The 112184-nt window shown below is 32.8% G+C and overlaps 2 protein-coding genes across 2 annotated transcripts; one reads left to right on the top strand and one right to left on the bottom strand.

Annotated features, from left to right (window-relative positions):
* The first annotated feature begins 9662 nt into the window (after positions 1-9662).
* On the top strand, positions 9663-63894 carry LOC140057884 (uncharacterized). The gene is made up of 43 exons (XM_072103625.1): positions 9663-9803; positions 10556-10732; positions 11063-11104; positions 11765-11926; positions 12254-12322; positions 12913-13068; positions 13386-17498; positions 22983-23255; positions 23634-23856; positions 32871-32950; positions 33684-33882; positions 34121-34959; positions 35329-37033; positions 37207-37331; positions 38076-38215; positions 38808-39028; positions 39556-39735; positions 40310-40540; positions 40878-41060; positions 42191-42423; positions 42855-42974; positions 43079-43510; positions 43909-44028; positions 46482-46838; positions 48112-48273; positions 50165-50335; positions 50707-50994; positions 51404-51695; positions 51997-52367; positions 52496-53085; positions 53734-53754; positions 54213-54363; positions 54856-55077; positions 55656-55940; positions 56559-56768; positions 57810-57998; positions 59152-59409; positions 59972-60145; positions 60359-60520; positions 61029-61267; positions 61794-62048; positions 62595-62719; positions 62910-63894. Exons 1-43 carry the CDS (start codon positions 9756-9758, stop codon positions 62954-62956), a joined length of 14640 nt encoding a protein of 4879 aa, XP_071959726.1. The 5' UTR covers positions 9663-9755; the 3' UTR covers positions 62957-63894.
* A 2649-nt stretch (positions 63895-66543) lies between these two features.
* On the bottom strand, positions 66544-98583 carry LOC140042026 (hemocytin-like; the record flags this gene model as incomplete). Its single annotated transcript, XM_072087671.1, has 19 exons — positions 66544-67476; positions 67925-67967; positions 69317-69445; positions 70101-70184; positions 72686-72802; positions 73392-73435; positions 75055-75156; positions 75923-76048; positions 81756-81932; positions 82257-82607; positions 85689-85890; positions 86264-86490; positions 86854-87036; positions 87298-87530; positions 87986-88254; positions 90017-90204; positions 90339-91601; positions 91859-92347; positions 98541-98583. Coding segments are annotated over 19 exons (4566 nt in total), but the record flags the coding sequence as incomplete, so codon positions are not given.
* Positions 98584-112184: the final 13601 nt, after the last annotated feature.

Here is a 112184-nt window from a genome sequence, read left to right as displayed (position 1 = left end):
ATTAATGTATTACTTGCATTTATAAAGCTATGCTAGTATAATCTTATGATGTAGTACATCTTCATTTTCCCGAGGTGTCTTGAACGCGTTTTTTCTTATTTATGATTCGTCTTTTTTTTCTTCTGTTTTTTGTAATTTTGTTGTGCCTTATGTTTGTTTTATGTGTTTATTTAAGTGCTACGATTTCCACCCTTTATAAACGAAGTTAATAACAATAATAAATAAAATATAAAAAATCATAATTTGAAAAAAAAAAAACTAATGTAGGCCTATTTTATTTTAGAGTAACAATAAACATTATCAACGATGGATATAAATAATTTTATATAATAATATAATATAAACACTTTGAGAGGAATGTTATATATTATATTTTATATATATTTTATATTTTAGATTAGATGAACCTAATCAACTTTTGGCGGAACTTCTCGAGTACAATGCAGTGCATTTTTAAAGAAAATTTTAAAATATCGCCCTCTATTATAGTTGGGAGCCATTTTTTTGTTTTGAGGGAAAAAAGTCGAGCGAGCGGAGCTATATTGTGTAGTCGTTTATTGATAACTGAGAGCTATCAGTGTGTATAATCCTCGTACATAATTGTTTCTTAGTTGTAATAAAGAACACATTATTATAATATCAAGCATGTTATTATGATATACAAATTTATAGGTATCAATACTGATATTTTTACTTTAAAAAATTTTAATAAGTTTTTTAATAACACAGAAACAACATTCTTAATTTAACAAATGATATGTAGTACTACTAAATCAATGTCTAATTGCATAAGGACTATGTGTACAGTATTATGATCAGTGTAGTTAAAATTTGATAACTGAGCACGCATCTCACATCTACCTCATCAATAATTATTATTAATAATCTATATCACGTTGTTGAATATGATGAGTGTAGTCATAATTTGATAACTGAGCACGCATCTTTTAGAATCTACGTCATCAATTTTAATATTAATATTATATATCACATTGTTGGATATGATCAGTGTAGTCATAATTTGATAACTGAGCACGTATCTTTTAATATCTACATCATCAATAATTATTATTAATAATCTATATCACATTGTTGGATATGATCAGTGTAGTCGTCATTTGATAACTGAGCACGCATCTTTAAATATCTACCGCATCAAAATTAATATAAATAATCTATATCACATTGTTGGATATGATCAGTGTAGTCGTAATTTGATAACTGAGCACGCATCTTTAAATATCTACCTCATTAATAATTTATATTAATATCATATATCACATTGTTGGATATGATCAGTGTAGTCAGAATTTGATAACTGAGCACGTATCTTTTAATTTCTACCTTAACAATAATTTATATTAATATCATATATCACATTGTTGGATATGATCAGTGTAGTCGTAATTTGATAACTGAGCACGCATCTTTAAATATCTACCTCATTAATAATTTATATTAATATCATATATCACATTGTTGGATATGATCAGTGTAGTCAGAATTTGATAACGGAGCACGCATCTTTCAATATCTACCGCATCAATTAATAATCTACATACACATTGTTGGATATGATCAGTGTAGTCAGAATTTGATAACTGAGCACGCATCTTTCAATATCTACCTCATTAATAATTTATATTAATATCATATATCACATTGTTGGATATGATCAGTGTAGTCAGAATTTGATAACTGAGCACGCATCTTTTAATATCTACCTCATTAATAATTTATATTAATATCATATATCACATTGTTGGATATGATCAGTGTAGTCAGAATTTGATAACTGAGCACGCATCTTTCAATATCTACCTCATTAATAATTTATATTAATATCATATATCACATTGTTGGATATGATCAGTGTAGTCAGAATTTGATAACTGAGCACGCATCTTTTAATATCTACCTCATTAATAATTTATATTAATATCATATATCACATTGTTGGATATGATCAGTGTAGTCAGAATTTGATAACTGAGCACGCATCTTTTAATATCTACGTCATCAATAATTTATATTAATATCATATATCACATTGTTGGATATGATCAGTGTAGTCGTCATTTGATAACTGATCACGTATCTTTCAATATCTACCACATCATTAATTAATATTAATATTATATATCACATTGTTGGATATGATCAGTGTAGTCATAATTTGATAACTGATCACGTATTTTTTAATATCTACCTCAATAATAATTTATATTAATATCATATATCACATTGTTGGATATGATCAGTGTAGTCAGAATTTGATAACTGAGCACGCATCTTTCAATATCTACCGCATCAATAATTCATATTAATATCATATATCACATTGTTGGATATGATCAGTGTAGTCGTCATTTGATAACTGATCACGTATCTGTCAATATCTACCTCATTAATAATTTATATTAATATCATATATCACATTGTTGGATATGATCAGTGTAGTCAGAATTTGATAACTGAGCACGCATCTTTCAATATCTACCTCAATAATAATTTATATTAATATCATATATCACATTGTTGGATATGATCAGTGTAGTCATAATTTGATAACTGAGCACGCATCTTTAAATATCTACCGCATCAATTAATAATCTACATACATATTGTTGGATATGATCAGTGTAGTCGTAATTTGATAACTGAGCACGCATCTTTAAATATCTACCTCATTAATAATTTATATTAATATCATATATCACATTGTTGAATATGATCAGTGTAGTCATAATTTGATAACTGAGGACGTATCTTTCAATATCTACCTCATTACGAATTATTATTAATATCCTATATCACATTGTTGAATATGATGAGTGCAGTCATAATTTGATAACTGAGCACGCATCTTTCAATATCTACCTCAATAATAATTTATATTAATATCATATATCACATTGTTGGATATGATCAGTGTAGTCATAATTTGATAACTGAGCACGCATCTTTAAATATCTACCGCATCAATTAATAATCTACATACACATTGTTGGATATGATCAGTGTAGTCGTAATTTGATAACTGAGCACGCATCTTTAAATATCTACCTCATTAATAATTTACATTAATATCATATATCACATTGTTGGATATGATCAGTGTAGTCAGAATTTGATAACTGAGCACATATCTTTTAATATCTACCTCAATAATAATTTATATTAATATCATATATCACATTGTTGGATATGATCAGTGTAGTCAGAATTTGATAACTGAGCACGCATCTTTCAATATCTACCTCATTAATAATTTATATTAATATCATATATCACATTGTTGGATATGATCAGTGTAGTCAGAATTTGATAACTGAGCACGCATCTTTTAATATCTACCTCATTAATAATTTATATTAATATCATATATCACATTGTTGGATATGATCAGTGTAGTCAGAATTTGATAACTGAGCACGCATCTTTTAATATCTACGTCATCAATAATTTATATTAATATCATATATCACATTGTTGGATATGATCAGTGTAGTCGTCATTTGATAACTGATCACGTATCTTTCAATATCTACCTCATCATTAATTAATATTAATATCATATATCACATTGTTGGATATGATCAGTGTAGTCATAATTTGATAACTGAGCACGTATTTTTTAATATCTACCTCAATAATAATTTATATTAATATCATATATCACATTGTTGGATATGATCTGTGTAGTCAGAATTTGATAACTGAGCACGCATCTTTTAATATCTACCACATCATTAATTAATATTAATAATCTATATCACAGTGTTGGATATGATCAGTGTAGTCAGAATTTGATAACTGATCACGTATCTTTCAATATCTACCTCATTAATAATTTATATTAATATCATATATCACATTGTTGGATATGATCAGTGTAGTCAGAATTTGATAACTGAGCACGCATCTTTCAATATCTACCGCATCAATAATTCATATTAATATCATATATCACATTGTTGGATATGATCAGTGTAGTCGTCATTTGATAACTGAGCACGCATCTTTAAATATCTATTTCATCAATAATTATTATTAATGTCTTATATCACATTGTTGGATATGATCAGTGTAGTCATAATTTGATAACTGAGCACGCATCTTTAAATATCTACCTCATCAAAAATTATTATTAATAATCTATATCACATTGTTGGATATGATCTGTGTATTCATAAATTGATATAACGCATCTTTTATTATCTACCTAATCAATAATAATTATTAATACTTAATGTTGGATAGTATGATCAGTGTGATTTTGTTAGATTTACTGTATACAAGAGATCGAGTCGATGGGTTTTGAAAATATGTTATTCTTTTGTTCCTAATCACCCTATTGATTTGTATCCGTTTGCTGTTTAAATTTATACTTTTAAGAACGCATCGTTTATGATGAACGTGTGCCGTTGTAAAAATAAAAATATTCCATATCTTTTTATGTTTGATATGTATTGTAGAGGCCATCATGAGACATGCTTTGGCTTCTATTGAGGGTCCCAGTTCTTCTTAACAGAATAAATGTGCAGTGAATGAATTATTTGATAAATGAGGACGTGTGTTTTAACATCGATCTATACAGACCGTAATACTCTTCCAGAAATGATATGTTGCTATAATAGGCCTATGACCAATTTCCATTACATTAATAATTCAATTAAGATTGGAAATGTGTCAGAAATACTAAAGAAATCCAGTAATCTTATTGATTAATAATTATTTATACCATTTCTGATGAACGAACAGAAAACTAAACTTGCAGCCAATCAAAAAGCTGCTGTACTGTATAAGTAGGGAATTTTAAGTAGGAGTTGTTTTAAATGTCATTGGTCTCGGCTAATCAGTTATTGCCATTTGACTATGATAGGCATCCTTTATTACCTATAACCAGGGAAGAGTTAAATTTAACTCTTCCCTGCTATAACTATGGGTAGACCAAACAATAATAAAATATAATGACTTCCTTCACTTTTTACAACCTAGTTCGTGTTTTAAAATGTCAAATTTGGATAAATTTACAGATTTTACCATTTAAACTGCGTAAACGTAATGCAAACTTTAAAAAAACACCCACAAACATCATCCAAACAACTTAATATTGATTATACCACTACAAGAACTATAAAAGAGGACAATTTATGAAATCATTTCATTGAAATAGCTCTAGGTTTGATTTTTTAGGGTGAAAAATATCAATTTTTGGATAAATTGACAGATTTTACCATTTAAACTGCGTAAACTTAATGCAAACTTTAAAAAATACCCTACAAACATCATTCAAACAATTGAATACTGATTATAGCACTACTAGAACTATAAAAGAAGACAATTTATGAAATAATGTTATTGAAATAGCTCTAGGTTTGACTTTTTTGGAGTGAAAACGTCAATTTTGGATAAATTGACAGATTTTACCATGTGAACTGTGCAAACTTTAAAAAAAACACCCACAAACATCATCTAAACCACTTAATATTGATTATACCACTACAAAAACTATAAAAGAGGACAATTTATGAAATAATTTTATTGAAATAGCTCTAGGTTTGAATTTTTTGGGTAAAAAATGTCAATTTTGGATAAATTTACAGATTTTACCACGTAAACTTAATGCAAACTTAAAAAAAACACCCCACAAACATTATTCAAACCACTTAATACTGATTATAGCACTACAAGAACTATAAAAGAGGACAATTTATGAAATAATTTAATAGAAATAGCTCTAAGTTTGATTTTTTAGGGTGAAAAATGTCAATTTTGGATAAATTTACAGATTTCACCATTTCAACTGCGTAAACTTAATGCAAACTTTAAAAAAAACACCCACAAACATCATTCAAACCACTTAATATTGATTATATCATTATTAGAACTATAAAAGAGGACAATTTATGAAATCATTTTATTGAAATAGCTCTAGGTTTGATTTTTTAGGGTGAAAAATGTCAATTTTGGATAATTGATAGATTTTACCATGTAAACTGCGTAAACTTAATGCAAACTTTAAAAAATACCCCACAAACATCATTCAAACAATTGAATACTGATTATACCACTACTAGAACTATAAAAGAAGACAATTTATGAAATCATTTTATTAAAATAGTTCTAGGTTTGACATTTTTGGGGTGATTATGAAATAATTTTATTGAAATAGCTCTAGGAATAAATTGACACATTTTACCATGTAAACTGTGCAAACTTTAAAAAAACACCCCACAAACATCATCCAAACCACTTAATATTGATTATATCACTACTAGAACTATAAAAGAAGACAATTTATGAAATCATTTTATTAAAATAGCTCTAGGTTTGACTTTTTTGGGGTAAAAAACCACTTAATATTGATTAAAAGAAGACAACTTATGAAATGATTTTATTGAAATAGGTCAAAGTTTGACCTTTTTGGATAAATTGACAGATTTTAAAGTGTAAACTTTACAATGCAAAAAAGGCCATCTGCAAAAATCCTTCAAACCACTTATTATATTAGGACAATATTAATATTTGAAGCAGATATAAAATGATGCATGCTCAGTTATCAAATGACTAGGCCTACACTGATATTTGATATTGGTATATAGACAATTAATATTAATTATTGTTGAGGTAGTTCAAACTATGATTACACTGATCATATCCAACATTGTGATATAGAATATTATTTTGGAAAAGGTAGATATTAAAAACCTAAACAGATCATATCCAACAGTTTGATATAGATTATTAATATTAATTGATGATGCAGATATTAAAAGATTTTTGCTCAGTTATCAATTTATGACTACACTGATCATATCCAACAATGCGATATAGATTATTAATATTAATTGATGATGCAGATATTAAAAGATTTTTGCTCAGTTATCAATTTATGACTACACTGATCATATTGAACAATGCGATATAGATTATTAATATTAATTATTGATGAGGTAGATATTAAAAGATGCGTGCTCAGTTATCAAATTATGACTACACTGATCATATCGAACAATGTGATATAGATTATTAATATTAATTATTGATGAGGTAGATATTAAAAGATTTTTGCTCAGTTATCAAATTATGACTACACTGATCATATCCAACAATGTGATATAAATTATTGATAATAATTATTGATGAAATAGATATTGAAAGATGCATGCTCAGTTATCAAATTATGACTACACTAATCATATCCAACATTGTGATATAGATTATTAATAATAATTATTGATGAGGTAGATATTAAAATATGTATGCTCACAGTTATCAAACTATTGTATGACTACACTGATCATATCCAACATTGTGATATAGGATATTATTAATTGTTATTGATAAGGTAGATATTAAAAAACTAAACAGATCATATCCAACAGTGTGATATAGATTATTAATATTAATTATTAATGAGGTAGATTTTTAAAGATGTATGCTCAGTTATCAAATTATGACTACACTGATCATATCCAGCAATGTGATATAAATTATTAATAATAATTATTGATGAAATAGATATTGAAAGATGCGTGCTCAGTTATCAAATTATGACTACACTAATCATATCCAACATTGTGATATAGGATATTATTAATAGTCATTGATAAGGTAGATATTAAAAGATGCATGCTCAGTTATCATATTATGACTACACTGATCATATTGAACAATGCGATATAGATTATTAATATTAATAAAGATGCATGCTCAGTTATCAAATTATGACTACACTGATCATATCGAACAATGTGATATAGAATATTAATAATAATTATTGATGAGGTAGATATTAAAAGATGCGTGCTCAGTTATCAAATTATGACTACACTGATCATATCGAACAATGTGATATAAATTATTAATATTAATTATTGATGAGGTAGATATTAAAAGATGCGTGCTCAGTTATCAAATTATGACTAACACTGATCATATCCTACATTGTGATATAGGACATTATTAATAGTTATTGATAAGGTAGTTATTAAAAGATGCGTGCTCAGTTATCAAATTTTGACTACAAAGATCATATCCAACATTGTGATGTAGATTTATATTAATATTAATTATTGACGATGTAGATATTAAAAGATTCATGCTAAGTTATCAAATTTTGACTACACTGATCATATTTGATATTGTGATTGATGAAATATTCATAAAGAGTGTACAATACTCACAGTATTTTTTAATCCATCCACATGAAGAAGAGACACAAGAACAAGAGTTGTTTGAAATTGTGAAGCCTCACAACCTTACTAATTGTGATGAAATTTAATATAATATTACAGCCATACACAAACAGTAAGGTAGTTAGGGTCACTACAATCTATTAAAATAATTAACATTAATTAACTGGAAACATTGTCAATTATCAGTTTGAGTTTGACTTTTGTCTCTTTTGTTGTAGAATTGAATCTCTCTTTATCCATTGCTTTCAACCTGAAAATAAACAGGCCTAAATAATACCTTGGCATTAGCAATGAAATCAACTTACACACTGATGAATCTTAATACTCCTACCTATCTAATATTTTATATAGATAGGCTGTCTATGACCCCCCAGCCTATCCCTAGCTAGGCCTATGCCTCTCTAGACCATTCTGCTGGCTAGCTAGCAAGGCCCTAGGTCTAGTCCTATAATTAATAGCACAGGTCTCATATAGATAGGCCTAGAGTGTTTAGACTGAGCCTGGTTATATGCCTATTTATTTAACTAGGACTAGGCAGGCCTAATCAGCCTAAACTAAGGCCTAATAAACTAGTCTAGGCCCTAACTAAAATACATACATAGAGCTAGCTAGTTAGGCAGCCTAGGCCTAGACTTATTTATTAGCTAGTAAGTAGGCCTAGCTAGCTAGCCTACTAGTTCCCTAGTAGGGCCTAACCAGGTGGGCCTAGTAGCCTAGCCTAGCTAGTAGTAGTAGCCTACTACTTCTTTCTAGGCCTTAGGCTAGGCCTAGCAAGACTAGGCTAGCCCTAGTAGGCCTAGCTAGGCTATAGGCCTAGTAGTACTAGGCCTACCTCTAGGCCTAAACTACTAGCTAGAGTAGCGAGATGCTAGCCTAACTAGGCCTAGGCCCTAGCTAGCTAGCTAGCCTAGGCCTAGCCTCTTTCTAGCTAGGCCTATAGGCTATAATAGGCTAGGCCTAATCTGCCCTTTTTGGAGGCTAAAATATTGTCTGAAATAAGCTATGACCTACAAATATAGCTTAAGTATCTGTTAAGGGTGACACTGATGATGGGTAATCAATAAAATATGCTTCTAAATCTACCTTTTTGGCTTGCAATCATAATATCCAGTCTAGCCTAGGCCTAGGCCTGCACGGATCAGGTAGCAAAACGAACGAAGTGAGAGCACAGAGGAGGAGGAGGCCTAGGGCCTAGGTTTCAGGCAGAAAAGAACATCTTGAGTTTGTGTAATTATATATCTATTTATAGTTATTTTAAAATATATCCCTAACATTTAAAAAGTTATATATATTACTGATAATTAATTGTAAGAAGGATACTCTACCTAATGATATTATCAATTAAATGTATTTTCCGTACGAAATTAATTATATACGAGGATGGCATAAGTGATAGCTCTCTGTTATCAAAAAACAACTACATACTATACCTGGCGAGCGTCACCAACCCCAACATACAACGAATTTGTTCAGAGGAAGTTCCACGTCGTCGATTTTCATTCAAGAACGAAAGTTTAATCAATGGAATAATTGTACAAATACTTAACTAAAATGGACGAGGAAGAGAGGAAAAAGAAGTTACAGGCTGGTCGCGCGAAGGTTATAAATTAATAAGAAATTACTCTAGGCTAGGCGTGGCGTAGAGGTAGTAAAGTGGATCGTTCAGTTTCAGTTCAGTCAGGCGGTTTCTTCCGCTGATGCGATGTTTCCGGATGCACAAACAATTAACCAACCGGGGCTTAAATAGTCTACTGTACATATAGGCATATGCTGCTGTATTACACAGGGTGCACAGTATGCTATGTTTCATGCCACGCCCCCATAATAAATCATAATATTCTATATTATTAATTTCCCTAAAAAAATAGGAGCTACTACTATTCTAGGCCTAGCTTGGCCTATATATAATAATAATATTGCTTAGGGCCTAGCTAGGCCTAGACCTAGGCCTAGGCCTAATTATTAAATAATATTGAATAATAAATCAGCCTGGCTTGATAGAGCACATTATACTAATACTAACAGCCCCAATTTACATATAATACTATGCCTAGACTAGCCTAAAGTCTAGGACCAGGTCTAATTGAGTATTTTGGTTCAAATTTTTTTAGGAAATCCTTGCACAAATCTTCTAAGAGAAGAGAGTTTTAACTCTCTGCCTCTTTTTTTAAGCAACATACTGATGATCTCGATTGATCGTCATGTAAGCACAGTCTGCGAATAATGTTTACGACTCGTAAGCAGCTCCATTGCCCTAAATTTATGTAGACCTAGTGAAAATTCTAGAGTAAGAAAAACAGTTTCAGATTATTCAAAAACTTGAAAATTCATTTTAAGATGTTGTTTTTCAGTTGATGAAATTTCAAAAGAAAAAAAGTCCAGGAAAGAAAAATAAGAAATCTACTAAAAACAATGACGGTGAAGCTGCAACTACAGATAGTATCACATCTAATGGTGACACATTTTGTGATGCTGATTCCATCGCAAGCACTGACCTATCTGGAGTGTCTGATATCATGAGCATAGAGGTAAAGAGGAGTCCTTTCTCCTGCCTTGTCACTAATGGAAATGTGTAGCTCAACTGGCTACAGTAGCGTGGGGCATAAAATTCAGGCATACTCTAACTTATTGTACAAACTACACAAATAGTCCTGTAGTAGGCTATGTATTGAGAGTGTTCATTTCAAGTGCTAAGCTAGAAAATCAAAATTCACCCCACCCTCCCAATTTGGTGATATTTCTAGAAAGAAATTAATTTACATGTTTTTTAGTAACTCTATAATTAAATTATCCTTGATTGGATGATGTGGTTTCACCCCCATGTGGAATGTAAAAGTGTAATTAATCTTTTTTTCCAGAGTGATCAACGATCAATAAGTACAGATGATCTGTCTCTTGATGTAAGTTATATTACTGTAGCTTTGTATTTGAGTGTTTTAAACTTATCTAATATGCTCTTCTCTTTGTTAAATTACCTCTTACAACAAACCAATCCATTGTCAGTGTGTACCATTCCAATTATAATAATAATTTCCATTTTTATTGTACCATTCCAACGATCAGTGTTCATGGCGCGGCCGTAGACTTAGATGTCACACCTTTAACTACATGCTTCTTCCCTAAGGGTCACATCATGTCAGTCGGTGCTGACCATTCTAGCACTCTCTCGTCTGTCAATTTAATTCCCCTTTTCAGGGATTTTATTTCAGACATACATAGGCATCTGGACCTTATATTTTACAAAAGTCCATCAATTAATTAACTACTACGTTACGTAATAACTTTTTCTCTTTTCTTTTTCCTTCTTTTCATGAGCCAAAAAAATGAAATTGCAACTTAAATTGAATTATATTCTTTTTAGTCATTAATAGTGTGAACTTGACATAAGAAATGTACAATCAAACCTAGGGAGTACTATAATGACGACATTGGCTATGTGAACTACTACCCTGCGTTAACCACCTACTCGTTCTTGTACTAGGTTCTTTTATATAGCATTTTTGTGTACTCTGGACAATGAACCTACAATTTTCGTATATTCATAAAATATTTTTATACAGGAAGCTGACCAATTACAAGTAGAATATGAGGTGGCTAAGGCAGAGTTGTTGGAAGCTAAGGGACGTATTATGCAGCTAGAAGAGACACTCATAGGCAAGGAAGCATTGGTTCAACAACTGCAGTTAGAAGTCAATGAAGTGAAGAAAAACTCACAAGGAACGGTAAGAGAAAGACTCGCCTTGTTTCATATTAGAGAGAGGCGAGATCAGAGTCTCGCCATCATGTTTGGAGTGGGAACCCCTACGAGATTATGATACTGATGTTAATGTTAGTTATTAGATGACTTTGTGTTACAACTTTCCCAATTCTGGACACCCTTAAGCTGGTCTATAGTAATATGTCTGGTATTTAGGTTGTACTTTTAATGATAAATGTGAATTTGGGACCTTTTGGACCTCATGAAAATTCTGGTTTTGGGAGAGTTTTCAGAGAGTGTGGTATTGTGAGATTCGACTGTTTTTGATATATAAAATGTTATTTCCTACTAGGATGAAACTGAGTTTACTAGTCAGAAGGAACTGGAATATAAATCAATCATTGAACAGTATAATTCAAAGGTAGAGTAATCATTAACTTATTAACTTGTAGTTTTACAATTAGCTGTGGGGCTGGATATGCCTACCAGCACAACCTCATCCACTTTGTTGTGCAAGATGTTCATTTATTTATTGACACAAATTGTAACTGACTGAAAACTCGCATGAAACATTTACATGAATGGCTACCCATTCATTCAATTTTAATCTTCTTTTTATTAGGTGAAAAAGTTGTTTCTAGCTCAATATCATGAATGTAATTTTGCTGGGAGGACTGTGGGCGGAAACCTACCTACCTACAAATCTTTCACCCACCCTAAAGTTTAGTAAGCCGCATTGCAATCGAATTGTAAAATTATAATCGACAGTTTAAATAATCCTAGTGTGAAGCACGCTTTAACCTTATTTTAAGGACTTCCACCTAGCCTAATTTTATTATAGCATCCACCTAGAAATCTCTGGATACCTGTGACTGGTAGTACTGTTTTATTTGTATCCCACCCACCTATAACTTGTTGACATCCTGCACTACATCCCTGACTATGTGCTGTAAATATTATATAATCATTATGTCCTGGATTGTTGAATTCATTTTTATTTGATGTATCTAGATTTTTGAATTTCAACAAGCTATAGCCCAACGAGATGAAATCATCCAACAGCTGTCAACCAACTTGCAGTCCAGTATTCAGAGCCGAGACAATCTACAAGCGGAAGCTGGTCAGCTCTCTAACCATATACATGCTCTTCAACAGCAACTTCAAAATGTAATCTTCATTTTATTATCACTCCTGGCCCTCTATCCAAACACTTACATTAGACTCTCTACAACAGATTGTTACACCTGGCCCTCTATCCAGAGCAGTAGACTCGCAACACCAGAGATTGAATCATTTAAGAGAGCTATTAACTTCTTTAAAATATTTCATTTTATAAAAATGATGTGGACCTCAAAACTGTAGAGGCTGATTCAGTCACTAGAGGGTCCCTACAACTATACCATCTAGGTTGTCATTGGTCCACAGATGTGGGGACAATGAATTTGAAATTTAATAGATCATTATTTTCTTCAACTTTATTCTAGGCTGGGGAAACAATTAAAGTTCAGAATGGGGAACAGAGTCATTCAGCTCACGAGATGACTGAAGCACAAATGCAGGTTATCAAGTTACAAGAGACTGTCACTGAGAAAGAGACACTATTGCAGGATTTAGCCACAAAGTATGCTAAGAAAAATGATGAGTTGGCAGAAATTAAAGAAGAAAGAGATTTGGTTAAACGGAAATCAGATGACGAACTTGCTGATATGAACAAACGGCTTCAACAGGCTGTAGCGTCTAATCCATCTGACATTAGTGAACAATTGGCTTTACTACATGCAGAACTTGATGAGACTTATGGACAACAAATTGTTATGATTAAGTCACAGCTGCAGGAAAGACACCAGAATGAAATGCAAGAATTGCAAAAGAAATGTGAAGACTTCAAATCAATGTTAGAAGGTGCTGAAACTAATAACAAAATAAGAGATGAATTAGAACAGAATTTAAAAGAACTCCAAGACCAATTAGATGAGAAAGAGATGGACTTAGAGGCTCTTCAGAATATCCAAAAAGACTTCGAAGATCAAGTTGCACGTCTCAATAATCACAACAAAGAACTCGTAGAGAAAATGGAGAAAGAAGAAGATGTAACTTTGCAACTTCGTAGAGAGCTTGATGAAGCTAACAAAGCAATACAACAGAAAACTGCAGAGTTAGATGAAAGAGTTACTCAGTTTAATGATGAAAAAGAAAGATTAGAAAATGAATATCGAGAAAGGTTTGAAGATGAAAGTGCCCATCAAGAAGATATCCATCGCATTGCATTAAAACAACAGCGTTCTGAAGTTGCTGCTGAATTTGATCGCAAAATGAAAACCAAAGTAGAAGAAGTTGAAGACCATTTCAAGATTCAATTCCGTACTGCAAAATCGGACAAAGAGAAAGAATTTGTTCAAGAACTCCAGAACATTCGACAGCAGTTAGCAGAATCTCATGCAGAAGAGATTGAAGCTGTTACAAAAAAAATCACAGACGAATTAACTGAAAAGCATGAGATTATGCTGGAGGAGGAAAGGAAAAAGCACCTCAAAAGAATAAATGATATCTCTGAAGAGAAGGCATCGACGGAGCAGAATCAGAATAAAGATTGGATTGAAAATCAAGGAAAAGAATGGAACAAACCAGATAATTCACCAGATTGGGAGGCAAAGCAGCAGCGAGAAATGGAGGATTTGATGGAAGCAAGAGATGCATTGATGCTACAACTCGAAGATGCTCATCGACAGATAGAAAACTTGCAATCTGAGCTGGTGTCAGTAATGGATGATAAAGATATCAAAGGACAAAGTGATGAAGAAGTTTTAATGCCAGAAATCGATGCTTACAATCAAGACAGTATTATATCTCTTGGAGGCTTGTTTAAAAGTGCTCAAAACTCTGTAAACAACGAAGAAGATAGGTCTGATCAAGATGATATGAATACTAATTTTGCACAATTAAATGATGAATTGAAAATGTTGAAAGAAGAAAAGGAACTGTTTAATGAGTCCAGAAAAGAATTAGAAGAACAAATTGAAAATATAAAAGTCGAGCTTCAACAAGTAAATGAAAAGAATTCCAATATAATCGCACAGAATGAGAAATTAGAAGAAGAAAACAGTTCTTTAAATAATGAAATACAATTATTGAATAATAATATTGAGACTCTTACAAAAACAAATAATGATCTAGAAACCCAGTTTGAGACATTAAATGAAGAATTGCAATCCGCTAATGCTGAATGCGAAAACCTGAAAGAAACAGTCGATGGAAATAATAAAGAGAGTAGTAATCATAGAGGTGATGAAGTAACCCCTATAAGCGAGGAACTCATGGAAAGTGCAATTGCTACCAATCTAGAACATGGTGCAGAGATATTTGCCATGTCTGGTGACAGTGCTAATGGTGATCGAGAACAGTTATTAAAAGAGAAGGAATTGTTGGAACATGAGCTGGAAATGAAGAGAGAAGAATATGAAACAAAAATTTCATCTTTAGAAAAATCATCAAAATCTCTTGAAGAAATTATATCTAATCTTCAAAAAGAACACACTGAATTATTGCAACAGATAAATGAGAAAAATGAGACAATTGAACAATTAACAGAGGTTAGAGAAACTCAAGCCTTGAATCTTTCCAAAATCAATGATAAATTAGATGACCATAAAGATAAAATTGAACAACTTGAAAAGCGAAGCAATGAACAATTAGAAGAATATTCCACAGAAAAGAAAGATTATGAAAAGGATATTTTAAATCTTAAAGAGCAACTCTCTAATGCAGAATCTAAAAACGAACAGAAGGTTTCTGAAATACAAGCAAGACTAACAGACCTTTTTGAAGAAAAGAGGAAAGAATGTGATAGTTTGCAGCAAAGCTTTCAACAAATGAGAAATGAACGAAACCATGTAGAATCAGAATTAGAAGAAAAATTGCACATGACTGAAATACAAAATGAAGAAATGAATAAGAGCATGAATGAGAAAATTGATAAACTAAATTCGACATGCAAAGAATTAGAGGACAAACTTGAATACGAGAAAAAACAATATGAATCTAGATTAGAGATGTATCAATCTTCAAGTCTTGATGATAATGGTAGAAAGTCGCCAGAAGTATCTGCTGCTGAAAAACAGAATGCTATCTTACGAAATACACTTCAACAACAAGGTGATGAGCAAGTGTCTGTTGCATCTGAACTTGTACAACTTAAACAGGATTACCAAATGCTAAAGACAAATTATGGAATTAAAGAAGCTGAATCTGATGCCATAAGAGAACAATTAGACATTGTTGATAAAGAAAAGAAACATGCAGTTAAGGAATGGGAAATTGCTGAAATCGAAACAGGTTCTATGAAAAAACAACTTGATGAAAAATCAAGAAGTTTGAACATTCTTGAGGAAGAAAATTTAACATTGAATGAGGAAGTAAATAATCAAAATATTGCACAAAAGGAATTGGAAACCGAAAGAGACAAACTTCTGGAATTACTGGAGGATAGAGATTCTAAACAGAATACAGATGGCGATCGCTTACTTCTTTTAAAAAACAACAATGATAGTCTTATAGAGCAAGTTGAAAATCTGAAAAAAGATTTGAAAGAAACAGAGGACATATATAAGAAAGAGAATACATTATTGAAGGAAGCACTAGAAAGGGAAAAAGAAGTAAATGAAAAACTTGAACCAGAAAGCAATACTTTGCGCCAAGAGGTTCTTGATCTTAAAGATAAATTAGCAAAGAAAGAGCAGAATGAGTATGAAATACTCACCGAAAAGAATAAACAGATAAGTATTCTTCAAGAAAGCAGGGGACAATTAGAAGAAGCAAATGAGCAGCTTACAAAGGAACTTCAGAATTTGAATCAGAATAAGAACATTTCTGATGTCGTCTCAACTGATGTCCAAGAGGTTTTTGGTAAGCAGATTTTAGATCTTCAACAACAGCAGGCCTCATTGATTGAGCAGCTCGAGGACCAAAAACGGCAACGTGGAAATGTTTCTCAGGTTTTAGATGATCACCTTGTACAAGAAGAAGCGCTAAAAAGAGAGAAGGATATGCTTTTAGAAAAGCTTGAGGAGAAAGAGTCTGTTGAGGATCAGTTGCTTAGAGAACGATTAGAACTTCAAAGACAGATTCATGAACAACAAAAATTAGAAGATCTATTAAGTGAGAAAGATTTATTAGAACAAGAACTTTCAAAACAAAAACGTTCATTGGAATGTGAACTGCGAGATATCGAAGGGAAATTACATGAAAGAGAGGAGGACTTGCTTTCAGAGAAATTACAGTTAGAGAAAGAACTAAAAAACAAAGATCTTCAGTTGCGGCGTTGGGAAGTGGATTTGAAGGAGAGACAACTTGAGTTTAGAAACAAACAGAATAAGATGCAGGAACAACATCAGAGTGAATTCACTTCTCTGAGGACCGACCTCCACCAGCAGAATCTGCAGAGGTTAGAAAAGATGCGTTCAGATGTGGAGAGACATCATGCCGAAGCTATTACCAGACTTAAAATGGATATGGATGAAGAGTATAATTCTAGAGAAAGGAAGAATTCCAACCAGCATTTGGCAGATATCTCTTTATTGAAGATCAAACATCAATCTCAGGTTCATTGGTATTCTTTCTAATTAATACACTAGTTAAGTCAACTCTTTAAAGTAGGTTTTAAAAACAAATCTCAGGTTGATATTGTGAATTTAATTTTCAATCCAAACACATTTAGAGTTAGACTCCCTCCATTTCGAAAAAATACTATGGTGCTATTTTATTTCCTTTATTGTTATTTTTTTTTTAACTAACATTAAAGATTAATATATTAAAAATATTAATATACCAAAAATATTAATTGACCTAGCCTACCTATATAACTCATTACATTTTTCAAAATGTATTCCCGATATTGTGGCGTTCCATCATAAAACACATGTTTTTGAAATTGTGTAATTCATTAGGTATCCATTCATGTATAGATAATTTAAAATATTGACCTTAGAGCTGAAATTTAATTCATCTATAAAATACAAGTATAGATTTATGAAATATAGTTTGCTTAACTTGTTTGAAATTTGTTATTCTAAATTATATGTTAGTGATAATATGTATTAGACCAATTTGTTGATTAGTCATGATACAGTGTGAGAGAAGGATACATACACTGTAGATACTGGTTATTTTTGGCAGAAAATGATTTCTTTGTTGTGTTATTTCTCTTTTGGAAATTTGATTATTTATGTAAAAGAAAATATTGAAATTTAAACCAAAAATGTGGAAAGGAAATTTGTTATGTATAAAAATATTTAAAAAGAAATTTCTTATTTTTAGGAAAAGAAATTTCCCTTTTTGTTTAAAAAAAAGTACTGTTGATACTTACAATTCGTTTAGGAAGGAAAACATTTTTTATTCCTGAGAAAGTGTGTCAATATTAACTCAATATACATACAGTAATTAAAATTTTTAATAAATAATAAAATTATAAATTAAATATAATAATTTCTTGCATAGCTAGCAAGTCAAAATGTTAATTATTTTAAAATTGCCAACCAATAGAGTACAACTTTAGTGAACTGTGCTTTAGAAAGGAATATGTTTCCTTACTGTATAATGCTTCTTCTCTCGATGCTCAACACAGTTGTTGCTTGTCAGCATATTTGTCTATTCTATATTTTGTAGCAAAGAGATATTTTATTAATATTTTAGGGCAATTTTTTAATTAATTTTTTTCAATCCAAACACCACAAAAATGCAACTCATTATAGTATTTGATTATTCAGTGTTTTACTACCACAATCTGTAAATTGATCTTGAATCTGTCTTTATCAAATGATGATGTCATTATCTCTATAGCACAACATCAATCATTATCATCATCAACCCTGTTTAATATCAACTGTTCACAAATTATTATTAAATATTAAAGGCACATAACATTATCTTATTCCTGGTCACATTAACCAAATTCCTTCAGTTACAATCATACATAGTTGATGTAAAATGACATTTGAAACTCTAGGCAAGCATAACAGAAATATCTCAAGTGTGACTATTAAAGAGAATCTTGAGAACAGTATAATCCCACATAAATCTAAGATTACAATCTTTTAGTACGGCTTAGAAATGATGTGTTGCTTAACTGTCAGATTGTACGACACATCAATTTAGTGGCTGGAAGCAGTAGAGCTACAATAACCTGTGGTACTAAGTTAACATGGATATTGATATTCATCATAATTTTTCCAGTTTATTCTAGTAATAATATGATATGTCTGGTTATAGCTTCTGTATTTATTTAGTACACCTGAAATAAGTCGGTCATTGAACTTTTACCTTAAATTTAGATATATTTTACCATGTCTTTCTTTACAACATTGACCAATGTACCAATTGTCTGGGTCAAGGTGCCGATGCAAGATATGCTCTACCCCAATTATTGTCTTGTCTTATTTAAAGTGTATTTTAATTTGTGTTTTATGTGATACAATTTTACTAATCATTCTTCTCAAATTAAAAAAAATTAGATCTCAATTATAAAATTTATCTGCACTAATACTGTATGTGATGTGCCCGTATATGGACATGATGATGTCATATTACCACCATATTTGGGCACATCACACATTTTATGTAAAGGAGGAACTGTAGATGACCAAGTATAATCCCATGCTCAAATATAATCCCACTCCTTACTGTGGGCTAAAGTCTGATAGAAAATGTATTGTTAACGCAATTTAAGTATAATCTTATTTTTTTTGGCCAAATTTCACATTCAGGGACTACACTTGGTCTTATACTGTAATGTTTTATGGCTTTACTAACACAGTTTGTTACAAGGTCTCAATTATTAAGTTGAAACGGAAATTAAATTAATCATTTATTTCAAACAATTTGATCCAGACATTATTCAACTTTGCTGAGCTGATAATTGTCAGATCTAGCTCCTCAAACTCTGTGTTGTTTACATGTGAGCAGTGAAAGTGGGTCACTAGTTGAATACGCTTATACAGTAACTTTTTATTATTATTTAATCTAAATTAATATAAATTTATTTCCAAATCCATTTGCATAGCATTAATTTATTGTGATCTTGTTTTTATAATTTATTATTATTTATCTGTTACTAACAATTAGTTTAGAGGGCAAAATTGCATATTTTCTTTACAGGGTTAAACAAAATGTAAATGTGTAATTTTGTCCAGTGAACTTTTTTTCATGTTTAAAATGCTATTACTAAAAGACTAACATTTGTTTTTACATTCAAGTTTTCTGTGCACTAATATTATTATTTAATGATTTTTTATGTTTTTTGCATTTCTAACAATAAGCCATTATACATGCCTTTTTAAAAATTGTTTCGGAATCTTAAAACACTTTTGTAAACAGATACAGTACTTGCTTTGGCTGACTTTATTTACCTTTGTAAAATAGCTGTTTGAACTCTGTTGCAGAATAATTCAAAATTGTTGTTGTTGAATGTTTACGAAAGTGTGGTACTAATTCATCATTTACTAACCCATTCATTACTTTCATTCTATACAATGAGAAAGTACACAGTCGCCATAAAGCTAAGAAAATAGTTCAATTATGTTCATCTTTATAAAGCTCATGTACACTACACATATGCTGAACATAATCTAAAATGACAATTTAATTTGCATGTTAACAAGGTATATAAGTTAACCAGGTTCCTAGTGGTGGACGCTTAACTACAAACGTTCAGTATTTCTATGAAGTTAAAAGTTGTATAAATGTTTATATTTCAAGACTGATGTATATATTATACTAAAGTACACTCTCCTATTATTATCTTCCATCTTTAAAATTAACAGCTTAAGAAGTATAGTTGTAAATATTAATATACGGTGCTTACAAATATTTAAAAATATAGTTTTTAAAGGAAACATTTCCTACAATTTATTATGCATCCTCTTTCATAAAAATCATTAAAAATGATTAATAATGTAATTATCAATATAATAACATAGCAGAGATAGTATAATAATAGGCATTGAGGAATTATTAGGAAATTAAAAATTTAACTTACATTTGCTTATGTTAATTCTTGAAACAAACTATTGCATGATTTCATTCATTACAGTACTGTGTGAAAAACAAATGTATAATTTAACTAATGCATTGAAAAAAAACGTGTGCATATGATGATTATGTTTAAAAAAATACACAATATTAATAAAAGAGTTGGAAATTATTGGTTAATAAAAAAATTAAATTATTTGTTTGAAATAAATTTAAATAATTTTGTTTTGATTTTTGGAAATTTATATAATTATTTATTTTAGAAATTAATAGTAATTGAAATAAAATGAAACAAATTTTAATAAAAATTAATTATATTTCATTTGTAAAGAAATTGTTGAGAAAACTAAATTATTTTTAATTATTTATTTAAATGTTCATTTTGTATCCAATAATTTCCGATACATATAAAATATTTGGTTCTAATTCTCAAATGTAGTTTAATTTAGAATAAGCATTTGGCAAAGACCAATACTTGAGAAATAATACAACATAACATCATATACTAAACCACCGTATTGTTTATAATGCCAGATATGCATGAAAGAAGGAAGAATATTATTAAATGATAATTCTGTGAAATGAATCGTCTACGTGCCTTTCTTTTTGCAGTATTTGTATTTGACCCTTGACCCAGACATTGTTTTTTTTTAAAAGATTTCTTACAGGGTGTATATTTTCAACAGATTCCTATATTGTAATATAATTTATTTAAAATGTGTTTTTTAGTGGATAAGAATTATTGCATTTTATTGAATTAGTTGGTTAGTGGTGATGGTTTGTCTTAATATGGATTATTGTTTTATTTTTATTCTTAGAAATTCTTATTGGTTCAGTTTTAAATGTTTTAGTTGTGCGTTGTTGATTTAGATATGGTCAAATCATCAATGATATCAATTATATACTTATCAACATTATATTCCCATTATCATGACAATCTTTTCATCTTATTTATAAATACATCTTATCATTTACATCATCATCAATAACACAATCATCATCACCAGTGCCTTATGATCATCAATGTTGCCATCATAATATCATGTTATCACTATTATCTTTTCATCAACATCTTCCCACCATTTATACCATCATCACTTTGATATGGATGTCACCCACATACTTCTTAATTGGTTGCACTATGGCAATGATTGATAAGTTTAGTGTTCAATTCTTTAGATTATTCTAAAATTATTTCTACATCAACACTTTTTTTCCATTTGGTGTGCGATTCATCTAATTGGTATTTTATTTTTAATGTGTCTGCATCCCCTGTAGAGTCTGAAACCCCTTTATAGTCCGAAAACCCCTGTAATTTTCAAAAACCCTCAAAATGCGTTGGTAGTTATTGATAGCACTTGATTATAGAATACAACAAGCACAGGAGCTGCATTGCACATATGGCAAATAACATAAAATATGTGCTATTTTTTACATCAGTTAGGCTAGAACGCAAGAAAACAATGATGTATTTGAAACCATTTAAATGGTTCCGAGTACAGTTTAACTATACCAAATGGCAATCTGACGTTATTTGATAACATTTTTTTTTTTAAAGCAAATAGGTATAGCACCCTCTTGTGGTAGATGTAACATTCGTTCACGTTAATTAGATGTGTTGTTTGTGTGAATAATATAGTAGTAGTTATTGGGTCTATGTTTTGTGTTTCCACCTTTGGTAGACTTTTTTGGTGTTCATGTTGGTTCATATTTCATTTTACTTTGTATATTTTCGTTAGAGTAGTCACATGAACCAATCACAATACATACAAAATTACTCGTTATACAAAACAACCCTATTCATAGAACCAGTTATTTCTTGTGTGTGCCACCATAAGAACCAACAATTTAAACTCAACTGGTCAGTATATTGGGATCCTCAACAGATTGCTGATCCTTGATATGCACATTAAAATTAATACATTCATAATTAGAATAATAATAAATAACAACAAATAATAATAATAGAAATTCACCATACATAACAAAACTCATAACAAAATTATTAAAAAGTGCAAAAGCATATACAATTTATATGTTCATTCTTTCTCAATATATAGATCGATGAATTAAAATCCTCTTATGAAAGTGAGGTTGCTACCTTGAAGGAGAAGCTAGAGAACGAAAGAAAGGTGCAGGTAGCCACTGTGAAAGAAGTCCATGAGCGGGAACGTGATCGAGAGCGAGATGAGTGGGAGCAACAACATGAAGAGGATATGCTTAACTTAAGGGGTCAACTAGACTCCTACCATCAAGTTCTCTTTGATGAGGTCAAACAGAAAATGGAAGGTGCCTTTGAGATAGAGAAGGAAGAGATTCATCAAGCTCATAAGGTAAGGAATTGGTAAATAGATACTACTCGGCCACTATAAGGCATCACTTTGTGCACAAAAGGCTTTGAACCACGGGATTACTCGTTGCAAACTCTAGCACAGTAATTCCATATAATCGCATATTGTTGCAATCGGGGACACTCTCGATACATCACAAACAAATCAGTTTGGATATGGTCTGCAACAAATTGTTTTTCTAGCTTGAAAAGTGTCAATGATATTTGTTTTGTATTTCTATTTTCTTGTCACATTTTTTTGTCACATAAACTTTGCTATTGTAGACAGAGCTTAAGATTTAAGATGCTATTTAGATTTAAGATATGGTAGCTGTCATGCTTGGAAAAATGTTATATTTTTACCTCTTTTCTTTAAATTCAGAATGCTCTTAAACTTGAGTTGGAAAAGATAGAAGAACAGCACCAGACAAAGATTAAAATGATGCGAGCTGAGTTCCAAAATGAGAAAGAAATCGCGATTGACGATGTGAGAAATCAACTTATGGACGTACATCGAACAGTTCTATCAGAGCTTGACAGAGAATGGAATGAGAAATTTGATAAGATTAAAATGGAGCATGAAACAGAGTTACTGGAAAGTAATTGTAAGTTGAAACTATTTTTTACACGAAATTGAAATTAAAAAATTTATTTACATAGACAAGATTTTGAGAAGGGATTTGTTTTATATAAGAGAGGGAACCCACTCACTGGCTAATGGAGACTGTTCGAAAGGGTGAGGTGAACTTTTGAACATTTTGAACATCAAAATATGATCATTTTAAGTTAATTTATATTAATATATCAGACTAGAGATACATTAATGCATGCTTTTACAATATTCTTCCACTATCAAGCTGGCTCAGGAATAAGCCCGCCTTAGATAATAAGGATATTAATGTGTGATGGGATATGGTCTTGTTATAAGCATTAATAATACAGTGAAACTAATTTGTATAGATGTGTACACTATAGAGAGAGGTCACTGAAGGTCACTATTTTATTTTCAAATGTTTATTTTATAACTGTATAATTACTTATTGACTTTATACTAAATTATGAAGCTATTGATATACTGTGCTTGTGAAATTTCATGACAAATTCTGCTTCACAATTAGAAAATGATCGACCTTACAGATATTGGCAGCACTTCTATAGTAGCTATTGTGTATTGATTAGACACTTTCCAATATGTTAATGTTGATTAGTGAGCCTAATTGAGTTTAGGATTTTAGACATCACTACAATAATGTGCATCTTTCTTCAATATTCAATTCCGGTTCTATAGATGGAGCAGTTCAACAACAAAAGCAACTTAATTATTAGGTCTTCACGCCCTCAAATTTTTTGACTATCAACTATTTTGATTTTGACAAAAAAATGTAATTCCATCATGTGTGTAAACTATAATATTCTCATGTTTGATAAATCAGTTAGCTAATAGTAAGCACTGTTTAAACAACATTTCAATTCTGGATATGAAAGTAACATCCTTGAAGTATTTTATTATATTTATATAAATCCAAATTACTGCAAAAAATGATAATGCTGTGGGAATCAGTGACTTGATCTCAATGGAGATACAAAATGAAATAAACAAAAAGCTAAATCAAAACGATAAAGTAAAACAGCCAGAAAAATTAACAACACAAGCTCTTCATCAGTGCAAATTATTATATTTATATGTTTAATACAGTATATTTTTAATATAACATTCCTTTTGGTTAATATATATTTTGTTGCATAGTAGATACCTTTTTTATGAGTTATATACATTTACCAATATTATTTGAACCATGTTTGATTGAAAAAGCAATAAAAAGGGATATAAAAAAATTATTACATAAATATTTACCTTGGAAAAAATATATATAGAATATTCCTCTTTAATTCAACAATTTAACAATTAATATGCAGAAAAATGTAGAAAGGTGAAGGTCAAACATATGTCTATATTTAGCTGCAAATCCTATAATCTGTGACAGTTTCAACTTTTATAGTCATATGGTGTATCTTTATGCCCTCTATCTCCTGAACTTAATCTCAAAATATCCGCCCTAAAGGTCACTTTATGGGATTTCCGTTGGTCAATATCAATTTATCATCACAAATAAACATTTTCAAAATTGCTAGATTTATCTTATAGCTACTACAAATAAAACAATGTTTTTTTTTATATTTGTTTCTTATTTTATTTTTATTAAATGAAATTACTGAAAATAAACTTAATAATTACAGTGTCAGATTTAGTAGTGTGCACAATCTGGACATTTGTTTTATCGGTTATAAACTAAACACATTTTGATCGACCATCTGAATGTTATTTATGTATTTATTTAGTTGTTAATAGTTATTTACCTCCGCCATGGAGGCATATGTAATCAGTAGAGTGTGTTTGTTTGTTTGTTTGTTAGCAGGATTACTCAAAAAGTAATTACAAGATCTTACCAAAATGAATATACAGATAGATATGTGGTCAAGGCCCATTCCATTAAGGCACAATTCTTGACCACTTTTGAGTATACTTTTAGACCTGCTAGTGTTAAAAGATAGGACAGAATTTTTCAAAAGCCGGCGAGCAGTTTTAGGGTAACAAGTAAACTGAAATTGCATTTTCTCAAGAACTACTTGTCCAAAAAACTTAAATTTTGTACAAGAGGCAAGAGTTATAATTTGTGATTTGTAATTTTAAAACATAATTTGATTTAATGTGCATGTTTTTTGATGCGAGTAGTTTAAAAAACCTATTTTCAAATTCACTCGTTTGATTTTCGCGTTGCTATTCTATTGTTAGTCAACTGAAGCTCATTGTTACTTACTTGTTACATAATCATTACGCCAAACTCGCATGCACATGCTTGTAGTGAAATTAGCCTCAATCACAAACAGCATTAAGACACACACAAATATATATATATATATATTTTTTACCGGAGAAATCTTATGTAGGAGAATTTTACAGTAGGCGGAGGTATGCTTTCTAGTTAATCAGTGTTTAACGGTTTGTTCGCTATGTTACACTATTAATTGTTTTTTTAGCTACTGGGTTCTCCTGTCCCCAACATTTCTGGATAAATTGTCTGAAAAATATTCTTGTAGAACATATAGTTTCCAAATATTTCTCCTTGTAAATGCTTTGCATAATTTAATAGATTTTTAGAACTTTCAAGTAAATAGACCCAAATAGCTTGACATATACTGCAGGTAATATTTGCATATTCATGTTATCACCATTTCTGATCAGTATGGTACTGTAAATCATTTACTAAACAGTAATATCAAATTTATACAAATGCCAACAGATTCCACAGATAACATTTGTAAATAGATTGTATGTGTACGTGAAGATAATTCTTTTATTTATATATTATTTTACATGAACTGTTTCGAGATTTGTTATAGATTAACTGCCAATCATAAAATAAATACACTAGTTTACCACATTAAAAGGAAGTGCCCATCAGTTATTATAGGTGTTCATGTTTAAATCATAGCCAATAAACATTATCTGTTTTTAAAGTTATTCTCCAAATTTGATATTCATCCACAAATGTCTATTACCACATGTCATATTACGAACTTGTAACCCAAGATTCTTTCAACTCTTTCTTTCTCCCTGAGCCTCAACTCAGTTTATATTAGCATGATAACTTCTAAAATAGTATATCCATCCTGTGTAATTAGCGAGTTGCTCACTGTAAAATGCATAGGTTTATGGAATAAAAAAACGTTTGTGCAGTGCTTTTATAGATTCATTGCAAAGATTTCTGCTAAAAAGTAGCGATGCACCTCCCTTTCCTTAGAGGACACGTCTTTGGAGGGACATAAATGTACAGTTATTATGCCATCAATTCATTGGACACTTGTTGTGCTATATTTGAATTGTTGTAACGTAGGTCAAAACCAATTAAGTTGTAACTGAAATGAAATGTTATAAATATTATGTGTACATGGCCACTGTTCTTATCAGTTAATCAGTAGAAAGCCGGTTTTAAAATCAGTACCCAGGCCTACACTGATTATGATGTCATACTAGAGAATATTGGAGGGTTGTGTTCCATTTATAAGAAAGGGTATTGATGATAAATAACCAACACTAGAAAATGTTTCTTTAGTAGGGCTTTCTTTTATAAAACAGTATTACTTACAGATACCATACATAACTTTATTGTCTTTAGATTAACCTTCCATTATTCAACAATGAAAATAGTTTAAAATCAAAATAATATTAATTTCACCCACTAGAATAATGGTTCCTTCCATTTAGCTAACATGAGATTTTGTATGCTGGTGGTTTGTGAGCCAGCCTGTGTCAGTTTGAATTAGCATAACAACAGGCTATTTTGCCACACATCATCAGCCTAACAGGCATTCATAAACAGTTATATATGGCCTTGGTGTTGGTAGTACTGTAGATATTAACACATGAGACAACCTAGGCCTAGAAAGGAATACACATTAACATATACTTTTACAGGCGTTGGAGTTTATAAGGAACCAAAACCTTGTTTCTACTTACTTGTGTCACACTGTAGTAGGGTCTGATGATACTGCTTCTGCTGCTAGCTAGGCTGCAGTCATCCATCATGTAAGTTGATTAGGCCTACAAATACACAATATCATTGATTATATCCATTAACCCTTTTTTAGCATTAAACTTTATGTATTGCAGTTGTTACAGTACAGGTTGTTTTGATTGAAAACAGAATTTAAGGTCATTCATTCATATGAAAATATCAAAAATGACATCTGTTTAGTGTTAGAATATTATTCAATATTATTAATTATGCTTTTCAAAACTATAATAATTAATCTAAAAACCTGGCCTAGTGCATAATATACTAGATACCTACCTGTATATTTTGCTCCATTGAGCAACTAATTAATAACATGCATTTTTATTTTAATTGAATGATATACAGCAGGCTACAGTTTATTTTAGATAAATTAGTTGTATTATACTTTATAGTAAAGTTCTAAACTTAGGGTTGACAAACCTTACCCACTATCTCAGGGGTGAGGTACTACCAGATCCTATGACATTCTATGTAATGGTTTATATTGTATTGATTGATTGTAGTGTATATTTTTTATACCGATGAAATTATATCAACATATTTGTCAATACAGGTAGGCCTAAATGCCAGTTTTCAGTTGTACTTTAGTAATGTTAAAGCCCCATTCCCTACGTTTTTTAGATCTAATTTAAGATCACAAACTATATTTAATGTAAAAATAATACTATATGGTCCTTTTTTCGTCTTTAAACGGTTAAAAATGTGAAAAATAAGTCGATTCTAATAATTATAGCGGCCCGCTATAAATCCCAAAATGCATTGCGCGCGGATTGATATTTTTGTTTTTCACCTGTAATTCGCCCACTTTTCGATCGATCGTGAGGCCAAAACAAATGGAAGACTCCTAACTTTTCAGCGAAAATATCGGGTTTTCCCCAATTTGTATCAACGGAGTCTGGCAAAAATAGAAAGACAATTAATGAAGCAACTATACAACGTCAGGCTAGGTATATAGCTAGCGTACGATGTTCGTACGTTACCGATGTTTACCAGCTAGGCCTACAAAACTAAGCCTAGCTAGGCTAGGCCTAAGACCGTCTACGAGAGGTCGATCGCCGCGAGCTACTTAGAAGGTAGTGCATTGTTTCTCACTTTTTATCATAATTTACCATAAACGTGCATTTAATAAGACAAGGAATGACATGGTTTAATGTTTTTAAAGTGATATATATGTATTATTTTCCAAAAAACGTCCAAAATTGCAGGGAAGGGGTCTTTAAAGATACATGAAGAATAAAGTCTGCAGGCCTATGTGGTTAGGTGGAATAACTGTCCTTTAAAATTGATAAAAATATAGGCCTACAGTAATATTAATATCCCCTCTGAAAAAGCCTTCAACTACAGACTTTAGTACTATACCAATAATAGGTTCTGCCCACTCAATGAGTCATACTCGTTTGCATTGGTATCTGATGTGCTGTTCAAATTAATTGGGCCTACATACATTATGCATTGGATAAAAAACAAATTAATTAGGAACCATCATCTTGGAGAACTCATCAAGGGAAATACAATTTTGTTAAATGTTACTTACACAGTTTGGTAATCAGTGATAATTGGATACAATACACTGTTGTAGTACTGAAGAAATCTTAAGTGCCCGGCCAGGCATTTATTATTGATTTAACAAATGAAGCTAGATATTAGTTGTATTGTTGTCTTAAATACCGAACTACTGTACTAGATTTTCATGAATGATTTCATTTGATTACTAGTAAAAAGGTTTTCTTTAGTAAATCACTTTGTTTATTAAATTTATTTCTATTTTGTGGATCCAAATTTAATAGTATAATTCAAGTGCAGTATTCCATCTGTTCATTTCTGTTGAGAAAATGTGAATCATCGTACTCCACCTATGCAATAGTCTTGATATGACATGTGTCACTGATTGATAATATTATAAATAAAAATTGCAATTGAAAACGTCCCTCCGCCACCAGAGGGAAAAACATGAAAACGCATCCAAAACCATGATCTGCAATGTAATAATAATTACACACAATGTACAATGTGCGCACTAAAATGTGCATTATCGGAATTAAGTGTAAACATAGCCTTCTCTTCCATTACTACAGTATATAGAATCGACTTACCAAATACGGTCAACATTATCTCAACAAGTGTGATAATTCTTTTTGTATTAAACTATAACTATAAATGTAATGCAGGAAAGGTACAGTATACTGTACTGTAGAATTTATGATACCTTGAGAATTTCTCATGGAAACGCCCTAGGGTATTGCTAAACACCGCAAACCCCCGCAAACCTCCAAAAAAACATAGCAAACCCCATCGAACCAACATAAAAGTGATTGAATCATGTAGTGTACAACCCACTGGGTATATCAATGTAAAAACAAATTAAATTTCTACTGTTAACAACTTATTTTTGGGGTAAAACATCATTTTTTTGTCAAAAATGATTGCTAAACCCCGCAAACCTCCAAAAAACCATAGCAAACCCCACCGAACCAACATAAAAGTGATTGAATATTGTAGTGTACGACCCACTGGGTATATAGATTATTAAATTTCTACTGTTAACTACTTATTTTTGGGGATAAAACATAATTTTTTGGTTAAAAATTAGCAATCATTTTTGACCAAAAAATGATGTTTTACCCCAAAAATAATTTGTTAACAGTAAAAATGTATTATTTTTTTTACATGGATATACCCAGTGGGTTGTACACTACATGATTCAATCACTTTTATGTTGATTCGATGGGGTTTGCTATGTTTTTTTTTAGGTTTGCAGGGGTTTGCGGGGCGCCCTATAGAATCGAAAGTATGGTTACCATTTTCTCAACTAGTGTACAGTACAGGGAAGACAAACATAGCAAACCCCGTTGAAACTACTGTAAATAGAAATGATTGAATTATTTATGGTCTAACTGTACATCTGTCAAAAGTGAGTTGTACTGTACAATATGTACAATACATGATTTTAATCATTTTTATTTGGTCCTAAATGGTTTTTTTTTACAGCAATACGGGCTGTACCTCACAGTATAGCACCTTTCTAATAAATTATTTTCACAATTTTTTTTTTTTTGGTAAACAGTATAATAACCTAAATATTGTAACTGTTGTTAATGACATTGATGATAAAGACCCTTTTAAATGAAACGGTTTCACAGCTATTGTTATTACTGCTATTGTAACTTCTATACAGTACACTGATTTGTAATCAATACAAATCAATATTGAATCAGTCAACCATTCACAAAATTATTTTGATTGTGTATTGTTATTTGATACTATGCCTTTTTGAACGTAATATTAGTCTGTATTTCTTTTAATATTATAACTGTATTATTAACTGAATATTTTCAATGTCAAAACTCAAACAGTTTGTGTTGTACTGTACTGAAGTGTTACACTACAGTAGAATTCATCCTATAGGATACACTAATAAGTGGATACTTTGTTGGTGTCCAGTTAATAATTAATAATAATACTTATATTCTGGCAATTTCCCATCCTTTATTTCTTGCCCAATTATATAGTCAAGGTCTAATACGTTCTGTACTGTAGTTAAGCATACTGATTACTGTAGTTATTTTATACAAATCTTTAGTTAGGTCGAATCTTGAATTCTGCAGTGTTATTTTTAACTCTATTTCTCTTGCCCAGTCTTCTAGATTACAAAGTGTACAGAACAAGTTTTGTCGATTTTATGTGCGTAAATTTGGTTCTATTAGCAAAGACGTTCTTATTAATTTAGCGGGTAGGCGTAAGTTATTTGATTTAATTTTTCTTTTTAAGGCTGTGAACTCAATTTTCCATGGTAATTTTGAAGCGTACTTTCCTATTTCTGTTCCACAATATCAATTGCGTAATCCTGCTTTATTTTCTATATCAAGAGGGAGGGTAAATATTACTCAAAATGGTTTTGTTAATCGTTTGCCTAAGTTATACCACTCACTTTGTAAAATTGATGGATCTGTTGATATCTTTTTTGATTCCCTTGCTTGTTTCCGTCACAAGGTTTTGTCTAATGTCAGTAATATTTAAATGTTGTCTTGTTATCTAATGATTTTTGCTTGTATATAATATGTTATATTTTACGACTTTCAACCCTGTTAATGGTGACGTTTGGTCACTGTAGGGTGCTGATGAAATAAAATAAAAAATAAAAATAAAGTACAGTACACAGGCCTACAGTACAGATTCATAATGAAAATTCAACATGAATATTCCATTGTATACAATGTATCGGTTGGCCTTGAATAAGATTTTAATAAACACATTAATGTTTTTTTATTCTTTCAAATTTCATGTTACTATATTATTATACTGTAAACATTGAATTCTGAAGATTCTTTCAATTTATGTTGCCTATTGTTACCATAGTGATGGATATTATTGTTACCATAGCAATATGATTACTAGATTTTTACAGTACAAATTGTCAATTCATTAGATAAATGTTAACAAGCAATAATATCCCTTTTAGCATACTGTCTCTTATTAAAGGTTATGTATGGGTTAGCAGTGAAATTTCATATTTTCAGGAAATGTTTGTCTGAAGGATTTCTTTATCATTTTTTGACAGACATTATTTTTGTATATTTGTACGTTGATATGTTCACTTGGGTAATGCTTTACATAGTCTGTGTACCTGCACATCTGAGGAGTAAATTGAACAATAAATTTCAATATGTCCATGTCTGATAAATCTTTAAGAATACTGTGTGACTTCAAAGAAGAAAAAAAAGTAAAAACTTATTTAATTTAAAACACACTGTATTTTGTAGGTAAATAGCATTTAGGATAGAGTACTTAGGTGTTCAAGTTGTTTGATGTGGTTTAAAATAGTAATTTAAATTGCTTTATGAAATTATACTGTACACAAACTAAAACTCCTGTAAATACAGTACTGTAGTAACTGTTAAAATACAACACTCACTCAGTTCAGTAGCCCTACAGTACACAGCAACTGCACAGTACAGTATAAACTTGACATTTTTTTTTTGTCCATTGGATTATTCTACTGTACTTCAGAATCATATTTTTGTTTGTGTTTTATCATTTTACAGATAAAGCAGAAGCCAGTTCAGGACAACTTGTTGATCTTCTCCAACAACGGCTCAGTCATGAGCACAACAAAACTATTGAGGTATATAGTATATATTGTTAATCCATCAGATATTATCTATTGAACTGATATGGTCTTGTTTATTACAGTACAGTACATACAGCACTTTATGTTATGTTATGTTATTTATTTATTATTCAAAATTTTTTGTTTTGATTTTGACGTTATCAAATTTTTATTTTCTTTTAAGTTCTGTTATTTATTTGTTAATTTCGTAGCTTAAGTTAGTTAAGATAAAAGGTACCAAGCTTGATTAGCTTCGGCTATTTCTTGGCTACCTTTTGTATTGATATTTGATTTTTAAATTATGCTTTTTACTATATTAATTAAAATTAGGTTTGATTTTCAACACAGAGGGATATGAAGGTTTTTTTTTAATTTAAATTTGAAAAATTTGACCTGAGCAAGAATAAGGAATCAGGAGTGTAGCACATAAAAACAAAGCTTTAATATTACAATATTTGATTACATTTACAGTAATTATAAAACTAATAATATAAAATTACTATTACAACCTCAAATGATATAAAGTGATTTATATACAGTATATATTATTCCCCCTTTAACCTTTGCTTGTTTGGTCATTATTTAAAACTTGTTATTTTTATCTGTTTCTATCACTCATAAGCCAGAATTGGCTGATCTTGTAAACAAAAGTGTGATTAAATAAATAAAATGTTAACCAACTGTTAACTACTGTACTATAATAACTGTTATGTAATAATAATAATGTGATGATGTTTATTATTATTAGACTTTAGCACAGGAGTGGGATGAGAAATATATCAACCAACTAGAGAAATTGCGCCGTGAAACGGAAGAACAATTTCAGAAGACACTACAAGAAACAGAATCAGAGTACACCGAGAAACTTCAAGCCAAGGAAGAAGAGTATGACGTTGACATAAAATTGCTGCTTAAGGAACGAGAGCTTCTTGTGGAACAAGCAGAAGGTATAATTATAAATACAATTACAAAAACATTCTTTACTGCAGATACTGCAGTACATTTTCAAGTGATACATTGTAATAAAATTATTACTACAGAGGCAGTAAACAATTTTGACTGAATGATTAGAAATAAGTAGCTGTTACATTTTTTAACATGTTTTATACTGCTCAATATATGCTTTTTTATAATCTGCGTGTGAAAAAAAAAATATAACTTTAGTAATTTTGTTCAATTGTTTAGAGGGAAGGAGAAATATTCAAGAAATTCACCGAGAACAGATGGAAGATTTGAGACACATGTTGCAGACAGAGTTTGAAAAATCTGAATCAAAAGCAAAGATGGAGGAAAAGGCTAACCTTGAAGATTATAACCAAATAAAAGAAGCTCATGATCTAGCTATTCAAGAAAATGTTCTGAAGAAAGTACAAGCCCTGGAAGAGGAGCTACAAAAACAAAGAGATGTCGCTAAAGATGAACTCAATATTCTTCAAGATCAACATCAGATGGAGTTAGTAGAGCTGAAGGCAAGTTATCAGAAAAAGTTTGAAGAAAATAAAGCTATTTGGATGAAAGAAAATGAACAAAGAAAATCTGTTTATAATGAACCGGAAGAGAATTACCGAATTCCTGCACAGAAACGGAACTACACATCCATGATGACGTTGGTTCATCTCTCAGACAGTGAAGAGGATGAACCAGAACCTCCTGCTCCACGTGTCTCACCTCCAAAGTTCACGCAGATTGAAGCAGAGATGAAGGAACAGGTGATGGAGAAGTTAAATGAAGAGTTTAAGGAAAATATGGATGCCATGAAAGCTGCTCTTGAGAAAGAACACCAGAACAGTCTGCTTCAACAACAGATCCAGATGGATATGAAATACGAAATGGATTTGAATAGTACAAAGGATATGTTCAAATCTAAGATTCAAAAGCTGGAACATGATCTTGCACAAGAGCGTGAAGAAGCGTTGCAAGAATTGCGTAAAAGTCTCCTGGATGAACACCAAAAACAACTGGTTAAATTACGTCTGGAGTCAGCAGCAGAGGCCGCAAGACAACTGGAAGAAGTAACTGAACAGGTAAAATTATTTAATTTAAACCAAAACTCGGATTAAATCAATGTTGTTTTTTTATTCTATAATCCTTAAAGTTAAATATTGACATCATTTAAACAAATTCTGAGCCCAACTTTTCTTTTTCCAATAACACTAAACAGTAATAATATAAATTTTTAAAACAAGGTCTATAAAAACACAAGAAGTATACAAGGCATGTTTGAGTAGCAAACACCTATATTCAACTACTGTATGTCATAGTGAATTCATACAGGAACTATTCATAATGCACGCTAAGCCAAATTATAAAGAATAGAACTCATTAAAGGGATTAGAGTAAGCTTAGTCATAATTCCTTTATCCATTGATGTTTAATCTTTAATACTTTTTCAGATTCAACAAGACATGAAAGAAGAGTATTATTTAAAAGATTCCCAGGCCGACAAACAACACAAACAAGAGTTAGAACAACTCAAAGAAGACTTACAACATCAACACAAAGAGGAATTAGACCAATTACGAGAAGATTTGCAACATGAATTCCAATCTGAACTTGAAGCCGTTCAAACAGAGTTTGAACTTCAGACAAAAGTTGAGGTTAGAAAAACAGTTGCAGATTGCGAATCTAAACATTTTGAAGAAGTCAAAGACATTCAGGGAAGATATGAAGAAAATTTAAATAAAGTTAAGAATGAGGCTAAGGAAAGTGTTATTGAAAACACAGCAGCTCTTGTGACAGAATTAACTATTGAGAATGCTCAACGGGTAGAGGAAATTGAACAACTGGCAAGAAGTAAAGAACAAGAGGAAGATGGAGATTGGCAAAAAATTATCAAAGGTATGGAAGAGAGGCATCAAGGAGAGATTACTGAACTAAAGCAACAGATGAAAGACAAAGTTGAAAGAGTTGAGAAAGATTTGCTAGACAAATCAGCAGAACTTGATGAATTTAAAGAGAGTGTGAAAGAAGGAACAGCTCCTGAGATACTGGATATGAAAGAAGCTCTAATTGAACAATATGATAATAGGTTGGATATATTAAAGCAAACTATGGATGAGGAAATAATAGAGTTGACAAGAACAATGCAAGAACGACAAATGTCAGAAGTAGAAGACTTAGCTCTTAATCACCAGCGAATGATTGATAACTTTGTTGATGAACAAAATAAAGCAATTGAAGAGAAAAGGAATGAACATGAGACAGAAATTGAAGATCTCAAAGAACAAAATGAACTTGAAACAAAGATAAAAATGGATACCTTAGAAAAAGAAACAGAAAATAAGTTTGTGAAAGAACGAGAGGATTTACAGAAAGAATATGAAGAAAAAATAGAAAAAATAAAAGATGAACATATCAAAGAGTTAGATGCTGTTGAGCAAGATTTCCAAGATAAATTAAAAGAGGAGAAAGAAAAACTTGATCAAAAAATGGAACAAGAATTAGCAAATGTTAAGGATATTGATGATGCCTTAGAACTGCTAAAAACAAAGCATGCTGAAGAACTTATTGAAAATGAAAATAGAGTAAAGGATGAATTAATATTGTTACACATGGAAAAGTTCCGTGCTGTAACAGATCAATTAGAAGAAGAACATAAAAATGAATTGGAGCGTGTTCAAAAAGATGTTAAAGAACAAACGGAACAGGAATGTCAAAAAGAAATTGATGAACTTATGACCAAATTTGAAGAAGCTGTAGCTTCACACCAAGAAGATTTAACTACACAAGAGAACAGATTTCAGATGGAAAAGGAAGCTTTGAAGAAAGAGTATGAAGATAAACTTTTAGCAATGTCAATGGGATCAGATGAAGATCTTGATCGCTTCAAACTTGATTTGGAAGAAGCTCATGAACGTGAACTTGCAGAACTCGCTGAAAAGCTTGCAAAAGAAAAAATTGCTGATATTGAGCGGCTTGAGGAACAACAGGAACAAGAGATCGTGAAATTAAAAGCAAGCAATGATTTAGAGATTGAGAACCTGAAGAAGGATTATGATCAACGAATGTTGGAGCTTGCTGAAGAGCTAAGAAATAGGCATGAAGAAGAGAAGGAAGATGCAATGGCACGGTTAGAAGAAGATCACCAGAGAGAAAAAGGTAATTGTTATAGAATTTATTTCAGGATTAACACATTGGAAAGTAATGCTTGGTAAAATCCTTTTTGAACAACATGGCTTTCTTGTACTGTAAGCTACACTACCAAACTTTAAATAGATGAATTATAACAGTTTTACATTATCAATATTATTATTATTCATAATACTTCATAGGAGAGTTGGATGCTCAAGTTAAAGAAACGGAAGCCAAATGGCGGCAAGAACTCCAACAAAAAGTCAAAGAGCTCAATGAAAGTCATGCACAGGACATTCTGGTTATTGGTGAAGAAATTGACAAAGTAAGACTTCTGTACATGTATCTTTAGGTTTTTGTGCAACAGAAAAAGATAATTTTAAATGAATGAAGTAAATTGATGGTGTAATTTCAATAAACACTACAACAAATCCTCAAACTTTAGGTTTATGTAGTTTGTAAGGGACCGTGCCAAAATTATTCAACTGCAGTAATTATATTTAGTTGGTTATACGCTGTTATTAGCTAATTATACGCACGGTTTATTGCAGCTGTAGTTACTGACATGATCCCTAATTGGGGTATTAGAAAAGCACTACACAGAAAGTAAACTGTTTAGTAAAGTTAATTAGTAAATTAAAAGCTAATTTGACTAATTAAAACAAATTTTATTAAAATGATCTAGCCTTAAATGAGAGGTGTCATGTCTGTTATGTTTACAAAAACTTTACAAAATACCAGAATATTTTTATGAGATGGCCATACACCTCGCAAGTTTCCTCCTTACACAGATCATTACTGTCCTAATACAAAGTATAATCACCAATTTCCTCAATATTGGATTGTACCATTTTGTAAACAGGGATCAATTTTACAAGCAATTTAATATTTTGTCATTACTTAAATTAAATAATGTTTTTCATTTAGTTTGTGAAGCATAATATAAATCGTGTTTATTTATATGTATGAAGCTATGTCCAGTTTTGACTTGAAATAAAACTAGACCCAAAAATGGAATATTCCAAATGGATAGTTATTGAAACAATTTATTTATTTTTTGCTACCCCAGCTTACTGAGGAAAATAACACACTGTTAAAGAAAGCAAAACAGTATGACACACTAATTAACAGACGGGAACGTGAGAACGAAGAAAGCGGCAATTTATTGGCCATGCTACGTGCCGACCTCAGCAGGTTAAATGGCGAGAGGTAGGAAAGACCATTGTTTTCAAATGTTGTGTGTGATTTCCACGTACACAATTTTCATACAGTATGCAGTGGATATGTTCATTAAGTCATACATTAAGGACAGGATGTGAACCGAAGACCATAACCTTTAGTAGGCATACTATTTTACACCAAGCTAAAGCGCCACTACCAACTTACATACTTTACAGTCAGTTAATACTACTACTTGGTAAATTTTTTTTACCAATTACCATATTTACATCATAATTTTTATCTTCAAGTTTGTCTGTTGGTTGAATTTCCCATTTGGTGTCAAGATAGTTTTATATATTTCATTGACACAGAACATATCGCATGTAATAGGTGTATAAAAGAATATTTTCTAAAATGTTATCTTTACGTAGTACAGTAGATAAAATGTAACTCTGCTTTAAGCCCCTTTTCCTACATCAATATCCCATCAAGGTTAAACAACGACCTTAAATAAATTAGTGATCATAACTTATTATTAAGCTAACTTTATTATTATTTAATTTAATTTAGTTAATTTTTTACAAATAACTTAAAATTAGAAAAGTAATTTTATAAACAGTATTCATATCGTATTCAATAGGGACTCAATACAGCAAGCAAATGATCATCTTTTGCAAGTGCTCAGCCAGTCAATTCAGGTCACTATGGCAACAGAAGACACAATTAATCGTCAACTTGCTAAACTCTTGGCATCAGCTGAGGAGAAGACATCTGAGAGTCTGAAGCAAGGAGAAGAGGGGAGAGGTGCGGAAGGTAGATCACCAGCAGAGGGGGAAGATTCAAGACTCGGAGCTTTTGGAGGTAGGAGTTTGTGTGATGATTTTGTGTTTTGATTTTGCATTTAATTGCATAATTAGACTTTTTTTGTCATTTCATACTTCATAGAAGATAAGAAGATAATTACTGAATTATGTGAAATGTGTTAATCCTAGCAGTTCTTTATCTTCAATTAAATTACCAAACCAAATCACTGCCCTACAGCTTGCACCAAAAACCTGCTCTTTTCAACATTTTGTAACTATTTCTCTTCTCAAGTAACTACTAGTTTAGAATATGACGAATCTGCAAGATATTATATTTTTATATACAATAGTTCCTCGCGTATAATCGAACCCTGACTCTACTATCAACCTCGCATACAAGCATTTCCCCGGGCAAAGTCCCAGTGTATAATTCAACATTTGAACAAAAATGGGCATAGCATAGAGGTCTAGGGTTGTCAATTTTTTAAATTATTAATACTCATTCTCACCAAAAATAAAGTAATTTCTCTGAATTTGACTGCCTTGAAAATCAATTTAAAGCACTATATTTTTACTATCTTTTAGGTGTGCCATTGTCCCCTACTGGAGGCCATCACCATAGAGAATCTCCCTCTCCAGATGGTATGCAGGACACCAGTGTAGCGTCAATCTACAGTGATGAGGGCCTAGAGTTATCTCAACAACTTGCAGAGAGCATCTTTGCTGGGCCAGACCTTGATGCTGAGGGGGAAGAACTTGTTTTGGGTAAGCTAAACTGTTCCTTTAAATGTGGAAGCTTTTTGGGTCATTTTTGTTGTTCTTTTATTTGGTACTACACAATACAATTACAGAAATTTATGGAAAAGTTTAGATAGTGAGTGAGTGGCCGAGCGGTTAAGACAGTGGAACCGTAATTACGTAGCCATATGTAACATCGGCAGGGGTTCGAGGCTCACTCACTCCATGGTTCTGGTGGTAGAACGAGTCTTCTTGGATAAGGACTATAAAACGTAGGTCCAGTGTACACATCTAGCTCGTGTGCACTTTAAAGAACCTAGTACATCTTTCGAGACTGGGCCCTCTGGGAGACCAGTCTTTGACTGAAGAGGTTACCCAGTATAAATATAAATTTCAATCAATTCAATCAATAGTCTTATTATAGGCTTATGTTATTAATTTCAACCTTGAAAAATTGATTGTGTTTAGGTGTTTGTAGAAATTAAATAAATAAACAAGAAGGAAAACAGATTTAATCAGAATGAAGATGTAATCTGTATATATGAACGCAAGCATAGATATCGACTATTACAGACAACCTGATTACATATTTTTATTGCAGGCGCTAATGGTCGGCTGCAGTCAGCTGTTGAGAAACTGCTAGAGATGATGGCAGCAACCACACAGCAGCTCCATCAGGCTCGTGGCATGCAGACCGAGCTACTGAACGCAACTATGAGCAGTCAAGATGAACTGAACCAGATGAGAGATCGCCAGCAGCAGTTAATGCAGCAAGTTAAAGAGGAAGTTGAAGAGAAAGAGAGAGTCAGCAGAGAGCTGGATAGCACTCAAGGTGAGACAACAGTAGCTGCAGTGAAGAATGCTAAATAAATGGAAATATCTACCTAACAATATGTTTTCTAACCACTGTTAAATAGACTTTCTTCATCTGTACCTATATGAACTGGTTGAGTTAACCAAACCCAGTACTAATTTTGTACACATAAAAGAATACTTTTTATTATTTTTCAAAAAACGAATAAGTTAGAAATGTTGAGGGTATTCTCTAACCAGAGATTTTCAGTATGAATAAGTGACTAGATAAGGGGAGTTAACCAGCTTAGTAATTATTTCTGTGCATGTCTTTTTTTTTATAAAATAAAATGTTTAATTAAACTTTATTTTGATAGGCTTATTACATGGATACACCGATGAACTAAGTAAAGCCCAAGGCAATCAACATCCACAACTGGAGACATTACTGTTTAAGGTTACTGAACTTGAGAAAGAGAGGGATCAACTTATTGAGGATAAACGTGTACTAGAAGAGCAACAGTTAGCATTGGCTGAAAAAATAGGTGAAGATGGTTTTGGTAAGAACATTTAAAAATAACTAATTTTTAAAACGGGAAACTGTAATACTAATAATAATAAAATAAGTACAAAATACAATATTTTGACTCATAATTATCTGATACATTTAAATGTATTAAATACTAGATTTGAAATAAAACCCCATAACATAGAAAAATATCAGATTGTATCCGGGGTAGTTTTGGTACAAGCAACATTATGAGTACCGTACTGACGCGGGTATAAGCCCACCCCCCTTGAACATGAAATCACGTCAAGTTTGGGGGGTGGGCTTATACCCGAGGATCCAAAAATGCAGATCGTCAAAAACAGCCCATGTACACTGTGTATTCCACCATGCGAGCGAGCGCCCTCACGTGTACAACGTTGCCTCTAAAAATACACGAGGTGTAGAGTGTTGGAAAATTAAGCTTATAGTTTGTGTAATTTATCGTAGAATATCTTATTTTAAACAAGAATTTATCAAGCAGAAAAGCAAGTATACAATGTTCGTTAAATAGAAATGTACCAAAGAAATTTAATAAGCTTGTTTATAGCAGCCGATACCAAATAGTGGTTTTCCGTTTTGGCGACTTGTAGCGTCGTCGTGTGTGAAGCGATCTTTCGACCGCGATTGAGTGTAAACAAAACAGGACCGCTAGGCCTCATATGGCCTAGCGTATATTAGCCTAGCTTGGTTATGATCAAAGGTAGGTGTATTTGGGGTATGGACGTCGGCAAATACAAAATAATGTATTACGACGCACACTGTAGATCTTCGAATTAATGGGTGTGGGCTTATACCCGAGTGCCTCATTTTTCATGAAAATTAGTCAAAAGTCGGGGGTGGGCTTATACCCAAGTATGGGCTTATACCCGCGTCAGTACGGTAAATTGAAAATAAATATATATATAATAAATCCAGTATACTACTATCCCTATACCGAACTCTCTGACAACCGGTAATTCAAAAGGTCCCAAATTCATTTTTATCAATAAAAACAAATTTCCAGAATTTATTGAAAACCAGACATATTTACCAATCCAGTCCAAGGGTTGACTGTTTAAATAGATGTATATTTTTTGATAGAGGAAAATATATCTATTACATATGTATGCGATAAATTAAAATAAATGCATTGCATACTAGGTTTGATAGAGGAAAACAGCAGACTGCGTCAAGAGAAGCTATGGCAGGAGCAGCAATCTCAAAAGGACCGTACTTCAAAGGAGGAACAGCTTCACCTACTGGAGTCGCAGCTTGAAGAACAGATAACAAAGACTGAAAAGTTGCTTGTGGAGAGGAAGACGGAGAAGGAAGAGTTTGATAAACAAGTGGCGTCTCTTCAGAAACAACAGCGGTCTAACAAGCAATTCCTTGGGGTAAGATTTTTATTAGTTCTATTATTGTTCAACCGTAGAAGAATCATTTTTAAGATCAAGTAAATAAAAAAATTTAAAGCAAAGTGCTTATATTTGGTGACAGGAAAAACTCATACTGAATTTAAAAAATCATTATTTTGCTTTAATGAACACAACAAAGGTAGATATGTGATCATCTGACATGGTGTAACCAATGATACTAGATAATCTTACCTAAAATGTGTAAATACATTTTTTTAAACCATATCATAAAAAAAAATATAAACTAATATGTTATCCACCAAATCTAGGACATAACAAATGTTTTACAAAGATATTAATGCTGTTGATTTTTATACATGCATGTAGTGTTTAAAAATTCAAGTTTAAAGCAAAACTAACTTTTTAATAAAATGTATCTAAACATTACTTGGTGATTTCTTTTTATAAAGGAACAAGCAACTGAACGAGAATTAGAACGTGAAGATTTTCAGAAGGAGATTCGTCATTTAGAGAATGAGTTGAAGAACCGAGGTGAAAAAGCACCTAGTAACGAACATCTCGTCAAAGAGGTATGTTTTAGAATATATTGCTTTCTTTGGCATAACTTTTTATATCTATTTTTTATTTTTTGTTTGTATTCCTGAATCTAAATGACTTTCTTTGAAATGTATAGTTGCAAGATCTTCGGGATGAACTTAGCGAGAAAGTTGACCTGCAACATATAATGGACGAGAAGATTCAGCAGTTGGAGACGGATCTTTGCTGGAAGCAAGAAACCTCGCAGGAACTTGCGAGCCAGCTGCGGGAACTTGAACAGAAACTTGACCAACAGAAACGAGTTGAGCATCAGAATCAAGAACACGAAGAAGAATTAGAAAAAGAAATAGAAAAACTACGACAAGTAGAAGACGAACTGACGCACGATAAAGAGGTTCTTCAGCAACAACTACAAGAGAGCCTGATAAAGTTGTCAGGATTGCAGTCACAACTGGAGGTCATCAAGCATGTGAATCTTGCACCAGCTCAGGATGATAGTCCTCCAATGGCATCGTTAGCAGAGCAGTTGTCTACAGAGAAAGAGGCTGGTGAAAGAAAACAAAAAGAGGTAAGCTTTGGTTATGGACAATATACAAATTATTTTGCCACATGATTTACTGTAAAATTTATTTACCATAAATTATACTTTTCAGTACCAAAGTTTTACTCATAGATAAATTAGAATGATAATAAATTGCATCTGTATTTGTAATTAAATTTGATTGTAACCCATTAATCATTAATGTATAACATATTTTAGATTTTATTATGATTGTTGTGCTTGCCTTTTTGTGTACTTTTTTAACCTTTTATGAATCTTTGTATCCACAACCAAATGAATTTCCCTGGACTTGGGATAATAAAGTTTTTTTTTATTGAAATGAATATATATCGGCTACTTCTCCAAAATCATTAACCGATATTGAGTAGGCCAGGTATATAAAGATATTTTTTTCTTTCTTTCAGATAAATGAATTAGTAGAACAGTTAGATCAACTACGTGATGATGTTTTAAATAGGAATGAACAGATTGAACAATTATCAATGGAGCTAAATGTATTGAAAAATGAACACTCTGCTAAACTGGTAAGTGGTGTTTTACTACTAATATTTTATATTTATTTATATTTTATATTATTCTTTTTAGTCTGGTATCATAGGAATATTCCATTACAGCATCTCATGTGTAATCACATGTGGAGCCTGTATCATGATTGTAAGGTTAGGTTATGAATTAGGTTATGGCCTGTGATACTAGGAGAAACATGTGAACACATAATCCAAATGTGGTACAGAGAATCGTGTGTGAATGTGTAGAAAAAGATTTCAACCCAATACTTTAGATACGGCCATACTGTGTTAGATACGGCCATACTGTGTTAGATACGGCCATACGTTGAAACACTGGTTCTCGTCAGATCACCGAAGTTAAGCAACGTTGGGCCCGGTTGCGTTCTGGATGGGAGACCGTCTAGAAATCGCGGCGGGTGCTGTATATACTGGAGAGTGATGGTGTAATGGTAATATGACTAGCATGTGATTGGCATGGGTTTTTGAGGTTATCTGTACCATACTAATTGCATCCTTAGGCAAGATGCTTTACTCTCATTGCCTCGTCCTTTGGATGGGATGTAAAGCCGTTGGTCCCGTGTACTTAACAGTGCATGTTAAAGAACTTGGTACACTATTCGAAAAGAGTAGGGGATCGTCTGCCGGTGTACTGATCTGGTAGGCGCTGCGCTGCTGGCTGCCGTGGGTCCGTGGAGGGCCTAATCCGAATTTCCTCAGTTTCCAGTTAAGCTTGAGGACAAATATGAATACCTTTACCTTTACTATTGAGGTTTAAAGATGAGCATCATATCACCACTTTATGACATCATTATGTTAATTACATACTGTACAGCAATGACATGGTTATGCTTATATAAATATTAATAAACAGTGACTAGACAAAGGACCATTATTCTTAGAATCACAATGTTCTTTTTTCTTAATTACTTTCAGTTTTATTCTATACTAATTTAGCTGTGTATTGTGTTAATTTCAAATAATTTTGATTCAACAGTATAATAGAGTATGAATAAAACACTAAAAAACACAAAACTATAAAATCATTTAGTTGAATTATTCAATTACAATCTTATATCACATAATGGTATTTGTGACCTAGTTAATTTCGACCCACACATTCTGGCAAAGAATTTTTCTTTAACCTAATGTGAAAATGTTACTATTATCTGTTTTTCAAGTTGTCCTTGTCTTTGGAATTACTTTTTTTTATTTATATAACCAGTATTAAAATTAGCTATATTTTTAAAAGAATTCAAAATATAGTAACTAATGAATTGAATGTTCTGTTTTATGTAATTTTAAAAACAAACATAGGCCTAGTAACAAAATAATAGCAAAAGGCAAAGATCAGTTTAAAATTATTTTACTGCTGTTTTAATGCAGTAAAGTACATTTATTGGACTGAAATAATGTATGATTTTATTTTGTTCAATGTAGAAGTCACTGCAATGAACAGTGTGTATGACAAAAAATAAATAGCATCAGGTTATAGAGATACAAAATATAGTTACTGCAGTAAGTGCAGTAGAATAATTTTGACATCGTGCCTTAGTGTATATGTAATATATTTTAATGCCAAATCCCTTATTAGTGTATGTTATGTTTTAATGCCATATCCCTTAATAGTGTATGTTATATATTTTAATCCCATGATGAAATTATGTTGATTACCGGATACAGTGTAAAATACTCCTAGTATTCCACATGGAACAAAAGAAGTCAATAACCATGTTTGGATTTTTTAGACAATATACATAATTTTGAATTATTAATAAGTGTATTTTCAGTGTATTAGTACAAGTGTCTTTATTTCAATGTCATTGTTTTTAAAATACCAATCAATGATACTCATTTTAAAAATACCAATTCCACATGGCATGATAACAACAAAGGAAATCAATTCAGTTGGTACCACGTTGTGCTTTTTTTACACCAGTATTGTAGTTAATTTGTATTCAAATCAATATTTAAAGAACACAATATGCTTACGTTGCCAATAACGCCAGTGTATGGTATTGCTCTGTGTGTAATGTTGTAGAGCAGGTGCAATTAATATAGTTAGTTGATAGATTAACACAAAGCATCTATTTCATGTTGTATGAAGGATAGATATACTTCTGTTGTTTGTATTTTGTAGCATTCTAGTTGTTTTTAAAAGGTTAGTATTTTAAAAAGTAGATCTGTTTATGTTTTTCCTTTTGCGTGATGTTCAAGTGAAAATTATTTTTAGCAAAATATTATTTTTGCACGCAACAGACAGGATAAACATAATTACTATTTTCCACTTTGTTCTCACTATCCAGTGTTTTTTCACTATATACCGTATTCAAATTAACAAGCACAAAATGTACATTGTTTGTTATTAGACATATTTTTTTAAATAATATTTTAGAAATATTTTCCTTATTAATATATTATTATACATATTAGAAATATTCATATTGTAATTGTTTTTATTATTTTTATAGAATGAATTAAGACATGCCGAAGAAGATAGAAAGAATTATGAAAGCAAAGAATCAATGCCAGAATTTGCACAGAAACTTATTGATGAGAAAAACTTAGAAATCGATCATCTGACCGAACAATTCACACAGTCTCAGGAGCATATTGAATTTCTGAAACAGAAGATTGATCAACAAGAATTGGAACTTGCTAGTCAGAGCAGATTTGTTAAGTCCGACACAGAGGAGGAGCGTGAGACATCACCAGTTTGTGTGGAAGAGGTACTGGTGACCAGTAGTCGAGACACAGCTCTTGGACATCCACCAGTTGGTGCAGAGGCTCCAGCTCCGCCACCGTCAAGTCAGCATGCAGAGGAGCTGGTGAGTTTGTCTTTTTGTTCAAATTTTTATTTTTTATTAATTTCTAATTAATTATTGCTTAATTAACTAACGACTCAAATGGAAATTAACTTTTTATGCTGTCCTACAAATCTTTGTTTAATGTTCTTTTCTATATTTTCATATCTGTACTGTTATTTTAGTTTTTAAGTTATTTCACACATGAACTTAAATCAACTTATAAATGAAAAAAAAATAACAAGTTTGTAATTTCAGAAATACTAGGCAATATGTTTGTACTAGAAATTGTCATGCTGAGTACTGTTTTATGGATTATGTTTTCTAATGAACTTGAAAGAGTACAGAATGAGGGCGAAGGATATAATGATTATCAAATTAGCTATGAGTAACTAACAGCCTGCTATCTGACTTCCTTTATATGTCAAAATAATAGTAATTCACTCATGCAAGTAACAATACAAGCTATCCTTTCAAATAAATCCATTGCCATGGACACATATCTTTGTTTTTGTTCATAAAAGCTTCCAATATCGTGATCTATAGATAGCAATTCAAAAGAGAAATATTTTACTACGATGTAGCTATAGGGGTTGAAATTAAAACCGTGTTGATTGAGTAGAAAAGTACTGGTCTACAGTAAGAATTTAAGTATATTGTTTATATCAAGTGTTTATTATGTTTGTTTTTATTGTATTAAGTTATCTTTCATTATGATGGAAATTGTATAGCTTTAGTTGGTTACCTTAAAGGTGTGTTTACACCATAAAGTACACTCTGTGTAAGTACACTGTAGCACTAGGACTTAGGTGCCTAGACATCACCTCAGTATTCATTTGTAGGTATGATTATAAGCTGTATAAACCTATTTTAATTTATTATTTTGTTAGTGAATTATTCTTATTATTTATAGAAGTACTGTATGTAGTTGTAGCTCTATCAAATATTAGTAATAAATTAAACTAGGCTAAGTATTGAGTCTGCCTTGGTTTAAATGTCCCACTATACCCTCGGGTGAGCTTACTCCTGAATTTATCAATATAGCGTATTTATATTTTTTTGTTTTGCTTTTGAACATTGAAGTGTTCTTTGATGTCCATTTAGTTATCCGTACCTTGGTGAATAACTCCTTGTTTTTAAGTAGTCTTTTTTTTAATCCTTATAGATGTAAATATCTTGATGATGAATGGATAAACTTCAATTGAATATAGTACAGATTGTTTAAGTAGCTTGTTTTAATTTTAATATTTTAAAAACTCATGATTTAATTTTTGCTTCTCTTTTAATTTTTCTTCAGGAGAAATTGAAGGAAGAATATGAAGACATGTTGCAAAGACGTGACAAAGAAATAAGCAAACTTCATGAGGCACTATGCAATGAAAAAAATCGAGATGTTCTCGTTGACCCTAAAGTTCTAAAGGTCTTGGAAGAGACGGAGTTGGAGAATGATCAAACAAAGGTAAGCATGTTATGACCTGGAAACAGGAATTGTGGAATTGATAACATTAGTGTCGGCTTCATTGAGAAATGAATTTGAATAGTTACAGTGGTGGATTATTATAAAACTGAGAAAGAGTAATTTTTTTTAAAGTGTTGGACAATTCGGGCAAAGTTACATTTTTTAAATGTATGAATACATCTCTTGGTAGGATTTGAACCTCTATCCTCTAGGTGACGGGACGAGCAGCATAGCGCTAGACCACATAGCTGTATATGGTATTTCAGATCAACTATAGGTTTGTCTGTATGGCACAACTTTGACACATTAAAGACACCTGGAATATTATCTCTTAACTCTATTTTCAAATAGTTACTGGTACTTGGCTTCTTACTGGTACTTGATCATTTCATGACAACTACAATACTATCTATTGTGCTTAAAAGGAAATGTCAGGTAGCAGTTAGGAAGTATTTGAAACTACAGATAGTTCAAAGGTCGTTCACCATTGATCATTGCTACAGTCTATATGATACAAGAAGCAGTTGTTTTTGTCTGGGTTTGATTGGTTAAATTTGTTTGAAACATTTATTTATTTTGTTATGAATGTGGATTTTACACAAATGTGATGGGGAGGCTGTGGGTAAGGAAGGCTTTAATGGTGTAGGGTGTTTTGTATTGTTTTACTGTTGTTATACTAGGTGTATTCGACCAGGGAGGTATATATTTTATACCTCCCTGATTTGGCTGAGCTGTTATGAGCAGATAAACTGCAATTCTGAAACCTCTTTCTTTGAGATGTTTGCCTATTGTTTGTCATGAGAAGTTACGGTTAATGGAAAGATAATAGGGATCTTTTGATTTGCGAGAACATCTTCTTGTTAATTCTTTGACAAATGACACATTTTTATATTTAATCAAAACTTTAGAAATTTCTTACAAACCATTGATTTCTAACTTCTTTTTCTAGTATTGTTATAAGCTTTATGCTAGTCTTTGTTGTTTTTGCCAGTTTTAAAATTAAAATGTATTCTTTTGGTATTTGTTGCCTTTTTAATTGTTTTTAAAAGTTTATAAAAATAACAATTTCCTGTATATAATAATTATTCTTTTACAGTGCTCCTTTGTCATGCTCTCATTCCCAAAATAGAATGTATTTTATCAAACTACAGTACTTTGTTTTCAAATTTCAATAAATGATTTAAAAAATTTTAAATTCCCACTTACCACCCACTCCACAGGAAGTAAGCAATTCAAGTAGGATGTCACAACTTATGGATTGTCAATAGCCACTATTTGGCCATATGGATACAAAGTTTAGTTACTTGTATTTACACATTTTCTTTCTAAGAATAATTGTGTATAGAAAAATAGATTTGTTACAATTTCAATGTTTAATATCTTTCTTGTTTTTTGTCGTTTTTTTTGCTGATGAAGTATTATTATTATTAGTAAAGGGTTTACATTTTTTATTTTTAGGTTTTATGTACTGTACAGTAAACCGGTCCTTGTAAACTTCATAATGCAGGATCATTGCCATAAATTATATACTTTAATTGTAAAGTTATAAATGATGACTACATAAATGTGAAAAATGAATGATATAAATATTATTCTATTTATTTCATATCTTAGTCAAACTTAATGTTAATAATTTTATATCATTATATATTACCTTAAATATTGCTTAATTAAAATAAATTATTGGAAGGAGCTAAACTCAAACTGTTGGTTCAGTACCCACTGTTTCCTTGGGCTCAAATATAAGCCCAGCCATCAGCACAAGCTCAGTAGTCTAGAGATCGAGTCCCATTCTCATGCATTTAGTATAAAGTACAATTACGTCGCATCATAGAAGCTTTGAAGTTCTGAACTATTTTATATACGTTTTTTTTATATTCCATGTTCTCAGAAACAGCTTGAAAATGAACTGGAGTCATTGCACGATCTTTTGGGAGTTCGTGAACATGAAGTTAGTGAGTTGGAAATGCGGTTATCACGACTGCAAGGAATGTCAATGGGTACGGATGGAGATGTAGAAAACCTCAAAGACCAGATTGATGGGCTACATCAAGACATTAAGGTGAGATACTAAAACCTCTTTGTCATAAAATAAATACTTTAAAAAATGTAAGTTATTTTAAAATACTGTATTGAGAAGTTCTCTTGAATTTATAAAATGTAATTTTGAAAAAATTTATAATCCAAAACATGAATAATTACTTGATCTTGGTATTCTAACTCTCTCCCTGGTCTTTTAATGATAAATCAACTGTGTAATGGGTGAGAACAGTTTTTCCTAATTTAATAACTAAATGTCACTGGAACCCTTCAAAATTAAAATTACTGTCAATGTCATAGAGCAGTATCTTCTTTGATAGCTGTAGCTTAAGTCATTTTTTTTCTCAACTATGTTGGAACATTAATAATATTTATATTAATTAATTTCCTTAGAGCAAAGATATAAAGATTCTACAACTAAATATCCAAGTAGATGAGCTAGAAGAAGCCATTGTACAACGGCAGCAAGAGCTAAGCCATGCTGCCGTAGACCAACTACAAGATCTTCAGAACCAGCATTGCCAAGAGTTAGCGGTGATGGATGAGAAGCATAAGATGGAGTTGGCAGCGTTAAGAGATGCTTGTGATGCTCAAGGGGAACGTGTAAGGCAGCTGGAATCTGACTATGATAGGAGATTAACCAGTTTACAAGGACTATCGCCAGGAAAAACATTGCAACAGGTATACATTATAATTCCAAAGCAAATTACTGAAAAAATGACACTGACTGTGTGTATTTTAATGGAGACAAATAAAATAAGAAGAAAGCTAAATCCAAACGTTAAAGTAAAACAGCCAAAAAGAAATCGCCAAGCTTCCGGAAAAGACTATCCCTTCATGGCTAAATAATAATTAAATAATAATACAATTAATAACAATTCTATTGGTTGTAACAGGTTTCTGGATAATTTGAAACACTGCTGTAAGAAAATATTTTATCAATACAGATAATTTTTTTATTTGTTTTTTTAAAACAATTTACAGTTTGTAATTTCCTGGTACTTTTGCAACAAGGTTGTACATTGGATTATTTTAACAAGGTGAATCAGAAAATTGCATATAATATATGCGTGTGTTTTTCTTTAAATAGAAATTGGATGAAATAAGAAGAGAATTGACCATGCAGCACCAAGATCACATACACGACATCCAGACAAACATGGAACGAGATGCAACAATCCGCATCAAACAATTGAAAGAGGAACACAATCAAGAGGTTGATGATCTTAAAACCAAACATAAGAGAGAGCTAGAACAAGCAATCTTGCAAGTGAACCGTGATCTTATGTCAGCACATTCGGAGGAGATTGAACGATTACGGAGGAATTTCCAGGACCAAAGGCAGATCACAGCATCGCCAATCAGTCCCCAAACTAGTACAGGTAAGTGTAGTGTTTACGTTGCAATGTGCATATAGAGCTATGAGCTTAGCTATTAGAGTGCATTTAGAATGTACAATTATAACAAACTGTACAGTATAGTCAAATCACCAGAACGGTTGTGCTTAAATATATGATAAAAGAGTTAACTTGTTATCTAATGTGAAAAGTAGTCTAACTAATGTGTTTTTTATATCAATTTATCAATATTTTGTACACAAAAGTGACTGCTTATTTACCAGTTATGTTGAAATCCTATATGTACCATTTCAATAAAAAAAAAAACATGAATTTTCATTATTAGAACTTGGTCAGAAACTTAAGTCTGAGGTGGATACAATGGAAAGGCTTGATAGGGACTTGTTGGGACACTTAAGATTTCGGCAAGATGGCATTGGTAAGGACAGTGAATCCACAGAATCAGGGATCGTTGACAGCACGTCAGACATTCCACTGAGGTTGCAAACACTTCTTAATCGTGTTCATAGCGAAGGTTTACAGGTTCTTTCTATGTCTGATCTTCGGTATTTACGTCAGCATACGTCTCCGCGGAAGAATGTACAGAATGGTGCGGATATTGCATCTTTGCAGGAGTCGTGGGAAAATGAGAAGCAAGCCTTATTGGATGCTATTCAAGCCCTGAAAGACCTCATCTCACAAACAACAGGCCAGTGGGTAAGTTGACAGAAATGAGTACAAGTTTTAACTATTGTTTTTAAATTATATTGTAATCTGTTATACTTATGCAGTCCTATACACACACTTCTCAAAGTTTCTTAATATTTGTTTTTCTTTTCTTTTAGTCTGTGAGATCATCTGAGACAGACTGGCGTGGACAACTTCTGAAGGCAATCCTGTATGTTTTTGACAAAGAGCGTGAGATGTTATTGGCCGAGCTCAGAACGCATGTTGTCGCCAGTGGAGATAAAGATCTGTCTGACGTACAGATGTTAGAGAGAAGAATACGAGAACAAGAGTCTCACCATCGGTCTGCCTTGGATCAAATATACAGTGCTGACCGGACGTCCATTCTAGCAGAAATACAAGACCTGCATTCTCAAAACACCACCTTGACTTTAGAATTGCAAGAACAAAGACAAAAACTTATATCACAGTTAAGTAACATGGAGGAACAGACGACAAACCGCGAACGTCACTTAAAACGCCAAACCGAAACCATGGAATATAAAGTAAAACAAGAACAAGCTTTGAATGCTGACCTGAAAAAGAAGTTATCGGAGGAACAGAATAAATTAAGTCAATTGTCTCTGTCATCTAGTCAAAATCAAAGTGATAATCTGATGTTGAAGAACGAAGTTGCAGACGAGAAGATGAAAGTAGATCAGTTGAACGATAACTGCCAAAGATTAGAAGAAAAAATTGTTGAGATATCGTGAGTATTTGATGACCTTTACAATAATTTTGTTATTTTAAATTCATGTTTGCTGTGTATGCTAATTTAATCATTTATGTTTTAATCATTGTTTGATTTACCATATAGTACTAATATTGTAATATTAATACTGTGTTTACATATACTATATTTATTTAGTATACACTTTAAATATTTTAGCATTCTATTACGTTTGTATACCTCAATTATTTTGATATAAAATTAATCAATTGAACAAATCAAGTTAGTATGGCTCGTAATTCAATCAAATCTATTGTATTGAATCAAAATAAATACAACATATAATTATGTAATCCCAAAACCAATTTATATAAAGTACAGCAAAAAAGCACTTTAGATTTTAAAAATAACAACCACAATTGGTTCTATAAACATTGTCAAGAATAAATTCATAATGTATGTTTCTGTGATGTGTCACTGCCTATTTTCAATTATTTGTGTTAAATTAATTATACTTTCAGTTCAGTTATTAACAACATGCATAATTCATTATATTCGGCTCCAGTTACTGCTCACATTATGTTATTATAGTATAGTATATATATATATATATTTCATGCTAACCTTGTTTACATGCTTCTAACTTTTGCTAACTTTTTTTATTTAATTTTTGGATAAATGTTACAGAAATGTTGCTGAATCTGCCTTGTAAGTATTTGTTTTGAGAATGTTTTACTAATTAATATATTATTATTATTATTTATTATTCTTCATAGTTATTATCACCATTTCTTATTAATGGATGTGTCTTGCTTTGTTATTCCAATACGCTCTCGATATTTTTTCCCCCATAGAAAATTATTTATTGGTTTTAGTTTACATAATTTAACTTTTTCCATTTGATTCAAATTAAATGTATTGTCATAATGTGTATGTAAACATGAATGAAATACTGTAATATTGGCTTGGAGAATTCTAACTTTTCTTGGTGGTTCATTATACCACTACCATTTCATGCAGTAATGAATATTCATGAACAATTATAGATACACTAATTGCAGTAACAATAATAAAATCTTTAATTAAGCCTTGTTCACAACAAAATGTGTTCATCCAGTAAAGACTATTCAACATTTTTAAAACTCAATATACTCTTTCATTGTCAGATGTGCTTTGGAAAATGAAAAATCACAAAATATTTGGCTACAAGAATCACTTCAAAGGGAACAAGAAACTAGAAAGAGACTGCAGCATGCTCTTGATGAAGAACATGACATGAGCAGTGATGCTATCCAACGTGAGCAAGGCCTCATTAAGGTTGGTTGGTTTTAAAGCCAGTCATGCATGTCTATGATGCGAATATTATGTTGTTGTATGATAGTGTTAACATGTTGAAATTTATGTTCACTTTGTTTCATTGTGAGTGAGCTGTGTCGTTTTTTTATGTTGTATTGTAGTTGATCAGACCAACATTTTTATTGTCATGGACATTTTGCTTTGCTTCTTTTTTTGTGTCAGTTTCTGGATTTGGGGAGTTAATAAATAATTATAGTCAATAATTGTTATAACCTAAAATTAGAAAGGGATAAATAAGATTTCCCCTTTGTAAACTAAAGTGTCTGGGGTGTGAGAAACAGCAGCTGTTACAGGTGTGTGTATACTTGAGGACAGTAGTTGAGGTGGGCTTATCATTGAGGTGACTTTGTATGTTATTTTCTGTGTGCTATATTGTAAAGGTGTAGTCTAGTTGGGTAGTTTCATTGTTAGTATGCAGCTTTAGAATGAATTATGCTTTTAAAATAATAACAGAACTTGCGAAAAGAACTTGAACGAGAACGAAGCAATGTCGTCAACAACAACAGTTTGCTGGAACAAGAAAAAGTGAAGAATCAAGGACTACGTCAAGAGTTGGAACTAGAGAAGAAGAAAACATCAACAAAACTAGGCTCCGAGAAAGGCAAAGTGTCAGATTTGCAAGGGCTATTGGAGGTGGAAAAGGCACGCTCGCATGATCTGGGCTTAGCCGTACAGGTATAATTTTAGTGTGGCTATTTTGTTATGCATGTTTTGTATTGTATGAAGGTATGCATGGCGGAATTAATTTGGTATAAATAATTGTCCACCTTAACCCCTTGTTTGCAACAGAAGACAACGTAAGGGCACACTTTGCTATGAAATGAACCAACACATATTTGAGGAACAATTTTGGTTCCAAAAATGTGTCCTTATAATATGGGTTCTACTATAAATTACATGTATATTTCAGATTTGCTCATTTAATTCTTGATTGATTATTGATAATGAAATAAAATTCAATCAAATATATTATACTATAATTTACCTCTAATTATCATGACCAACAATCTATACTCTAAAATCATAATCATTTTTCTAGTGCTGTCAACACTATCAAAAAAGTTTAATAAAATGTGATGTGCCAAAATATGGTAGTGTTATGCCCAAATATGGTAGTGATATGACATCATTTCCATATATGGGCACATCACATTTTTTTTTGTCACATAAAGTTTGATAGTGTAGACAGATCTTTAGGTTGTCAGATCTATTTTATCATTTTACTAAACAGAATATTTTGTTTTTTTCTGAAGCGTTTACAAACTCTTAACAGTAAACTACAAGATTCTGTAGAAGAGGAACGTAGTGTCTTCACGGACACATCAATTGAAGATAAGAAAGCTATCAACGATTTACAAATGCAACTAAGCTCTGAGAAAGCCAGATCACTGGACCTAAAGGCAGCCATTCAAAGACTACAGAACACACTTACCTCCCTGGAAGAAGAGTTGGAATCGGAGAGAAGGAAAGGCTTGGAAAATGTGAACAGAGAGAAACTAGTGATCAAGCAATTCAAACAAAATTTGGATACTATCACTGTACGTTAACTACATTTAGGCTTCATGTCAAAACTACTGTTTGTTTGTTTATGCAATTATTTTCAAGCTATTTTCTTTTTCTTGTACATAGTTTTTTTTAAATTGACTGACCCATAAACTTCTACATTGAAACAAATTAAAATCATACGTTGTTTCAGTAGAAAAGGCAGTTACTGCAATAGTATAGTAATAGTTTTGATATGATAGGCACATGTGACCAAGAATTACCAATAGTGAATTAATCAGATAGGTGGCAGTCCCCCTGAAATAAATGAAGAAATAAGTAAAAGTCTTTCATGAAAGAGTTTTCTTTATATTTATCTAGCATTGAATCAACATGCATAAAATCAATAGACCTATTTTGTTTTTATTTCTTTTTAAATAGTAGTGGGGCTGTAGCTTGGTGGTTAACATTCTTGCCTTCCATTCCCAAGGTCCAGGGTTCAATCCTAACCTAGTGCAGGGTTGTAACTCAACTACATTCTCTAAGCTTATAAGAATAATTAATTATAAAATAGTTTTATCCATCCTGTAATTGGTGATTTACTCGTTGTTGGATTGGATGTGTATGAAACAAAAAAAAAACATTAATTTTGTAATGTTATTAATTTTAAACAGGCTCAAAATGTTAGTTTAACAAACCAAATAGAGAAAGAGCGTAAATGTACATTACACATGCAGCATGAGCGGGACCAGTTGCAGGCAAGTCTTCTTAAGCAACAAGAACGAGAACAAGAGAAGGATTTCCAAAGGGAAAAGGAAAGAGAAGCAGAAAGGTTACGAGAAGTTGAACGAAGACGAGAAAAGGAAATTGAACTGAGAAAACAGGTACAGTACAATTATATTGAGCTCTATAATATCAGACAAAAAAGTGTGCCCAAATATGGTAGTGATATGACTTCATCATGTCCACATATTGGCACATCACATTTTTTTAGATTTGTTTTGTTAGTGTCCATGTTTTAGATGTTTTTGTCAATTGTTTTCTTTCCCATATTTCAAAAAGTAAGCACAGTATTGTCTCTTGAAATGTAACCAAAACATTCTATTCTGTAAATTGTTTCTGAATTTAAAATTATCCTATAGAAAATCCACTTTTTCATTTGTTACCTAAAATGAAATAAAATTTGTTTGGGGAGGTTTTTTTTTTCATTATACAGTAAACCCCTAATAGGGACACACCTTTGGGAATCAACAGAATATGAGTTGCCCAAATGCCCCTGAATAAGGATGTCACAAAGGAGGAGTTCTATTGTATTTTGAAAAGATAATAAAACAAATTTATTATTCGTAAAAATTAATTCAATGTTGATTGAATGTGAGAAAATTGAAGCCAAGCCAAATTTTATTTTGTGACTCTTTTTCTGAGACAACGCTTTGCTGTATTTACACCTTATAAGTCTATGTCTTAGTCATATCACTATTAAATATTCAACTTGTCTTTTTGCACTTAATTTTGTAAATTCTGTTCACGTTTTATCTAAATATGACAATTTCTATGTAAATGTCTCACAAAACCATTTCACTGATTTAACTTGTTGTATGCATTGTATCATATTAGAACTTATGTCAAAAACAATATTATAGTTGCTCAAATTTATTGAACCATTTGCTCTGTGAAAGTAAGATTTCCATGAAAATTTAGAGTAACTGCTGTATACTTTGACATACTTTTTATCCATTAAGTCATTACATTTTTTGGTTAAAAATGCCATTTTAATTTCACATAATCGTTCACTTTGACCTCAAATTGTATGCAAAATCTGTATAGCAACTACAGTATTGTCATTTCATGTGGAAGTAATTCAAAATCGTGCAGGGCCTCTGGACACATTACATATTATCCCAATTTCGCCATTCTTCCTATAGCGAGATTGCGAAATGGAGAAGGAATTAAACTCGCAAGCATTGCATACCTTAGAACAGGAGAACGAAGATCTCCACGAGGAGTTAAAACGGCACGAAGCGCAGAAGAAATCCATCGAAGAAGACACTAAAAGATTAAAACAATCTATACCACAAAATGTGACTGATTGGGATATGCAAGAAGATGAAATGGTATGGTGATGCGGCTAAACTAACAACACACTATTCACACTTTCTTATGCTTTTTAAAGCTCTGTCTACACTATCAAACTTTGTGTGACATGTGATGTGCCCATATATGGACATAATGATGTCATATCACTACCGTATTTGATAGTGTAAATAGAGTATTTTAAATTCTTATTTTTTAGTTTATGGTTTTTTTTTTTTTACTAATATTTTTTTGCACTAAATTTGTGTTTTATTTTGCTGTGTACATTGCATGCCAGATTTCATTTTGCTATTACACATAACACCTAGTATTCTATATGCCAATATTTTCCAGTATCGTTGTCAAGTTCTGTGATACAGGATCACATGTGTGTCATATGTGCAAATTATTAATAATTTGAAGTGTTATTGCAATGGACATTAAAACATGTGATAATGTATCATGGTGCTTGCCTATGACTAACAAACTAATATTTTGCTTCTTGAAATTTCATTTCACAGAATAGTTTCTAATCTTGTTTTAATAATTAATCTGTTTAATTACAATATATAATGTTATTATATGATTTATGGTGTATTTTTGGCAATCCCAACCTCTACCTTTAATAATAATTAGATGACTTTGTAACTATTCACCAAGTTTCCTAAAATTCTTTCGTTGGTATTATTGACATTGGGTAATTTAACAGATAAATGGGTAATTAGTGCTTTAATATTCAAAATAGGGTTACTAAATAATTACTTGGCTTACTATTTGCAGCTTTACTAGAATGTTTTCAATTAGTGGTGCATGGGTGTAAACATAAACAGTAATAATAAAAATATTCAAAAATATTGCTGTTGCTGCATTGTGAATACTGCATTTATGTCTTGGAAAGACATGTGTCCCAGGGTGCAATTCTGCTCATTTTACCCCATGTGTAGGCATGCAATAAATGTGTATAGCAGACAATTATACAAACACTCTACCTTATATAGAACTATAGGATAACCATGCTGCGTTTGATGACAAAAAGTGTAATCAGATCACGTCATGATTACATCAATACTATTGTTGAGCATGACGTCCAAAATATATTTATTTTTTCAAAGACAGCATATATTTTTATTCTAAAATTTAAATTGAAAACTTTTCTTTTGTTTTAATAATATTTAAAAAATTATTAATTAATAGGATATGAACAAAAGTTTGAGTGGACGTCAGTCTGATAGTCTGCAAGCCCGTCTAGAACTTCACAAGGCACAGCTTGAGACCATCCGCCAGAAGCTGCAACTGATAGCTGTCAAGCAGACAGAGACTTTACAAGATGTACAGACCTCTGCACAGTGGTCACCAGATCTTCAGGAGGATTTGCAAAGTTTAAAGAGGTCGTTGACCCAATCCCAAGCTGAACTACAACAAGTTCATGCTGCGTTGACCATACAGTCTGAGGTAAGATATATTCAAATGAATGACAAGATTTGTTTTTTTACATACTGGAAATAAGATTTCCCTTTAAAATATAATGTGTGTGGAAAGTTTCATCTAAAAAATGTTTTCTTCCATCTTGACACATTTGAATATTTGCGATAAAGTGAGCAAGTTGGAACTCAAGAGCTGACAACCTTTCAGTCTCTAGTGTAATCCAATAAGGTACTGCAACAATCATCCTAACAAGTTCAACTTTATGTTTGAGGAGCGAAAACAAACACTAAATTTATTCTGCCATAAGAGTGCGTATGCATAGAATAACTAAAAATTCTAATACATTTGCACTGATAAAGTGTTAGTTTTGCCTGAAAGCTCTGCACATTTTTCTGGCTCTTTATCGTTTTAATCTAGGTTTTTGCTTATTTTATTTCCATTGAGATCCAGCCACTGATACAGCATTGTCTTTTTTCAGTAATTTACCTTTGTATTTATAAATTCTAATACAGGTAGCTTTTAAGAAACACACACAACAAGTTTTGTTTTTGCTAAAGGTGTCTATAAATAACAATGTATATTATTTTAGGGTGAGCCTCTGTTGAGTTCTCCAACATCGTTCCGCCTCAATGAACGCATCCTTCATCAAAATGCCAATCTTAGTAATTTTGTAGCCAGGTTAAGTGGAGAAAAGACTGAGCTACGAGCTTCTTTAAATAAATTGGAGCAAGAGCTCTGGAAAACAAAAGATAGGGAGGATTTGGTGAGTCTATTTGACAACATTTAACTTCTTAATCGATAATTTATTGTCTGATGGTTTGACAGTTTTACTCATTATGATTGTTGTGTTTGAAGAAGTAAACCAGCGCCTTATTTGGGCATTATAATTATAATATATGTATAGTATTATATTTTTAAACTAGTTATGATTTGGAGCAGTTACGTTATCTTAATATCTTTCCATTTTTATGTTAAGATTGATCAGCAAAATCGTCGAGAAGTAGAGGAACAATTTGCAAATGAAAGAGCATCAATTGCAGATGAATGGTACTCAATACGGGAAGCTAAATTAGACCTGGCAAGAATGAAAGCTGAATCGCAAACAAGCGTCAGATCCAGTGAACATCAACAAGCCAAGGTACAATAGTGCAATACAATATTTGATTTTTGCTTGCCAAAAGAAAATTTGGCACGATAGCATCCACAATTTTTAAGTTATCGTCTTAAATGTTTGGATGTAAAAAGTTATATACTTATAGAACATGCTTATTGATTTTCAAGAAAATTGTTATTAGTGACGTCACAAAAGCTCATTATAATAAAATCTGAGTTACCTGTATCTTTACTCAGCTTCTGAGTACTGTCATATTTTTATTTATTCATATTTTTGACGGTGTGATTTTAGCGTATAGATATTGATTGTGTACTTCCAACATTTTATGGAGTCTTTCATTTACTATTAGGTCTGTCTGTGGTGAATATTTGGTCAAAATGTGTAGTTTTGATGTAGTCTTGCTAAAAGATAATATCTTGTGCTATTAACATTAGCATGCATTAAATGTGTTTTAAGAATTTTAAAAGTAAAAAGTTGGTTTTGTTTGTAACTTCATCTTTACTGTTAATTTCATAAACTTTAATCTTAACAGATGCAACGACTCTATGGAAAATATTTGCGAGCAGAAAGTTTCCGCAAAGCCTTGACATATCAAAAGAAATACTTGTTACTCCTTCTCGGAGGATTTCAAGACTGTGAACAGGCAACGTTAGCGTTGATAGCCAAGATGGGTGCTTTCCCATCACCAGACGATGTACAGAGACGTTCACGTCACAGCCGTGGATTCATGCGGTTTAGGAGTGCAGTTAGAGTTGTAATAGCTGTTCAAAGGTAAGAATATAAAGCTCTGTCTACACTATCAAACTTTATGTGTATATCGAAAAATGTGATGTGCCCATATATCAGTACCATATTTGGGAATATCACTACCATATTTGAGCACATCACACTTTTTTTGTCAAACTTGGAGCTTTTGATAGCTTCATAGAATTACAATTCCTGCATGCTGAAGATTTTCCTTAATAATTTTTTTAACATAACTGTAATTAAAAAAATCTATTATCCACTAAGAATATAACATATTTATTGCCTTAGTTGTGTAATTTTCTAGTAATTATTAATCTTTTACCCCATACCCATGGTTGCTTACCTACATATGATGATGATATTATGATATGATATTACCAAAAATGGGATGTGCCCATATATAGACAGGATGATATCATATCACTACCATATTTGGGTACATCACACTTTTAGGTCAAATAGTTTGATAGTGTAGACATAGCTTAAGATGGTCAAGCAGCTAGTCCTCTTGCACTTTATATCATACAACAACATTTATTTTAATCTGTAGACTAAAATTCTTGGTTAAGAAATGGAAGCGTGCAACCAAAATTGGTTCTCCAGTAATGACAGGTGCAACATCCTCAAGTAGCTCACATAGTTCTGGTGCTAGATCCAACATCAGACCATACGGTGATGCCTCCTCAGCAGCTTACAGAACTAGCACGTACACTTCACCAGTACGGAGATCACTTGACAGAGATTTTACAGAAGCATCGCCACCAGTGAGGGAATGGAGTGACAGGAGTTCTTATTCTCTTCCAGGGTTAGTATGCTTTATTATATTTCTTCAACAGGATTGGATTGACTGTTGTATTGTTACTCTTATTATGGTTTGGCTCTATGAATGAAGATCACAGCTTTCTACTGCCACAAATCACCAAAGTGGAGTGGCTAAAGCTCGTCTTCATTATCAAACTTTATGTGACCAAAAAAAATGTGATGTGCCCATGGACATGATGATGTCATACCACTATCATATCTGTGCATATCACTACCATATTTGGGGATATCACACTTTTTTGTTAAACTAGATAGACAGTGCTTAACATGGATCAATGTGGCAGAAAATTCTCAAATGCTAAACGTGCATTAGAACTATTAATTATCACCATTAAATATCACTTTTCCGCTAAATAGAACTAAATGGTAAGGATACAAGATGTGTTATAGAATAGGACTTTAATTTCATGTAATGTGTAGTGCCAAGCAACCATTTCGCAAATAATATTCATACTCACTGCATCACTTGATACATTTTTAAAATTCTTAATTGTATGTAAATATGTAAATAAATAATTACCATTTGTAGAAGTTCAAGAAATCCTGCCAATTTGTTATATGCTGGTTCCGGAGACCCAGAATCTTCACTCTCAGATTATATTCGTCGACTGGAGACACTACAAGACAGGTTACAAGTTGGGCAAGACCAACCAGGTATGTTAATGTTATTCCTTCTTAGGAGATTTAATAGTCATGAACCTCATCAGTTTGAGGCTACACTACAATAAATAATTACTCCAAAGCTACCTAAATAATTAAATAGAAAGGTTAAAGAAACATTTAGTTACTGTAGTAGAATAATTTTTACATGGTTCCTTAATAAAAAATGATTTTTTTTTTATAGGTGATTTACCCAGGTCATCTCTATACACATATTCCAGTAGTAGGTAACAAAGGGTTTGACGCTGCATTATGTACAATGATTTGTAAATTTATATTAACTGTATAAAAAATCAAGTTTGATGAATTGTTGAGGTATTTAAAACATTGGGCTTTTCAAAATAAATTGTACATTTCTGTTTCATTGGATAGTTTGTGGGTACTTAATCAATTGCAATATTTAATTTTAATTCAATGGAAAATTGATATGTAAATATGTTTACAAAAAGATGTTTTTACAGTCAAAATACACCTTGTACAGCATGTATTTTAACATTAATAATTGCATTTTCTTATATCTAATTGATCAATCAATCAATCGTTTGATTTATATAGCGCCATTCCAACATTCATTGCTCATGGCACTGTAGAAAAAATCAGAAAAGGTGAGTTTTGAGTAGTGACTTAAAGTGACTCAATAATGATGTTCAAGGGTAGGTGGTTCCAGAGCCTAGGTCCAGCAACACTGAAAGTCCGATCTCCCCAACTATGTTTGCTCCTTGGAATGTCCAGTAGCACCTGATGATGGTTTTCATAGTACTTTACTTTAATGAAGTTTTCATTCAATTAATTGTTCATGATAACATAATTTTGTGCTGGCTGCGGTATTAACTACGCGGAGTAATTCTCATGCTATTGGTGTTGGCATACACAACTCTCGGTACTGTATCGCATGTTGGTATTAGCAGATTTAATTGCCTTTATACATTGTTTTTGCAAACAAAATAAAACCAAATAATACAGTTAGTAACGAATGGTTTTATACATACATTACAGAAACGTGGTAAAAGTCTCTTTCTTACGTAGTCTGTTTTCTAATGGACCAACATTCTTGAAAGTGCATAAGTAAAATGAAACAGTAATTATGAATTTATTAAAGTATTTTTAAATTGTTAATTTGAGTAGCTGAAATAGGAAAATGGAAATTATGGTGTTTAAATAAAATGGTGCGTGGTTTTTAACAAAATGTTTATATTGTAACATATTTATTTTATAGTTTAAAAAGTCAGTACCGTTGTTACTTTATTACTCATGATAAATTTTTTCACTGTTTATATTGTCTAAATTATTTTACTAAAAACGACCAAAATATCGACTTAATGTCAATTTTTTTTAAATGGATGTGCGCAGAAAGAAATAATCCGTTCTGAGCATGTTACCTCTATACACAATAAGTCGATATTTTTGTCATTTTTCGTTAAAAAACTCTGTACTAGGACAGGGAAATTTTCGAAAAATTGATGTGCGCAGAATGACATAATCTGTTCTGAGCATGTTAACTCTATACATCCCTGTACTGAACTACAGTATAGTACAGGGACATTTTCGAAAAATAGATGTGCGCAGAATGACAATCTGTAGACATGTTATCTCTATACACAATAAGTCGATATTTTGATCATTTTTTGTAAAAAATCCCTGTACTATAGAACAGGGAAATTTTCGAAAATCGATGTGCGCAGAATGACATAATATGTTCTGAGCATGGATCTGGATGAATACTGATGAAGGACCACATGGGTATATGCGCCAGGGGGTGCGTCTCTCGGTGTGGAAACATCATACTTAACTGAATTTGTTTTATAATTTTTTATTTTTTTTATTTATAAATTTCACAACTTCACAAGACTGACCAAACAATGCATGCTACCTCTATACATAATACATCGATATTTTGATCATTTTTCGTAAAACATCCCTGTACTATAGCACAGGGAAATTTTCGAAAAATTAATGTGCGCAGAATGACATAATCTGTTCTGAGCATGTTACCTCTATACATAAGTCGATATTTGTTTCATTTTTCGTAAAACATCCCTGTACTGAACTACAGTGTAGCACAGGGAAATTTTCGAAAAATCGATGGGCGCAGAATGACAATATCTGTTCTGAGCATGCTACCTCTATACATAATAAATCGATATTTTGGTCATCCCTGTACTATAGCACGTGCACAGGAAAATTTTCAAAAAATGAATGTGCGCAGAATTACATAATATGTTCTGAGCATGTTATCTGTATACATAATAAGTCGATATTTTGGTCATTTTCGGAAAAAATCCCTGCACAGAGGACATTTTCGCAAAATTAATGTGCGCAGAATGACATAAACTGATATGAGCATTTTATCTCGATACACAATAAGTCGATATTTTGGTAATTTTTCGTAAAAAATCCCTGTACTATAAAACAGAGGAAATTTTCCCAAAATTGATGTGCACAGAATGACATAAACTGATCTGAGAATTTTATCTAGAGATACATAATAAGTCGATATGTTGGTCATTTTTCGTAAAACATCCCTGTACTCTATTAGCATAGGGACATTTTCGAAAAAATGGATGTGCGCAAAATGACATAATCTGTTCTGAGCATGTTACCTCTATACATAAGTCGATATTTTGGTCATTTTTCGTAAAAAAATCCCTGTACTATACACGTGCACAGGGACATTTTCGAAAAATCGATGTGCGCAGAATGACATAATATGTTCTGAGCATGTTACCTCTATACATAATAAGTCGTTATTTTCGTAAAATCCCTGTACTATAGCACGTGCACAGGGAAATTTTCCCAAAATCGATGTGCGCAGAATGACATAATCTGTTCTGAGCATGTTATCTCTATACATAATAAGTTGTTATTTTGGTCATTTTTCGGAAAAAAATCCCTGTACTATAGCACGTGCACAGGGACATTTTCGAAAAAAATCGATGTGCGCAGAATGACATAATATGTTCTGAGCATGTTACCTCTATACATAATAAGTCGTTATTTTCGTAAAATCCCTGTACTATAGCAAAGAGGAAATTTTCCCAAAATTGATGTGCGCAGAATGACATAAACTGATCTGAGCATTTTATCTCGATACATAATAAGTCGATATTTTGGTAATTTTTCGTAAAAAATCCTTGTACTAGTACAGGAAAATTTTCGAAAAATTGGTATGCGCAGAATCACACATAATCTGTTCTGAGCATGTTAACTCTATACACAATAAGTCGATATTTTGATCATATTTCGTAAAAAATCCCTGTACTACAGAACAGGGACAGAATGACAATCTGTTCTGAGCATGTTATCTCTATACACAATAAGTCGATATTTTGGTCATTTTTCGGAAAAAATCCCTGTACTATAGCACAGAGGAAATTTTCCCAAAATTGATGTGCGCAGAATGACATAAACTGATCTGAGCATTTTATCTCGATACATAATAAGTCGATATTTTGGTAATTTTTCGTAAAAAATCCTTGTACTAGTACAGGGAAATTTTCGAAAAATTGGTATGCGCAGAATCACATAATCTGTTCTGAGCATGTTAACTCTATACACAATAAGTCGATATTTTGGTCATATTTCGTAAAAAATCCCTGTACTATAGAACAGGGACGTTTTTGAAAAAGCGATGTGCCCAGAATGACATAATATGTTCTGAGCATGTTAACTCTATGCATAATAAGTCGAATATTTTGGTCATTTTTCGAAAAAAAAATAAAATAAATTTCCTTGTACTATTATAGTAAAGTACAGGAATGCTTTACGAAAAATGACCAAAATATCGAATTATTGAATTATGTATTGAAGTTACATGCTCAGAACAGATTACGCGACTGTCAATTTTACGAATCAATAAGAACAAATAAAATGTACCCATTAATAGAAATGCAAAGTTTATTAAAGTTAAATTAAAAAACTGCAGAAATGGGAAAATGTTGTCTTCCAAATAACCATTTTGACCGGAACTAAAAAAACTCAGGTTTAATAAGGTCTTAAAGTTAATTGGAATATGTTACAAATTTATATGAGAAAAGGTAAAAATTAGAAAGCTGTTAATCGTTAATGTTATATTTGGTGGTAAAAACCGTACAGCCAATGAAATAAATTAATGTTTTTTAATCTTTTTTTTTACTGCATGTTTTTTTTAGAATAAAATGAAAAGGTAGATTAAGCGAAAATGTTTAATTTGTTTTTAATGTAACGCGTACAATGCTATATAGTGATAATATAAATATAAAAATATGTGCGTGTGTATTATGAGAGATGCGAGAAAAATAACTAAAACAAAAATAAGGAGAGAAAACCAAATAAAAAGGGTTATAAATAAATAAATATATATAAAGTATATACATTTTATAGTTTACATTATAAATGAAAAAAAAAAGTATTACGTTTAATACAATTTATATTTAATGTAAACTGTTAATTAAATGGAGAGAGATAGAAAAAAAAGAATTAGTTGTTTTCGACGCAATCATCACAGCCACAACTCCGAGCATAGACATGTTTCTCTTCTCGTTCAGTTCCATCGTCACAAATCATCTTGACCTGAATCTCTGCTTCCTCTTTAAATTGACAACATTTGCAGTCATTCACAACCTTCTTCAGGTCATTACTATACTTGGCTGATGAATCGCATTGCCCTTGGCAATAGCTTTGGTCGATGGTAGAAGATTCACTTTTACAGTTTCCGATTCGCAGGAAATCAGTATTTGTGATGTGTTTACAATTTCCTTGTGTTTCATTACGCACTGTAATATTGATCAAAATGATAACAATTACGCACATTTATTATGCGCCACAATTAAATGTTTGTAGCGCAACATTTGGCTTAACCTTTACAGAGAGGGAACCATGCAACGATCACCCTGTCTCTCAAGGCGTTTCAAGTTCGTTTTGCTCATATAGGCATATATCCCATCCTAAAAACGAGGCAATAAGACTAAAGAATCTCGCCAAAGGACACATACATTTCACTAACTTGTATTAATGATCTCGGTGCTGAACCTAAATTTATGTTTGTGTCTTGTCGACCGACTTTGCAATTTTTATTTGAGAAAATACAAAATCATTTGTAGCAGCTCCTTTCCCCTTTTTGGTGTGTATGATATATGCTCAATCATCTGTTTTATTATAAAAATGCGTAATTTTAGAATTCTTTCACATTTGTTAGACAAAATATAAATTTGAAGAACTTACCACAAGTTTTACAACAACCAGAATCGTCATATTTAATGACAAACTATACAATAATTAAACAAAACAGTTAATAGAAAACATAAATAATATGAGAAGAAAGTAACAATATAAAATAACAATCAAAAATTGTACCAATTATAAGTATCATTGTGCTACTGCACAATTTATTTTCATTTATGACCATAATAAGAAAATAAATAATCCTATTATTTATATTATACATAATTGCTCTGCTAACTTTTCTGGCTGTTCATATCACCTGTAAATGCTAATTCTACAAGTAAATGTGCTTGTAAGCAACGTTGTAATTGATTGTTCTCATTATAGTCTCCTGATGAGTGAGTTGCACGACTCACGAAACAAGCCTGTAGAGACCAAACTGTAGTTTTTACTTCTTTTCCAGACTTAACGTATATTTTACCTCTACTTTACCGTATTGAGGACTTTTTAGACGGTTACATTGAACCGAACATTTATTTAAATATATATATATAAACAAATCAGGCAAAGAACATTAATTCCAAACCGCCCGGTGATATACTGAAATTTAATTAATTAATTTGAAACGATAAAGATGAGGAAATCTGTGAGAATGAGAAAAAGTCGACCCAACCGAGACTCGAACTCGGACCGTCTGCGTGATATGCAGTTGCCCTAACCATTAGACCACTGGGCCTGTCATGGTATTGTTCAAACTCGATATATATGCATCTGCACCCCTATACCAAGAAGCCCTCAAAGAAAGCGGATACAATCATCAACTTGAGTTCAATGCTGAACAGCAGAAGCCCAAAAAATCGCGTACCAGAAACATAATTTGGTTTAACCCACCATTCAGCAAAAACGTAGCAACCAACATCGGCCACAAGTGTTTAGCTATAGTAGAAGATTGTTTTCCTGCCGGCAACAAGCTCAGAAAAATATTTAACAGAAATACCTTGAAACTAAGCTACAGTTGCATGCCCAGCGTAGACAAAGTAATTAACGCACACAACAAATATGTGATAGCCAAGGAAAAGTCTACTGAAACCAACGCGAAAACAAGCTAACCAGATAACTGCCTAACAAAAGGTGTAGTTTACCAAGCTACAGTAAAGAGAGAAGGTTCATCAAAAGAAGAAACGTATGTCGGACTAACTGAAAACCAGTTTAAAACCAGATACAGAAACCATACGTCTTCATTCCGGAACGAAAAACTAAGAAACGCAACGGAACTCAGTAAATATATATGGATACTTAAAGACTCTAAAACAAATTACTCAATTAAATGGAAAATTATAAAGAAATGCAAACCTTACTCAAATATTAACAAAAGATGTAATCACTGCTTACTAGAGTCAGTGATCGATCCCAATTATAGACTTGTACAATAAAATTCATTATTTTACTTACGTTTTCAGCAAGGCAAGCCGTTTCATTAAACGGTGGGCAGATTTTAATTGTACATCTTTCTATCACCTCATCACCATTTGGAGTACATTTACATGTTTCACAATTCGTTGGATACCACTCACTACCATTCTATAGATAAATATATATATATACTGGAAGTCATTGGGTGTTCGCAAAATCATCGATTTCCTTATTCAAGATACATTTGAAACTATCCACTGCCTACAGTATAAATTTCCTACATAAATATCTCCGCACTTATTGTCGTGTCCTAATTGCACTACAAGCAATAGTCAATGGGAGTTTGTGGAATGTATTTAGCTTTCCAGATTCTTATCAAGAGTTTATAATTAAATATTATTACAATTTTCTTTAAAATAAATATTAATATAATTTTATATATTTTATTTTAATTAGTTTTGTTTTTTGACGTGATATTTTACTGTGACCTAAGTTCGACAAGTTTCTGAGGAAAACTGTGACATGTAGACAATGAAATATCATAAAATTAATGTTTTTGGTAAATTGTGACCATGGCCTGTGTACTTTCAAACCAACCCTAGGTGATGGTTCAGTGATCATTGTGGCGGTAAACATTAAAAAATAATATTTTATCAAAGCGACCTTGATATTTGACGTCCTTCTCTTCAATGTCGAACTGCAGTGAGATTTTTTCAGAAACAAACAAAAACAGACAAATAAAAATATGACAGGGCGAAAAATAGTTTCCTAGACGGAGGTAATACTAAATAGAGGGTTTGGCAGTAAATATAATGGTACCCACCTCTTTTAATTCACCGTTATAATCGATACACTGTTGTTTCTTGCATTTACCACAACAACTGCTGTCATCAGTTCTCACATATCCCTAAATTAAGATCAAGACCATGAGAAAAATGTTTTACGTGGCTTGGTGTTGTGTAAAGGTCTTTGTTTCGTTATCACGACGCTCCATACGCGGCTATATGCACCAATCGAAAAAAAAAAAATCAATAACGTTCGATTTGATTTGCCAGCGCCGTACCGGAACTGTGCCATGACAGGTGTGAAAGACTCTTAAGTCAAGGAAAATATTTTCTTTCGCACTCCCTTTTTATTTCACTAAATTAAAAACACACACAATATTATTATCTATTTATGTGGAACAATAAAAATTAATCAATGAAAGGATTATTCCTGCCTTCGTCATGAAAAGCTGGGTCTGCCCCTGCTACTACATGTTTGGTTGATCTTTAAAATAAATTTAGTAATAACTAGAGGGTGAGCTCGCTTCGCTCGCTCCTCCTCTAGGAAGTGTAGACGATGGTTCTCGGAATGATAAAAATGTTCTCCTTGTACGTTTTCTGTCGGTTACCATTATTGAAAATGCTTGACATTCGTAAAACTAAACTCTCTATTTCACAGTGTTTTAGATGATTAATAACATTTTAAAGTATAGTGTTTATTGTTTGGTAGGGCCCTTCGGGGAGGCAGAGTTCATTTGAGGGAGGTGCTTATTCAAGGGATATATGCTAATCTTTTTAGTTTTAATAATATGGTAACATTTATAATCAAATGAAATCCTCTAATAGATATGAAAAGTGGTAAAAAAGAATAACAAATGCTTGGTAAATTGTAGATAACAGTGCGATGAATTCTACTACAAATAGTATAATGATTATTATTCAAAGTGATGTTTTATTGGAGAGGCGTTTATTCAAATAAATACCATCCTAATAATTATTAATACATTATTTAATTTAAACATCTTTTGAAACTAACTGCCGTGACAGAGTGGGCCCTAGAAAGAAGATATTACGGCTTGCAACATGGGCAGACATCTCGGTCCTAACGGGACACAGATAGTCTACAGTTATTCCTGCCAGCTTACTCAATCAACTATCGGGATTTCACTCGATTTTAAACAAAATGTCTTATCTTCAAATCTCCCTATGTCATTTTATAATACTATTTCCCACAATATATTCCGATTCTTTATGGCGTATATTTAATTTGATCTTTAATAATTTGCAGTATAATTTTTATTTTTTAACTACTGTACCTTTACACACGCGCGGTCCGTTCCTAAAATAAACAACAAACTTAAATTGCTATGCAACTCCAGTCCTACTATCGGTTTTTTTCTTCCTTCTTCCAAAGGGACACTATTGATTGATGGAAAGTGCCTGTTTCCAGTCACCTTTAGGGTCAAATCTATTATTTTAACTGCTCCCTTGTGTATAAAAGAGAGACAATAGTTGAAACCAGGTTGTTGCAAGGTGAACCCGGAAATTACTTTGACCCGCGAAGAATTGAAATTGAGTTGAAAATCTACTGTTGAAATCATAAATTGTGTTAAAAAACTCTTTATAATATCTTCCTAAGATAGAAATATGGAACAATAGCGTCGATGTGAAAACTAATGTTATCAAATCTACGTTTCGCGGTACATCTGAGATAGATAAGGTAGGTATCCAAGGCGGAGATTTGTACCGAAGTTTTTGCATTGTGCTCGCCTATGTCAGAATTAGCCATAATTTATATATAGATGGTATTATTATCTTTATGATGCATTGCTATATGCTGTGTAGGCCTACTTTCTAAATTCTGTATTCAACACCGAGTACTTAAAGACAGAGTGATGATGAACAGTTTATGCATTGAGAGCTGTATGAGAAAACAGACGTATGGAATGTGTGAGGGCATAATTATGTTTGATGATAGCACGTCTCTTGACTATACTACAACATACTAAAGAGTTGTTTACAATGCGATGATGGTTTTAATTTTATTAAAAACACAACTAGCGACACTATGTTCAATAGAACTTAAACCCAGTCATATTATTTAATTTTTTTAAATTTTATCTTTACCTTTGACATCGAATGACCTTGTATGGCGCCCTCCTTAATATTGGATTCATACTCACCCTATCCTTAAGACTATTATTTTATTTTTTTGTTTCAGCTCGATCGGAGTAATTTGAAAATGTTCGACCTTGACCTATGACCTTGACGATTTAATCTTATACTAAGCTGCGCCCACACACCCACCAAGTTTGAAGACTTTATCCAAGTTCCAGCTCAATCGGAGCAATTTTAAAATTGATAGTGTCTGACAACACAATCCTGTTTGTCGCCTCTGGAGCTACAAAAACATTAATTTAGCCCCCTTCCCGACCTTCGATCATAAATTCACGAACAAGATACGGATGGGAAAGTCAGACCAGGTGGCGAGTTTATCAAATGTAGCGTTCGGAACTAGTAGCTGGTATTTTCCCGATTGTCCGAAAGAAAGATAGCATGAAACAAAGATAGAATATGAAAGAAAGATTCGTTTGAAAAAAAAACAGGACCCAGTCAGCAGATACTGACTGGGTAAAAAAATTACCTTTCCACACTTAGAACACTCTAATGTATGATTCTGAATCTTGTGAAATTCACCATTAGGGGGTTCATCAGTCAAACATGTATAGACATTACATCCAATTGTTTTAGTTTCTCCAGGCTGTAAATAATTGATTGATTACTCTATTCGATATTTAAAATAAATTATATATGGCAATGAAGGCCTATAACTTTATGTTATAGTGAAATAACCAATTAAACTCTATATACTTCTTTTACATCAATGAGTCATTGTTCACGCTTAATATTGATTCCCTGTTTCATTTGATTTTTGGAATTAACTACAAGAAAATGGGGTATTCATTGAAAAATCATAGTAATCTGAACGCATGAAGAGCGGCACGTGACCAAGTTGGAAATTGGTAGTAGCAGTCATTATACTGTGCACTTAAATTTGGAAGTGATTGCTTTGGTTTCAGTTTAATTTCCATCGCTGTTCTCCATTATGTTTTGGTTGTTGAGAATTATGTAGAAACATAGCTCGTGTTGTTCACACGTGAACAGTACACTCACAGTGTGTAATACAGATTCAATTCTATCAAAACCTTCAACGTAACGTAAGGTGCCTCTTGGGCATTTGTAAAATCTTAGCATAAAACATATAATTATAATATCAGGGAGTTGCCACTCAACTCCCTGATAATATAATTATAATTATCTAAATAACTAAAAAATTACCGTATACTTACTTGTAGGATTATATCATTGGAGAGCTTACACACCTCTTTAGGAACTGTTAAAAACATAGAATTTAAACAAAATAAGCATAAGAGTTGTACCAACAATAATTTTATATACCATTTATTAAGGTAGCTTTTTATATCTCTTTCCTTCTCTCTCTCGGGGTCATGGTGAGACAACTTTTTTACTTCTAATCTTGACCCCAATGATAGCATTCCTTTCTCTTATTTACCTTTTCTTCTTTTTGTATTGCATTACTGTTTCTTATTGTCTATTATATAACAACCTAAATAAATTCCTGTCATTTGATTGGACGATTGTGGGTCACATGGCGTGCAATAGTACGCACTATTAAACGATCGTTTAATAGTACTTTTTGAAACATTTTTGTGTACGAAAAAAAAAACGTCTCGCGGATGAAAAAAAATCTAGTACAGTACACAAATTATCCTATGATATGGCTCTGTACTGTGAAATACAACAGCGCCACCTGTCGTCTGGTCTCAGTTTCATTTGTAAACACCACCAAGAGATATGCAACAGCAGCAGATATTTGTGTATGATTTGGACATTATGTACTAATTTCATTCAAAAAGGCATTTAAATTAGCTTTAGATCGTTTTTAGGATTTTGATTAATTAATGGGTACTTCCCTACAAGACGTGGAATTGTTGGAAAAACCATAATTAGCTTAGATAAGTTCCAATTGTCTGTCGAAGTTTTGCCTTTCAGCCAAGCTAGTACTAGGCTACTAGGTCTAGCCTAGGCCATGCTAGTATTAGGCTAGGCCTAGCCAAGGCGTTTTAGCCTTGCTAGGCCTAGGATTGTTTGGTCATTTGTTGACATAATTAACACAAAAGTAGGTGTGTTTACGAAATCCATATAAATATAACATTTAATATAAAATTATTAAAAACCAAATGTTACTGTTTTTAATCAATGTGAATGAAATGTAGTAGGCTTTGGCTAGGGCTACCTTTTATTGATTGAAATAACTAGAATTTATTTAGATGTTATATAAAACAAATAATGAATGTTTTGTATTCGTGTAATGGTACAAATAATGGCACTTGGTGAATGATGAAAGGTTATATTTCAACTCGGCTCATCGCCTCGTTGAAATATAACCTTTCATCATTCACCTCGTGCCATTATTTTTACCATTACACTGTACTCATAAACATTCATTATTTGTATATTATTCTTGTATTATTTGTCTTACCATTATTGAATAAATGTTATATTGAATTGAAGCCTAATTGTAATAATATGATGTATATAATTGTAATGATGATTTTTGATTAGTTTTCATGTCAGATCAACTTATCTAATGTCCTTTTCACATTATCGAAAATATTATATTGATATAGACGTACTATAATGGGCAAGAATGATTCGGTTTAGTAGGAATATATGTATAAATTTTGGATATCTCAGGGTGTTTATTTCTGATCTCACGATGACGGAGAAGAAAATTCAAGAACCCTAGTGAGTTTAATGACGTAAATTTATGAACACTAACATTCTAAACTGGCATCTATTACGATAAAAATGTCTGCAAAATGTTAACGAAAAGTTTATAAAACCAGTAACAAATTGGCCTACTATTTTGATAAAATATTTCTTCATTGTACACGAAAAGTAAAGAAAACTAATAATAATTGCACTTACCACATGTTACGTTATCGCAATCACACATCTCACCTACTATTGTAGTTATCATCTTATAACCAACATTACATGGTAGAAAATCAGAATTGTCACATTTGCAGCCTTCGAAAGATGAGAAACAATTAAACAGGTCTGTATAATTATATTAAAAATGAGCATAGCGGCGCAGTAGACAACTGAATAATAACACTGAACCTAACCTTCTATTATTCTCTCCCAACTATCAACTGAACCTAACCCTGTAATTGAATAATCTCAACACAATGTAATTTAGATATAGTACATGATTACTCTTAATCTACAAAACCAATTACTAATCCCTACAACATGAAGGAAATATAAAAAACTAAACCTAATTTTACTATTACAAGATTACACTGCAATACAGAACCAGACGCCTCTTAATTTATCTATTTTTTTTATTCATTAATTGAGAGCGCTTTTTCCATAATCTTTTAACATATGCTTTACTAAACCTATCAAGAATATTCATAACTTCCTTGCTGAAGAGATAATTATCACTTCCCATAGTAAGATGTAATTTAACGTCAGTGTTCCCATTAATGAATAACTCCCAAATGTCATTATATATAGATATATAATCCTGTAAATAATCTCTCTCCTAACCATGTAAATAAAGAAGATTAAAACAGTACATACTACTTTGAGTAATAAAGATAATATAGGATATTGTGTAAAGTAATCAATTTAAGGTTTTCAGATTGCTGGATAGCACATGAAGCATATAAAGCAGTTCAAGGAATACAGACTTTACAGACATACATACAGGCTTTTTAACTTTCATTGATGAATCATGGAAAGACGTTATAATCTTAAAAGAAGGAAAATTTAAAAAAACAAAACTCACCTTGCCCACATTTAATTGTATCGGAACTGACACTGATAATATTGTTATTACATGTTAGTATAGTACATTTTTCCACCCTCCTCGATTCACCATTGTTAAGGATGCCGTCGTCTACCTCACAAGATACTGTATAAAACATTTTGTATTCAATAATAAGTCATTTTATTCTGTATAGGAGTACATTTTTTAGGGTTTGGTTTTTTACATGACATGATTATTGATTTGATTAACTATATAATTATTTGATTTTATTATTTAAAAATTCTAAGAAAATGTATATAATTATCTGTTTTTTTAAACAATTTAATTATCTATTACCATATCCGGACAACTACCACTCGGACATCAACTATCACTCGGACAACAACTACCACTCGGACAACAACTACCACTCGGACAACAACTATCACTCGGACAATTACAGCCAAGACAACTATCACCCGGACAACTACTCCCTGGGACAACTATCCTTCAAAAGAATTACCCTCTAGGGCAACTGCCCCTCTGGGACAACTACCCGTCTACGACCTCTAACCCCAAAATCAACTACCCTTCGGAAAATCACACCTCTAGAAAAAAAGTTTTTGGACTCAAATTAATTTATATTCTTATATTTTTATTATGATGTGTATGTTTTTTTATATGTGTAATTTGATAGTGTACAGAAAACAAATTTCTGATATGTTACATTGGACAAGTAAATGCTGTCGATAGCAGTACATTTATTTTCCCCACTACAGTACTTGGAAACAACTGTAGCCATCTCTCACTTGTTCAAACACATCGAATTACTCTATTTTTACTTCAAGTTTCGTTTTCACACGGCTACGCGCATATCGATTGGCGCATAGTGAAAACGAAACAATTGGCGTTCGAGTTGATTTTCCGGCGCCGAACCGGAACCGGACGCGATTTTTTTTTTCATACATAAGTTGGGGACCCCTCATGAAACGTCACAAAATAAACATGAATAATTCATCAGTTAAATGTTTTGTTCCTTGTGTACCCAAGCGTATAGCAACAGGTGATTACAACTGCGATACGATTCTTTCTAGGCCTAGGATTCTAGGTCAATTCATGTGATTGCCTTCGCGCACTCTTCTTCACACACACACACCAACCTATGCAAAATGTGTCGAGGCTAATCGACAGCTAGGCAAGACATTCAACCATGGATTAAAGAATAGAAGGATATGCATCGACGGTGACATCAAACGATTTTACAACGCGCTTGCCTATACTAAAGCACTGCTGCCAATCAAACAAACCGCGGCCCTATGTAAAACTCTGCGAATCAACCCTTACATATTTTGAGACCAAAACGTAACTATGTAGATCGTATGCGCAGTCTGAATGTTCTATTGACATGTCTGCGTCGATGATTAATTGACAACAAAAATATATTGCTGAATAATTCTGTTTTAGTTTCATAACAATCGGACTACGAAAAGTTCACTTTCTTACGACTGGTAATTTTAAGTAGTTGGTAATATTAATGAAATATGCAATTTTTATATTTGAATTATCATTATTTGCCTGCCATCTTCTGTCATTAAAAATTGCGTTAATCTATAGAATATTAAATTATGCATTTGACCATGTATGTTGTTAGCGTGGCCGGTGTTCACCCATACAACAATCGTGTTTTTAATAAATGGCTAAGCAGTGGTTTCTTCATAAATCTCCTTAATTATCGATGTGATTATATTAAAATTTTAGTGCCTGGTGATTGGCTAGTGGTTATGTCATCATCATCACATCCAATCACCGGGACTAATTGAATGAAAACAGCGATCCCTGATCCGGGATTGGCTGGCTATGTATAGTTGCATATGTTACCTAGCGGTCGTTTTGAAAAGTACACGCAGGGAAAATAAAACTTAATCACGAACAAACGAAGTACCTATTATTATTCACACGTACACAACAGGGGTGGCGCCAGGATCTTCCCGACGCGGGGGCTACATTCCCCGACGAGGGGGCTATGCGAGCAAAGCGAGCATCACAAGGCTGGGGGCCAGGGGGCCGCCAAGGGCCCCCGGTGGGGGTCCAGGGGGCGAAGCCCCCGGAAGCAACGCGTTCTAGCGTCATTTGAGGTCATTTTAATCAGATTTAGGGTAGCCATTTTTTCCATTTTTTATAATGCATAAATAAAATACTGCGTGCAAAAAAACGATGCGCGATGACTGTTTCAATCCATATTTTTCAATTTAAAAAATAAAAGTTCAAAGAAAATTTAGAAAAATAGAGTTGGAGGTCCTGGAAATTGGACTTATTATACTTCAAAACATGAAACAAAATATATAAGTCCCTATCATGGTTGTGACTGAGCTAAGAAGTGTTTGAAAAATAGAGATGTTAGGTCCCGGAAAATGCACTTCTTGTACTTCGAAATATGACCAGCTTTATTGTTGGGGCTGAGCTAAGAAAATGTTTAAAACTAGAGCTGCAGGTCTTCAAAAAATTGCATTTTATACTTTGGAAACATCAGGCCCAGAGGCTTAAAAATGCAAGCGTAGACCTTTTTCAGTCGGGGAAATAAGTTTATTCCTCCCAAGTGTATGCCTGCGTACCATCTGGACTTCCGAGTGGTGAGAAATTCATGACATCAGGACATTGGAAATTTAATAACTTAGCTATAATAAGATGTTGGCTAAGCGAAAATGGCATGTTTTTTTGTTTAGTAATGGATGAAATATTTATTTTAGGTGCCCCACGGTACAGAAGGTTACTTGTAAATTAAAAAATTGGTGAACATACGAACAATTAACATAATTCGTTTTTGCTGTAGTGTGTAGCGCACGTCGACACAGTACACGACGTAACCGTCGGTAAACTTCGCCTGGAAAATAACTACAGTACACATTTTGGTCCCTGGATGGAACATGATATCACGACCCAACGTTGAACGATTCGTACAACGGGATACCGCCAGAAAAGTGCGTACCTATAGCTATTGTTTAGTAGTAAGTTAGATCGCTGGCAATAATGAATGCATATAAAGTGCATAATATCACTCTGACGTACTCTCACGGTCAATGAAACGTCGAGGTTTTCTAGGCGCTGAAGCTACGAAGTGAACGCGAACGAATTATATTCCCCGACAAAAAGTACCCGAACCGTCGGTAAACTTCGCCTGGAAAATAACTACATTACACATTTTGGTCCCTGGATGGAACTTGATATCACGCGTCTCGACCCAACGTTGAACGATTCGTACAAAGGGATACCGCCAGACAAGTGCGTACCTAGCTAATGTTTAGTAGTAAGATCGCTGGCAATAATGAATGCATATAAATTGCATAATAGCACTCGGACGTACTCTCACGGTCAATGAGACGTCGCGGTTTTCTAGACGCTGAAGCTACCAAGTGAACGCGAACGTTTTTTACTGTATATTATATTCCCCGACAAAAAGTACCCGTGTTCCCTTCGGTAACCGTCGGTAAACTTCGCCTGGAAAATAACTACATTACACATTTTGGTCCCTGGATGGAACATGATACCACGCGTCTCGACCCAACGGTGTCTGGCAATAACGAATGCATAAAAGTGCATAATAGCCCTCTGACGTACTCTCACGGTCAATGGAACGTCGTGGTTTTCTAGGCGCTGAAGCTATATGAAGTGAACGTGAATTTTTTTTACTGTATGTTATATTCCCCGACAAAAAGTACCCGTGTTCCCCGACGGGGGGGCTAGGCTCCCCGACGAGGGGGCTAGAGCCCCCCGTAGCTGGCGCCACCACTGGTACACAAGAAGTAAGACAACGGTGAGGAGATCATGATTACACGTTGTATCTACTACACTTAAGATTAGCCTAGGCCTATACCTAGGCAGTATCAATGTCGGCAAATCATATGGTTTACTAGTAAGCCTAAGGCCTAGGCCTAGTATCCTTGCTGATTTTGTAATTTTACATGTAGGCTGAGACAACAAATAAATAGTTATTGTCTCAGATGTAGGGCTACTACAGGTCATAAAAATGCTACTTTAATGTCATTAAAAACATTAGCGTAGATCAATCGCGGCAGAAACCTATACTAATTACAATTATAGCATCTACAATTCTAAGCCAATAACAATATAGTATTGTTTTTATCTGGTATATTGATGAAGTAGGCCTACACAGGGTCTTCACAATAACATACAATGTAATTTAATATGTTTTCAATAAACATTATACTCAGTGGCGTGAGGCAGAGGCCTGGAGCCACGTTTAGGAAACCTAAGTGGCCCTCCGAGTTTCAAAGATCGAGGCCTCGGACGTACGTTTTTAGCATGTTCGACATATTTTATGCCTGTTCCTCAAGCTTCGGTTTAGCCAGTGAGCGCACATAGCCGTTACGCCACTGATTATACTGTTCAAATATGAATGAATACATACAGTGCAACAAAGAACGCGCGAAAGAAGCGTAGCCAACAAGGTTAAATGTCGTTGCACATGTGCAGTAAACAATATATTAGGCACGCGACCGTTTCGTTGTTACCATGCGGTTAATTAAACTGTAACATTGTGGGCGGTCCGCGGTCTGTCGGCGAGAGTCAAGGAACCCTTGATCTCACGTCGATGCATATCCTTCTATTCTTTAATCCATGATTCAACTAAGTACGGTAGTAATTAGACATAGCCCATAGAAAGCTTAGACCCACAAGAAGATGTATAATTTGTGTACTGTAATTTTTTAATTCTGCTATTTTATTATACTCAAATGAACTTTAAAAATGCGCGTTAAATTATGAACACATGAGATGGAAAGATTAGAACCACGAGAATAAAAAATGTATTTTTGTGTAATGTAATTGTTTAATTTTGCTGATTTATTACTCGGACTGTGTCATACCTAACAGTAACACACACGTCACACCCACACAGACTACTAGAATAGACATGGGCTTTAGAGACTAATAATTAGGCCTAATAGTATTAATAGAAACTATAATTTTAACACGTAATTCTTTAGTAATACATTATATTAAAAACACTATCATAAACTAAAGGCTGATTATTTCGACAATCAACACAAAACGCCGCTATTCTTTTATGAAATCGCACGCCACAACCACAGCGGAGATAGGCCTTGAATCGTATCGCAGTGTCACTTCTTGTTGCTATACGCTTGGGTGCACACGGAACAAGAAAATTTAACTGATGAATTATTCATGTTTATTTTGTGACGTTTCATTAAGGGGTCCCCAACTTATGTACGAAAAAAAAAATCGCGAACCGGACATGCCGGAACAGGTGTGAAAGACTTTAGAAAGCGTGGGTAATCGGTGAGTCATTTACGAAGCTTTCGCAGGAGCGCGTTAACTTTAACGCTATTTTCCAACAGATAACGCGCAAGCTCCGCCCATGTTGTAAACAAATCAATCTGCGTGTGCGCAGGAATTACGAAAACTTTAGTTACGTGCGTCGAGAACCTTATTTCTGAAAAATAGCGACAATGAATTGATTTATATTTTTTTAATAGGGAGTAGTTGTCCTAAGGGGGTAGTTGTCCTATAGGGGATAATTGTCCGGGGTAGTTTTCGGAGGGTAGCTGTCCACGTGGTAGTTGTTCTAGACCCATCTATTATTGTAGCTGTTTAATGTTGACACACATACATTGGTGTGAAAACCAAGAAGTGCTTGAACATATCTGGTGGTGAAATACTCGCAAATATGAGTGACTTAACAAGAGTGACTAAAGCTCTGTCTACACAATCAAACTTTATGTGACAAAACAAATATGGTGTGCCCCTATATGGACATGATGATGTCATATCACTACAATATTTGGGCATATCACACTGTTTTTGTGGAGGTAGATCGGTTTAAAAAAAAACTTACAACAATCGACACACTGCCCGGTACTGTTCATAATGAATCCATCAGGACAGTAACATCCTTCAAGTTCTGTCTGTTGGCAAACTTCTTGCTTACGTTGCTGCCATTCATCACAGCTTTGTATTGGACAACCATCATGACATGCCTTGTACTCCATTGGCGCTTCACATTTAGGATAGGCTACAGTATCATGAAAATATCTTAATCGTAAATTACTATATATAGGTCATAGTGTTTTATCATCTTGATATTTCAATTGATGTTTATTGAATGTCGAGGCAATTTCTCTAAATGTGGCCAGCTTGACACTAACCAGGTTTAAGTTTAAACCAAACGATAACGTTGTCAATTTAAAATAACATAATTATTATTTGTTTATTACTGCTTTCTACAATAAATACATTCTCTTCTCTGATATAACATTATGAATTATAAATTATTATCATTGTCATTATTGTATCATCATTATTACTATTGTTGTTAATTTTAATTAAAACAACTTACTGCAAATACCGACTGCTTTTCTCCATTCAATACACATTCCTCCATATTCCTGACACCTTCCAGCATACGCAGCTATTGAATCACATGGACCATGCCCACATGAGGTATCATAGAGACATGAATTGTAATATTCCACAGGATTTACCAGGATTCCGCAGTCTGACAATGGCGGTTGATAAAATGCTGCGCAAACTTTTTCAGCGTCTGTGGTATCATCGCTGCAAGTAGGTTTGGGAGGCTTGGTGCAATTTGAGCCCTCCACAAGCCAACTAAATCCAAATTCGGCTGTGTTTTCCGTGATCGTGCCATTCGGCATTGTCAAGTCATCAGAAGGGTCAGAGTTACAGATTCCTGAAAACAGTATGTTATAATGGTTTTAAGAAAACGATTCAAGCGACTTTTATTTTGATACTAAAAACTTTTCAGTTTATCGTAGAAACAGGCCTAACATTAAGGACGGCGGAGTAGCCATTTTGATTAAAAATGATATTATTTCAGAAATTATCCAAGAACCTGTTTGGACTGACAGTGAAATTTGCGTTTGTTCACTTAGATTTGGCGACAAGAAACTAGCTGTTGCATGTATTTAGACCCCCGAACTCTACCCGCAATTATAACACATCAATAAATCTGTCTATAAATCAGATGTGTAATATTGAACATGACCAACTTATTATAGCCGGAGACTTTAACTACAAAGAGATTAACTGGACAGATCACATTGTGCATGGCTTACCAGAGAGTGACCAACAGCTGTTCTATGAAACATGCTGTGACAACCTTTTTGTTCAACATGTACATGACATAACAAGGGTTAGGGGCAATGATCGACCATCTACACTTGACTTAATCTTCACTGAAAATGAACTCGAAATAGATCAAATCAATTATTTACCACCTATCGGCAAGAGTGATCATGCAACATTGGCCTTTGATTTCCTACTCGAAAAGGGATCAGTGCTTTCAAAGGAAGACACCACCACTACCAAACTTAATTACCACAAGGGCGACTACTCTGCAATGAACTTTCACTTCAGTTCCTACAACTGGAACAAACTGCTAAATGACAAATCATCTATTGAAGCATGGGAGTTCTTTCATGACAAGTATCAGCAAGTAACATCAAACTTTGTACCACTTACTAAAACTACACACTCTTGCACTCCTAGCAAACAGAAATGGATGACTGCCAAGACCCTTTCCAAGATAGCAGCAAAGGAAAAAGCCAGGAAACACTACCACAAAAGACAAACAAAAGCAAGGTACAAGAAATACTGTCAAGCACGCAACTATCATGTTGGCTACCAGTGACTAGTGGAGTCATCCAAGGCTCAGTACTAGGTCCAGTACTCTCCCTGATCTTTATAAATGACATTCTTGACTCAATCAACTCCAACGGCAAGTTATTTGCGGATGATGCAAAAGTATATCGCCGCATACGCTCTGAAAATGATGTCCAAATGCTTCAAAAAGACCTTGACAAACTCAACACATGTAGTAAACGCTGGCTTCTCCAGTTCAATGAGACAAAGTGTAATGTTGTACATATGAGGTCGCAAAATCCTAATCATACATATCGTCTTGGTGACACTTATCTTGCATCTGTGACTGAGCAAAGTGATCTGGGAATAACTGTTACTACAGATTTCAAATTCAAAACCCACGTAAACAAGATTGTCGCAAAAGCTAATGGCAGAATTGCAATGATTAGGCGCACCTTCATTTACTTAGATAAAGAGATGTTCATCCCATTGTATAAAACGCTAATTCGTCCACTCTTAGAGTACTGTGTACAAGTGTGGTTACCTAACCAAGTTGGACTCAAGAAGATTTTAGAAAGAGCACAAAACCGAGCAACCAAATTTGTACCTGAACTTAGGAATCTTCCCGCCGATGAGCGTCTTGCCATGCTTCAGCTACCAACACTCGAAAAAAGACGAGATAGAGGTGATCTCATTGAAATGTTCAAAATTATCCATGGTATAGTAAACATTGAGGCAAATTCATTTTTAACTCTAAGGCAGAACCCCGGAGGTTATATAACCAGAGGACACTCACTTACACTATCTAAACCTAGATACAAAACCATCAGGAGAGATACCTATTTTGACGTCAGAGCAATCAACAAATGGAACTCACTACCAGAACATGTCATTAACAGCACAAACACAAATTCATTCAAAAACAACCTCGACATTCACATAAACAAAAGGATAGGAGGCAACTATTACGAGCATTAAGCTCACAGCCTCTTTTAATCACTAAAGGTAAGAATCACTAAAGGTAAGAAAAAAAACATACAATAGGCAGAAATGTCAACATTATTTGATTAAGAGGCGGCAAAACCAGAAAGCGATCAAGGACAGGTTCCAACTGGTGATGATGACAGCTCACTTCCATATTATAGAGTCTGCACAAACTGAAGTTCATAACTGTAGATATCCCGATAAAGTTATTTTTAACACAGTATGCAAGAACCAATTAAAGTCTTAAATATTTTTTATTTAATCATCTGTTTCCTCGTAATTGGCAAGATATTCCTGATTCCAGTCCATATATTTTAAACTTTTTAAAATTGATATTCTATTTATAATTTAAGAAATAATGATTTATTTTCAATTATTTTTGTCAATCAGTAGGCCTAGTAAACATTAAAAAATATTTAGTATAAAATGCTCTATTCACTTATAAACAGGGCCTATCAGGTATTAAATATATAATTGTTTTGAGGATGATGGGGATTATGATTGGATGCTGTTTTCCTTCTGTAGTTGATTTAGCTTCTATATATATATTTACGTAAGGGCAACGTTCGGTAAATCGCGAGTAACTCAGTGGTATATGGTTGATACATACTTTCAGTACTGAACACCTAATGCAACCCTGTTCACTAATGAAGTTTAGTTATATAATAATTTATTGACAATTAAAACGAATTTAGGTTAAACGATTTGCCCCGACAAAGGATGTTTTCCGAACGTGGTATACACTGTCTAATGGTTGACAATGCTGAAACATCCCGCACACAATCATACAATGATGCTTTGCATTTGCATCTCCTACACACTTTGTTTTTAATTGCAGAAAACAGCTCGAGTTAAAACATCATAATGTTGAAGACAAACCAACTTTATTAAAAAAGCACTATTTTAATAGATTTAATACACGTTTAAAAATTAGTCTTGATTGGCGATGAATGTGACATTCCAATCTCTCTTCCAAGTGTCAATTCCTTCAGGCGTAATAAACTAGTGCCCGACCAAAACCAGTAAACTCATGAGCATTAGGCCTACCAGTCCAAGTTTACACATTCTCATTCCTGTCAAGCCGTAGTAGGCCTACTATTATTATAGCTTTCGCGTGATACAGTAACCTAATTATTCTTGAATATAAAGGCGCGGCGCGAAAAAAACAAGAATAATACATATTTACCACAAAGACCTTCTGTTTGATTGAAGTATCGGCTTGAAGGTATCATTACATTGAATCCATTACTAACATAATCATACGTTAGCTCCAAGTGAATGGCCTCGATGGTTAAGTGAACTTGAATGAAACCTTTTGTTTGGATTGTGAATCCATGACCTTGGTACTTTGGAGGTACTGTCACCCAAGCGCCACCATCTATTGAGATCTGATTTTTTTTTAAATCCAAGAAAATCTTAATTGTAACTGCAAAAATTATAGAAATATTTGCACAGGTAATTACAATAATTTCATACAAAAACACATAAGAACAAAAATGACTTAGTAGTTACATCAACGCATGATCGGCAGCCGGTACCTTCAAACGGTATTTCCTGTAAATAATTCTGTCATGGTTTATTAAGAAATTAGAAATTATAAAGTATATTTGAAGGTGTTCCATTGTTAAAATAGTATGTTCATAACTTTCAAGGTTTGTGTATACCGATGCCGTATATCAGGTGTGGTGGGGTTAGACTGTACGTATAGACTGAACTCACAGGGATATTAAAATTTAACACACATAATAATTCCAGTCTTACTTGTCTTTGACTGGCAATTGTGACATTGTGATTGTTATAAACCGCAACAACATCGTACACGCAAGAAGTTGTTGGTGCATTTACACATTTCACATTTGTTGCATAGATTTCAAAGTCATAGTTTGGTGAAGAGTGACGTGACAATACGTATGTACATTCTCCTTGGAAAGCAAAGTATTTCTCATCGTATGTAAAATAATGTGGATCACCATATCCGGTACAAACACCTTGAAAAAAAAAATGGCATTTTAAAAATAAAAAAGGAATATAATATATGACTAAATATGTTATGTTTTAAAAGAAATATAGCATTTTATAAACACCATGTTTTTTTTAAAACTTGTATTTAATATTTCTGTGAATTTACTGAATGTGCATGAAGAATGAATGACACGAATGAGAGACAGAAAAAATATGATTCTTCACACTCTTGGACCCTCTTTAAAAAATTGTTATAGTTTCTGAAATGAAAAGACGAGGCCTTTCGGGGTGGCGGGAGATAGTTATGGTACTATTCGGTTTTCGTTTCAGAGGTGTCCATTACGAGATAATGTTTTGCGGCAATTCCGGAAAAAGAAAATGGAACTTACAATCTTTGCATTGATCCCTATCAACACATTGTTCTCCGTCCCTGACCTTGTTGGATGGACAGTAGCAACCTGGTGAAATTCCAGTTTTACAATCCTCCACCAGTTTCCCTTTCAGATCGCCGCAAGTCCTCTCACATGTACCACACTCTCTCCATATTTGATCTCCACTGCATTTTCTGCTAGCTTTTTAGAAAACAAAATTATCTTGTATAAAAATACATTTTCTTAAACTGAAAATCATATGTCCATGTTTTAGAGAAAGGTAGGTGCTTAGGTGTAGGTTCTAACTGATGATGACAAATACTCCCTCTATTTTGTTGTTGTTGCTTTGTTGTACATGGGATGGAAATGGCTTTATTAATAGACGATTTTAATTTAATAACGACAGGTAGGTTATTTTATGACAAGAAGCTTATCAATACAAACATTCAGTAATCTACTTACGACATAGTTCTGACGTCCGCCAATCATAGCATCTGTTATTGTTTGTGACATTGTTGTGACATTCATACATAAACTCTTGAAATTGTTCACATGCACAGGTATCTGCGACGTCATTAAATTTAGGATCTGTTTGCGTAACTTTTGACTTTTCAACACAATCGCAAATATATTGTTTACACTTTTCTACATACTTTCTGATATCAGCATATGGTCCACAACCAAATCTAGAACCCCTAAAAGTACAAAATCAATGGTAAATATGTAAGCAAATTACATATACCATCTAGGTCTAACACTACCCACACTCGCAGTCAGAAATTTTCTCCTCAAACGACAACCAAAAATCGTTGAACCTAAATTCGTTTTAATTGTCAATATCTAATTATCTAACTCAACTTAATTAGTAAATAGGGTTACATCAGGTACCGAAAGTATGAATCAACAAAAAAAAAAACAAGAGTAATATTATTTAGAGATACTTTGTTTGAAATGTATTATTACGGTACTGTATCGTACTTTTTTGCATATTGTTTACTTTAAAAACAAATAGTAAAGTTATGTTTGCGGTACACCATTATGATTCTAAAAAAGGAACTTAAGTAAAGGTGAGACATTTTCAAGCCAACAGATTCTAATAAACAATTCCAGATTAATAAGATCATAAAATTACGATACAATTTGAAATTACCATTGGCGTAAGCGGTCACAAGTAGTTTCAATGTCTGGATATTTAGTATCACAGGGTTTACAATCAAAGTCATCGCAAACACACGTAGACCTATCGTCTTCTGGAGTTGTAGTGACATAAGTATTTGAACCTTCTTTTATAAGTGTTCCACATTGACCTTCTAGTTTGCCTTCAAATGCATGCAACACTTTAATACTTATGTGTGTGCTGTCTTTTTTCAATTTTAATTCTACACCAATGCCTGAATCAATGTCAACTAAATCTCCATTCTGCAAAGAAACATAATCTAATACATATATCATGCATTTTTTTTTAACTAGATGGCACGCTCGCTTCGCTCGCGTACCATCTAGGTCGTGCCCACAGATGGTTCTCGAATACACAGTATTTTCCAGCGAGAAAAAAATGGAGATTTCAAATGTACGTACTGCAGGACTATAATACATTGTCGTTTACAGAAACGAATAAATATACACGATGATTTATGTAGTCAGCTAAACTTAGCACCCTGGAAATTACTTCCGAGAGAGAAACAAAATGAGTCAAATTTTTTTATTTGGACTCATTTAAACAAACCCAATTTGTGTTTTGTATGTAACATTAAGGGTTGAGGGATGGGGGAAGAAGATAGGTACAAAGAGGAAACATTTTAAAATATATTCCTATCCACTCAGTAATGAAATATTGTTTTTAATGTTTTATAGGCCTATAAATAATATACCACTAAATACAGTAAAACATTTACGATTTAATACTTTGTTAAAACTCTCACTGTCATAGTTCGATTGAAATAGTAAAGTACATGTAACGATACACCACTACGTACGTTTATATATTTTTAAATTATTAATTAATACAAACGTTGAGAAGCAACTGTCAGTAATAACGTTTATTTATTTGTATATTATATGTTTATAATCTAACAGTAGGGCCTACCCACACTCATAGTAATAAAGTTTATTTGTATATTTGTTTATATTATATCTAACAGTACCAACAGTAAGAAATTTGCGATTCAAATTGCGATCAAAAGTGGTTAATACCTTAACAGTATTGTACAGCATTGCAATACTATTTATGTTTATTCTCCAAGGGGGCCCATAAATCTAAATCTATACCTCTATGGTTAAACCAAATAATTTGGAATGTTCCATTCATCACAAATCAATACATTTGTAAAAACATATACTACATGTATCAAAATAGCATTTTTTAAAGAAAATCGGCCTGTCTTCAACATTATGATGCTTTACTCGAACTGTTCAACCGGTTTTCAGCTATTAAAAACAATTATCGTAGGAGGAGATAGGAAAATGCGAAGTGTCCTCGTATTATTGTGTGCGGGTATTTTTCAAGACGGACATCGATTAGACAGTGTATACCACCATCGAAAAACACCCCTATTTGGGGCAAATCGTTGAACCTAAATTCGTTTTAATCGTCAATAACTAATTATCGAATTCAATTTAATTAGTAAACAGGGTTACATCAGGTGGTTAAAATCAGTACCGAAAGTACGAACCAACTTTATATACCATCGAGTAAACATTCTAGAAATAACGCGTGATTTACCGAATTTTGCCCTTACGTAAATTTATATATAGATAGATGGAGTCATGGGTTTTTATTTTATGATCAGTTAAATAATTTCATAAAACCAGGCGCAAGTCAGGCTGCGAAAACTCTGCCGTCCTAACTGCACAATACGTTATGTACATGTCTATATGCTGACTAAGTTACCAAATGTTATATGTTTACAAGTTTTAGAGAAAAGTCACGACCAAAATATTGCAGGAAAAAAATGAACTTTGGTAATGATGGTTAAATAAAAAATATCCTGAAAATTAAATTGCTAGCTTTAGTCATGTATATTACATTTCAGTTCTAAGTACATTGAATTTAATCTACAGCATGACAATCTACTTTTCATAAATTATTGATTCAGAGTAGGTAACATTATAAACATTTAGCAAGATATTTCTACGGATTAATGAATTGTAGCTAACTATAAAAAATTTAAAAAAAACCTACCACTTTGATAGTTGCACCAATCTCTTTCTTCAATATCTGACTGAATGCTGAAAGCGAGGTTCTACTGTAGGGTACAGAGTTTATTCTGAACTTGTCATCCAGTATAACAATAGAATAAGTGCCAATATTCACCTCAACTTCAAATTTACAATGGCAGCATGAATCATTATTTGTGGTTGGTCTGCGTACTAGAAAGAAAACAGTTTTTTCTCTATCCATTTTTTCGATGACAGATTTTGTATTAACCTAGTAGTACTAGTACTTACCTAATAGTAATTTTCAAATATAACAAATGTTTGTAATCTTAAAAGAAACACACTACCTTTAACTTCAAATGACGCGTCTTCACCAACTTGTTTTGTAATGATGCTATCACAGACTTTGTTGACATATGTGGTTTTATCAAATAGATCAAAAGTATCACAATAAAAGTTACAAACAAAATGTTGTGCAATTGGTGCTGTTGGCATTGTATTTGTACTTATGGTTGTTGGTACTTCAGTTGTACTTGTTGGAGTAGTTGTTGGTACTTCAGTTGTACTTGTTGGAGTAGTTGTTGGTACTTCAGTTGTACTTGTTGGAGTAGTTGTTGGTAATTCAGTTGTACTTGTTGGAGTAGTTGTTGGTAATTCAGTTGTACTTATTGGAGTAGTTGTTGGTACTTCAGTTGTACTTGTTGGTGTAGTTGTTGGTAATTCAGTTGTACTTATTGGAGTAGTTGTTGGTAATTCAGTTGTACTTGTTGGTGTAGTTGTTGGTACTTCAGTTGTACTTATTGGAGTAGTTGTTGGTAATTCAGTTGTACTTATTGGAGTAGTTGTTGGTAATTTAGTTGTACTTATTGGAGTAGTTGTTGGTAATTCAGTTGTACTTATTGGAGTAGTTGTTGGTAATTCAGTTGTACTTATTGGAGTAGTTGTTGGTAATTCAGTTGTACTTATTGGAGTAGTTGTTGGTAATTCAGTTGTACTTATTGGAGTAGTTGTTGGTAATTCAGTTGTACTTGTTGGTGTAGTTGATGGTACTTCAGTTGTACTTGTTGGTGTAGTTGTTGGTACTTCAGTTGTACTTGTTGGTGTAGTTGTTGGTACTTTAGTTGTAATTATTGGTGTAGTTGTTGGTACTTTAGTTGTACTTATTGGTGTAGTTGTTGGTACTTCGGTTATACTTAATGGTGTAGTTGTTGGTACTTTAGTTGTACCTATTGATGTAGTTGTTGGTACTTCAGTTGTAACTATTGGTGTAGTTGTTGGTACTTCAGTTGTACTTGTTGGTGTAGTTGTTAGTACATTCATTGTAGCTGTTGTAATACATCTACAACACACTCTCACCTCATAATTATAACATTTTGGTGCTGGTCGAGGTGGGCTTATACATACCAATCCGTAATTAGTATCACAAGTTACTTGTTGGCCAGTTAGACTATACGGGATATTACTGCCTTTTGTTCTACATTCAATTTTCGAAGGATCGACACATACACCATACATTTTACTTAGTTGTTCCAATCTCTCCAAGTCATTCCACTTGCCTGGCCCAGGTTTCATACTGTCCATCCAATCGCTCCAGCAACAATGTCTGGATTCTGCAAAAAGAAAAAGATTTAGGTAGATTCTTGAAAATGATGTGTAAACACACCTGAGACATCAGAAATTAAGAAAAAAGTGGTTTCCAATCTCTCTAAGTCATTCCAATTGGGCCTAGGTTTTGTTTTGTCCATCCAATCACTCATTTAAGAAACACGCTACTGAACAGTAGAACCATAGTAAACTTTATGTACTATTGTCTAAATTCATTAATTTAAGATGTTGATATAACGATTAATACAATTAGTTTATTTACCTGTTGGTGTAGTTGTTTTTACTTCAGTTGTACTTGTTATAGCTGTTGGTACTTCAGTTGTACTTGTTGTAGTTGTTGGTAATTCAGCTGTACTTGTTGGAGTAGTTGTTGGTAATTCAGCTGTACTTGTTGGTGTAGCTGTTGGTACTTCAGTTGTACTTGTTGGTGTAGTTGTTTTTACTTCAGTTGTACTTGTTGGTGTAGTTGTTAGTACTTCAGTTGTACTTGTTGGTGTAGTTGTTTTTACTTCAGTTGTACTTGTTGGTGTAGTTGTTAGTACTTCAGTTGTACTTGTTGGTGTAGTTGTTGGTACTTCAGTTGTACTTGTTGGTGTAGTTGTTGGTACTTCAGTTGTACCTATTGGTGTAGTTGTTGGTACTTCAGTTGTACCTATTGGTGTAGTTGTTGGTACTTCAGTTGTACTTATTAGTGTAGTTATTGGTACTTCGGTTGTAGTTGTTACTGTTGTAGTAAATGAAGTTGGTGGTACTGTAAAGAAAAATCGACATTGATATTCTGGCTTCGATTCAGTAATACATTTTGTCATACCCATAAAAGTGCTACTATCTATGCAAACTAACTGACAAGGCATAGGTTGCAAAGCATGGATTATTTGATTCATTTTGAATTCAAATGGAACATTAAAACATATTGATACAAGCTTATAAAGTTAAGAAACATTACTTGGATGATTAGAAAACCATATTTCCAATGGGATCCAGAAGGCAGAGACATTTTTGAACTAGTGTGAACATATAGTATGATCAATTATTAATTAATTATAATTAAGTATATAATGAATGAATGAATGTGCTGCTTGCACAGCATTTATTGTCAAATATATAAAATATATATATATATAATATAAAATAGCCTACAATACAAGACTGTAAAATACAATAAAGTACAATAAAGGTGTTGAAATAATGTTAAAAATCAAGAAAAATATAATTATTATACTTTATCTTCTTTATTTCATTTCATCACATACATAATACAAAATTAATATATAAAGGCAACGTAACAATTAAAACGATATAATACTCTCTCAAAAATAAGAGAGTAATGAAATTAAAGAAAAAAAAAATAATGTATCGCAAAAATACACTTAATAATAATCATTTTGCTAATAATATGGTTGCCTTGTATTTTTGGTAAATGTGAAATAAATGATTATAATTAAGTAATTGTTTTTTGATTTTGCAACTAAATATGTACCACTTTGTAATTAAAATTAAAATGTTTGCATCACTGTGTGTTTTTCCAAAACCAAAACATATACTTTCTTTGGTGATAATTAAGTTATTGTTGATATTTCGATACATATATTGTTTTACATTTTCCCAAATGTTCTTTACCAGATCACATTCAAAGAACATATGTAGCAGTGTTTCCTGCTTTTCCTTACAAAAACTACACATTGGTGAATCGACCTTTGACATCTTAAAGAGCATTGTATTTGTATAAATTATACGATGAATAAATTTAAATTGAAAATTTTTTAGCTTAGTGTCATTTGTACAGGCGTGTAAATTTGAGAAAAGGTTTTTCCAATTAAGTTTGTTGTCAAACTCCTTTTCCCATTTGGATTCAATTCCAATTGGCTCTTCAACATTTTTTAATATAATGTGTTTATAGATATAATGACAATTTCTCGTTTTCACAGAAATGAATGTCTGTAATTTGGATTCAACTTCATTAGTTGTGTTTATACCTTGTTCAATTAATTTCTGTTTCCAGAGCTTTGGAATTGAATTTACAATCTGGTGATATAATAAGAAGTCTGGTTTAAAATTATATTTTTGGTTAAATTCGTCTAGTTCTAATATTTTCCCTTCTTTGTTCACGATATCTTTTACATAGTTTACATTTTTAACCAACCAATTTTTTTCAACTTTAAATTCTCTTTTATCATCAAAACATGAGTTGTTCCATAAAGATTGATTTAAGATGTCCTCTATCGTATACGGTTCTACAAAATTGTATTCACTCCACGCAGAGAGTATATCTTTATGGAACCTTTCAAATTGTTTTAATATTTTTGAAGATTTAGAAAAGTTGGTTTCGAAAACAATATTTCCTCCAACCTCTTTAATCTTACTTTTTAAAAACACTTTCCACTTGGATTGATTTCCATCAAGATATCTTTTCACCCAACATGATTTGAGAGATGTACAGTAACTCTTAATATGGGGAATTTTTAACCCTCCTTCGTCAAAATTGTTAAGCATGACTTTTCTTTTGACTTTATCGGGTTTTCCGTTCCATATAAATTTAAAAATTTTACTTTGAATATCTTGAAGGAAACAATCGGGTGGGTCTGGTAAATTTGAGAAAACATACGTGAATATCGGGAGAAACAGTGACTTAATAATAGTTGCTTTTCCAAACAGAGTAAGTGAGCGTTGTTTCCACATATTTAATACTTGTTCAGCATTTTTAGCCTTATCTGGAAAATTGAGTCTGAAAATATCATTAAAATTACAAGAAATATTGACACCCAAGTATTTTACTGGGCCTTTGGTCCATGAAATACTTTTCTCAGATGGCGTTTTATAGTCGCAGTTTCTTAACGATCCTATTCTCATAATGTTACTTTTTTCATAATTAATTCTGAGTCCAGAATATATAGAAAATTCATCCAGTATATCTATAATCGGTTTAATTGAGTTTTGGTCTTTGAGAAAAAACACAGTGTCATCTGCAAATTGGCTAATTCTTATGTCTACATTATTGTACTCTATACCTTTAAATGTGTCTGATTGACGTACCATGTTACCTAGTGTTTCTGCACAAATTATAAAAAGATATGGGGATAAGGGACATCCTTGACGCAGGCCTCGTTTTAAATTGAAGAATTTTGATGTTACCCCGTTATTTATAACGCAACTAACAATGTCTTTATATAATATTTTTATCCAATTTATCATATTTTTACCAAAGCCAAATCTCTTAAGAGACATATCAAGGAAGTCCCATTTCACCTTATCGAAAGCCTTTTCAAAATCTACAAAAAATAGTAAGTTTGGCTTGTTGTGCATTTCTGCATATTTTATTACATCATAGACTAATCTTATGTTTTCTCCAATATATCTGCCTTTAAGAAAGCCCGTTTGATCAGGATTAATTACTGATGGCAGCACACATTTTAAACGAGTCGCAATGGCTTTTGCTAAAATTTTATAATCCACATTTAAAAGCGAGATGGGACGCCAGTTTTTCAATAATAGCGGAGATTTATCTTTTTTCGGTATAAGTGATATCACCCCTCGTTTCTGGGAGATACTTAAAAACCCGGATTGGAAAGAATAATGGTAAGCGTTAATTAGCGTATCTTTTATATCATTCCAAAATAGTTTATAAAACTCGGCAGGAAAACCATCTGTCCCAGGGGTTTTATTGTTATCCATCGCCTTTAATGCTTCTAAACATTCTGTATCTCTAAGGGGCTGGTCACATATAGATTCATCATCTTTATTGATTTTATCTATGTGTATCTTGTCAAAAATATCAGCAGGGTTGACATTGTTATTTTCGCCTTCAAAACTATATAATGATTCATAGAATCGTTTTTCTTCATTTATTATATCGTCGGGGTTAGTTATGTCTCCATTATCTGTTGTAATTTTAGTTATATGCTTTTTATTATAATTCCTCCTCTCTAAATTAAGAAAATATTTCGTGCTTTTTTCTCCTTCTTCTATCCAACGGGCTTTGGATCGAATCAGTGAGCCACGTGTTCTAATTTCATAGATTGATTCTAGTTCGTTTCTTTTAATTTGGATCATTTCGGTTATTTTTTCATTACTGTTTACGCAATATTGCTCTTCTAAGGTTTTGATTTCATTGTTTAATCGATCCGCGTCTTTTTTAATTGTTTTATTTAGTCTACCAGAATACGACATTGATGTTCTCCTTGTATTACATTTTATCATTTCCCATACAGTATGTGGGTTATTTTCTAAACATTCTTCTTTTGTGTTTTTTATGGTTTCTTTAATTTCTTTAACGTATTGTGGGTCACTTAAAAGGCTTGTATTCAGTTTCCAGAAACCTGACCCTCGTTTGCTTGTTATTCCATGTATTGATAACGTAATCAATGAATGGTCACTTTTAAAACCCGGTGATATTAAAGTTTTTTCAACTTGAGACCAAAGTTCATAGGATATAAGAAAATAATCTAACCTACAGAACACTTTTGGAGATTGATTGGAGTGCCATGTAAATTGGGTTTTAGTTGGATTTTCCTGTCTCCAGATGTCAATTAAATTATAATTGTCTTTTATACTATTTATTTGTTCTACAGATCTCGGGTGAATTTGACCTCTTCCATTTTTCTTATCCAGATCAGGTTCAAGTATTGTATTAAAATCTCCGCCTATTATTAGAGAGTACTGTGCGAACTCCTCAATTTTATTATTAAATTGTTCAAAAAAGAAACTGTTGTCATCATTTGGTCCATATAAATTTGCAATTGTAATATGTTTATCCTCTATTTGTATATTCATAATAATAAATTTCCCATTTTGATCATTGTATATGTTTCCTATTTTGTAGCTGACATTTAATTTTAAAAGAATACAGACTCCAGCCGAATTATTCTTTCCATTGCTAAATTTAATCTCAGAACCCCAGTCATTACGCCACGCAGTTTCCAGCTCATGTGTGCAGTGGGTTTCTTGTAGGAGATATATGGAGAAGGGTTGATCCCTTAGCCAATTAAATACGGTGCTGCGTTTAAAAGGGTTTCTAAGCCCCCGTACATTTAAACTACATATATCTATGCTACCCATATTTATTTTTTTGTGGTTTTATTACTGTCTGCGTTATTATTATACATTTAGTTATATCAGAGAGATAATAACAATTGAGATCATAAACGTCGTTATAGATACTGTACATCGTTATCTGATGGAAATAAATAGTATATGTTAAGAATGCAAATAATTAGCGGAGTCCGGTTTTGTATAGCCGTTTCCATTACCGTGGGTATAAAAACATACACATTTAATAGTCTATAAAATGCGATACTCAAAATAAAAAAAATAAAATTAAAGATAACATTAACATTAATTACACTTGAGAACATCAAATACAAAAATGCGTAGCATTGGATAACCATCGCCATCTGCGAGTAGCTATCATGTACATGTAAATTGATATAAAACATATCTATATTTGCAATGCCGTAGTAATAGATAAAAAAGAAAATTATAAAAAGTGTTCACAGTCTAGGGATCAAAATACCTTTTGTTTACACCCTGGTAGTTCATTTGCTGTTTTGTCCAGGTACGAATGATTCAAAGCGGCCATCTTGCTTCTGGTATCTAATAACTGGAGGCACACAGAACGGGATAAACGCGAACTTAACGTCCGATCGCCGTCTTATTCTTTCGATGTGATTTTGCCTCAGTATTTTCCGCTGCTCTCTCACCTTCTTTGAAACATCGTCGCTAATATATATAAGATTGGTGTGCAGTGGATAGTTCTTCAGCGTTTTTGCAGCATTCCTCAGTACAAATTGACGATCAGTGAAGCGGAGTAACTTAACATGAATCAGCCTAGGCGTTTGTTTGCGTTTTGTTGATCCTTTATTATGCAAATAGCCAGGTGTTCTATGGGCGCGTTCGATCTCGATGTGTTCGCCATCTTCCAATTTCATATGGGAGGTTAATATATATTTCACTAATTCTTCACATGTTTTATTTTCCTTCTTTTCATAGCCTTCCGGTACGTTGTGAATTACAAGGTTATTTCTTCTGGACCTGTTTTCCAGGTCTTCAACTTTGTTTTGTAAATATTCAAAATTACCTGTAATTTCACTTGTCGACTTGCATTTTGTTGTGTTTTCTTCTACACTTTTACCAATGAATTCTAATGACCGATGAATTTCTGCGATGTCCTGATTTTGTGTTTTGGATTTTCCCTCTGCTTTACTCATCCGGGATCCTAGGTTTTTTACACGCTTATCCATCGATTCTAGTTTTTGAATGATCATGTCCAGTTTCTGGTCTAGTACGGAATTCGACGGTTGGGCTGCGCTTCCCGCGCTGACCGGTTCTATTGTTTCCTCGGCGTCCGCCCTTACAGATCTCAGGTGGTAGGTGATTTTTTCTTTGTCTTGTTTTCCACTTTCCATAATGAAATTTCCGATTTAACGTCCAACATCCAATGGAAACATTAATAAAGACAAGTTTGGTTTACAGTATTGTGTGTATTTAGTAATATTTACCACCATTATACTTTATCTACTATATAAGTCACAGCTAATTGAATTATCAATGTTTATACCAAGATATTTTACATAGTTAATAAATTAAAAATAAGACCGTGTATTTCTATTTGAAGTATTTTTCAAGCCAGAGAGATGTGTAAATAAAAGTACAAATGAATTTAGCTAATTATCGTTGTGTTGTACTTGGCGACATAAGAGTATTATAATGTAGTAATAAAACAAACAAATATTTCCACATCTATATGCAGCTGATGCTACATCATGTAACCGATAATTTGTATCTAATTTTAACAATTTTTAGCCTCTTAACTTTTTGTGTGTTTTTTTGTAAATTGTATTTTATATTTTTGTATTTTGCCAGTTTTCAAATCACATTTCTGTTTTTTTAAATGGACAATAAAGTATATATGACTATGACTATATGACTATGACTACACTATTACTTACTTGTTGTTGGTGGACAAACCGTTGAGCATTTATCTATAGGTACACACTTATTAATTTTAGAATCTAAAACCAGATTTTCTTCACATTCACAGCCTTCAACACAACCTTCAATTTCACATTTTTGTTCGTTGCAGTAGTTGTCACATGTCCGTGGGCATGGTGAGGTACATGGTTGCCACTGACTAAAGCCGTGACATTGCATAGCTAAGTTTGGAATAGAATAGTACCATAGATATTAGATGAGTTACATTCAAAATAACTAAAGGTTGCTTTTGTTTCATCGTTTTCGTAGTTTTAGTTATTATAAGTAAACTAACAGAACAACTAATATTAATAATTTGATAAATGTCCCCTTGAAAATGAAATTTATAAATATAGTTAAGAGTAAATGTGTGATCCAGATATTTTATTGTTTTAGTGTATTTTAATTTGTTTCATATAATATTGTTCTCCGAGCCGTTACTACAGTATTTCATTTATGTTCATCCGATTATCGGTACTCTCCAATTGATAAATTCAGATTAAATTTATTGTCATATGTACTGTACATGTAAACATTACCCGTGCTGTATCCCAGTAGCATAGGAATATTTTGTAATACAACATCACATTTGTTTCACATGAATATTCTAGTATCATATACCACAACCTAACTTTATGGTACACACACCACATGTGGCACAAATGATGAGAAGCTTTTACCAAATGTTCCTATGATACTACTTTTATACAAATAAAATAAGCAAAAAGCTAAATCAAAACGATAAAGTAAAACATCCAGAAATAAATTGAAATAATAATAAATAAAAATAACGTAATGATACTGCTTTATATTTCTATTAAGTATTTTCATAATTTCGTATACGCTTATTATCCAGAATAAAATAACGTATAACAACTTACGGCAATGTTTGTTGGACCTCCATTTTACTTCAATACCATGATGAGCACATGCATGCGCATATGCCTTAACTGCTGTACAAAAGCACTCACAATCACCACCGAAGTCACATTCACATGTATCTTTAACACATCTTTCGTAATAGGTTTTAAGTCCTACTACAGAATGACAAGGTTCGAATAAGTCTAATCGCATAATTGCACATTTCATTTCAGCCCAGATTTCTCTTTGTGGTATTTCCGAACATTTAGTGCGTTTTGCTTTGGTAGCTGGACAAGTGGATCGTGCTTTCCAACTATCAGCAAATTCGATGGCAGTAGCAACTGGCGGTCCACCAGAAGACGGTACAAAGTCGTTTACTAGAGCATTATCAAAGTTGCCACACAGACCGCTTACCTATGAATGAATTGTATACTATATATTTTATTTTTATTCACACTTTTGTTGATAGCTGTACTCCGTACATGTAATTACTAAATGTTATAGCATGATTATTCGTTGGTCTGGCATAAGCATGCTGCTTTTGCTTATATAGAATTAGACAATAAATAAAATGAAACTTTACCTTTTTACTATGCATTGGATGAAGTGTTATATATATCAATGTACCTTTATCCCATTGCAAAGTAACTCCTTCTGGTATCGTAATATAGATATAGTTACCAACATCATGCATATGAAAATGAGAATCTTGAGACAACTCAACATTCTTTCCACGAATTAATGTTACCACCTCTTTATCAGTTTTAGAACCAATGGTAAACACAATCGATTTTGTACATGTTACCCCAGAAGATCCACACATGATGCCTTTAGTTTTGACAGAGAACTCAATTGGCGAGTCTTGAGTACTTTGTACCAAAGTATATGTACAGTCTCCTTGAAATGCAAAATCTTTGCCATCAAATGAAGTATAATGTGTTTGCCCATATGTAGTACAAATACCTGTAATACAAAAGTGATACTTACACATTAGTTAGGATGCCATCAGTCTTTGACTAAAATGCATATTTGAGCACATTTAGTTCATGTGGCCTATATTTACAGTATTTAAACAATAATAAAATATCGAACGACTTTTGAATATTGTATTTGAGAATACACGGCGATACGTACCATGTACTACACCTAAATTAACTCGGTGGCTATTTCAACTGCAGAAATAATGTTGGTATACTTTTTACAGAGTTTAGAAACCAATATTGTTATTAATGATTAGTTAAAAACCTTAACTTACCCGGACATGTGTTTTTTTCACACTTCCAGTGGCGCTGTTTGCAGGTGCTGTAAGTAAATATTAATGAGTAATAAATAAATAAAGCAATATGAAATATACCTTTTCTAAATTATATACGAACACATCTGATTTTTTAAATATATTTGATCGAAGCAGAGACATCACATTTCAGATTTAACAATCATTTTAAGTTTTTCATTTTTGTGTGAATTGAAAGTGTACTTTAACATCATTTTGACAATGCAGTCAAAATGCGTACGCGACCAGATGATGTGCGCATTGTATTTTTTATTTATTTTTTGTTTCTCCAAAAAGTGCCTCTCATATATAGGACATTCTCCACAATTCTTGCATTGATTAATATATTAAAAGGGGAAGATTTTTTAATTAAATCAATAAGTATACGAAAATCGAAAATTAGTCAAGCCTTTAGAGGACGGGTGCTGATCGTGTCACAACCACAGAAAGCTTACAGTAGTACAGTATCCTGTTGTTTGATAACCTTGGTACAATTTGACAGATGAATATTAATTTCATCCATAAAAAAATTTACCATTTATTACAGCCCCCCATAAAAGACTCTGAGCTACGGTATTTTTTACCACCATGGGAACATGAACAATCTTCTCTTCTTACACATTCAGAACCTGAAAAAAACAACACAAGTCACTTGACATATTATGAAAACTTGTTGTATGTGTTGTTTGATTGTTAACGCAATTTATACTGTATCATTAAATTTGAAGAAAAAAAATCGTCTTGTTTCCATGTAGTACTTTGTAGTAGTAGTCTTTGACGCGTATGTTTTCCACTGGTTTATAATTTATGAAGGTTATGCTATCACTAAACGATTGACTCGCACATTTCAGTATCATGGAAGTACCTTTAACCAATATTCTATTCTCTAGCTATTTTGCCATAATGTAAACATTGTATTTATATTTTTATGTGAATTTTTAACTTTGAACAAACAAAAACAATTTCAAACCATGTACACATTTTACTGTGTTTGACCTTGAATAAATAAATGAAATGAAATATTAAAAAAAATGTCATACCATCTAATATATATCCATCAACACACTGACATCCTGGTTCACAAATCTTGTTACTACAAGTGCTTTCCACTACATCTACATTGTCACATGTCAAAGGGCACGGGTTACCACACGCTACGTATTCCATGTTTTCTTTACACACTACATCGTCAGAGCATGGCTCTTTATTACAATGCCAAACACCATTAGAACATTGACGACTAAAGTAGAAATGGTGAAATGTTATTAATACGATTTTAAATCTGACTGATGTCAGATAATAATTTAATAAGCAGAAGACAAGAAAACATTTTAAATTCCCATTTTAAAGGAAATTCACGATGCTTATTCTGCTTTAAAGCTGACAAAAAAAATAAGTGAGGTTATGATCAATGTTTGCCAAGGTTGACAGTTTATAGAAATGTTATGAAGAAAGTAATAAATGGCATACCAATTCTGACATCCTGGTCTAATACTTTCTCCTGGATTATAATACCGACCGTGATATGCACAAGAACAATCGCTGATTGGCACACAACGATCATCTTGGTTAATAACTTGACCACTTGGACAGCTACACCCTGGAACACATTCTTCCTCACAATGATATTTCGGACTGAGTGCAGCACAACTGGTTTTACATGCTGAACCACATTCCTTGTATTCTTTATCTCCTTCACATTCAATTTCTGTGTATTCAAGCATTTGTCAAGGTCTGATTAAGATGGATTTACTTTGTCACTTTGTTCAACTCGCTTGGGTTGGGTCTAGATCCTTGTGTTGCGTCTCTAGGGAGCAGCTAAGCTTAAGGGGTTTCTTGAATACTATGGTGTTGGTGGAGGTTTTTACCTTCCACATCTACTTCCAGGCCTACAATCTCGACTCTACTGTATTAACATCACTTTAATTCATTACACATATTAGGATCTTACCACATTCAGTTATATTCGATCTCCAATTAATGGGTTTCCCCATCTTAGCGCAGACATCCGCGTACACTGCTAGACTGGCACAATAAATGTCGTTGTTCTCGATTGTTTCCTCGTTGGCGCATACTTCATATTTACAATCTTCAAAGTACTGGTCAACTTCAACAACATTGTGGCAAGCTGAAAGAAAGCACCATTCTCAAATGATATCTAAACAGGTCTGATATGAAGCAAAGTAGGCCTACAAATTATATTACTTAGCAAAGTTATCTATTTTAGAGATTTGTAATTTGTGAAACCTTTTAATTGTTTCTATCGGCATTTGCTTGAGTGTAATCCTGTGTGGACATGCTATGGTCTATCCAAATTATCGTTTGCGTAACTTCAAAAAGACGCTTAAAAGTGTGGTTCATTGGAAACTGTGTGAGTGGTTGCTTCAGACTAGGCTCTACGATATATTTCTGAGCTCAAGTTGAGCGCAGAAACATGTTCCCGGTCACTACGCTCAACATAACAACAAATACTACTTTGCTGTCAATCGCGACTCAAGACATTATGGTGATAGAGCTTTCTGTATTGCGGCCCCAAGTTATTGGATTTAGTACCATCTAGCATTCGAGACAGAATCTCCATTTCATTATTGTTCATATACCTTTTTTAATTCTTTTATTGTTTGTTAGGCAGGATAGGTAGACGCTAACCTCATTATGATACTTGATATTAAATATCTGGCTTGTCTCGGTGATGCGATATTCCGTTTTGGACTTTTTTTTTGTTCTGTTGTCAATTTGGTTATTTAGGCTATTCCTGGTTTTCTTTATTTTACCCCACTTCACTAAGCACATTGAGACGACGACATTGCTTGTGGAACGCACTATAGGCCTATAATATATTAACTTTAACCTTAGTTAAATCCGAGTTTAGAATGTTGTTCCTTTTAGTTAAAAAAGAATATCATTTTGGCATATTTGGATTAGTTAACTGTACATAAATGAAGTTTAAATAAACAAACTTCTTACCATCAAAAGGAGCCGATTTCAGAACTGAGCAACGCATTCGTGACAGCAGCTTTCTGTCAGAGAAGATATCACACGGATTTTCCATAGTCGGATTGCCAGGAGAGTCTGGACAAGAGCCTTCTATCTTCCACTTAGCAGCAAAGCTAGACGCTAGGATTTCAGTATCACCAGCTTTTGTTCTGAAGTCATTCTGCGTGTTCAACAATATAATTATATCATAACCAGTAGTTTATACATTCGTTGCATTTTATTAGAAACTATTTTATTAGAAACTACTTTGATGTACAAACTTTTAAACTGCATTTCTTTAAAGTAGTAAATAGAAATAAATAATAAAAATGCAAAATGTGATTAAATGTATAAAATAATGATAAACGTATGGATAAAATATTACTGATTGTATGTGATCAAATGTTCCACATAGACCACACGTTTTCAGTTCGCCAAAGAACGATGGTGGAGCTGTAACATACACTCGAACAAATCCATCCCACCAAACGATCATACCATTTTCCAACGTGACCTATGAAAAAATGAAGTAGAATTATATTTTTTTTTCTTGTTTATTATTCACATTTTTACATGATCTCCGCCAAGTTCACACGTCTTGAATGATGTGGAACCAGAACAGTGTTTTATTTAAGGTCGGGAACATCATGAAGAGATAAAACAATAAAAAGAAAGAGGAGGATACAGTTTTGCACTGCAAACGATGCGAGGGAAGAGCTGTCTGTATTGGTGACCTATTGTAGATACCAACTCACGGAGAAAGATCAATTGGGCCATGTAAAAACATATGAATAGGTAGTAACATTTTCCAAATACTAAATGTATCTATATATAAATTTACGTAAGGGCAAAATTCGGTAAATCGCGCCTTACTTCTACAATTTTTACTCGATGGTATATAAAGTTGGTTCGTACTTTCGGTACTGATTTTAACCACCTGATGTAACCCTGTTTACTAATTAAATTAAGTTAGATAATTAGTTATTGACGATTAAAACGAATTTAGGTTCAACGATTTGCCCCAAATAGGGGTGTTTTCCGATCGTGGTATACACTGTCTAATGGATGTCCATCTTGAAAAATACCCGCCACAAAAATGCGAGGAGGCTTCGTATTTTCCTATCTCCTCCTACGATAATTATTTTTAATAGCTGAAAACCGGTTGAACTGCTAGAGTACAGTATCATAATGTTGAAGACAGGCCGATTTTCTTTAAAAATTACTATTTTGATAGATGTATTATACGATTATACAAATGTATTGATTTGCGATGAATGGAACATCCCAATCTCTCAGTCTGCCAGAGTTTGGTTTAACACAAGTAGGTAAATTTATGAGCCCTTGGTTTAACACATACGGTAGGTAAATATATGGGCCCTTTGAGAATAAACTTGCAATACTTTGACAATATTGTAAATACCTATTAACTATTTTTGGTCCTCATTTGAATCGAACATTTCTTACTGTGAATGTTCGTACTGTTAGATGTAATATAAAAATATATACAAATAAACTTTATTACTGAGATTGTGGTTAGGCTTCACTGTTAGATATATAAACACATTATTACAAATAAACTTTATACTGACAGTTCCCTCTCAACGTTTGTATTAATTATTAATTAATAATTACCTATAATATAAACGTCGTAGTGGTGTATCGTGTACTTTAATATTTCAATCGATTATGACAGTGACAGTTTTAACAAAGTATTAAATGGCAAATGTTTTACTGTATTTAGAGGTATATTATTTATAGGCCTATAAAACATGAACAAAATATTTCGTTACTGAGTGGATAAAGAATATATTTAAAAATTGTTCCTCTTTGTACCTATCCGCTTTCCCATCCCTCAAACCTAATGTTACATACAAAACACAAATTGAATTTCTTTAAATGAATCCAAATCGAAAATTTGAACTCATTTTGTGATAAGTTTCTCCTTCGGAAGTAATTCCCATGGGTGCTAATTTTAGTTGACTACATAAATCATCGTGTTTATTTATTCGTTTCTGTAAACGACAATGTATTGTAGTCCTGCGGTACGTACATTTGAAATCGCCAGTTTTGTTACGCTGAAATTACTTTGTATTCGAGAACCATCTAGTTATGATAATTTCTGTAATTGGTTTCTGTATAATTTTCTGTTTCTGCACTTAACTTCCATAATAATCATTATAAGGTCTAATGTACATAGAAAACAATCCTATTGATATATCATATTTCTATTTAATTGATGAGACAAGATTGTCATTTTACATGACAAAAGCCTCAACATGTATTTTAACGCGTGTGATGGCGCTGGTTACAATCCGTTATGAGTGATTAAAATTATACCAAGGAATGACGTAATGCATAAACGGACATAAATAGGAAGAAATGTTCGTGCACGGGTGTTCATTACGATAAGGGTTATAGACCGGTGTACAACTGCATTATATTGTAAATAAAAGTGAATGTTTTTTTGTTGTTATAAAATATTGTTACCCTCTGGTATATCGATGATAACTTTTCGATAAAAACTCCAGAAGCTGAATGGGGCAACTGATCGACGTCTTCACCGTTAACTGACACAATGTAATTCTGTTGCAGTTTTACACGTGTTGTTCCAACATTTACTATTACGCTCCTATAAGAATCAAACATGTTAGCTTAACAAATGTAAAACTACTGATAAAAAGTGTAATACAAGTTAGGTGATATCAAGAAGACCACAAAGCTTGTACAGTAACGCTTGGTTCTCACTAGAGATGCAACGTAAGCGAGTCGACCATTCACAAGCGATGGATTAGGCGAACAGTTGCTTTTCATTGTTTAACTCGCTTGCGTTGCGTCTACGTCCTCGCGTTTCGTCCTAGTGGGAACCAAGCATAACTGATTCACTTGTGAAACTGTAGTTTATATATATTATTTAAAGTAGTGTTGTTCAAACTGTTCTATATTGTCTAACTAATCGCACCATCCCTTATGCAATAATCATATACAATACATTGACAATTATTTGTCTTATGGGGTTAGTAAATGTCTGAGATAACGTACTTTGTACATGCGAAGCTGCTCTGCAATTTACACTTTTTGTTTTCCACTTGAATTGAATAATCTAGAGTGTTATTATCACCATCACAACTCTGTACAAGAACGTAGCTACAGTCACCAACAAAGTTGTAATGAAGACCGTCAAACGTTACGTAATGAGGATCACCAACCGCAGAGCATGTTGCCGGACAGATCTCATCTGTACAAGACCAAGTACCAACTGCCGTGCATTCGCTGAATATTTTTATATAAAAAAACGTATTAATACAATGACAAGTGTATAATTACAGAATTATAATTATAGTAAAAATACTATATAACAATAACATATACTATTTTTTAAAAACAAAATGAACTGACAACCGCAAAAAAAAACCAGATATAAGTGTATCCCCATTAATATGGTTACTTACCACGTATTGCACTCATCAGTGATAGTTGTTCCGACTGCGTATTCCCTCATCTGATGGATACATGGGCATTTGTCGGGCTCTATGCACCTGTTATTGTTTAGAACCATATTACTTGGGCAATGACATCCATCAACGCAATGATCATCTATACAATCAACAGTTGTATTTTTACAGGTCAAAAGGGCAAGACGAACCACATTGCTTGTAGACCATATTGCTTGGACATTCCAAAGCTGTTTAAAACATAATTAGAAACTAATTATTTTCGGTTCCCTTTCAAAATTAGCCTAAATTACTTGAACAATGATTTTCACTTACGGCATCTATCTGCTGATCTCCACTTGAACTCAAATTTTTTGCGCGCGCATTCTCTTGCGTACGCCTCGTAAGAGTCGCATGCGCAGTCGGATCTTGATTTATGACAGTTACATACATCTTCCTTACAAGCATCGTAATAAGGTTGAACGTTTACAACCTGACAAAAATAAAGCAAACATTTTAAATTGTGTCTAAATAACTTTTTCAATATAATTGTTAAGTAAATGATTTTGTGTGTTACGAAGTTCAGATTCAAGATACAAGTGGTTTTTAATTCCATACGCATCCAACAGATATTTTATAATTCATCTTGTTTATAAACTAAGTCTCATTTAAGGCTTGACTGGAGTTGAAAGTGTCGTGAGTTACAACCCTGGCACTGGTTCAGGATTCCTAGTATTGGAAGGAAAGCACATTAATCACAGCTCACATTTTGCTAAAGAACTGAGCCAAGTTTGGCAAAGTGCAGAGCGACAGAAGGCGTGCTATATATTTCATTTCATATAATACGTATTTATGGATACGGGTTGGGTAGGTTTGGTCAGTATGCGTACCTTTTTATGGCCAGCGGGCGTCCCGGATATTGCGCAATATGGCCAGCGGGCGTCCAACTATTGCGCAATATTTGTACAGATGGCGCTATATACATAATTAATTTTACTAGATGGTACGCTCGCTTCGCTCGCGTACCATCTAGGTCGTGCCCACAGATGGTTCTCGAATACATAATAATTTCAGCGTTAAAAAACTGGCGATTTCAAATGTACGTACCGCAGGACAATAATACATGTCGTTTACAGGAACGAATAAATAGACACTGTGATTTATGTACTCAACTAAAATTAGCACCCTATTATTATAAAATTAGACCAATTGTTTAAGTCAAATTTAAACAAACTTAATTTGTGTTTTGTATGTAACATTAGGGTTGAGGGATGGGGAAGAGGATGGGTGCAAAGAGGAACAATGTTAAAATATATTCTTTATCCATTTAGTAACGAAATATTAATTGCTTTCATGTTTTACAAATAATATACCACTAAACACAGTAAAACATTGCGATGTAATACTTTGTTGAAACTATCACCGTCCTAGTCGATTGAAATAGTATAGTACATGTAACGATACACCACTACGACGTGTATATGTTTATAATATAATGTAAAACAATTTGTGAAAACCACCTCTATTCGGGGAAAATCATAAATTCGATTTAATCGTCAATAAATATTAAATTATCTAACTCAACTTAATTAGTAGGCCTAATGGTTTTCAATTGTTTCTTAGAGCCAATTCATACTTAAGTTGGTTCCTACCCTACCCACCAAAGTTGTTCTGCGTTTAGGGCATGTGATGTACCGTAGGCCTATTCTCTACTGGTTTTACAACGCTACTCATGCCAGTGAGGGAAAGGTGATGATGTGGGTGGTTTAACTGCAATAATAAAGATTTGTACATAATATACGGCGAGTGAAAACGCTAGCTCATTATCCGTTTAAAAAAAAATTATATCCAACCTCTGCAGCACAGATTGAAAACAAAAATGGATCGAATTTCGAGTATACAGTGCTGTACTTGCCTTTACGACGCCTGAGGGAATAGACACTTGTGAAACAGAGATCTGAATGTTCCATTCATCGCAAATCAATACATTTGTATAATCGTATATTAAATCTATCAAAATAGTATTTTTTTAAGAAAATCGGCCTGTCTTCAACATTATGATGCTGTACTCTAGCTGTTCAACCAGTTTTCAGCTATTAAAAACAATTATCGTAGGAGGAGATAGGAAAATGCGAAGCCTCCTCGTATTTTTTTGGCGGGTATTTTTCAAGATGGACATCCATTAGACAGTGTATACCACGATCGGAAAACACCCCTATTTGGGGCAAATCGTTGAACCTAAATTCGTTTTAATCGTCAATAACTAATTACCTAACTCAATTTAATTAGTAAACAGGGTTACATCAGATGGTTAAAATCAGTACCGAAAGTATGAACCAACTTTATATACCATCGAGTAGAAATTCTAGAAATAAACCGAGATTTACCGAATTTTGCCCTTACGTAAATTTATATATAGATATATACAGAATTTGCAAGTAGGGCAAGCCTGAACTGAGGCCTCTCAAAGCCTATTTATCTGTTCAGAGCAGGCTAGCCTAAGTTATACTGATTTAATAAATTATACTACTGTATTTTAGGGCCTAATTAATAGCAATAATTCTTAATAATGTCAATCAAAAAACATTTTAAATGAAAGTTCACATTTCAAAATTTTTTTTTTCTGATAAATAATAATAATAATAGTACGTGAAAATTTTAATATAACGCCCTCTGTCGCATTGTACGCTTTGGTATTTTTCACACGCACGGAGAGAGTCAATATTGCGCAATAATAGGACGCCCGCTGTCCATATTGCGCAATATCCGGAACGCCCGCTGGCCATAAAAAGGTACACATACTGGTCAAACCTACCCAACCCTGTAGTATTTATGACGTCACCGTTTTCTGTGTGCTGTAGATATATAAACATTAATTCCCAGCAATTCAGAAATTTAGGACGATAACAAAGATATATTGTCCCCAAAAACATGAAAAATGAAGATTAATAAAAACGGAATAAATAATGTTTTCACTTATAAAATAAAAAAAAAACAAACAAATGTTTAAATTGAACCAAAAATGCATTTGCTGGCAGCCAATTTGACTATTTGTTGCTTTAAATTACAGTTTGTTCAGGTAAATAATTCGAAAATCAAAAAAATAATTTCGATCCAATTTTGGTCAATGTGAATGACTATTATGGAACTTTAAAATGGCATATTTAACAACAACAAACATATTTTTTTCAGCAGGACAATATATCTTTACAATTGTGAAAGCTACTAAAAAAAACAAAGTAAGCGTCTAAAACGATAACATAAATAATAATGTAATGTACATTATGACAGTGACGAAACTCTTCACCAAACTTCATTGCCTCACACTCTCTTTCTGAACGATTGACGTCTGAACGCTTGACGTTAATTGAAGACGATTTACAATATGAAGTTTGAATAACTGGATCACAATCTGCAATAAAGAATGAACATATAGGCCTATACATTGCTTGCAAATGATTAATTGAATATTCGATGTAAATGGAAATAAACTACGATTGATCAAAAGAAATGTTAGTATTTTTAGGCCACAATCAACGCGGATAAATGCTGATGGATTATTTAACAATTGAAATGAAAATGACTGTGACATGCTAGCAATAGGACACCGAGTGTGGGGAGACAGAAATTGTGTGTCATATGTCAGGAAAATGATGTACAGACCACCCGTATCAATTAAAGTGTGTATAAGAATCTCTCCTACCTGAACTGCGGTTATTTTATAGTATAAACAGGGAAGAGTAAAATTGATTTTTCCCTGGTATAAAAAAATTAACATTGACATGGAATAAGTAAAATAAAAGTGCTAACGGGGCAGTGCTGCTCCAGTTCGGCTCCGGCAAATAAAATCGCATCTTAACGTTTCGTTTTCACGACGTTCAATGCGGATATTTTATACTCAATGTGAGCATGGGGAGTCGTGAAAACGAAAAGTTGCTATTAATGGTACGCACAATCCGATGCGAACCTGAACTGGACCTGAACTGTAGCCGGACCGGAGCAGGTGTGATTTCTGAAACAAGGTACTTACCTCCCACATTCATGGTATACTCTAATGCAAATGATACAGTAGATTGGGATACACTGCCATCTCGCAACGTAAAGTCATCATCAGGATTCCACGTGTAAGTTCCACAAAGACCTCTTGTGTTGGATAATAATGTGTCTTCAACAGAAATATAGAATGCATCATGCCCATCCCATCGAATTTCAAAACCGTACACACTACGCACGATGATGTATCTAGAAACCATCTCAAACTCTAGGCCATCAAATGCTGTTGGGAGGCTCAGATTTTTTTGGTTTTTTAGAACCTCTGGGGAGCCTTGACTTCTTTGCAGAGTCACCTCAATACCGGATATGTATATTGACAGTGACCTGCTACATGCCATTTTAGAAGTACAATCCTTTGCATTCTTAACGTGGATCTGGAAAATCCTGTCTGAAACATCTTCAAGGAGAAGGTAGTGGCAGGAACCATGGAAGGTATAGATTCTGCCATCAAATGTTCGGTAGTGTGTGTGACTCCACGTAGTACAATAAACCTCTAAATTATGGTATATATACATGTTTATAAACATACTATATGAAACAGTAAATAAGAACTGAACCATTGTTTTAGAGATAAACCCAGGAAAACTAGGTGTAACTTATAGACGTTTCTCAAGTGCTGTTCCTTTGAAGAATCAGCGATTATATAGACTTAATGTAAACAGTCGATGTTTGGGATTTACCGGCCCCCCTCTGCTTTGTGCCAATGAGATCATCAAATTAAATATCATTATTCGTAACGTTACATGGTAATACAAAACGATAGGCCTACCAAGCCAATGGTTCCAAATTTCCCTCTAAAGCTGTTAATGTGACAAAAACAACAGCAACATCAACAACAATAATAATAATATAGAAAAACACAACGATCAGGTTTATCTAACCTTTAAAGGATATCGGCTATATTTTTGCATGTAGTACGTACCCAACATTGACTTTGAATTGAATAAAACTTGGCGTTAACAGTAGGCATACACTCGATTCAGGATACACAAAATAAAATGGAGAAATGAAGAGATCAGGGGATAAGC

The sequence above is a fragment of the Antedon mediterranea genome, chromosome 1 (genome assembly GCF_964355755.1).
Source record: "Antedon mediterranea chromosome 1, ecAntMedi1.1, whole genome shotgun sequence".
In the NCBI taxonomy this organism is placed as follows: domain Eukaryota; kingdom Metazoa; phylum Echinodermata; class Crinoidea; order Comatulida; family Antedonidae; genus Antedon; species Antedon mediterranea.
Note: the sequence above shows the minus strand (reverse complement) of the source record. Positions and strands in the feature narration are given on the sequence as shown.

Bases quoted from the DNA above. Each gene is read 5' to 3' on its own strand.
- LOC140057884 (XM_072103625.1), top strand. From the start codon at position 9,756: ATGGACGAGGAAGAGAGGAAAAAGAAGTTACAGGCTGGTCGCGCGAAG. The intron at 42,975-43,078 runs GTATGTTTTAGA...TGAAATGTATAG, and splicing joins ACGAACATCTCGTCAAAGAG to TTGCAAGATCTTCGGGATGA. The intron at 44,029-46,481 runs GTAAGTGGTGTT...TTATTTTTATAG, and splicing joins ATGAACACTCTGCTAAACTG to AATGAATTAAGACATGCCGA.